Below are 131884 nucleotides of genomic sequence, written 5' to 3' on the forward strand. Positions count from 1 at the left end.
TATATTATCTGACTTAGTGTTGTGCTGCTCCTCTTTCTTGCCTCGTATGCAAAATACTTCAAAATGGCTATTTTACTTTTTTAATTTTTGGATAAAAATGGTGGTGAAGGTCCTTCAGCAGCAGCAGCAGCATCAGCTGTTGTAAATGAGTATCTTATCAAATGCAAGTTTTAAGTATCCAATTCATATGCAAGTACCAATTGTTATTAGTATTATTATTTTTTACAACCCTACTAACCATTAATATCCGTGTACCTTTGCTGTGGAATGATTGTGTAAATACGGTCCTCGAAAAAGTGATGCAGTTCTAAAATGTACAAAACCTCCGTTTTATGTATATATATATATATATATATGTGTGTGTGTGTGTGTATTTAAAGGAATACCATTTATTGCATGCTCCACACTCCTCTCGCTTTGTTCTTGTATTAACTGGTACGATGCTTCAAATGACCCCTTGACCTCTCCGGCCATCTGCTGGAGCAATGGGAAAAAGGAGGTGACGAGCGGTGATTTAGAGACAAGTGACATCAAAGGTGCATCTGCAGGAAGAGACAGCGTCACTGTGCCAGCAGAGGTCAAAGAGCACATCATGTCTTATTTTCAGTCACTTTCTTTCTCTGTTGATGTGAGACATGAGATGTTAAAATGTAAATATGACGACGTGATCTCATATTTTCTTGAGATGTCCAGTAAAAGCCACTTTAAGAAAAAAAAGAAAAGAAGAGGAGAAGCCAGGAATGTAATTGTGGTGTCCCACAGGACTCCAGGGATCAAGGATCAGTGATCTTTTGGATACGGGACAGTGTTACCAAACACCGGAGGCCACCCTGAAAACCCCGAGTCATCACTTCCCACAATGGACTGGATTTCACGTGATGTATTTCATGTAATTTAATTTAAAGGAGTGCCAAATTAAAATGAAACACGGAGATTTGGCCATCGGTGTAGTAAGTAGAGGACGAGCGGGGCCACGTTCCAATTCGAATCAACCGATTATCCTACTCTTGCACCAGGATGAAGCTGTGATGCTGTGAGGAAGAGGTTCAGATATTTGATTTTAGAGACAAATACTGACAACTGAGTGTTTCTCTCTAACACAGTCAGTCACAAATGATTAAATGAATGAAGGCAGTATGGAACAGCATGAGTACAAGGCTGTACCAGTGTTACGGTGCCGGTGGGATGGATGAAGCCAAGAACGAGACTAGATTAGTGCTGAAAGACAGAGAGACGACCAGTAAAATGCTACTCAACACGGAACAAACTGTAACCAGCTTCAGCCAACGGTGCCTTCTGTAACACCTTAAAAAAGGAGGCCGACGATACGAAGGACCCGCGAAAAGTGTGATTTTTTTCCAATACCAACTTTCAAAAAAACAAGATTATAATATTTCATTATGTATAGATATATAATATACTCATTTCCTTTTTTTTATATATATATATATGTATGTATATATAAATCTACTATGAACAGACAGTAAATACACAGTTGGCCATCATTGTACAAAGTAGAAACATTTGCATCCCAACCCATCCCTCCCATAACCCCAGAAAACATAGTCATGTAATGTCCACTAAAACCCCGAACCTGTCGTCTGTCGTGAAGAAGGCCGGCTTAACAAAGTAACAGAGAATTAACAGAGGAGACAGAGAGGGAACCATGTGTACAAAAGGATAGGGAAAAAAACACGTAAAAAGATAACCGATGAGAGGAACAAGAATAAAAAACAAAAAGTAGTCATTTACAAATGTTTTGTGGCAGGAATACTCGGGAGGGGGGGGGGGGGGGGTCCTATTTACAGTAAACAACAGTAAACAACACAGCACTGTTTCTGTTCCATGAAAAAGAAAAAGGCAACACATTAAACATGTGACGAGTCTTTTTCAGGTGTCATTAAGAGCACAGGCAGTCGCCCAGCAGCCAAACACACGTTAGAGAGACGCTATCAAGCAGTATTTGAAATTTTTGCAAACTGTTCACAAAGCGGCACACGGCAGCTGATCATCTTTTTTTTCATAAAGTCGTATAAAAGTCTTTCACCTGCAAAAATTGACAATCCGATATTTATTTCTTTTTTTTTTTACTACAACTAGGTTATGCGGCTGGTGTTTTGTGTAATCTGGCGAGTACTGTAGGTCAGGGCACTTCATGTCGGTTAAAGGAGCCAAATTCAATCAGGGAACTAAAGACAACGGAAACAGAAAACCCATCTTTTAGCTCACGCCGCTGAAATAGGTACATTTGTTTTCTGAAAAGCAAAGAGCGGAGGAAAATCCGTGCTACATGTGCTACGTCAACGTTCTGCCCGTGTTGCCAAAAGTGATGATTACAATATAAATATAAATAACGAGTGTATACACTTGAATATTTGGAGAGAGCAGCTTGTGCTTCGCTCAGTGTACACCGACAGATGTGCGCACACCTGCCTCGTAGCACCTGACATTTGGAGAGCAGATGTGGCAGAACAAGGGGCATGATATGCTAAACCAGCTGTGCGTGTCTACCCCTCTGGAAAACACCAGGTGGTACGGTTCGTGGTGTTGCCACAGAGACACAGTTGTTTATATAGAAGGCTTGGTTTGACAAGTTAGCTCATATATGAGATTATTTTCCTCTGTATGCCATTTTTTGCGATCGTCAGTTGTTTTAAGGAGATGAAGGACCTTCATGCTCTGGCTTCACTATTTCGAGTACAAACAGCTTTGTCTTTATCAGAAGTCTTTAGAACGGTGCATGAACTGATGCCGATGTGATGCAGGTTTCACTGTGTGACATTAAAAACAACTTAAATTCACTTTTACATTGAACCAACTCCGAATCGTGGCTGGGAACTATACCTTCCAGGGTGAGGCTGAAAAATGAGGAGGAAACAAAGACAGAGGTGCGGGGAGAGACGGCGGGTCGTTGCAGGGAGTTATAGGTAAACATGCCGAGTCTATGTGCCGACAACATGCAGGCAGAGGACGTCTTTCCCAGACAGAAATGTTTAAGGGGTTTGAGGAGAAAGCAGGTTCATTTCCTAACCTGTTTGTTTAAGGCTCAACAGAAAAATCCGCCAGGTTTTTTTTTGTTTTTCTTTTAAAAAAAGGCACAAAGCGCACATGGTCTTTTCACTGCTGAACACTCATGTGTGATCTCCAACCATCTAAAGAAAAAAAGCCCAAGAAATTCCACCACTTTGTTCCGTTCATTTGGATATCATCTGAAAAAAGGAGCAGGAATGATCCATCCTTAGTGCAGAGTCACAATCACATCAGCTCTGGTGGCGTTTGATTAAAGTAAGAAAAGAGTGATAGATAAAGCACAAGGAACGAGACGAAGGATCTACAGTTCAGGTAGACGACTGCAGATTGTCTGTGCACGGTTCTGGACTGGCATTGGAGAAGTACGACGTCTATGTAGTGTTTTCAAAGCACTGGCACGTAAAGATGTCACTGTGAGAAAATCCTCTTTAAACACAACACATTCTGTGCTGACGACTGACCCGGAGATTCTGATCAGTAAAATGCGTTTGCTCCTCTTCAGTGTTTCCGTTTCCATTAATCGTCACTTTTTTCAGCTCTGCTCGTTCTCTCTCTCTCTCCGATCAAAAGGACCCACCTCGATTATGGCAGCAGTGAGAAATAGGAGTGGCATTGACATTAAAGTTGACTGGACGAGGACAACATCAAAGATAAAGTCTGAGTGGTCAAAGGCGATGTGAGATGTGTCTTTACATTGGAACTTCCTCTTCCATGGGTTCCTCTTCAGCTCTGGGGGGAAAAAAAGATAAGATCAGGAACAATGTGAGATTAATATTATTATTATCTGTCACTGTACATGCAACAATAAAGCAGAGAAACACCTTAGCAGCAATGAACGGTAAAAATAAACAATAGGTTTCTTGTTATTAGATATAAAACAAAGATTAGCAGAGCTTACAACAGGCAGCTGAGTTTCATTGGTGCTTAAAAGGTCCAGTGTGGAACATTTAGTCAAACATTTAATATCCTATATTTGAGTGTATAATGACTTCCAAAGAAAAATGTGTTTGTTTTTTTGTAGCCTTAGAAAAACATACCAGCTATTCAGGTTCCAAACCAATTTATTTGCAGTTGTGAATTTTCCAGCTGGTTCAAAATATTCGTGTGAAAGGGCCACATGTAGTCTCGCCACTAGAGGTCACTAATTCTCGCACGCTGCACCTTTAAGAAGAACTGGACACGTGGACTTACCTCTTTCCAATGTGTTTGTTGGCAACAGACAATGAGGCCATAGCGGAGACGGTCTCCGCTTCCTCTGCGTCACGCCGGAGGACTTCACTCAGCGAACAACCGAGTGTGGAGACGGAGCGCTGCAGCGAGCTCCAGTATTTACCTACACAGATTAAAACATCAAAGAAAAAAAATCAAAAAGTAGGAGTTACTATTGTCTATTCTTTAGTGAGTGCAAGGTCTACTTTTTGATTTTACAGGGATTTGCATGGGGAAATAACAGCAGGCAGAGAAAAGACAGACAACAAACACAGCCGGTGTGTTGTGTGAAATTAAACACCTTCATTTTTTCAAATAAGAGATGGCTGCTAGTCTATGCAGTGTTCTGAATAGGGAGTAATCTAGTTCCTTTAAATCCATGAGCCTTTTTATGAGTAAACCCTTTCCTGGTTGGGAAAGAAAACAACGCAGTGAAAGCAAAGGTTCATATTAATAAAAAGTGTCTATTTCAGCTTTAAATGTAAAAATATTTGAAGTGTGATTTGTGTTACAATAATTAAAGAGATGTAGATACAGGCACACAACTGGGAATCCACTTACTCTGAACTTCAATGACTTTCTCCATAGAGTGGACCGCGTTGGCATTTGGTCTCTGCTGCAGCACCTCATCAGGAATGGGGTCCAACTGCGTTGAAAAGAAAAAAAGAAACATCAAGACACATTTCCTGCTTCATACAACGACGGTGCCACATATTTAACAGTGACAGCGCTTTGTTTTCACAGAGGCCACATCTGGCACTGGTGGCACTGACTCAGTGCCTGTGGGGAAGCATGGGCTAAATCATCTTGCCATACAGTGGGTAATGGGCTGAACACGTTATTTCTATGAATGTGACAGACAGGCGTTCAGGAATACTGCTCGAAAACTCTTTCCCTCCTGGGTTTAAGGATCATTTTGGAGCGTGGACTAAAGCCCACTGTTCTCCACGTCACTGCAAGAGATGGAGAACAAGCTGGAGCTGCTGACACGATACAAAATAGACGTGCAGGTGCACACACCTCCTCCCACTCAACCAGAGCGTTGCTACTCTTTGACACAAACTACAATGTGCGCTTTGTACAATGTCCCACTCTTGGGACACATACTAGTTTAGGCAGATGCAAACAAATGGAAAACTGCACTTTCTCTGCACACACTGAAATGCATACACACACAAACACACCTCAGGGAGGGAGGGAGGGAGGGAGGGAGGGAGGGAGGGAGGGAGCACTTCTAAGCACACAAAACTCTCCAAGCCACAACTCAGAGGAAACGGGGCAATTCCCAAATGTGCCTTCCCAACCTGGAATGATTCAATTTCCCCTTTGGCTGACTGCACGTACGACACTCTCTCATCCCATTTTGTCAAACAGGCCCATTCAGCTCTGCATTCCGACACAGACGACATGCCATCCCTGTGCTGCTCAATCACAAGCAAAAAGAAATAAAGGACCGAGTGTGAAACGTGTAAAAAGAGACATGGGAGTTAAAAAAAATGTCTGGCCTGAGATTTTTTGGGGAAAGAATGCCAGAGAGAAAAGAGGAAAAAAAAAAAAAAAAGAGTCACAGTTGGTTGGACTCACTTGGCTGCAGCGAGAAGTTTTCTTTTAATTAAAACAAATAGTGCATAGGAGGGGTTTGTGGGGGCTGAGGGATACTGAGGGATACTTTAATCCTGCAGTGGCATGACAGGCTACATCAGACACACAGAGGTGCGTGCACTCACATTCACACAGACGTGAAGCTTGTGCTTAACATATTCATTAGACCACAGCTTATGCCACATTAACAACATTGGTAATTATCACATTTCTGTGATGGTTAATACACCAGTATGTAGAAGCTCTTTAACCAAAATGATATTTTCAATGCTAAAATATGTTTTTTATTATTATTGTTATCCATGAATTTTCATATTTACTGTTTTACAATTTGCGTATAAGGTGAATTCAGTTTGTTATTTTATTAAATAACAATAATGTTGAGTTTTTTTTTTTTCCAGATTTCTAAAATATTTATGTTTTCTCATTTTTATGAAAGGTGGCCTAGACTGTATACAACATTGACACAGTCTTCTGGTTACGAAACAAAGACCCATTTTGAAGCCTCAGTTTTCAAAAATTGACATAATGTTCTATTAAAGAAGACCAGAAACTAGCAAATAACCCCTCAGGAAAATGTTTACCTGTGTTATAAATCAATTTCCCGTTAACTTCTATCCACACGGCGGAGTCGCCCCCTGGTGTCTAATTGCTACGTCGATCCAACTTCAATCCCGGAAGACTACGACCATTTTCATATAAAGTTTATGATTTTACTGTGCAACTGTACATCAACACCTTCAAATGTTCAACAGTTTAATCGTGTAAACGGCAATTTTATTTTCTTCACATTGCTGCAGTTAGTAAAGAGTAAAAAAAAAAAGAAAAAAGAAAAGATCCCTCAACTGCGATTGTACTCATAAAAAAATGGAAGTTTGGCCCAAAAAGGGAACATTCTTTTGATAATTTCAGAGGGATTTACCACAGTATGACATATCAGATCTTTTTTTACATGATATGATATTCAAAAACAGCTGCTAAATTCTCACTGTATCCCCACAAGTCCCAGCTCAGCTCTACCTGGCCCATACTAACCCAGCCGCCCCCCCTTTTAAAGCAGGGTCAGGAGTCCTCTGGGGTTTCACTGAGGTTTTCATGAGGTTCTCCTCAAAGAAGGGTTTTGGATGGGGGGGGGGGCAGTCTGTCAAGCTTGATTGACAGCTGGGCCTCACGCTTATAAACTTTAATGGCTCTTGTCAGGGAGCTCCAGGGAACCCCACCTGGCAGGTACGGCAAACACACATGCTCTATTTACATGCATATACATTTCTCCGCCATTTCATCCAGCGCAACATTTCTCTTTCACCACGTTTTTCTGCCGGGACTTTGAAATCTTTAAATCATGGGATGAGCCGTGGGAGTTGCGAGAGAGTGAGACAGAAAATGTCCTTTTACGGATTGTTTTCTGTCACGGTGTTGACAGATTACTGAAGGAGACTATTTCTCCGTGCGACACAGTCGTCCAGGTCCTGGCCAGAAACAGCCAAGACACCCTGGAAAGCCATGAGCTGAGAGCGAGGAATGTGCTCCGGTAAAAAATCATTCCTGAGGGAGGCTGAAACCAAAACATTGGAAAGAGGAGGAATTCCACTTGTTCAGCAAAGGAAAAGTGCACAAACCATCCATTGTTTACTGTTGTGCCCATGTGCATATGTTGGCAGTCACAAAAACTGGTTGATTATGTTATGCTAACTGAACAAGGTAATGACGTGTATTGTACAAAGCAGGTGACCTTTCCAGAGCGGGGTGTGGGTTTGTAGTCGGGGGGAGGCGGGGAACAGTCAGACAGGTGAAGCCAAGCATCGTACTGTAACAGGAGTGTAAACACAGGGAATAACCTCATTGACATATGGCAACAATTAGCATATTAGCCTGTTGTTTATCAAATAATTGCTCACAACCGTGGTTCAAGCTGGGCCAACATCTGTTTGCGAGCAATCATCAATTAGTCCTGGGTTCAGAGTTGACGAGCGTAGTCGCCAATGCATCATTCATGAGCTATTTAACGAGGAAGACTTCACCATTACGCACTACAGCGGTGGGGGTGAATAAAAAAAAAGTCCATTCAACAATTTTCATCCCTCTCCATCTCTTTCTCAGCTAGTTTTCAAAGGAAACCTAATGCTCATTATAGCAAAGCTTGTCTTAACCCGCCAATAAAAAGAGCAGATATGTTTCTCACACCAGCAAGCAGTTAAACACTGGAAGTACAAGCTACACAGGAAGTGAAGAGGATATACTGCACGGAACACCTTTAGGATGTTTTGACTCCAAGGTGGAGGCTGCCAAAATCTAATCAACAAAGCGACATATGTGTGATTTCCAAACATTTATATTGCCGTTTATTGCTTTGCTGCAAGATTATACAGGTAAATATCACACGTAAATTAGTTTTCAATGTCAAAAAACTGGCACGACAGAGAAACTCTTTAACTCTTTTTTTTCCACTTCATTAGGTACACCTGTTTCAGCCAATAACATGGTAAGAACTTAATGTAAACGCAAATATCTATGCTTATAAATGTATCTAATAAAATAAGAAACAGGAAATTAAAAAACTCTTGCACTCGTGTTTGCTGTTTCGTCTTCCTGCAACAACTCTCAGGTCTCATGGGAGTCAATGCAGAGCAAGACTTGAGCAAGAGTTGATACTAGTGCATCAGTAATGCTGCCAGACTCTTACAATAACAATTTGAGCAACTTATTGGCATAAACATTACGATACACTGATGTTTCACTGGTTGTTTACCGTGTTTACAGTAAGACGCTCAAAACAACATAGACTGTTGCACAGGATTACATTGTATTTAACACTAACACAGTCACATTTATAACCCTAACCTTAATCCAACATAGAACCAAGGTTAAAAAATCCAACAATTGCCATTTTTAAGTGACTTTTTTCAAACACAGACATCTGAGAATGGTCTGAAAAGAGAAAACATCCAGTGAGTGGCAGTTCTGCATGAGAAAATGCCTTTTTGATGACAGACACACAATCACACTGGTTTGAAATGATAGAAAAGCAGCAGTCACTGAAATAATAAGAATGCATTATAGCCAAGGTATGGGTTACAGCAGCAGAAGACCACACCAGGTGCCACGCCACCTTAATTAGGTGTCCCGTGTTCTGAATAAAGTGGTCGGTGAGCGTATATTTCGGGATTGCGTGCTATAAATACAGATTTACAGATTTCTATTATGCTGACGTCCTGGTTTTTGGACACAGCCAGACGATGCAAACCTCAAGAGTTTGAAGCATCATAAATAAAAGCACAGCTGACTGGCTAATCCAGCTGTGGTCCCATGCCTCTGCACCCACTCATACTCTCCATTCACACTCCAGCCAATGCAGAAACACACACATTATGTACAAACCACGTTCACATTCGCACAACTCCAGCATGAGTCTGACTGAGCAGGTGAAGCTGTGACATCCCTTTATGTGTGAAAATGAACCTTCACATGTTGCTTTAAGATTTTGAAATCTGACACTATCATCAGACTTTGTCAGCAACGAGTATAAAAACCTACGAGGCCCCTTTTTTTCGCTCCCACTAGCTCAATCCCCCACTGATGTTTTCCAGCTAAATTCCACGTCCATTACAGAGACCTTCACTGGGATTATGATAAAAACACTTGCTTCCTGCCATTTTGATCTGCTTAGGGACATTTCCACGTCTTTGCTATCAGTTATCAAAGTTCCACACAACTGATTTGCCTTTATTCAAACAGCTGACATCACTGGCTGCCAAAAGAGCCGACGCCACAACTGCAGCTCCAGCTCAACAACATCTACATCTGTGTTATACATCACGTTATCAAAGCCGTCTGCTGGCTAATGAGGCGCCCTGCACAGGTACTTTCCATCAAGTTTGCTGTCATAACATGTTTATATCATTTAATTCAAAAGCTAAAAGAAACTTGTCGTGTAAATATTAAATATGAAAAAAATCTAATCCTATTGGTTGAGACTTTTTTTTGTCTGTTGCATTATGCTGCTTTAGAACATAAACTGTGCACAAGACCCACACAGGTACAGCTGCTATATAACAATAGTTTCCTCCGTCTCATCTTACAATCATAACTATGGCTCTCTTTATTATCTGATCTCTACACCCAGGCTAACCCTGCAGTTGGAGGTGTGAGGGTAACCATTTTCAGATGTGCACCAGTGATGGGGCCCCAGGTGAGAGGGTGAGAGGGTGAGCGAGAGAGAGGAGTCGTGCAGAGCTCAGGCAATTGACGCTCACTGCCTCCTGCCGCCTTTCGAATTTTCAGCTCCCTGTGGCACCCATCCAGTGACCTCCTCCAAACCCCCCGCTGAGGCCGAGGCTCTGCAGGCTGCTGAAACCTGATCTCTCCCCCCCCCCCCCCCCCCCCCGATACAATCCATTATTTTTGCAGCAGGGCGTTGCTACGAGTATGGAGAGTGTCCTTCAAACTAAAAAGTCCTGAGAGCGAACCTCTGTGACAGGGTAAAGTATCCGCCCTGCTGAGATGCCCTTGAATTCCTGAAACCTTACCAGCTGTAATGACACTTTTATGTGGCTTTGAGTCACTGGTGGGCAAAGTGCAGGTAAACAGTTAAGTTATTAGATTACGCCTCAAAAGATGTTAGTTTTCTTTGTCCAATTTGGCACGCGTCAGTTCTTTCCTCTGAAGAAAAAGACATTTGAGGGTTAATGACTTGGCTGGCATGTTGTTTTATCTCAGTTCCAGTCTGTCTGGCGTTACTTCATCTCCGGTGGGTCAGTATCTTTGTGTTCCACTCAACGGTGGACTGGTCGGTTTCAGTCATCTCGTTTTATTGATGTGATCCTACGTTATTGTTCTGTTTGTTTTGCCCCGGCTCCAAAATCCACATGGAAAACAGCCATCCCGTTTCGTTTTACGATTCCAAGAACTCATTTATGGCCCAAACTGTCTGGAGGTGCTGGAACCAAGATCCCATCTCCAACAGATACAGATTCAGATATTAAAACATTCACTTATATTTATATTTATTTTGAAAATATCAAGGACATTATGTTTGAGATGTGTTTGTTTACCGGATGAATGCAGGTGCGCACAACTATAACCAGTGAGTGCATTTTAGTCTTTTTTTAAATCACACCTGTACATTGTTCCACCACATTATGACTTCAACACTATTACAAATTCTAACCATATTTACAGAACAATATGCATTAGTGGAAGTGTTCAGCATGTCTTCAGGATGTCTCAGTGTGCAGAGGATAATGGCTTTAACAGGTACAGTAGCTATTCCAATGACAACCACCACACTGAGGCTGAACTCGTGGCTAAGCCGGCAGCAACAATCAGTTTGAGTGAAAGCTTTCTCAAAATGAATGCAAGTATATTACATTTTCTCTTGATATGTGCTTACCTGACCTTACCTATTCCTATTTACCTATTCTATTCAAATGAGGGTAAGATTTTAAACACTATCATCTCTCCACCTCGCCCTCCCTCAGAAGATACTTTCACTCCAATACAAACACCCATCTTGTGTGATGAGACACAATGAGGAGTCCAATTGTCCAAAGCTAAACACAATGTCGCAGTCTCACTCCTCTATGACAGTTTTCCTATAATGCAGATGTATGATTCCAATCCATTGAAGCTACATGGAACTTTACAGTAGAAAAGTACAAGTTCTCACCCTCTACTCTTCATGTACAGCTCTATAATCTGTGCCATAACTCAGTGTTGGATGCAAAGTCTGTGAGGACAAAGTGAGACTTGTGTCGTGCGTCCAACAAAGCACTCCAGCTTCTCTCCGTTAGCTGGGAGAAAGGAGTGGGTGGCTGTGAGGAGCTGCTATTCTGTTGTGCACCATGAATCACTCACAGAAAGCCAAAGTTTGCTCAATTCCACAGCCCACCCGACACAATCCCACATTTAACCTTCTGCCTGGAAATCCTCTCCCTCTGACGTGGTTGAGCGTGTGTGTGTGTGTGTGTGTGTGTGTGTGTGGTGACTTCCCTGACAGAGGCAGTGTGAGAGAACACGAAGACAAGATGGTTTTGGCTCCGTTGACACAACACTGTTGTTGAAGGAATGAACAAGCCTGTTCTGTATACAGCTATGTAACAGTCTGTACTTCTAAGGTTTGGCAGTTCAGTTCATTCTTTCTGTCATTAGTTTGTGTTTATTCATAAAACAGGGAGCCCAAGTTTCAAAGCTGCCTGAGATGAACGCCTTTTTTTTTTTGGCTTTGTAAAAACAAGAAATTGGAAAATCAATATTTTACGTTCATTATTTTCAGTATGTTCATTTTTTTTTTAAGTCAGGCAAAATTAATTACATCTGGAAAATACAGCCACAACGCAACTGCACCCTTGAAACTTTTGATGCCGACACCACAAATAAACCAGATGCTTTTCAGCTGCCTCAAGCCTGCATGTTCACTTTAATGCAATTAATTATAAAAACTATAACAATGTGGCTATAAATAAAGCTCATCAGTATGCATCACATTTGGCCAGGATCAATTTGAATAAAAAGGATTTATTATTGAATTCATGTACTTAGGCCCAGCTAGATTATGTTTTTTGAAGGCATTTCAAAGGGTGTGCAAAGTAGTTACCATGATGAACCTCAGTCCCTGTTCAATTTCACTCCAAGCATAAAGTTAGTCCACAACTCCACATGTATTTGTGGAATTTGACTGCCTTGCTCAAGGTAATTCTGACAGTAACACATAACGACATTTCGATTTTGCAAAATATTCCTTCCCCTCTTGGATCTCATCTTACCTCATTGCCAAGCAGAGCAGAGACACAGGCTTCAGAGGCATCACATATGGCTGTGAGGTCATGACCCCCCTCCAGGGCAAGCACCAACCGACCGCCTGCCAGAGCCATCAGCTGCCTGGTCAGGTAGCCAAAGCCTGTAAACACAGGAAATGGCAGTGAAAGAAAAGGTAGTGAATAATACCAAAGCAGGGCGGGAAGGACACGGGGCAAGAGGGAAAAAAAATAATAAGATGGGGTAACACTGCTCTTCAAGCTCCGACTTCCTGTTGGGATATTGATCAAAGGAAAAAAAAGCAGAAAATGTGGGTTTGAGCATGCATGAAGGCAGGGGTGAGTGCATTAGAGAGAGGAAGAGAGGGGAAAAAAGTGCACCATGGATTTACTGGAGGCCAGAAAACAAGCCAGGTTTAATTTTAATAAATGCGGCTTTGCATTTAGGCTCGGGCACAGCCTTTGATCTTTGTTTTTGAGGAGGAGGGGAGTTTGAATATATGCATTTAGGCAAACTTTCCTCTCCCTGCACTCTCCCCCCCTGTGTCCCCCTCTTTCTGCAATCTTCTCTAAACCACCCATATAACTTCCTTCGCAACCCAAGACTCCTGCTTTTATTTGAGATCATGCAGGATGGTTTTACAAAAGCTCTTTGCTGGCACGCCAAGGTCTCGATCTGAATACACAAGTCAGCCACACAAAATAAACACAACATGTATGCGTGTCTACGGCTGCGATCGGGAGTTGGTGTTGTGTTGCACAGGGAGATGCAGGAGGAGGTTATGCATTTTAAATGTGCACGCAGAAAATCTCTTTGAGTATAAAACCCGATTTAAGAATCTTCATTTCCAAGACACTGTAGACTGGGGAGTGATTAAATGGATAGCTGTGGTCAGCACTTACATTTGGCTGTCAGTTTGTATCCTCCCAGGGGCGGAGCATGTCCATCCACCGCATCAAAGCCCGAAGATACCAGAACCACGTCTGGGGAAAACTCATTGGCAATAGGCATAACCACTGTCCTGGAAGAACCAAGAAGAAGAAGAAGAAAAAAAAAAGATGTCAACAAAACGGTGTATTATTAGTTGAAGCTTTACAGGAGAGGAGTGAGTTTTGTGAAAATCTTTAACAGAAACAGAGGCACAACACTTTCTGGACCCTCTTCTGTTATTGCAATAGCAACCGTCACAGCTATTAATAGGCTGGCTAAAGGACAGGAGTACAGAGCTGACCCAATCCAAGAGACATCAAATATATGGTACATTCCATGATAAGAAAAAAAAGGCTGCTCAGCCAACACCAAGTACAATAAAAAAAAAACCCACCAGGCTTAACGAGCCAAGTTTTCAAAACTGGTAGTATGGAATTTTGAACACTCAGTAAGCTTGGTGGTTTTTACAGTATCCAAAGTGGATATAAACTGTTTTAAAAGCTGAAATGTAGTGTTTATTTATCTGTGATCTTCCAGCAATAAAAAAGTGCTCATAAAAAAAAAAAGCTACACCAATGATTTTACGCAATTTTTCTTGCAGCCGAATAGTAAAACTGAATTTGGACGATATTTTAACTGAGAAGAGTGGATAGCTTGTTTAAGAACTGTAAAATGAACTGTATGACCTAAAAGAAAATACAAAAGAGAAATTACTGGAAAGGACCACAGTAGGCATGTTGAGATATGCCTGTTGTACACTACGATCATGTCCTTCTGATGATTGTAGTGTAGCACATGTACTGTACAAACTGGCTGAAGACGCTACAATTCACTTTTCTCCCAATCATACATTAACATACAATTAAAAGATTTAAAACCTTTGCAGCAGGTGATAAACAAAAGACACTTAACGAGGAGAAAAAGGGAAGGACAAACAAAAACTGCGTGTGTGTGTGTGAGATAATTTTAACACGAGATGGGTGTGGTGAACGTAGGATGTTTGTGCACATCCTTCATCCAACACGCAGCTGCTGCAATGTGTCATGCATAGAAATCAAATCATCAGTGGGATCCTGTGTAGTGATTCACTGCAAGCTGTGGCTGGAAAATCCAGCCTGGTTTATAAATGGTGACCCTTTTACGAAAAAAAAAAAGACATGTTGAAACGGACAAATTCAAGTCAAAATAATGAAATTAATAATTGCATAACTAAATACGAGAATATCTATGAATTAGGGATTGACAAATAAAGAATCGCTGAACTTACAATACTGGGCTGGTCTGGTATTAGTTGGCTTGGCATGAAAGAATAATGCGTCACATAGGATGTCTCACTTGGTTCATAAATAGTTGAACTTCCCCGAAGGTCTCTTTCTGATTTCACTGAGTGATTTTAGGTTCGACACAAGGTTATTTCTCTTTATTTTGGAGCTGGGAAATTTGGGAGAGCTATATTTCGGTGAGGTCTAAGAGTGACAGAGTACCACAGGGTTCCTTCGTAGGTCCCTTGTACTTTACAGACCTCAGGAACACGGTGCTGGTTTGCCAGCTGTGGGCGAGCGGCGTGCCCTGAACTCCGGAGGCCACCGGTTTTTCCATCTCTTGTTCGCCACCAAATTATAACCCTGAACTGTGCACACCACACCCCCCGCCACAACACAACACTCATACGTACACACAGCTGTCTGAGGGAGAGGCGGGAGGTAGTATTAGGAGCTTACTGGTAGTTGCAGACAGCAAGGATACACAGAAGTGCGTGCGTCACTGTGTGTTTGCGTGCAAAGTTGGCAACGTTTCAGAAGAAAACGTCATGCGATGAGGATGAAGGAGCTTGAGTAAGAAACACAGAGCTACAGAGAGTGAAAACATGAAAGAGGGCAAGATCGAAAGAAAAAAAATGGACTAAAAAACTGAGGGAGGAAACACCTAATTGACAGGAAATGTGTTACAGCAAGTGCATAAGTGTGATTGTTTCTTTATGTGCAGTATCACAGATACAATTACATAGAAATATATTATATTTCAATGCAGTTGTTGCATCTTTTTTTCTTCCTCTTCCTTTAACTACACACAAAACACACACACACACACACACACACACAACATTGGCCTAATAACATTTGGGCTATAAAGACCCCACACTAAAGGGAGTTGGCCACAAGCGCTTATGTGGGCCGACACACAACGCGAAGGGAAGCCTTGAGTGCCAAGGATACTTAAAACCACTGGAGGCTCCACCCCCTCCCTCCCTGCCTCCCTCCCTCCTCCAACCATGAATGCACACAGAGACAGTTCTGGTCACAACCATGAAAACTGCTGGTGTCATCAGTTCCAGCCCTCATCCCCTGGAATATTACCCTGACATTTAAAGACATTAAAAAAGCCACAGTTATCAATTAGCAAACTGGCTTATAGGGGAAGGTAGTGGCTTTGAGGAGGAATCATAGGGTGTGAATCAGAGGCTATGCATGCCAAGATGAAAAGACCTTTTTGTTAATTAAGGGAGGGGAGAGTTTACGACTGAGCCGTGGGCTACGGGACATCCTGAACAAATCGGTTGTGATCACCACCGATGGTTCTCTTTTGGCTGCCTCTGACTGTGAATTACTCGGATAAACATTTGTTTGGTACTGTTTGACTTACCTAGCAACAGGTGTTCACGCGTCTGCTAGGGAATGGATGGTAGTATGCACGATTGTTGTGTATTGCCATGGCAGTAGGACAAACAATTATTTGTTTTAATAATGCAAATTGCAAAGTCTGCTCATTTTTTTCCAGTCATAAACGCATCTTGGGAAAAACGTCCCATCGTAAAGTTAGAGTCAAGTAGATCATACTTTGATTAAGCAGTGACCGTCATCCACCGTGACGACAAGTGCAACAGGAATATAATCCACAGGTTAACACAACTCATCTCTGTGTAATTACTCTGTGATTTATCCACTTAAAACATTTTAATGATGCATTACGATCTGGCATACTCCAAGGTTACCATAAGAATAAAGGCTGTTTACCAGGACCATCTAATTCTAAGGTTTCACAAGGTAGTAATTGACCAAGGCAACAGCTATTCATGCTCCTCACCTCACCCTTTCACTAAAGGGCAGGGAGAGGCTGATTTTAGAAAGAAAAAACATATAGAGAAGCCGTCCTTTAGAGGGAGCACTGCTCCTCGAACCAGTCTACTAAAGGTTAAAATGCAGAGCTTCAAGGATTTCCCCCTCGGTTCATAAAGAGACAGAGAGTGAGAGAGAGAGAGAGAGAGAGAATAAGAGAGCGAAAAACTCACACACGCACACTTACACTTCAAAGCCCTGTCATCTGGCACTGTGGAGAGCTGGTTTGAATTAAGTTTAATTCTCCTACTCTCTCGTCTTTCCAAGTTCATGGCAAAAGACGCATTGAAAAGAGAGAGAGAGGGAGAGGGGGAGAGAGAGAGAGGGAGAGAGAGAGAGACAGTGTCTCTGGTTTTCATTAGGGACAATTTTTCTTATCTTTTTTCTCTGTGCTTTCTGGAGGCTCAGATTTGATCCCCTGCAAATGCAACGTGGCATAGGCCAGCGGAGGAATGGTTAGGTACAGGCTGGAAGGCATGCATCTCTTCCACAGAGAGAAAGGGAGGAACAAGGGGACCACAGCTTGCAGATAAACAATGACATTGAAAGAGTAAGAGAGAGAGAGAGAGAGAGCGATGGGGGCTGTGTGTATCAGGTGTCCATCGCCATGTTTCAATCAGCAGTTCAACATTTATAAGATCACTCATGCAGCGTAACATATATTTCAGCACTTGTATTCACTTGCTTTTTTAGTTTACAAGCAAAACACAAGCTCACAGAGGTGTTCATATCCAGAGTTAACCTGGTTGCGGGCCAAGTGAACAAGCGATCTGAACATGAAAAGGGGTTTTGCTGTCGTCCTGTGGGACCTCTCATTTGTCAAAGCCTGCTGCAGCTTTAGTGAAGTAATGATGCACTGTTCTTAAGTGATGCACACACTGTTGTTCTCTGGTCTTCTTCACTTTATATCTTTGGGGCCTGTTCCACAACGCAACGGAGACTTATTTAATAAGCTACGACTACATAAACAGTGCACACGGCCACGGCGAAAGCCTCTTCACATGCATCGTCACTCAGATCCATGCATGAACAAACATACACATGCCAGACTGTATAAAAAAAGTTCCAGATTTTTTAATGTCAACAGTGCATGACTAATGAAGTTAAATATGCACTGATTGATAGGGGTGTGTCCAACAATTCTCCAAATGAGCTTTGGGAGTAAATCTATCAATTTCATACAACTTTATAAAGGTGTTAACATACTAAACTCAAACTTAATTGTTATACATGGCACTGTATGTATTACAGGTCCATCCATCTACCATTTTTTACATTCAAACTACATGGCAGAGTGGTTTCAGACTTTTAAGCCTCACAGTAGATGCCAGGCATACTACACTAGCTATTGGCTTCAGTGCTGGATTATATATGATGTCTAAAGTATGATATATATCAGTTGTCATCAGTGCACATGCAGGCAGAGTAGAAAGAGGAGGATGATGAGGGGATGAAAAGAGACAGAGAGACAGAGCGCACAGGACGGTCTGGGGCACATTAACGGACTAAAGGTGTGCTTCCGGAGGGTTGCGTGCAGAAAGCTGAGAGAAGACAGTGTCCGGTTTTTTTCGGCTCAGGCCAGATGGACACAATGTCACAAAGATGAGTTTATCTTCAAAGAGCTCTGGAACCAATCCAGGCCTGAGCCGTGTCAAGTGGACAAACCAGCGTCGTATAAGAAACATGTACAAGACGGTGGTGAGTTCATGCCTGCACGCTTGTATGCCTTTCAAGGTTTACACATGTATGTGTGTGTGTGAGGTTATAAATAGCCTTAGACAGTGGATCTAATAGAAATCAGGTGCGGCATGAGGGAGAACTCCTTAACTCAACAGCTCCAGACGTTTGAAAGATCATGTTGTGCATCGTGTCTGAGTGTGGCTGTATGAATTAAAATGCTGCTAACAGTCACTGTGAGACTCTCAGAGCACATATTTAATGTTACTTTAACACCATCCAGTGTCACATTCTCTATTTAGCAGCAGGTGACGTTACTGTCTTACCTGAATGCAGCTAGATAATCTGCATCACTCATAGGAGGTTCCAGTCCTCCAGTGAAGGCCATGTTCACATTGAAGCCCTCACCCGCTCCAGTTCCCACCTAAAATAAGCACACAGACACAAAATGCTTCAGTTCCAACGAGAGGTTGGGAAGGCAAGTTTACAAACAGTCAAGTATGTCCTTTCCACCTCGTCGGGTGCTCCACTGCCTGGAAAGAAGTTTCCATCATCATAGCGATGCAGTGAGAGGTAAAGAACACTGGGGTCAGTGTAGAAGGCCTGCTGGGTGCCGTTTCCGTGGTGAACATCCTAGAAACAACAAAAAAGGGACAGGTTAAGGGAAAACATGAGTAACAATAGTAACAAACAGCAAGTCTCCAAGCTACATTGGCTGAGACATTCATATTTATGTACTGGCAAATCAAACAATTCAACACTACATGTACTAAAAATGGATATCAGATGAATTTGGAAAATAACAGAATTTCAAAGACATGGGGTCATCCACTCATTCATCTGCGCTGAGACCAAGGCAACGACACTCAGAGACTAATGCAACGAGACAGTTAAGTCTGTGGCTCAGCTGCAGCCTGTTGTGATGTCAAAAAAGGAACGGTCAGCAGGATTCAATAAAACACTCCACTTCAAGAGTTATTCAATTTTGCCAACATGACATCAATTAAATGACCTCATTGTCTTTATCCCAAGAATGCTTTAATACACCAAAAAAAAAATGTCCCTGTTAGCTGGAGGCTGCGTGGCATGACAATGAGTTTACTCTAATAAGTCCCTCTGTGACAGACAGACAGGAAATGAAAAGGCCTTTCAAAGGATGGTGCCACGGCCAGGCAGGGACGCCACTGAGGAGCACTACTGCAGGACATGAGCAAGGCTTTGTCATAGGCTGTTATTAACAATTCTTTTTTTCTCTTTTGGAAAAAAAAAAAAAAGGACAGTGCAGTGTCTGACTTAAATAGTGATATTTCAAGCCCCTTGTCTTGGTCTAAAAATGGAATTCCATGTTTGTTATGAGCCCAGTGATCCGATGGCAAACATATTGTAGAATACAATATGTATTCTAAAAACATTTCCCAGATAACACATTCTGTAATACATAAAGTACAGAAACGTACAGTACATTACAGCCTGTAGTTTTCAATGACCATAACATAACTGATGACACCTCACTGTTGAGAAAAGTTGTTGCGATTTACAACATCCAAATGTTTAATCTGAGTAGATTTAATGTGGTCCGTCAGGTATGAAAATAATCTTTTTTCCACAGTCAAATCCATAAAATCCTTAGTGTGAAGTACAGTCTCTAAAAACCATTACAGAGATAATTCAAAATACATCTTCAACCAAACCCCAGAGAATCACCTATGAGCACAAAGGAGGAGGTGGTTGTATGTACATTCTCCACATAAATGATTGTGTAACAAACAAACAACTGTGTTGCCTGAGGAACTCACCCAGTCCACGATTAGGATTTTACTGACATTGAGCCTCTGCTGCAGGAGCTTGGCTGCAATCGCAACTGAGTTGAAGTAACAGAAGCCCCTGAGAATGGACAGTAAGAGAGTGAAATTGAGCTTTCTGTCGTGTTATTATAGTATATTTACATGTATGTGTCTTTATAATAATATGTGAGGGAAGAAGGAATGTGCAATAAAGAGAGACGGTTTTAAATGCAAATAACTAATGGAAGCTATTTCTGTTTAAGTTGCTACAAAACAGGTGATTGCTGATCTGTTTACTTACATAGGTGTGCTCTCCTCAGCATGGTGTCCAGGTGGTCGAACGACAGCAAAACCATTCTGCGGGACAAAAATTACACACCGTTATTTAAACCATCACCATCAACTGAAGTTGCTTTAGTCTAATCACACAGTTTCTTCCCCTGTGAGATGTTTGATGGGAAATCTAGCTTTATTTACCCCCCCCACCCCCCCATTTGTAGACTTTGAACACTGAAGGTTGGGATTAATAACAATAAAAACACATAATAAAAAAACAAAACAACACAAAAACAACACAGTTACGTAAAGTATTACATTAATTAAGCAAGACTTAATAGAAAACTAATCAAATGTGTCTTTTATGGTGAAATTAAACCCATCACAATTATGAACAGCAAAATCTAATCAGCTTATTCAAACGGAACATTGAGGAGACGGCGTTACAGTTAGAGCTCAGGTAATGCTGTTTACTGTCCACAGTTGGAAGGATGGTCATTTACTCAATAGCTTTTCTAATCTACACATTTAATTGTCCTTGAGCAAGATATTCAAAATGCCAGTGCACTAGTGATAGAGAAGCGTCGGATGAATGTGCATGTAACGCCAATCCAAGACTTCAATAGGAGAACACACTGTATATGCAGTCTATTTAACATTTGAGCCACAGACCAAGTGGATGTTTTACTGAAAGTCACATTACATTCAAGAATGACAAACCTGTTTTTTGAGGTTCATTTTAACTCTTCCTTGAGTCAAACTGAATGTTGCTGCCACATAAGGAGCAGTTCCCTAAAGTTGTTACTGAATTATCAGCTTAATTATTATGGGATGGATGGATGGACAGATGGAAATTCAACTGTAGCCTCAACTGTCACTGGCACAGTTAAAAACTTGCACGCAATCACTCTACAGAAATGTCACCACGTCTCAGTTAAACAGTTGGAACTGTTCCTTGCAGGCAGGGTAATTCAAAAGCATGTACACACACACACACACACTCACACAGAAACAGATGCTTACATTGGGTCAGTTAAGGGGAACTTTATCAAAACAGGGACCAGTGGGACTCTAAACAAGTGTATGTGGGGACATTAGATAGATAGATGTTCAGACTGATGCAGAGAGAGGCGAGCTGAGCTAATGATGTTGAGTCAGCTGCAGTGGATTAGCAGCCAGCTGTTGTGGAGACAACTGTCTTTCTTGCTGGTTTTGAGGACACCTGGTTGCTGCCTAATACAGCATGCACATAAGCAAATGAGAGACGCGGATAGGTTCAGAGTTTGTCTGTGCAGAGAGAAAAAAGATCAATGGATTAAAAAAAAAGGGCATGGGAAGAGAAATAGAAAGAGCAGATGGAGAAACAGAAATGAGTGACAGTGTGTCTGGGTGTGCACGCGCACCATCCATAGATTTATGGCTTTCTGTGGAGTTCATGGAGTTGCCGGTGCAGGTGGAATTTGGTCATTTGGATGTGGAAGATCCTCACAGGACCATGTGTGCACCTGCATGTGTAGAGGCACGTGCGGGTGAGTATGTGTGCGTGCATGAGCATATATGTACTTTTTTTTTTTTTTTTTACATGTATGTGTTAAAATCAGGTTAAGCTGAGGGCAAATCGGTATATGTGAACTTCAACCCAAGTTCATATCAATTTACATTTAAGTATTTTTCCTCCTGGCCCTGTGATGGACTGGCGTCCTGTGCAGGGTGTACCCCACCTTTCACCGTATGTCAGCTGGGACTGGCCACAGTGACCCTCATTTGGAGGATAAATCATCTGAATGTATTTTTCCTTGCCTGTATGCATAATACATAAAACTTTAAACTTCAAAAATGACTTAAATTACACACAATGTGCTATATAAAAAGAACAGGCCACTGCTTCTTTACAGTAATGATGCCCATATGTATTAAAGCAGGCACTGTAGTTATAAAGCATGGCATGCTATTGTCTCACCAAGGAATGTCATTAGTCTGTTATTGTGTTGGTGCTAAGCTAACACCGAGTGTGTCGGCTACTCTGCAGGTGGCTGTGGTGTAATACTAATAAAGCAGGCCTGTTAGTGGGGATTGTTAGCGTTTGCAGTGCCCATGCGCCGGGCCTCCCTGCTGAGTTCAAACGGTAAGCAGCCAACTCTACAGACACAGGAAGGCTGGCCTGTGTGCAAGGCATGAGGGGGTGGGGACGTCTGTCTGGGAGGTGCTAACGAGAGTTTGGCATACATGGTTTTCTGTTTTCCCGAGGTTTTTGGAGAATGCATAGTGGGTGTCTTTTCCTTTAATCCCCTAATAGTCATTTACCACACACATTTGTTTAATTTTAACGTCCGTCTAAACCTAAAAAACACATTTTTGTCATTTAAATACCTAAAAAAAAAAAACAGCATTGACTGACGTTTTCCTCCAACCTTCCAGACTAACCTTAAGTTCTCCTGATGCCACTTTGAAGACGAGCTCCACCACTGAGCCGACAGCCAGACGAGCTGCACTCGATGAATGGACCTCGTTCCAAATGGTGTCGCTGTCCACCTGCCAACACACAAACACACATTTTACTGTTTACTGTTACTGTGTTTACTGGGTTAATCACTTCAATAATGTCCTATATAATAAATTAAAAGGTTTAAATTACACCAGCTTTGTTTTAATAAATAGTATGTTTGTATAAGTGAACAACAGCATCAAAATAAAAACCGTTTTTTGCAGCCTAAAATATTCCTTTAGGCAGTGGCCTAGCTTTACGGAGGCCACCCATATTGCACTCCCATGTTTCTACACCAGCCAGAACATGTATTTTGTGTTAAGAAGCTGGAGCTTACAACTGAAATGAAGAAGAAAGACATAGTTTCTGGTCTCTGAAGACCACTGTATTTCTGTGACAGGCTTTGGATGTGGATGATTCCTGCGTTTGTCACAATCAGCAGTCCATTAAATGTCACTCATTCTTACACACTGCAGCTGAAATGAATACGTTGAAATGTGGTATTGGGCAAATTTAATTCGATTGGACTATTTATTTTTACTTTATAATTGTGTATATATATAGAGAACGGCATGAGAGTAAGAGTAAGATTACCATATACCACCGTGGATCAAAATTACTGCTTTTATTTATGTATTTATGCAGTGAAAACAAGATTTCCAAATTGATTGTAAATATGCGTGTGTATTTGAGCGTGTTTAGACACAGGGCAACGTATTCAGTGATCAGGCCTTATTAATGCCGAAGCACGGACAACCCTCTGCCCCACTCACAACAGCACATGTACACACATGCATGCATGCAAGCGTATGTGATTGACTGTACCCAGGGACATGCTTAGGATAATATACACAGCCTACATCAGACCATGGCAGATACTGCAGGCAGATGGAGCGCACGATAAACACAGAGAAAAGAAGCTGGCAGTGGAAAAGAAGAAAAGGAAGCCCTGTGTGTCAGTGTGTTTGAACTGTGCACACATGTGCAGAGCGACCAATGCCAGAGTTTCAGAGAAGGCTCTGTGATGCGAACCTGTGGCTCTTCTACACTGGAATACGTTACAACTGTAACCGGTCAGTCACTCAGCCACATTCACTCAGGGCCTTTACTCGTCATTCGGTCAGCCGTTCACTCCTTCCACCAGTCAGTATGAGAAGTGACTGGGCCGCTCACTTTCAGTGATCAAGGACGCCATAATAACATCCACAGGGAAGAAAAAACTAACAATTGTGCCAAGAAACACTTTGTCATGAAATAAAACTGTGGAGAATTTACCATAGATAAAAAAATGAAGAGAAGGGAGTGAGGAGCATTGCTGGTGGAACCAAATGTGGCAAGAAAAACAGGGAGTGAGGGGAAGACAGTATATGGTAGTGGTCCAGTAAGTGATCAAATGAAGAGCCAAATGAGTGAGTGAATGGGAAACTGAATCATATATACAAGTCAGGTTAATGAGCACAAACAGATGCTGTTCTAAAAGCAGCATGTGCAGACTGACTGGTTTATTATTTCCTATGTTGATGTTAGTTTGGCCTCAAGCAAGGAGCGGGACATAGCTCGACAGGAAAAAGTGAAAGGGAAGACGTGCGTGTGCGTGTGCACAAATCGGAGGTAGAAAAAGAGCGGGAACGTGCTGGTATGACGGAATGATGGTTCTCCACAGGCTGACAGGCTAATTTCAGCCCCCCTACTCTGAATGTGCGTGTTTGTGTTACTTGCGTGAGTGTGTGTGTGTGTGTGTGTGTATGACAGGAAGACAACAATTTAGGCCCATTTGCCTTTATAAAGAACAGAACAGAGCAGTACAGAGTTTAGCCTCTTCATGTTCCCACCACAGCAGCAACAATAAACCCCGAGGGAGAGAGGGAGGGAGGGAGAGGAGGGAGAGAAGGAGGTCTAGAGATACTCCAGAGGTATGAAGGGACATATAAAAGAGCAAGGAAAGGGCAGTGGAAGTATACATGTGTGTGTAGGTGAGTGATATACAGTTGTGTCCATGGCTTTAGAGGATATATAATGACACACAGTACATTCATGTCCTGGATACATTTACCTTTAACCTTATCCATAACTACTATGCACGTAACCCTTAACCTCACCTAACGTAAATCTCACCCTTATAAGCTAAACTTCAAACAAGTCTTTGCCTTAATATTTACTAATTTACGATTGTCCCCCAAAAAGAAAAGACAGCTCCCCATAATGTGACTGAAGAGACATGTATCAGTAATAACAGACGTAGATGCAACTTAAAGGTGTATAAGGTGTATGTATGGCTGACTCGGCAAATTAGTTTAAAAAGACAGCACGTTCATGGCGATTGTTTGAACAACAATCGGCATCGTTGCCTTAGCACACAAAGATTCCAAAACACACTGGTATGCACAAAAAAACACCCCTCCACCCACCCACCCTACCAATCGCACACACACAAGGCTCATATGCTAAAAACATCTGGTAACAATTATAAACATGGAGGAAAGGCAAGCAACAGCTTTTGTTGCCTCTGGTCCTTGAAGGGTGGTGTTTGTATGCATGCGTGCAAGTGTGTTAAGATTGTATGTGTGTGTTGTTTTTTTCTTGGTGGAACAGAAACAAATGGGACTATTATTTATGCAGGGGGCAGAGAGAGGGAGAGAGAAGGAAACACAGTTATTATACTGCTACTTGATGACGCTGAAACTTTGCCTATTTCTTTCATTATTAAGTCAGATGGAGCAGAGCCAGCTGTGTATTGATTAGATTAACACAAGGCTATAAAAAAAAGGGCAACAGCCTATTACGACAATTTTCCACTGAATAAACAAGTGTGACCTAACACCATTTTTTTTAATTAATATAATTAAGATAATTTACACAAAATATCAGGCGCTCAAATTACAAAATACTTCACTAGACTCTGTGAATATTTGTGAAATGACTTACCCCTATGCCTCCACATGGTAACCTCACAAACATGGGATTCACTGAACCTGAGAAAGAAAGAAAGAAAGAAAGACAGAGAGAAGTTGAGATCCTGAATGAAAATTGCTTAAGAAAGAGTAAAAGTTCAGCAGGAGAAGAGGTGATTTTGTGCGTGACCCTTAAAACTGAACATTTAACTTTCGACCCAATCGAAAAACGAGTATACACAGGGGCATTCTTTAAGTGGGTGAGCTGAAGGGGGGTAAAATTGTATCTGATTGCCTTCACTATCAAACCACCTCTGTGTCTGACTAGTTGCTATCTATGGGGATATATTACAATTCCAATTTGAACTTTCTTTTTCCTCAAACTCAAACCCACATGTGTGCCAAAGCTTACATGAGAGTATCTGGTAATACTCCTGAGTAAGCTGCAATATTAAGAGAAATGCACGTGTTCACTGGAATGAAAGCTTAGATGATCATGGGGTTTGCCAATTTGGTTTTTAGCACTTTTTCTCTCTCTCTCTCTTTATGGCATGCACATACAGACACAGACACAGACACAGACACATACACAGACACAGACACACACACAGAGACACACTGTGGCTGCTCCAGCTTCACCTGCCCTTAAAGCCAGACAGGCCAGACTGGTGCAACCTCCAGTTTAAAAGCTGCAGTTGGTCCTCAGCTTTATCGTAACACCTCGGACACTTTATTAGAGCAGACCTTTTGTTGTGTCATGGGTTAAACTTTAAAGAAGATTCCTTTAACAGAAACTCTTGTAGATTCACATGAAAGGAAAGTCTGACTTGGTTGTGCATACAAAATGACTGATTACCTCACGTTTACATGTTAGTTTATGCATGCTGTGTGTTTGCCTAATTGGCAAATAATGCCAAATTGAACACTTTCAGGTTGTCAGACTGCTGCAAACATCTAGATTAAGTGTATTTGTCAATATAAGGTGAATGTATGTCTTACAGTCAAGTTTCTGCCGCAGTGGGTTGGTTCCGTACAGCAAGACGTGGGCTTCAGAGTGGACTGTTTGTAACTCCTCCAGTGAGGCCTTCCTACCATGGATACACTGTGCACAGAGAGGAATCAAGGACATGCCAGGGAAGACACAAAACATTATGATTGGTACTCCTTTATTTTCTATTTGGGATCATTCCACAGCTATATCCTCAAACTGCATGCTTGCTATTGGTAAATTCAAATTTCAAGAGAAAATGACTGAACACTGCCCCCTTCTGGTCATGATAACAACTCAAGTATTTTAAAGTAATACATACAGTAAAGTGAAAAGGAGACTATGGTACAACACCTGCTAATAAGTTATTTTATTAGTTGGCATATAATGCCAAAATGTTGCATTTGTATGAATAAAAGTGTTTTTCCATCGAGTACAAGAAAGGCTTTGTTAAAGCACACTTTTCCTGTGGGGCGGCTGTTAAATATGTTACTAGGTTGCACAAACTGCATTTTAAACAAAAAAAACAACACAAAACCTGCACATACTATCACATTTATATTGTCGATATTATATCTTGTACATTGTCAGATATATAGTATTTCTATTAACCATATTTTCTATCTTATTTATCCTATATGGCCTATATTTTGTTTACTTCTCCTACATTCTGCTGCGACCCTTTGTGCTGCTGTGTCAGTTTGAATTTCTCTTATGGGTGATTAATGAAAGTACAGCTTTTAAAGTAAAGTTCTTAAATGAAATGTTCAGTCTATATAAGACATTACAAAAAAATTATACGATAAAATGTCATAAATTACAAATCCAGGGAGTAATGAAGATTTCAATACTGCGTTATTTATCAGTTATAGATCTGTTTCTATCAGTGATTCATAACATATGCATACAACATGTATTTGTTTATCACTTACCTCACAGTGTGACCTCAGGCCCGTCTCCTGTAGTCGGGACCAGATACTCTGGATGCGGCCAGCGTGCTCTGGATGACTGGTGGTGTTTCCACACATGCACTGGTGCTTCTGCATCAAAGAGTCATACACAAGACCTGGAATATACACACACACACACACACATATTTACAAAAAATATAGTAGAGATATAATAGAGTCCTGAGTTGCAGTGAAATTAAATGTCAAGATTTCCTCCATGATGCAATCAGTAGAAGAAAAATATGAGTGTTGAACATTTATTACTGTGACTCAACAGACCTGTGGTAAATCGCGGCTTAGCCGTCGGTTCCTGTACGACCATGGGGAAGGAGGCAGAGGCTGGAGACGACTGAGCCCTGGAGAGTTTGCGGTGTCCAGCGTAGCTCACTGACAGACCAGCTGCTTCCATGGAGGCTTGGTAATTCCTCAGCTGGTGAATCCGCTGCTGTTCCAGCAGCAGAGCCTGCTGCTCTCACAGAGAAACAACAACACGTTTAGGAGTTGGGCTGCAATGTCTCTCTCTTGCCAGAAGATGGCACTAGATACTTAAAATATACAGAAGCGGCAGTGACAAGTCTGCCTCTGCTTAGGGATAGTTAATTTTCTGTTTCTATATGATAGCTGAAATGTACGAAGTTCACATGGCAACAACTAACATTTCCAACAATAAGAGTGTTCTTGAATGAGAAGATTATTAACCCTGAGCCTACACAATACAATTCACCTCCTGAGCCTTCAATTAAATGACTATTCTTAACAAGAATAATGCATACCGTCATCTTTAACGACTTTATTATTAAAATTAAATACTTTATGAACTACGAAGCATTAGAATTCTTGACTTGATTAAGTACATAAATAATAATAATTTTGACAGGAAGTGTCTCATGTCAAATACTGGAAAGTAGTGTCTGATATTTTCACTCTGCACAAGTCTTGTTGTTCTGTTCTGAAGGGCGGGTCTGTTTTACACTAAGGGCGCCATGGCGACAGTGAGTGGCGAGTGGCTGATTGGATTTGGCTGAGTGGACAGAAAGGATGGGCAAGACAAATGAGGACATGGTGTCCTAACTGTGCATGTATGTGGCCACAGATACTCTTCAGATAAGAGAATCTGCATCTGTGGACAAGTGAAGCAGGATTGGAGAACAATTAGCATGTGTAATGTGAAGTGTTGTTAGTGAGTAAATGTGGAGAACATAAACACATCACTGAGCAGTATACATTTGTGTGTGTGTGCAAAAAAGATGTAAATATACAGTAGTTTCCATTACGATGGAGGGTAAAGACTGGTGTTTGAGTCGAGAGGAAAGGCAGAGTGAATGAGGAGTGTAATGTTTCAGTCACTACTTCTGCCATCTGTCGCTGCTGTTTGCATCCATTTGCCTGGAAATCCCAACACTTTGTATGTGGCCATTAAAACACAATCATGCATAGTGTGTCGCTACGGTCAATTTGAACATGCCATGCATGTACAAGTATAGTAAGAATATAGAGATGTGTTATTTGATACCTTCAGATGTATGAAAAATCAGTTTAAATTTCAAACCAAGTCTGCAGTTTTTTTATAATTTGCTTTCTTTGTGTTATTTCTTTCCCTTCTCCTGCTTTCCCCCCCATTCATCTTTCACTTGCATTGTCTTCTACTCCCGACTCCCTCAACTGTCCAAACACCATCTCCCCACCCTGCGTCCTCACCTGTCTGAACAAGAAATCCTGTTCAACTTGTCTCTCTCTCAGCTCCCTCTCCTCCTGCTCCTGGAGGTCTGGCGGCTCCTGTTTGATGACCAGCCCACGTAGCGGCCCCGTGTCCTGTGCAGGGGCAGGCGCAGAGGAGGCCAACGAGGACGAGGAGGACAGCCCCTGGTGCTCCCGGAGCTCTTCTTCCGTCTCCTCGGGGTGACTCTGATGCTGCCTGGCTGGACCTGAGGCGCTGGAGCCTGAGACCTGATCACCGGGCTTGGAAATGATCTGAAGGACAAATGGGGAGGTTTTACTTAAAGTTGTGGGGGCTGTGGCTCTGATTTCCACAGGTTATGAAAATAAAAAGTCAGCAGTTCTAGAAGACATGTTGTCCAAAGATTTGGAAATGAACTGCCATGAGAGATATACAGTAGGCGAGAACAAAGTAAAACACAGAACCAGGGAGTGCCAACAGCAAAAAAAACTGTATGCAGAGAAATGTCAAAAAACAATAATAAATACTTGACGCTTGCCTTGTAAGAAAGAAATAAAGAAAGATTCCCATCAGGAAAACAGCTTTAATGACATAACAAGTAAGATAAAATCAGTGTTGTCTTTGAAAGGCAAAGTTTAGTAGACATAACTTTAACATGCATTTTATGTATTATTCATAACAGTGTGCAAATCAGTTAAATAACATTTCCTAAGCTCCCTTGTGTATTTCCCATTCTTCACACACATTCTGGTCTTTGTATGCGCACACTGGACGTGTTTGTTACGTGTAGTCATGTGTCTGAGTGTTTTTGTGTTACATTTATGTGCAAGAAAAGTGACGTGCAGAATAAAGTTTCATTGAGGGGGTTTTTCCATTCCAAAAACAGCTGTCCATTTGTTCTAGTTCATGAAAAAATAAACAATGTAAGGAACCCCAAGTTTAATCAGACACAAGTCGACATGAGACTGGCACCTTTACTTTTTATACACAAAGATAAAAACCTCCGTTTGTTTGCTTGTTTATTTGTTTGTTTGTTTGTTTTAAAGGCTCCACAGAGGAAATCTCTATGACTACTTATAATTCATGCAGGTATGTTCCCTGTGTCGGAGCTTGTGGCAGAGAAGACAAACCGAGCATAAGACACAAGGAAGGGAGAGAGAGAGAGGAAGCATTGTAGAGGGCCACATTTTAGGAGACTTGTTGTGGCAGATGTCCCTGTCGTCAGTGACCTCAACCTTGATGTGCAGGTCATGATTGGAGAGGACCATTCACACACACACACACACACACACACACACACACACAGAAAAAAAAAGACAGACTCACCCACCCACACACACACACACACACACACACACACACACTTGACTGGCATATTGCCCAGGGAACAGTCCATTGACGTCAGAGAACAAGCTCTTGCCTCATCCCAGTCCCTCTTCTCCAAACAAACTCAAAACACTCTTCCACTGCCGCTGTGCTGACTCTCGCTCTTCCTTTCTCTCTTGTTGTGCTCCCTCCCTCTCTCTCTCTCTCTCTCTCTCTTTCACCCCCTCTCTCACTGTTCTCTTAAACAGAGGAAATAGTTGCTGGGATATGAACCTTACGAGAGACAGACAGTGAATAAGGCAGTTGAATCAGTTCGAAGATAGACAACAATGAAAGGTGGTGAAGGGAAGGTGCTTGTGTACACAAACACATGACACTACATGACTCTACATCTGTCTCTCTCTCTCTTTGTCTCTGTCTGTCTTAAACGCACACTAACACACACACGGACACAAACGCACACTTGAACAACAATATTAGTTAAGTGAGTGTACCACAGTGTTGCTGTAGCTGTCTGAGATAGTTAGTGGTAGAGGCAGCAGACTCACACTGGAACGGTTTCAAGATTCTTTCATTCCTCTCTTTGCTGCCAACATGTTGAACTGCTAAAGCCAATTTTTTAGTCGTCAGGAAGAGCCCATTTTCCTTGCTGACTTGACGAAAAAAATATGAACAAGGAAAGGAAGGAAGGCCGCAGATGATTCATATTTTACAAAGTGGTGAGACTCCGGTGGTTAATAGGGTAAATAAATGGAACTTAACATTCCACTGGGGTATTTGTTGTCGTTTTTAACATTGCACTTACACTAGTACGTATGGAATTCATCTAATTTAATGGACGCAATAATGGCCCTTATCACTGCGATTAAAAGGGAGCAGTATTTCAATCATTCTGCGGGGACTGCTGTTGTCTGGAAGATTGTACTCGCTCATGTTAAACAGAAAGTCTATTGCCGTTTTTAAGAGCCTGATTTTATTGTGCAGCAATAAACTCTTTCCTTGGGCTACTTCTACATTTTCCCCCGTGCCATGTTCTTTTAGAGGCAGTTAAAAGGCAAAACAAAGGCAATGACCAGCTGGGGACATGCAATCTATTCAAATTAAAATCTGTAACAGGCCGAATAGGACTACCGTGAATACAAGCGAGTACATAAATAAGCAGAATAACGTCCAGTGAACGTATATATATATATATATATATTTACTGTAATACAAGCTTAAGCCAGACTTAAGTGAGCTCCTAGTGCTGACTAACAATCTGATTTCCATCGATTATGAAATGATCCAGCACTGTGTGTGTGTGTGTGTGTGTTGTGTATATGGGGGGGTTTACAGACTTAATATTAATATCTCCATAGTCGAGAAACTCAGATCCTGTGGTAAGACAGGGATAGTGAGCCAAAAACGGCAACAGCCCATGAGCATGGGAGTGAGCGGAGGGGAAAGCCTCACTAATCGGCTGTTACGTGCTCGTGCTTAGAAACCAAATCACGGCAGTCGACGGGGTGAAAAAGTACTTTTGCCTCCCGAGCAAGGTTTTACAGCAGAATTACAGCGACACAGTAAGAGCGACTGCTTAAGCCAGGTTGAGTCCCTCCTCTACACCATGACTCCATACACTGGTTTAACTAGTTGACAATACTGTGTGAGTGTTTCTGCATCCCAACTGAAACGACTAGATTAAAACAATAGGTCATGGTCGTTTAGTTAGTGTTTGTTTGCCTAAGGAAAACATGTAGATGAATGGATGGAATGAGTAGAATCTGATACCCAATAACCGGCTGCATGTACTGTATCCAATAGGCTACTTTCCTGGGGTCAATTCCTGACTAAATTACACCACATATCATTTCATAGTCCAGTTTTAACATATTCAATATGAATCCAATTTTGCACTGAAAAGCCAAAAAAAAAATGATGGCTTTAATTGTCAGTGCCTGAGCCTGGCCATAAAAATCAATTGTCCAGCCAGTGAATTTTCCTCTGGTGCTGAGCCTATAAGGAGTGTGTGGGAGGAATACCGAGTATCTGTGGTAGACTAAATAAATGCAGGGTCATCATGCAAACTCCAAAAAGAGAGACCTCAGAAATGGCTGTGATTCCCAATTAGACAATTGGGCAACACACAGAACCACTAATATTCAAAACTGAATTAATATAATAGTGATGAATTTGGATAGCACACACAGAAGAGCCACATTTGATGAGAAACTGTCAGAGAACTAGATATTAAAGAATTATGTTATTATATTATTACTGGGGACTAAAGAGTTCATGTCTAACGGCTGATAATGTCAACAGAAGTAATGGGAGTGACATCAACTGCAGTGACAGGACACGGCTTTTATACTCTTTATATTATTATACCCTCACAAAGGTCATGAGGTAATAATTTGTGGTGAAGGTTTTTTTTTCCGGTAAAGTTGAATGTTATGTGCAGATTGTCAACAACCCAACCAGAAACTTGGAACATGTGTTGCTTTAAAACAGATTTAAGAAGCTTACAGTGGTAGTAATTCTGCCGATGACAAGGGGGATTATACATGTGGTTTGCATTCATACACATTACAAACCTTTGATTTGACTGAATTATATTAGAGCAATAACTGCTTGAAAAAGACCATAAGTATTTCTCTGTGTCGTCTGTGAGCACATATTTTGCGCATGTGATGCTGCTCTTTTTTTTGAGAGAGAAATTCAACTTATAAGAAAAACATGGGTGCACTCAGCAACAAGAGAGAAAACAATCAAAACATCACGACCTACTTCATAAGTTAACATGACCTCTTTGATATGGAGACGCTTTGGCTTTTGCAGACTACCACTGCACACCAGTGGACTAACTGGAATCAAGACGGAAATAAATAAATGAAACGTCAGAAAATCTAACGTGATTCAGATTTAAGTGGGGTTTTTTATGCTGTTCTAACTCAGTCACATTCTTATTACAAGTTGCCTGGAAAATGGCATTTGTACAACATACTGTTACATGAAAATAACCTGGGTCTACACCTGAGATTACCGTAATTACACAATAATCAAGCAACTGTGCTGAACGCAGTCATTAGTTAGTAATTAGTCAGACAGTCTTCATTAGATGGACTCACGGCACACACACACACGCACACACACACACACACACACACACACCCACACACACACACACTATGAGGATGCAGTAGATATCATTTCCTGTGTGACCATTTATGGAGGCAGCTTCCTTAGAGCACAGTTGCCAGGGTGACATGGAGAAGTGGGGATACACGAACACAGACTAGGAAGACTTGATAATTGCAGTCTGATTCATCCTTCTCTTGGAACAAGACAGGACTCACAGACATTCACGATATCTGTGCCATGTACTGTAGATGGACAAATGCAGCGACGTGCACGGACAAGTGACTCGGACAAAAAAAACACAAAAGCTACCTTGTTGATGATGTGCTGCTGCTGCTGCTGTTGGAACAGTTGTTTGTGTTTCTCCAGGAACTGCTGGTGCTGCTGCTGGACCACCAGATGTTGCAGCGCCTGGACCTGGACACACTGTTGTTGGGGCAGAGGGGCCGACTGGGTTCTGCCGAGTGGACGGTGGCCCCGTGCGAGCTTTGAGACAGCGGGCGACGGAAGTGAAAGTCCACCCAGACCAACTAGGTAAACACAGAGTGGTTAAAGCAACTTATTAGTGTCTAGTACCTTGTGGTTAATGTGTTTTTATTCACTTTAAAATCTTAAAAATACTACTGAGTAGTATATAATATTATGACCAGATGCTTCCGATATCAGATATTAAGACACAAGCTACTCACAGCTGAGAAGTAAGGAAACTAAATGAAGTGAACACTGACCCACTGGATTATGGCTGTGCTCCAGCAGTGCCATGTGCTGGAGGAGCGGGTTGTGACCAGTTGAGCCTCCTCCAGCTCCCTCCCTGTCCAACGTTGAAGATGCCAAGTAGGAGGGCAGGTGAGCAGCGGGCAAGAAAGGAGGGGTCAGAGGAATGCCCTGCTGTAACGCAGGCAGATGACCATCACTGTCTTGGTGTCCAGTTACCACCTACAATAATAGGAGAGAGTTTTAGATTCAAGGAGGGAAAAGAAAAGACAAAAACTGGGACTTCGGATGAATCTCAAAGTAGAAAGACAACAACTCAAACTAAACCTGTCAGTGAAGATTTTCCATATATTGACATGTATTCAAATTCAAATTTGGATTCCATTATTAACTTCAGAAACAAAATGTCCCACACACTGCTCTTGTAAAACTTTAATATTAACTAATGTTGATGCTGTGCTGGATACTTTGTTCCTGTAGTTTCTACCTTCCACCATTTGTGCATCAAAAAAGGTTGGATGTGCAAATGTTTTGGTTTTTGTGTGAATAAGAATCACTGTAAGCAGTGCTGCATTGTTCAAGTGTGTAATAGTGTGAGAGGTGTACTCACAGTGTTGGCAAGTCCTGTGGCTGGCAGTCCCAGGGTGATGTTGGGCAAAGAAGGGGAGGTGTACAGAGAGAGTTGGCTAAGTGAACCTTCCCTTGCAGCCAGTCTATGAAGCAGGGAGGCCTGGACACAAACAACCACGCAACACTCCAATAAATTATCCCATAGTTTCGAATTATGTCGTTTCGATGGCATTCATTGAAATAGCAAAGCTGAAACGATGCAATTAGCAAAAAAAAATTTTTATGTGCTATTCAAACTAAAAATGCTTATTGTACATGTTACTGACAATCTTCCTTGTATTAGAATACAGAATAGTTGATGTCTAACCCTAACCTTAACTATCTTAACTAAGGTTTTTGGTCTCCATAAGGACTGCTGGTCCTGACAAGGTCAGTGTATATGCTAGAAACAGTACTAAAGAGGCTGCATTACACACACAACAACACATTCATTTGCATATTCAGACAGACAAATCCACACACAAAGTAAAGAAGTTGTTTACCTCCCCTGAGCTGCCGGAGAAAGTGACCCCATTCTCATTGGGGATGTTACTAGAGCTGTTGTTAGGGGAACTGGGACCAGAACCTGGTGCACTGTTGCATGCAGACTCTAAAATACACCCAAAGCAGAAACATGGGGATATTCGACTGTACACATCTTTGTTTGTGAGTCTAAATTAAAAGAGAGATGAAGTCCAGGGGCGGAAGGACTCACCGGCCATATCTAGAGAACGTTTCTTTGCAGAAGAGATGGGACCATCTTTTCTGCGGAGCAGAGGGCTGCTGCGGCGCTCGGTCACCTTCTGCTTTAGCCTGGAACGAAGCTTCAGGTTGGGCTCAGAGGCTGATGAGACACAGAGAGGGACAGGCAGGGTGGAGGATTTATTCAAAAGACTGAAGGATATCTTATTGTAATTTTTGTGAGAGATTTTGCAAGTGTAGTTGATGTGAATTACCATTACTAAAATAGATCTAACCCTTTAACACAGAGTATATCACAGACGACACATTTGCGCAAGCGCACTTTACATTACCGTGATTACGCGTTCATGAACACAGGAGTGTTTTTTAAATACAACTTTTTGTTTTCCTTCATTTTAAATTGTTAATACACTATTTTATCATGCAGATATTGAAAGTTATTCTGGAAAAAATGCACAGTCTAGACGGACATTTTGAGGCTTAGGTGTTAAAGGGTTAAAGTAAGGTAAAAACCCTGTCACATATGATGCGTAACACAGTTTCTATTTGAAATGTTTTATTGTTCCACCCTAATATTCCATGAAACGAAATCATTTTTATGTAGACATGTCATTAGTCCTTATTCATGTGACCAGCTTGCAGCAGATGACTGAAAAGACCAAATATTTGCAGCACAGGATTGAGTATTTGATTTCCAACTGGATGCTAATGTGTTACACCCCAACTTAGCCCTGCAAATGTGTTGAAAATGACTGCATCCCTCTAAACAGTCACTCTGGCACTCCGCTGTGTGATAGTTTGCTGGGCGACACAAGTGGGAGCTTGTTCGCAGGCATGTAGTGGGGCTAATGAGCTCATCCCAATAGGCCACACCGTATGTGTTGGCTGACAGTTTCAGGAACTGAGGTTCGCCATCATCGTGTGACAGTGGGAAGCACTGCAACATGACGGGAAGCAGCCAAATGGCATGCTTTCTTGACCCCACGCTTAATGATGCTGCCTCCATGCTTTGCTAATGAACACTGTGTGTTGCTGGACACTTTCAATAAAAAAAAGAAAGAAAAGAAATAAAAGGAAATAAATTATGCCCAGTGTGTGTATGTGTGTGGCAAAGTCTTTGTTAAGAGGCCGGGTCTGTTCTGTTAATGCTACATACATTAGCTGACCTAGAGGAGAAGACTCTTCGATACAGAGCACAGTGCACTCAGGCTTCATTTTGAGTCTATTACAAAGACAACTGTAATAGGCGGTTTATTGGGGCTTTGCTTGAAAAAGGATGCTTTTCCCAGCCGTATTGATCTGTAGCCTGATCTTTTTGGCCAGTCAGGCTTTTGTTGCAAAAAGTGTTTGAAGACACACACACACATCCAGTTTTAATAAACACTGTGTGCTGGGCAGGATCGATTAAATGACAAAATGCAAAACGTGTCCACAAACTGGTTGCGACTTCTGCTGCATTGCCTTGGGTCGAAAATGTCACCTGATCAGTAATTAAGGGATTTTTTTTCTGAGAACAAACAACTGATGTGCAGACACTTTGTGGACAGGCTTGCTTTTGTGCCTCTCTCTGCCAGATGACTCCAAACACAGATGGGTTTATTCCATTTCTTCCACCCCGGACTTACTTCTGTTGGCCCTCACTGTGCAGTAACTGTAACCAACGACTGACTCTACACTCCTCCTTGTATCAAAGAGACAATGCCACGTTCATTAGGTTCAAAGACGGAGCAGTGGCTTGCTGGCACAGTCAATTGGAAGCAAATGGTTTTTTCTTTGTCTACTTAATTCCTTATTCAGAGTCACAAGCAGCCATTTGGCCCTTGCTTCTTGCAAATATGAATGCCAACCCAGGTATGATGAAGCTTCACTAAGTTTTATTGTAGATGCATTACAAAAATGAACTCTTAAAGAATGTTATTTTTGTGAGTCTTCCAAAGTCTTTGTTAAGAGGGCTGGGCTGGGTCTTTACATTAGCTGACCGAGGGGAGAGGACTGAGAGATACAGCACAGCACACTCAAGCTTAATTTGTAGTCCGTTACCAAGGCAATTGAAACAGGTGGTTTAAACATTACCACAATTATTACTGTATAACTGTTTAAATATGCCTTGTCTACTGCAAGATTGCAGGACACACGGCGTGTGAACAACTCTCTGTTGATGGAAATATATTTTGACATTATCACAATGTAAAAGTCTAAGGCTGGAAAAGTGAAACAAAATCTATTATTATTTGGTGAGAACCGTGAAGGCAAAGAGAAACGAGCAAAAGATAAAAACGTGGTAGACTGAAGGAGGAATGGAAGGTTAGAGGGGAAATTTGAAGGACAGTAGAAGAGAAAAGAAGGAGAAGTGAAGCAGGACTGCAGGACACAATGGGGTATTCACCTCAGGACGCTACAACTCCAAAGGGTGTTAGTGCCGACTGGGCAAAAGCACACCGGTGTGCACACGTGCGAACACACTCTCTGCAGAGAGGGCCCAGACTGGTTTTTACTGCTGATGCTGAGATTTCATCGGAGTCCTTTCTTCTTCCCTTCCCTCCCCCCTGTCTCTCATTTACTTCTCCTTTCCTTTGTCGTCTCTCCTTCACCATTGAGCCTTTCCCCTGCATACCCATTTGCACAAGTGTATTTGCCACCTTGTTACAGCATATGTCACTGTCCTGCATTATGGTCCAAAACAAATAAACTTTTTCTTTACTTCCTGGCACATTTTGACTATTGGGTATTATGCCATTGTCAGGTCACAGTCCATCGTCCCCCGTGTCCCCCGCAGCTGTCAAACCACAGCTCTGACATTTCAAACATTATTAAAAAAAATACATTTCATGGCTGGCCAGACTGATATTTAAGAAGAGGGAATAACTTGTATCCTGTATGCCAGGTAGCACTGTATATCTATTTTGTATTACACCTGAAATGTAATGCACTTATATGTGGCCTCATAAAAGGCACTGCTGCACTGGAATTTAATCTCTCCTTGAGGAGTCTGTGTCCCTGCGTGTCATTTTTCTATGGCATACATTTGTTCAAGACAGAGAACAACTCTCCTCATTGCATCCTTTAAGACTGTATTAAACTCTACAGTATGATGGCATATCAATACCAGATTAAACATCTCTACAAGTGGTGCTTAAGGTTTCAACAAGGAGTGGAGGAGGAGTGGTTCCCTGATACAAAACATATTGATCGGCTGCACATCTGTTTTGACAGATGGGAGTCCCGCATAGCGAGAGTCGCGCTGGGGGGGAAGCCATACTGCTCGTCTCAGGACAGGCAGGGAGATTTATAGGAATCGATAGAGTAGTTTTCAGAAAACTCATCAATAGTGTTTCCCAGAAATATTACACACGGTTGATACATTAGCTAAATAGATTGGACGGACGGACATAAATAGAGGGACACAGTTATCTCATTTACATATTTTTCTAGAAAGGCAAATTAACTCAATAAAAATGTGACTGTAAATTTCTTTGAAGACTTATATGAGATACTTTAAAATGAACAACAAAATATAAAAAGAGCGCTGTTTTCCAGTACGCTTTACAGTTCATTCCATAAATAATCAATTATTTGTCTTTAGATTGTCAAAGCAGGAAAAATGGTATTAAAATAACCAATTTTTGAGTTAGAACCACTGCAGTCCATTGATTGGTCGACAGACAATGGCGACAAGAAAAAAAAACACACAGGTTTTTTTTTTTATGTTAGAGGTCTGACAATGGGTGCCAGGGACATAAATTATTCTTCAAGTAAGTCAGAAATGACAGCGAAGTAATTCAGTAGATTGGAAGATGGAAGAGATACCACCATGTTTCAGAGTTCTCTAGTAAAACAGAGATTTAGTGCTCGCCCCCTACTCGTCTTTGTGCTGCATAGGAATGTCACATTGCGGAATATAAAATGAATAAAATAAAAAAAAATAAAAACCCTGTAATAAAGCTTATGGATATCCTGCATGGCTTTATTATCCAGAGCACAGTGTGCTGTGGGAATGTGTGTCTGAAAGAGCGAGGGAGAAAGGAAAGGGGTCATCATGACAAGTCTGTGTCTGTCATGAAGGCCTAACAGACTTCCTGCCACAGCATTCAAAGTGGCCCTCTGTGTTCTGAGAGCCATAATTACAATGCTCTTCAGCATTGGACAATGAACCCCTGTTGTCATATGGTGCGCGCCTGCACTCGCTAAAAAAGAATTCTTTACGTACATTAATAATTTACATGCATGCGCTACCGACATGGCAAAAACGTCATGTGTGACAGTTGGGGGCGTCAGAGTGGAGCACAACTGTGGCAACCACTGTCACTCGCTTCCTGTAGAACACAGTTCATCTGTGTGTGTGTGTGTCAGTCAGTCTAATCTGATCCACGTCCGCTCACTTCTGACACAACAGATCCTACACAGCCCTGTTGTGTGTGCACATGTGCAACTAGCGTTTCCCTCTCTGCCTCTCCTCCCAGCTGACACAAAGACCAGCGCCTACGGCTCTTCAGAACTCTACAAATGAGTAAAAAAAAAGGATCGGATTTGAGCCTCACAGCTGCAGCAGTTCATACTCATCTTTCTCTTCTCTAAACTTTAATCAGGAATATTCTTTATTTTACTCTATTTTGTCTTGCAGCTCTGTTATCAAGACAAATGCAAGTGCCGGATCACAAGTGTGTTTTAACACTAAACACTGGTGAAAAAATATGACATCAAAGGGCCAAAAAAGCTGGTTTATCTTCTCCCACCCACGGCGATATTGAGCGATTATCCAGCTTATTTTGCTCTGTGTCAGTGTGACCTGTAGAACGTGGAGGTTGTGGATGTTTCTTTGCACCACTGGGACACCAAATAACTGAATTACATGCAAGTGTCCCTGGAAAAAGGAAACTTGCGCTCTTAGGCTGTGTGCCAGTGTCTGACTCCAATTAACAGCAGGTGGGCAGGAGTGCAGCATGCAGAGTTTGGCGTCCAGCTGTGAAAGCAGGCAGTGAGTACGGCCAAAGCAGCTGCTGACACTAAGTGAATAATCACAGCTTGGCCGTATTTGACATGGACAGACGGACAGAGGAATAACTGTCTGGCGCATCCAAAAGGCAGAAACCGCCGTTTCCTAGGATGCTTCTCCGAGTAGTCAAGGGTTGTTTCGTAGAACACTGAGACCCACAACCTCTGTCAAGGAGCAATATTATTAGAGTGGAATGAATCCAAAGCAGAATAGGACAAGGTTTTTCTTTGTTTCCCGCAGCTATATTAAACATGAAGATAATTACTTATATATATATACTATATACTACATACTTATGTATGTCGTACCACGTCTATGTAAATTTCTGTGTTTGTATGTATGAGTGATGCTCTGTCTTGGCATTCTCCTCTTCACTGATTTTTGGGTTTCTAATGAAGTGGTTGTACTCTGTGTCCATCCACCTTCATTTACATGAGAAAGATTCAAAAGACCTTAGAGAATAACCTTTAACATTCATTTTAAAATATACAATAGTTCAAATTGCTTATGCAGGAAATAAAAGGGGAAGCTTAAGGTGCCCTTGTGGATGGACAATGGGTGTCCGGAGCTCTCTCTCGCTCTCTCAGCATCATTGTGTACCTGTTTTGCGGAGAGGGAAGTCATCTTTAGAGTCATATGTGCCCAGCATTGGATGGTTGTACGCTGACAAGGCTGTTTGTGGAGGAGAGCTCTGGTCCAGAGAGCTGTGCTGAGTTTTCCTACAAAACAAAAGATGGAAGAAAAAAGAAAAAAAAGACATTATAGTGGAGCATCCAATCTGGCTCACTGTATCCTTTGCTGCGTACACATACACACACCTTCCATCACCTTAAAGTCAACACTTAAAAAGACAAAACATGCAACACTGCGAATGAAAGAGGACAACAGACGAGGAATAGAGGGAAGGGCTTCTTCTTTATCACCTTATGACAGCAAAGAATCTTAGGTTTTATTTTCCTGTCTGAAAAATATACAGTGGAGATGAAGAACATAACAAGTGCAGGATGAGAGGAGAGATGATTCGAGAAAAGGGTATTCATGAGGTGAAAGACATGAGGAGAATGCAAACAGGTAGAGAATGCAAACAGGTAGGAGACAAAGGAAACAGGGAAACAGCATGAACCATTTTCCTCATTGATGGTGCGCACTTAAGATTCTACTGCGTCTCCTGCCATGGCAGAATTGTTTGACTGTTTAAAGCCTCTTCAAATATTTAAAGCACAGGAGAGGTGCCATTGTCTTTTCTCTCTGCCCACTTCAAACGCGCGCTCACCAAACACGCCTCAAAGAGAGCCAGCTGTCAATTACAGACAGCAAAGATGCTTAAAGAAAAAACGTCTCATGTCTTGTTTCAAAGACATTTTTTCTCTGCAGTTTACCTCCGGTGAGGACTCTACGAGAGGCTAATTTTGATGTTTGAAACGTCTAACACTGCACACAAAAGCTCATCAAAGACGTACACCCACACTGTGGGGATTCAAAACACCACTGGGTTTGTCACGTTTGCATTACGACACAGCAGTGAAGGACTTTCATATATCTGATGTCTGCTGTTTAGTGCTGGAATTTATGAGTTTATACATGAAAAGGCAACAACTCCCCGGCTTTTGAAAGCGTCGCTGTACAGATTACTGTGACTAAATCAATTACAAAAAAAGGAAGAAAAGGACACAATTGTGTCCTTCAGTTCATTTCCAGTAGAGTTGCCCTTTACAGAAATGAATTTACAACGCACTTACTGAAGAAAGAGAGAGACGCCTTTCTGTGAAAGTGACAATGATTCTCAGCACATTTATGGTTTCAGGCAGCGACGTGATGAGCAACACTGAGTCCCACGTGTACCACCAGGGAGGAAAACTTGCATATTGTATGTAGTTCACAACTGAATCATAAAATGAAATTGTATTCCGGTGTTTGACGTGTTAACACTCCAAACCATCAGTAGTTCTGTAGCAGTTTGCTGTGACACTCACCCATACCAGTAGCGAGGGTCACTGGGCAGACAGTGGTTTAGATTTCGCTGAGCCAGCGCTTTCTTCTTATTCAGGACAAACTCCTGAAGCCGCATCTTTACCTCTGTACTGGCCACTGCACCTACACAGAGACAGAGACGAGGGGAGAATCGTGACCAAGGTACAGTAAGCACGGGGAAAGAGAAAGGAAGCCCGGTTCTGGTCTTCTCAGGCTCACATTTCTGCACAGTTCGGTGATATGAAAACCTCTGCAGTGACACAACCATGAGGATTATGACAACATCAATCCATGCAATGACACATTATGTGTTCCTTGGTACATGCGGAGGGCACTATCTCGCATCGGAGCGTCACTGAAATTACAACGAGACAACAGCGGCGCTCGGTAACTCCCATCAAAGACACACATCATGAGTTTCACTCAGCTCCTGGTCTCTCCTCAATTACCACCCTCATTTCACAGCTACAAACAAATCGTCCAGGGAGGCAGATGAGTGAGAGAGCGCGCAAGAGAGAGGGAGACAGAGACCATTAAAAAATATATTAAACGCAGAGAGGAGAGCAATAAAGGTGGGGAACAAGGGGAGATGTTTTGACAGCAAGAGGGCATTTCTCTAAGAAAAGAGGCAGAGATATCAAGGGATGTGGCAAGTTTGACGCCAAAATGAGCGTGCGAAAATGACAAACAGCTAATATGTAATCTCTAAATCACGGTGCAGCTGGAAGTGCTGACATCCCAATATGTCGGCTTTGCCACTGAAGCAAATTGGCTTTTATGAGACTGCCTTCTATGCAATTTAGTGCAGCACTTAACAAAGCTTCCTCTGTTTACAACCCAAAGCTCTTTCCGTAGACGTCAAACTGTAGACTTTGTCCAGCGGAGGATGGTGGAGGGAAAAAGGTCAGGGAGGAAAGCATGCTTCCAAATATGGATCCGCCATTAGCTATATTCAAAGATGAATTTCTACTGACGCGTTTGTCAAAAGAATGCACATTGCAGCCTGCCAAAGAATGCCCACATAAGTCTATCTAACAGCCACTGTATCATCCTAATCATTATAAATAAACACCATCTGTGTTTTATTATCATTATTTTATTATTATTTACCAACTTAAAAGTACAAATACAGTAAGTAGAGAGCACAATCTAAGAAAACAACCCTCTGCCAAGACCCCTCACGATACCAAGCTTCAATACAGATATAGATGCTGATTTTGACTGATCTACACAGTATGATGAGCTTTCTTTCAAAGCACTATAGATATTTTATAGCAGAAACATTATCAAAATGTTCGAAACTCCCCTGTATAGCAAGGCTGACAATTGTTAATAAAATAGAATAAAATAAATCCTGAATCTACATCTGTAGCTAGGTCACCATCACTAAAATTAAATCATTTCTTACTTGGGCCATAACCTCCTTGACAGCTTCATTCAAAATATAACTTTCTATTTCATGCAAATGTTTATTAACGACATTAAGAAGAGCCATTCAAGTACCATATGAAGGAGGATGGAAAAATCAAGTACCATGCACTATTCAGTAAGGCAATGCCACTTGCCTTTAAATAACACGTTAATTGAAAGTGAGCCAATCTTTCCTTCATCCTTATATTCAAACAATTGCAGAAGAGTTAAGTTGACAGCGCTATAAGAGGAGTTTGAGACCTTGCCTCCTCCTGCCACACAAATATTTACCGGTTGGTTCAGTCTGAGTGCTGACGTAAAGATGCAAGAACAACAAAGCAATTATAATAATTAAATGTATTACATATATGATCGTGCTTGGCCCCTTTTTTCATCAATCAATATGAGCAGTCAGATAACAATAACAACAGAACAGAATGACTGACCTGCAAATCAGTATATCTTTACAAAACAAATCGAAATGTTCAATCCCAAAAGAAATACAACTAATGTGTATGCAGTCAACTGGAACACCAAACAAGCAATACTACCAGGCTATAATTGAAGCACAATCGTCCATGTCGGCTTCACTATGTGCATAAGAGATACTATTCCTAGTTTCTACATTCTGATCCTTACAAGGTAACGTTGGTTTCAAAGATGTGGTCATCGACTCTGACATCAGCATGCTTCATAATAGATGCAATAAGGGTCATATGGATTTAGATTTGTGTCAATATTTTCACAAAGCAAACAACACTTTTTAAGAGGCAAATTAAATATCGATTTAATCATTCAAAAATATTGTATTTTATTGTTCGCGCTTCCTGCTTTGTTCTTCGTGCTGTGGTTCTTTTGTTTGCGGGCGGGCCTTAGGAAGCTGCCTGCTGATTGGCTACTGAATTTTGGAGCGACAGCTCAAAGGACCGGAAGTAGTCACAGGCTTGGAGTCGCTGTCCGTCTGTAGCCAATCAGCAGGCAGCTTTCTAAGGCCCGCCCACAAACAAAAAACTACGGCACAAAGAACAAATCAGGGAGCACAAATCGGGGAGCACAGGTGTGTTTTCAAACAATAAAATTGTCTAAAAATATTGACACAAATCTAATTCCATAGGGTCAAAGCAACAAAAATACTTAGATTCAAATGAAATTACAATTTAAGATGAGTCCTGTAATAGTGAATTTTCTGTTTAAATTGCATTGCCGTAAACTATAATTACACAAATGATGATTGTGTGCGAGCTGCTCGAATGCCTCGAATGCCTCGCTCGGCTTGCCTCGTCTTGGCCCGTTCCCTGTGGTAAATGTGTGAGGTCAAACTGTTCTGACTGCTGTGCCATAAGGACAGGTGCCGGGACAGAAGGTCAAGCCTCCCTGGCACCTGCTGTGACAAAATGGCACAGCAGCTTCAGCTCAGTTACAGCAGATGTTGGCAGTGTTGCGGAAGTGGAGAGCGAATATATGCTCGGTCAAAACATGACAGCAATGTTTGGGGCTTACACATGACACCATTGAACCATGGGAATTCAAACGCACATAACTGATTATATTCCCTCATTCAGTACAATTCCCCTCGAGTATACTGGACTGACGCTCTTTTGGCCATTCATCGTAACAGATGCTACTTACTCTCTTGTCCCCGCTCCTTGTTTTTGAGCTGTTGGAGTTTGTGTTCCCGCTGCTGCTTCTCCAGTTGCTGCTCGTGACGCTGCTGCTCCATCTTCCTCTGATGCTCCAACAGCTCCTGTTGGTGTTTGAGGGCCAGTAGATCCTGCTGATGCTGGTAAAAAGGAGAAAACGCTAGGCATATAATACAACTTTAGGCAAGATGATTTCACAAACTTGTGTGAAAATATATATCCTTTTAACACTAACATCCAGTAGCTGGTGGTGACCACGTGGCCTAAAATATCAGAGCTAGAGAGAAACACAGTTCTGACAAGGTGCAACATTACCAGCCTTAAATCCATGTTAATCTCAAGTTATTTTCGGCTCTAAATCATTGTGATTATTGGCAAATCCGGTGGTCGCAGCCATACCAGTGAACTGCATAGCACAAATAAGGTTTGTCTGGAATAATTGGAGATGACTTTGGAGCAAAGAACTGCCACCAGATTAAATTACAACACTATATTCACTTAAGTCTACCCATACACATGCCTCTGTCCTTGAGAGGGTGCAGTCTGAGAGGAGAGGAGAGTAGAGGAGAGGAGAGATCACCTGGATGTGTTCCTGCAGCTGCACTTCATGTTGTCGCGACAGCTGTTCATGTTGCCTCTGAAACTCGGCAATCAGAAGCTGCCTCTGCAGTTGCTGCTTGTGTTTGAGAGTCACAAGCTCCTGCTGCAGCTGCTGTTCAGGGTGGCCTGTGTGAGGTAATAAAGAGTTTGTCATTCTAAACATCTGGAGTGTGGAACGTGTTTGTAAGAAATGACTTATCGCCCCGGGACATTAAAAACCACATCATCCGGACTCACTGATGACTGGCCCACGGCCTGGCTCTGTTGATGTGGTGCAACCTGTGGAGGCGCTTGGCATGGGGTGGGTTTGGGGAACCAGGCCGAAGGGGGGCTGCTGGTGGTGGTGGTGGTGAGGGTGGTCCACTACGCGCAGGTCCATGGGAAGGATGGCTGTGGTGGTGGGGGGCACCTGCGTGGGCAGTGCTGCAGTGCTCACGTCCACTGAAAGAAAGATAGAGGGTGGCATTTTGGTTAGAACATACTGTATAATAAATAACAAGCATTAAAAAGCTTCTCCTTATAGTCAGGTAAAAATGATCGCAAAGACGGTGTGGAAAAATGACAGTCCTCCTAACAGTAGACATCGAAATGCATTAAAAAAAAAAAAAGACTCCCTGTGTGATTAAATGTAGTGTGAGTCCTGTTCCCTTTCATCTTTAATTCCTCTGCAAAAAAATACAACAACAACTCTCAGTGAAATAGGAAATTCTTCCTGCAGTGCAGCACTCAGTTGGAAATCCTCAAAAGGACTAACAGCCCGGGAAGATGTATTAGATTAAAATACAGATTTTGAGGCAGCGCAAAATTCAAGTAACTCTCTTTGTACATCTGTTTATGAGTAATAACTTTATAGTTATTATTTTTGCAACAGCAGCCAAAACATGCCGTCCGTCTCTGATCCAAGAAATACTTGTTTCTTTAGCTGTCAGAACACTGCGGCTTTGACGTTACACTTCATATTGGTTGCGTTTGCTGTGCAACGCAGACATAAGTCTAGTTTACAGTTGTATAGACTGGATAAGAGGATTAGCAAAACACCCAGAAACATAAATTATGTCTGTGATTTAGAGAGGGTTGTGTGTAGTATAAGATGCTTCCCTATGCAGGATACCGTGATTACACAAGTGTACTAATAGTAGTCTCAATCAAATCCTGTATATATACACATTACACACAGGTAAAATGATGGCAGTAGAGGGCAAAAACAATCCTCCTGTAACATGAGTTTTGCAGCAGGGATTTGCTGACACGCAGACAGACTTGCCGTGCATGTTCGAGTGTATGTGTGTTTCCAGTGGGACTGTGTCTACACGAGCGCTAACGGTGCATTTTGCTTGTTGTGAGCTGTAACATGATAATAACACATTTTTTTGCTGTACAAATACGTGTGTGTGTGTGTCTTCTGCAAAAGCCAGTAAAGTTGTGCCTGGTGTTGAAGGAGATGGCTTTCAGGTACCATCTCCCAGGATACAAGTGAACAAAGTGAACACCTACACAGACACAAACACACACAGGTTTGCATAGCTATTCTTCTTAGAACACTGCACTGACTTCAATTCAATTTAACCTTAACCGTCACCAGTTCATGTCTAACCTTAACCATAACCTAAACACAATTCAAAGTGTGAACACTGAGGCTCGATGTCGCAGCGATAATCATGGAAATTAAAGTGTGCGACACAAAACAGCTGTTTGTGTCGCATCGCTCGGGTTTCATCTAATCTACAACACTGATTCAGATTTATCGGAGTAATCCTGGCGCTGTCGAAACATGAATACAAACAAGAGCAAACACTGGAAATGCAATATGCCCGCCATCCACATGGGTGGCAGGCAAAAACTAGGGTATTAGTGCAATCAGATTATATCTCCAAAACAAGCAAACAACACAACGGCTTACACACAAACAGCATTACCATTACACAACACTAGAGAGACGAAAAAAAAGCATAACAAACGTGCAGATAAATCGTTGCCAACTTTAAAGCCCTTGATATGGAACTGGAATATGGTGTGTTGTGTGTGATCTAACACACTAAAACACTGCAGGCTTAATGTTTTAATCAGAAACAGGCCAAGTCCTGGGATACAGAGCCAGTGTGCTGCAGCAATTATATTGATTTATTTATTTATTCAAAAAAAAAAAAAAAAAAAAAAAAAAAAAGGACGGTTCTCTAGGACAAAAACGACGCAACACAATAAATTCTTGACGTGCACGTAATGCCAACTCAAGCTCAAACACTAATGGCATCATTCAACCTCCTCTGATCAATATCTGCTCTGTGGCAAACCACCTTGCACCTTGCCAAGTGCTCGGCCAGTCATCAATACCCTCAGACGAGTGGGGAGCATCCCTTCACTTGTGGATGTCCTGGCATCCACCCCCCCCCCCCCACCCCCCCCCCCAATCCCCCCCCCCCCCCCCCCCCAATCCCATGACCAATGAGGTGGCGATGGAGTTGCAGTTACTTGCTGAGATAGCCAATGACATCTTTGGTACTGGGCAGGTTTTTCAGTGCGGGAGGAAACTTGACACCACCCAACGGGACAAGAGGGAGAGAAGAAAGGGTGTGGCCACCCCAAGCCAGACATGCTGGTGCTTCTCTGGTGCACATGTGTGTCTTTAACTGCATCACTATACTTGTAAAGACTTGTTTGAGTGCTGGACATCAGGATTTTTTTTTAATCTTTGTATCTTTTTAAGGCATTCAATTGGACAACTGCCCATGTCCCAGTGCTCAAGGACCAGTGTGGAACTGATTTATTCAATAACGTGTGTCCTGCTCCGCCATTCTGTGACATTCTGCCATCCCCTAACTTCAAGATATTTAAGTCTTTCAGTTGCCAGATCATTTTGTCAGTCCAAAAATGTGCCACTCTGGATTTCACCATGTTCTTCTTCTGTGTACCCACTTCTTCATTATTTACTGTCGAAGCCCAGAGGCAGAAACTGTGGAGGACGTGTAAAGCTTCGAGGCCAGTTTGGGTCAAGCTGAACATACACATGCAGGAGTAATTTGACTCCCAACTGCATTATGGGTGGGTGTGTTAATCTAACACCATTTAGTACAATTTCAGTTAGACTAATATGTTAACATGTGTTTTTTTAAGTCCAGTTTTAGATGATGGATTATTAGCACCACATTTCCGTCACAGCAGCTTTGCTGCTCGATGCATGTGTGGGGGAAAAAAAAAACCTTGCTGCATCTGCGTGCATTTTCTCCTTCACCAACTGATTGTGGAGCTTCATCTAGAGGTTTCAGATTCTTTTTCAGCATGAACAAAGACCAGTTTGACCTCACAACACACAGAAATAAGCTCCCACATTCCAAAATGTTAAGATATACAGTATTTTTATAGAGACGCACCCAGAAAAACAGCCTCATTGCGACGGATGCTCGTCGCAACCGTGTCATGACTGTATCATGACCGCATTGCTCTTGTTTGTGCGTTTATCTGACACACGGCAACATAGAAGATAATGTATTTTGTGCGTGCAAGGACACAAATGATAAGAACTGCCCCGAATTCTATGTATGTAAACATATTGCGTATGACCCCAGCTAAATTTATTAACACTTATCTTGACAGGAACTCACAGCTTCTCGTGTTAAGATAGGTGAAAAGGAAGCGGGAGGAAGTGAATACCTGGACCTCTGACCTACAAACGTGTACATATATCTGGCACCACATTAGAAGATGCCGCCGTTAATCACACAGATTGTGCCAGTCTCTCGTGTTGCATAAACAAAGCTTTTCCCAGTGAACCGTGGTAACCTCCCTACCTCTATGTGTTGTATACACGCCTACATACACACGCATGACTGTCAACAGTTTACAAACATATTTAATAAGAAGTAAACACCCGGGTCAAACAAACAAAACCTTTTATAGGGGCCATGAGGCAGGTCACGGCACTTGAAACACAGTACCACTTTGTGTACGGGGGGCCCTTTTAGACCGATGGTGCCGCTAACCATTCGAGCTTCACAGTGACAAATATATTAAGATTATGCCTCAATTAACGCCTTTTCTACTGAGCATTTTCCCATATAGATTCATGACAGAGACACAAAGCCCTGCCACCCTCTCACCCTCTTTTCTACTAAACGGGGCTCTGGTGGGCCCCTGAAGTTAGACTACCACTAGCTTTCAACCCCTCACCACTTATGTACGCTTCCCCAAGTGCCTTTCTCAGTAAGCATGCTACGGAGGCTCCACAAAGGGCTGTTTGTTTTCATTAACAAATAACAAAAAAAAATTAAAAAAAATACATTCTGCTTCTAATCATGCAACAACAAAAATCAAACACGCATATATATATACTGTATATATACATATATATATATATATATATATATATATATATATATATATATATATATATATACACACACATATAAATATACATACATATATAAATATACATATATACATATATATACACATATACATATATACTGTATGTACTGTACATATATATATATAGTGTAAAAGTAAAATGGCACAATGAAAGCCTGGAAATGTGACAGGCAAAATAATCAGATAAGTAATAAACCAGGGTGCACTGTTGCGTCGCAGAAAGAATAGTCCCATAGTCCAAAAACATGCAGAGGTTAATTAAAACACTCTAAAGTGACCATGGACTGGCGACGTGTCCAGGGTGTGACCCCGACTGACCATGGACTGGCTACAGCAGCCCTGAGACCCTCATATGTAGGATAAAGCAGTAGCAGTATAGACAAAAAAAAAAGTCAGTTTCAAGAGTCATCAATATATCAGTATTAATACTGTGGCAGTCTGCCAGAAAAAATAAATAGATGTAAGCAAAATGGCTTGTGTTACAGTGGCTTGTAAGTGTGGCTGCAATGATGATTCGATGCATATCGAAATATTTGATTCACTGGTTTAACTGAAATCAGACATTTCAGCTTCATAAATTTGGATATGTTCTTGTTTCTTTGCTCCATATAACGAAGAAGTCATTTAAACAGATTCATTTTCTTTTGTGGGCAAAAAACAAGACGTGAAAATGTCATCATTTCAAGATTTGGGAAACACTGATCAACATTTTTCAACATTTTCTGTAATCGAATCATCAAGAATATAATCAACAGATTCCTCGATTATAAAAAGAATCATTAGTTGCAGCTCTACTTGTAACAGATGAAGATGTTTTCACAGCAGAGGTGAATACACCTAGCTCACTAAAAAGATATCAACCACACACCTTTACAGAGATGGCTTTGTGACACTCGGTAGCTTAAGCAACAGGTAAAAATTAACGCAACTATGGCAAAAACAACTTTTAATTGTAGACCTGTTTTGTAATTTAGAAAAATGTATTGAAGATGCATCTATACGAAGGGAACAGTTGCTCGGGGAATAATGAATACACATCCTAATTGCCTATGTGTGTGTGTGTATATATATGTATATATATATATATATATGGGTATGTTTTATTCTATTAAAGTGCCTGGTCACTTACACAACAGTGGTCACTCACTGACTTCAGCCACTTAACCTCCATCTGAGAGGCTTCAAGTGCAGGCAGCGCAGAGAGTCAGAGATAGACATGGTGCAATCACCGCTCAGCCGAGCTCCTCAGGCTTTAACCACACTGGCTCGGCCCATTAAAACGCACTGAGAGCAATGGATGATGACAGATCACTGTAGCTACACAGAGCTATACAGGACACAGTGGCAGAAAAACCTTTTGATAACCTTACTGTGTATGTCAACACTATAACTTGCACCTGAACCACACAGACTTGTTTTCAGGTCTATTTCCATCTCCTGTGTTATTTCAGGGCAAAGGGCTGTGACATTGTGTGATAAAAAAGACATTTGCAGGTTTTGGGTTGAGCTGATTTTCGCTGATGTCGTTTAATTAAGAGAATATGCTTGAATAATGAAAAAACTTTCAAACTGATTAATTGATTATAAAAAATAGTTGTCAATTAATTGTTTAACTGTGACATCACAATTCTTTCAAATGACACAGGGATGGAAAAACACAACAGGGCAGAACAACCAGTGGCAGTTGGAATGGAATTAATCGTCTTTTTTTACTGACTTCACCCAGGATTAAAACCAGGTCCACCCACTAATTTCAGTGTGAAAGAGGCTTTAGACAGTTCTGCTCTCGTGTTTTGAAATCCTGTCAGAAATTTCGACACCTGACACGAAACACATGCCTTTCATGTCAGACTCATATTTGAGTAGCAACTATGCGTGAAAAAAAAAAAAACAACAAGAACAACAACAGTAGCTCTGTGAATAACAATTCCCCATACAGACGTGTTTACAACAAACAAAGCCCTGTGAACAGCAACAGGCCGACAGAGCAACATTCAGCACCCAGCAGGGTGAAGACAGTTTAAGTAATCAACCCAGCATATAAAGATGGCACTAAGTGAATATGGCATGACATTACGGTGCTGAGCCAACAGGAGGAGAGGAGGCTGTGCAAGCTGACTCACGCTGACAGCATGGAGGATGATAATGCAAACATTCCTGCTGCAGGCAGGGCCGAGCGCTCACAAATCCTGACTAAAACGTACGTGGCAGAAAGAGCCACTCTGGTGATATGCAGCAGGTTGGTTTTTTTATGCAAAATTTGATTAAGTTGCAAAGAGACTAGGAAAATCTCAAAATGTCAGTAAATACAACTTTTCTATCTGTGATAACATCTCAAGGACCATACAAGGTATGAAGGACGGAAGTGAGATAAACTCTGTTCATTTCCAGACGGGAAACTGTGTTTACTTTATGTTGCGTGATTTCACTGCAACAGGCTAGATGATGTGAAAATGTGGCTGATCTCACAAAACGGTCGACTCAAACATGACTTCTCCTCCCTCTCTCCCTCTCTCTCTCATTTATTCATCCATCACGGTCCATGTGGCTCTTTCCATGACTCTGGTCCTCCCTTCCCTTCCCCCACCTCTCATCCCCCTCTCCCGTGATCAGGCAAAGATTATGGATCCCACAGAGGGAGTTATTTTTAGACTAGGATTCCCAGAGGAGCTCCTCATCCCACCAGGCATCCATGCACTCAGACAAAACCCCCATGCCTGTTTCATCACGCAATTTAGGAAGGAACTGACTGCACACATCCACTTGCAAAATAAAAACAAAACACGTGTACGATTAAAAAAAAATTAAGTGGCAACAAGGGACAGCGGTGCACGGCGTGCTGATTAAGAATGAATAGTAATTGCTGACAAAGTTTCTCAGCTGTGAGTCAAACACACATAAACACAGAAAGAAGCGAGGCAAGCGCCATGGCGACGGACGGAATTGTGACCAGCAGTTGGTTGGACAGGAAAGCAGGGGTGGAGCTAGAGGCAGAGGGAGAACCAATGGTGGTTGCCAACAAGATTCAACAAATGGCCTGCATGTGCATTTATATTTAAGAGCTGATGTACAGTTTGTAATATTGCATGTATCTGGAGTTCTTTGTGTCACCGTCACTCGGCTTCTCTTCACCTGAGGACATGCGGTCATGCCGTGTGATTGACAGACGGGGGCTCACCCAGTGGGTTTAAGAAATTCAAGCCATACACCAGTCTAATCTTACAGATTACAGAATTACTAAAAATGCTGATGTTTTACAGGGTGGCGGACAGACAATGCCTCTGTTGCTACTGAATATGAAGCTTTACTTTAAGTGTCGATTAGAGCTGGGATACAGCCTCACTGTACACACAACACAACACAACACAACACAACACACATAAACCAAAACAGAGATATGGAGCTGAAGACAAAACTGGCCACTTACTGTAATGCAAATTTAACTGCTATTTATGATGATTCAAAAGAGTCTTCCTTTGAGACATATCAACTTTTTAGTGAGCAAATGATGACACAAATGTTTGTCACACTACAAACTTTCACACACACACATGTGCACAAGAAGCTTATGGGGAGGTACAGACACGCTACAGCCACTGCCATCTGTTCAATTTACTGTAAAGGCTCCGCTGAGTGGTGCTGAGCGAGGGGCTCAATACATCAGTACCATTCAATAAACACTGTCACTGCACACCCACACAGCCACTGAACACAGACACACACACACTATCTCACAGACTGTAAAAAAGAAAAATCCATACAGTGAGTGAGTTTATGCAAACACATAATACTGTACACTGTAGTATCACATCAACTTATAACAAATTATAAGGAAAACACATACACAACAAAAAAAAAAAAACAACACTCAGCAAACTCATCCTTTACACAACACGGAAGGGAAAAAAAAAACGGACTAATTACAAACCAGCTCAATGGAAATGGAAACTAAAAACAGCAGCAAACAACCATCTGTGCATAATAACAAGAGCTCTTACCCATCAGTTGTGCCGTGCCGTCCGGGTTGCTGTGTGTTTGTGTACTGTAATGTTTGCGTGTGTGCAGTGTACAGAATCTCAGCGAGAGAGGAAGAGAGAGAGAAAGTGATTCTCTGCACAGAGCTATAAAGTCCACAAAAACACAGCGGACTGACTGTGTTTTCAGCGTGAGAGCAGATCTCCCTCTCTCTCCCCGCCTGTCTTTCACACACTCTCCCGTCTCTTGGTTTCTCTTACTGACGTGATTTGCTTTGCTCTGTCCTCCGGCTGCCACTGTCCCTCCCTCCCTCCCTCTGTTCCTCTGGTCCCCTCCCACTCTCTCCTTCTTTCTCTCCCTCTCTCTCTATGAAACACACACACACACACACACAGAGTGACATCAGAAGGCAGTTTTAGGCATGTTGAGCATTTTACTGGAGTCACTCTCTCCGTCTCCTAACTCACTGATCAGCAGGGAGGAGGAGAGATTACACTACACTACACTCTCTCATGTGACTAAACAAGCTCTGTGGTTCTGGTGCTTCTTGGCCTGAGCAGATCTCACGATGGATGTGTGCTTCTTGGTGCAAAAACGGATACAGCTGGCTCTTCTCTATGTTAAACTCGCCTACACACCAGCAGCCCGACAGAACAGGCAGTTATGAAGTTCATTTGATAATAATGGACGCTGCTTTACACTTGCAAGTACACTAAAAACACAGCAAACAACCACACACAAAAACACCACCCCCTGATTTATCTGCCGTTCATGTTACATCACTTTTGAGCCGCAGAAACTCCACTAGCATCAGAAACCTTTGAGAATTAGTATCTGAAACTACTGCTGAGGACAGAGTCAGCTTCCTGTTTACACTGACATGTGCAAGCAATGAATAGTGACACAAAACTGAAATGCTCGCCTGGACTCAGATCAGATTTTTATCTTTCAGATGATTATTATTCATGTATTATCTGCTCCTTTAGTTTATAAATTATTTCATTTAATTATTCTGAAGTAATGTTTTTCAAGTATGTGTTTTTATTGATTACATATTTGCAGGTAACAGGAATATTTCTGAGCAGTTATTTTAAAGCAAACTCACTCTTCAACTCATCAATTTGCAGAGGTTCATCTTCCTAAATATCTCACATGCAATTCTCATTAAAAATTGGAATAGTCCTCTGGTCATCCAGCAGAATACTGTTCATCACCATCACACTGCTTCTATTTATTACTATCCCACCTTTTTAATGTATTTTCTTTTACTTATTTATTAATGTTGTATTATATTATAATGTTATTTTTGTGACCTTTGTGTCATCAATGAATCTTGACTTGGGAGTATTGTGACATGGTTCCACTGCTTCATTATAGAACCTCATTCTGTGTGTCCTCCTCTGACTTTGCCTGGTTTGCTATCACCCTCTTCTCTCCATCCAGCAATCCTGCTCCGCCAGTGGGCCGTCAAAACATTCAGTTTTTTTTACTGTCCTTGCAGGCAGACAGACTGACCTCTTCACAGTTTAAGCCGTAGCTGTGAGCATTCCTGCAAGGAGGAATGTAGATCTTGCGTTCACTCTTTGTGTACCTGTTACTCTTGCACATGAGGGCAAACTGCATGCTCTCACAGGAGGAGGAAAAAAAAGAATGAAATATCTAGTACTGCACAACACAAACAGTGTATATATATATACTGTAACTCATGAAGTAAAAGTAAATGCTTGAGGAAAAATGAATTAATACCTTAGGATTATTTGCCTCCACCAACTAGTTGAGTTGCAGCCAGGAGATGGAAAATACATGTAGTGTAGATTTTAATGAAATGTATTAAATGTGTTTGGCTATGGATTTTCTGATTCATGTCAAAAAAAAAAAACTGTGAATAAAGTCACAGTGTCCTTGAACCAGCCCACCAAATTCTACAAGATGCATTTTTGAATCCAAGTGACAAACTGTAGCAACAGCTGCTGCTGGCACGGAGGCATAAACAGCACACAGACAACAGACAAAGACATAAAGTGAATAAGAGTTAGGGGACATGAAAACAGCGTTGAATAATAGGTTTGGAATGAAAGATAATGTGGAGCAGTTAGTGCAACGGGAGGTCCAGGGTACTGAGTGGGATCAAGGTCCACTATTGACAGCTGCTCGTCGGGTGGGGGGGGGTGAAGCTTGACATGCGTTTATTTGTCATGTTAATGGTCAGATACTGACAGATACTTTTTAGAGCTGCCAGGCAGGAGGAGAAGAGCAAGACCACAGAAGAAAAGGTTCATGGACGTTGTGAAGGAGGACACATGTCGAGGCTCGGATGACTTGATAACTTGAAACACGTCATGTGCAGGATGTATATTGGGTTGGTGCGCGTTGTATACCAGGGCCTTAAGGAGAGAAGCCGAAAGGCAAATTTAGAAGAGGAAGTTAATGGGCAGACACTAGGGGTGGGTCAAAATATCAATATGGTGATATATCGCCATCCTTCCTCGTGCAATACGAGAATCGATACACCAGGACAAATATCGATATTTTAATGAACTAATTATGGAGATTTAGAAGGAAACAGTCCCTGCCAGTTTCACTTGACGGGCGTCACTACTTCAAGTTTACTTTACTTTAATTAGACAGATATGACTGTCTTGCAAAATATATTGATTATCACAAAACATTGTGATATTACTGGCATTGTTGACCACATATCGTATATCATATCGTGAGGAACCCTGATGGCCACTGAATGGAAACAGAAATGATGACAGTGGCTACTGTACAAACAGTTGTTTACTCAGAGATTCTAATGATATAAAAATCACCAGTGGGGGTCAAACGTCATCTGTGAAAGCGCCTACTTATAATCAAACAGCCTCACACAGTGAACTGGCTGTGGGTGATCATAGAGTGCTGTGCTGCACAATGTTAAATGGCTGCAGAAGTTTCAGACAATTTCATGGAAATATCCTCTCATGCATGTAACAAATCACACACTTTGGTTCCCATGGGAAATAAAAGACACCACAGAGAACATGGCTTGAGCTACAACATGAATTATCTGATGTGGTCAAACAATTTGAAATGGTCAAACCCATTATGAAATGTGTGACTGTCTGACTGTTACTGGGATTTCACGAGACGTCGCATCAAAAGTAGTTGAGTTATAAGTAAGAGACCAAACTGTGGTGTTCACTAGAGAGGGAAACCTGCCTTTCCCCAAGATTAAGATTTTCCTTCAACATTCAACAACAGGAAGTTGGCAATGTCAATCCAGCTGCTGACACTGAAGCAGATGAGTGTGCTTGACTGCCATTTCTTTTCTTGCAGAACACAGAAAATTCTTGTTGGGGTGAACAAAGATATTATATGTTGACTCAAGTACTGGACAAAAAAAAACTTATTTAAAAACAGTGTTTCCTATGACTTTCATCTTTAAGATAGAACAAGGGGCCATGTGGTGTTTCAGCAGGACAGCGACATGAGTAAGTCCATGGGGAGAGAGAGGATCCCTGTGATACCAAAGATAGAAGAAGTGCACATACACGTGTGTTTGCGCTTCTATTTCTTAACTCTTTAGGACAATTTATGGCATTGACACAACATTGACCTTGTTAGAACCACTTGTCTTTATGGAGATCAAATCCTGGACCTAATGAGGCAGAACCTCATTTCTGAGGAACTGGATTGAGTTCAGGGCTAATATTTGAACTGTGGTTAGTTTACACATTAACTGTTTATGGTTAGGAATAATGCTTTTTTTTTTAAGCAAATGAATTGAAGTCAATGCAATGTCCTTAAAAGAATAACTAATCAAACATATGTGTGTGTGTGTCTGTTTCATGTGTGCATACAGGTGGTGCATTTGGGGTAGCCTGCGCCTGTGTATGTTTGCAGGAGCTATTTTTGAAGTTCGGTGTAGAATCCAGGAAACCAAGTTTTGTTTGATCAGACAATACACCCACACACCTGGCTGAGATAAAAAGCCCGACTTATCAGCTTGTTGTACAGCGCTGACGTCAAAGCCTCAGCTAGATTTCATGCAGCCATGACACTGATAACAGTCAATGAACCCAAAACCATGAAAAGTGTACACACATGCACACAAACAACTTTTCATTTTTAGAACAAGGAGGATCACAATCGAGGGAGGGCACGGGAAAAACTGTGAATGTAAACAAAGGAGCAGCTCATTACCTCGGTATAAAAAAGAAAATCGGGACATTAGGTTGCCGGTGACTGGCTTCGGCAAAGATCAGTGGAGTGAGCGGAGCTGTGGGAAACTGCTTTTAAATACTATCACATTTTGTGTGTGTGCACACACAAAAAAAATGTCCACGTGAGCATGTTTACATGACCAACATGAGATAATAATCAGTAGATTAAGTAATAATGAAATGCAGGGTCTTTGAACTTGTATGGAATTTAAGTAAGTGGGTCAACATTATTTTATGTATTTACCCTTTATTTAACAAGAATGTCACATTTCACTGTGTGTTACTGTGTAACATATACAGGTGACAAATAAAGAATCCTTGAATCCTTGAGATTTTGATCGCTTTGGTAAGTGAGACCTAGGACAGCTGGAGAGAGCTGGAGTACCCAGAAAAACTCCATGCACACACGGGAAGAAAACATGCCAACTCCACACAAAAAGACTCACAATCAAACCACCCCCAGGTGACGAGCTGTGGGTATCAGTTTTCAGTATGGTCTAACCTGGTCTAACCTTCTTTGCAGAAAATTGAGAACAGCACTTACTAATGGAGCCTTCATTTACTTAATGTAGATGAGACAACAACTATCTACAGGAGAGAAAGAGACAGAAAGAAAAAAGAGGGAGAGAGGGAGGGAGAGAGAGAGAGATATTCTGCCATTATTTGTAACAGGCTGTGAGAGAATCAGACAAGGCGATAAATGAGCATATCCCGAGATAAATAGCTTGTGTAGATATCTGCATCAGAGTCAGCGTGCGCGTGTTCCTTAAATAATGCATGTGGCATAATGATTGCAAGCCATGCTGAAGTACACACTATGGCAGTCAGGCAGACAGAACTGATTAATAAGTAATGGACGGCGTCACACACACACACACACACATAACCACAAGCTGGTTCATGCTCACGAGAGAGAGAGAAAAAGGCAGCCGCTCTTATTTTTGTACCTTTATATGAGCTTGTCTTTCTCCCTCCTCTTCACAGTCAGAGTGACATGGGGGGGGGGGGGGGGGGGTCGGGGGGGGGAGACGGTTGCATTTTCATCCATTTCCCCAGAGAATGCCAGACCCAACTCTAAATCCGTAAGATACAGTGTCGTTTATTATTGATTTGGGTTATTTATAATACACGTTCTCAACCCCCTCTCTTGCCCAATCCCCCACTGTTTATGCTGTGCACACTCTCTTTCTGCTTCTAGTCCCACTAACTCATGTTTGTAAAAAAAATATGGTTACAAAAACATAAATGAGATTACTTCTAATGATGGAGACTGAGAATCTCTTGCCTTAATTTACCCCCGATATGGCAAGGTGGTGAAAAGGAAATTTCAGACGGGCCATAATCTTGTACTTTCTCCCACACAAATTCTACAGACTTAAAAAACAACAGTGCTGGCTGACATGTTCAAGGCCTTTGAAGGGTAGAACCATGCCCAGCTGCAGCAACATCTGGTAAACATGGAGCTGTGCCCTCGACTGTTAGCCTGGGTACAAAGCTACGTGACTAGAAGAAGGCAAATGGCACTTAGAGTTCTTGGTCTGAGGTTACATCTGGAGTTCCCAAAGGAGGAGGGGTGGTCTCACCGTACCTCTTTCCCTCTGAACACGTCTACTGAAAAGACTGTTTTAGACGGGCGGTGCTGACGACATGTGATTGTTTTTGAGACGTTCCATTAACAATGTTTATCCTGGTGAATCCTCACTTCTTTTAAAAAACAAGTTTGAACAAATATTACCATGCATACACCATTTGAAGATTCCACTATCATTTTTTCTGTTGGACATTGGAAGTGGATCTAAGGCCAAGCTGAGCACAGAGCACTCTCTGCTGGACCACGACATAATTACTTCAAATAATGTGATGCATTTCTAAGCTGTAAAGTTAGAATACTTCAACATAATTTGCATTAACGTTAGTGGTAGATTAAACTCTGCACCGGTGTATTCAATCCCACATTTAAATCAGCTTAGCCTATAGCTGGATATAATGCGACCACCTCAGTCACCTCTTATTATCCTGCTTTTATCGTGATGTTTCCATTTCTCTGATGCATCACTCTGTGATAACTGTTCATCTCTCATTTCAGGATCTCCTCAGATATAGATGTCTACAGTTTTACTCACCCAAGAGTCAAACTCTTGACACAAATGCAGAGGAAAGTTCACCACTGAGTCACATCGGCGCTTCTTTTAATTACATGATTGAATCATTTGTGATTTGTAGATAGTGATTGTTGCAGTTTGACATGTATAAAGCTGTATAAAAGACTTGAGCTGCTCAACAGTCCGTGATCATCGTTGCCTGAATTTTTTCTCTGCATAATGAGCCATTCATTTTCAGTAGGAGTAAATCTGGACGGCATGCAGATCTGGACAGTCACGCACATGCACTCTATGTCTATAAAGCCATGCTGTTGTATCTTGTGAGGCCTGGCATTGTCCCGCTGAAACAAACATGGAGTTTCAGACACCATCTTGATGGGAGCATATATCTCTCCCAAGTTCCAAGTCTTTCAAATGGGGGAAGCTCATTTCTCGCCCAGTTATTTAAACACAAAAATGATCATCTTTGGCATATAATGTCAGAAATGTGGACTTGTCTAACCACACGACACGTTTCCACTATCTTTCAGTGAGTCTGGACCCAGAGAACCCAACAGCATTTCTGCACCAACTTAATATTCACTAGACAATTGATATAAAACAGTCTCAGATTGCATTTCTTGATGCAGCAGCATACTGTCTTAATTGACAATGATTTTACAAAGAACTCTCAAGTTACTCATATAATTGTGATTGTGGGCTTGATTTTCATGCACATTCTGCAGCACTCTGTGACCTTGGTCTTTATGCAAGATGTACCCTGATGTCCTGAATGTTTCAGTGTATTATGAACTGTATATGTCCAGAAATCCAGAGCCACTACCCACCCTGGTGTTTTAACAAATTACAGATTTTTAGTTGGAAATAGGGTTACATATAATGTCACTACAGTTCATTCAAAAAGTAGCTCATTATAAGTATATAATTGATTAAGAGAGAGTACAAACTTCCACTAAGCCTACTTAGTAATCGGAATCATTGCAAATAATAATAATAATCACTTCCGTGACTCATAACCTGCATCCTATTCTATTTTTTTTACTTTTGAGTTTTGCTGCTCACAAACGAACAGAGATGACCCAAAAAATAAAAAACAATTTTTGTCAATTATGACTAATACAAATAATGAAACCCCCTTCCTGGAAACCAGTCAAGGTAAGAAAAGAGAACTCTTTGAGGTCTCAGCTGCTATAGGGAGCTCTTTTCATTCATATTTTACGGCCTCTCCTTCCGTCTCAATGGTAATGTCTTCCCAGTCTGCACCAAGCTCACGGCAGACAGAGAGCCATTAGCTGTCGGCAATGCTAAACTGAACTTACGAGAGATGTCAGCTCACCACATTGCTCCTTGTGCACTTTAAATCAAAATGGGTCACAGGGATGTCAGTGTGCACTACAGCTGGACCCGGAGAAGTTTTATGGACAGAAGGTAGATATAGCAATCTGCTTATATGGGCCAGCTTGTCAATAATGTAAACAGTCAAAGAAGTGTTAAAAAAAAAAAATATGGTAACAAATTGAGGACTGCATCAAATAAGTAAACTGAGTCCAGATGTAAGTCATTGCAAAAGAGAAAAACATGGTTTCACTCTTCAGTGTAGAACTGTTGAAAATCTGTTATTTCAAGGATCTAAGAATTACAATAATTTCTTAAATCCAAACAATGGTACATGTCTGTCTTCACTGCTCCTTGGTGAGGCTTCTTATTTCATTTTTTTTATCAATAATTGAGGGGATCCATTCTTAAACTCTATCCACAAACTTATGTTTTTTTTCCTCCTAGTTTTGCTAATTCAATGCCCTCTCGAAAACCATTTAGCAATGTGCTGCACATAATGGCAGACAGCTTTTATGTCATTCAAGTTTGTGCTAAAATTCAGTCCATCACTAAAGCCACACTGCAGCCATTAGACTGCAGGATTGGCTGTAATGACCTGCTCTTACTGAGCCAGACTAACCTCTGGTCATAGTGGTGTTCATCAGCCAGAGGCAAGCAAGGCCTTAACAAGACAAAGAGAAAAGGGTCTGAGCCCTGAAGTGGTCATCTATAATAGATAGGTTCCAGAGGACCCTTCTAGAACTGTATGATTCGGCTAAAAAGCCTTTCCACAACACACTTTCATACTTAACAAGTGAGAGTAACAAAGAGTGAAAGGCTAAAGAACGGCTGACGTTAAATGAGACATCTGTCTGATCATTTTTACTTCTGCAAAAAAAAAACATTCCACGCCAAAATCAGTGCAGCTAAACCCACTAAAAGGCTGTTCAGCTAATTTTCCCATTGCCAGAAGGAGAGTTTGCCTCTGTTTTATTCCTCCTGTGCAGAAAGTATCATAGCGTCCAGTGATATTGTTACAGTGGTTAGACATTTAGAACTTTCAATTCTGTCTCTCAGCAGTGACTGAGTGCTTTTAGACCATTGCTTGAATGGTATACATTACAACAGGGAAAGGGGGGGGACTCAGGAAGACTGTCAAAATAAAGCAGCAAAATAAATTAGCACAGTCACCCGTGCGTGCGTCATGCTTACTGCGACGCAGATCAGAGTCAGACTTGATAAAAACCTTCAATTGTCCATTGTGAACAAAAGCCACATGATACTGGATTCTGGTGATACACCTGCTGATCGACAGTTGGTGTGCTGACATGTAATATGTAGCGTGACATTTACCTTTTACAAAGATGAAATGGTGCAGTTATGACCAAATAAAAGTCTAAACCAAGTACACTGGAATCTGATTAGCCTTGCATTTATGGTAAGTGCCTCAGTACCGAAACACACTTGGCACAGAACATACAAAAAAGTTATCATATTACTACGACTAACTGGTCGGTCCAGTTTGTGCTCGGATTTGCACAAAGACGAAAATTGGTGAGCCTGAACACAATTCTTTGCGACTGAGCAATAAAGGTAAAGGATACACGGCAAATAGAGTCCACAAATAAAGAACATTTCATATAAACTGGCTTACGTCTTGTTATGTCAACTGTTTTTGTTAAGCTTGGCCCTCACTTTAATAGCGTCAAAGATTTGTAACCATCTTCTGATGACTAGAATAGTAATACCAGTCAAATACAACAACGCTGACCTGTTCTGACTTGCATTGACCCATCTGCCAAAAAAGGCTCCAATAATCAACTCAGTTGATGTTTGTCCACATAATACCACAGCCTCCAGACACCTTCCAAAGCTCAGCCAGCCAACCCAGCAAAACACACCAAGCTGTATGCAATATTCATGACATGGTACATGGTAACAATTTACAAACTCCACCAGAAACACACACACACACACACACACACACACACACACACGCACGCACATAGTGCACCTATATAGCTGTCAGGATAATGGCACTGATGGAGACAAAGTGGGTTAAGGCACTGCCTGTTCTGCTGGAAGACAAAAACAAATCTGGCTCTGAGCACTGGGCCATACTTTCTTAAACCTGAATGAAAAGTGTGTGTGCGTGTGTGTTTTTCTCTCTTTAACAGGAAGGCCATGACCTTGGGCTATGTCTGAAGATATAATCAGGTAGTGTGCACTGATACACAGTCTTGTATTCCCTTTTATAGCTACTATCTCTCCCTCTGGATTAAATTGTATTTCACCTTTGCGCACTGATAACTTCAGGTCTGTTGCAGGATGCCGCCTTCTTCTGCTGCGGTTCAAAGCGCAAAAATGTATGTAAATTATCATGAAACGGTTTAGTGCAGAAGGAATAAAAATGATTCTAGGACATGAGGAAAAATATGCTAGCTCATATTTCAGTTCATCAGAAGTTCAGGAGAACCATTTGAAAAAAATCCCTTGGGCAACGACTTTGACATGGTTGTGTGTGTGAGTGTAAAACAGAGAGACGGATGGTGGCTGAGCAGAAAAGAGGCAGCTGCCCACTGACTCAAGCCGACACCATACTGGCAGCAGGCAGGGCGAACCATGCCAGGTCAGGAGGGTGTGCGGGGAGACGGGTTGTGGGGCTTTGGGGGCCCATCTGGGGAGCTGGCATCAGGTACCGAGGGCTGTGTGGGCTCCCTTGTGAGCATGTGGAGGTCATCTTCCATTAGAACAAGTAGTGATTCAGGCAGGTGCAGATCATAAGTCCCTCTGCTGCGGTGAGGGACTCTGTCGAGGTAATTAATACTTGATGCTTCACTTCTTAATACTTAGACATTACCTGGGTTGGAAATTCAACCTTGAAGCTCAATCAGTGATGGGTAAAACTGGATTTTCAGAATACTCCATTGCTCAACACTTGTCAGCTCTTTCAGATACACTGTATCATCCAGTACAACCTTGTGTCGGCTTGTTTATTTGTTTTAATTGCTTCCTTTTTTTGATAAAAGATGGATTTGATTGAGTTTAATGAAGGAGGAAGAATTTTTGTAATCCACTTACTAAGATGACAATGTAAGCACAAGAAATGGAAGTGTTTGGTGCGCCAATCAAGAGAATAACAGGGAGAATATGTATGCAACATGAGCGGTGAAGTGTTGCTCTCTCTGCCTCGTAAGATTTTTACCATCAACTGAAGCAAAACTAAAACTCTCCTGGATAGAAAACTGAGTCCAAAGAGGAAAATAAGGTTTAGTCAGTTTGATATGAAGACTCAAACTGACATTTTTACTATATTAGGTTTCAGGTCAAGTATTCACAGACACAAAGCTCCATGTTGAGAAGGGAGGGAGGTAGCAGTCACGGTGACCTACAGACAGAGTGTCGTCTGGAGCACACCTCACTCTCTATCACTGGCTCCTCAACACTTATCCCTATTTAGCAGCTTTTTACTCCCTTCTTTTCATGTAGTTCATCTGATCTACAAATGCCATGATTAAAATGCAACACCTCAAAATGTGTCAACTGTCATGTGTCACTACATGCACTTCTTTCTTTAAAGATGGAGAATGGAAATGCTTGGGAAAATATAGAACAAATATGGAGATGTGGTTTTAGAGGTAGTTTAGTTCAGTTTAGTCAAGTGGTTTAAAATATTAAGGCATTTTCTTTGTTATGATTGGGTTGACAGTGGTGACCATGGTATTTGGGAGGATTTGACAATCTCAGAAATCATCAATAATGCTCAAAATGATTAAAAATTCATCGCTAAATGCCAGTTCATCAAAAATATTTTTGCTACTAATTGGCAGTTCAATAAACCAGTCAATTGTGGTTTTAAACTTCATTGTGGACAGAAAAAGAAAAAAGAAAAGAAAAACTTGTTATATATAGAAACATTTACATTACCAACTATGTGTTGTATCAGTTTTGGTTCCCAGAAGTTTAAAATTGCTTCTAAATACTTCTAAAATGATATATTTGCATTTTTTGATTACCTGTTGTAGGTATTAAACATTTTCATTTTATTTAAAAAAAATCTGTTATCGGACTAATATTAGAATTTGTGATATTGGTATCAGACAAAAACAGTGGTATTGTGCCATCCCTTATTCTCTCATTACTTAACCAACACCGCAATATAACGGAGTGCTAAGTGACTAAAGATGACCATGAACATAATTCATACATTCATTGCTGCAAGCAGTATCATATCACAAGAACAGAAGCTAAGGATTCAGGCTAAGAAATCACATAGTGAGTAATGAGACTGCAGTTTGTGCGTGGGTGCATGCATGAGATTGAGAGAGAAATGCAGATGCAGGGAAGTTAACAAAGAATTTGACCAAAAATATGATTCTCTCCATTTTTTGTCATTTCCTTTCCAGAGTTTTCAGATGGTAATGAGCCCACTGATATTTGCATAATGTGCCTTTACTGGTCCCGCTTTTCCCACTTACCCGGCCCCTCTTCTACTCAAATAGCTGTTCTCTTCCCATCCCACCTCCATTCATTTTACCTACTCCTCCCACTCTCAGGTTCTTGAGTGCTCAAAGATAATTGACGAGTCTAAATAAAGATACTGTAAGCCATTCAGTCTGAGGGGCAGGGGCTGGCCAACAGGTCTGCCACTTCCTGTGTGAAATGTTCATCATCCTCTTTCAACTCGCTTGCCCTCTCATTTGGCGACGCCTTACTACCATCAGCGTTGTTCAGGCAGAAAATGATATGTGCAGCCAGGCACACAGCGTTAAGAAAAAACACGTAAAGAAAGAAGAGTAGAGAAGGAAAAAAAGAAGAAGAGGACAGTCATATTTTGTGCCAGTTACCACAGTGAACACCAGGCTCTGATGTAACAAGCCACAACAAAGCCCATCTGTACCAAACCACTTCTGGTTTATATTATCTATCACTTCTGCTCGTCTCTTCTATTTTTCCCATCCTCGCTCCTTCTCCTCCTTTGTCACTTCTCTCACCTTCCCCTCCCTCCTCTTCACTCCCTGCAGTGTCTGTGCTCTGACAGTTATGTGTGAGTGGAGCGTGGGCTGCTGCTAATTTGTGCAGAGTGGGAGAAAGCTGTTTTGGCTTGGGGAGAAAGAGCCAAGTTTAGCCTATACAGTGAATTAGATAGACACAGACATAACAAAACACGCACACACATACATGTGTACCTCTGTCTTGAATGATTCAAGCCCTGACCTAAAGCCAACGTCAACCTGAGAACCTAAAATCAAGTCTTTCATCTTTAATGAATCCTGTAAGTTTGGGAGGACCAGCTGCAAGGCCAAGGACTCTAACTCATTCACATGCCCACAACTGCAACCCCACGCACACCCATTAATAAATGTTTACCTTTCAGTCAGATCACTCAGAGAAACAAGCAGATTCACATGACTTCAGTCCTCTTTCACAGTACCTCCACATCCTTTGCACCGTTTAGTCATCCTGATTAATATGCACCCAAATCTGTCTCCATCTTCCTGATCATACCTCCTTCCCTCATTAAAAAAATTGGCTACATTAGTCATTTGCTTTGACTGAAGCTCCTTCTATTTGTGAGATTTAACTTAAGAAACTAGAACTGTCTCGACCAACTGTATATTCATTGCTTTCACTCACAGTTTTATGGCCTTTTACCACTAGACACCAAAGTTTGCAAATATCTCACCACTGAGGGAAATATAAGCAAAACATTAGTAATAACGAAATCACATGACATATGACATATTTTGACTTAGTGATGGAGGCAAATGTACATTAACGACACCCGTGTGCCGTGATGTTAAATAAAGCATCGATTTTTTTATATAAACTTCCTTTTAAAAATTGATAAAATGGGGTCCCCAGCAGTGACAAAAAGTGGTAAACATATCAGCGTTAAGAAATTGCAGACACAGGCAGGCAGTGATTTTATTAAGTGAGCCTTTACTAAGTGGTTAACATCAGTTTTTAGTGAGAGAGCGAGTGTCCACATCTAAGGCTGGTTCTCATTTGTGCCATATTTTTAATGTCTGTGCCGTTTATGAGAATAGGATGGATGAACATATGAAAAACACAAATTCATAATAATTACTAGCACTGACTACAGCTGCTGTCTACAGAGAGGTCTCAAACTTGTGCAGCCAAATCATAATTAGAACCGACCCATGACCCCCTCTACCCATAACAGTGTACTTTTTCATTATTATAAAACATTTATTGTATGACAGTTTGAAATTGATAACATCTCATATATAATTATATACATGAGCTTGTTTGGTGTATGAATTACAGAGGTCCACATATTGAGTTCATTTTGGATTCCATTTCATTTTGCATAATACATTTTGGTTAAATTAACGTTTTGTTTTCTTTCCATATCATAAGAAACACTTTTTCTAATTCTGGGAATATCATCATGAATATCATTATTGCACATTATGATGGAATATTGTGACCCGATTTTAAAGATCCCACCTGTACTGAACAGCTGTTATTTTACAAACTGTGACCGGCCCCCTCATGACGAGACTAGATGCTGATTGGCCCCCACGTCATTTGAGTTTGAGACCCCTGTTTTAGATACTGGGCTTGAACATTGTTTAAGACTATCACTGTGCACATGGAGTGGAATATGAACATGTGTTTTATTGTCTTGGATATTTATAAAACAAAACTAATGAGAGTCAGCAAATGTTACTTTCAGGAAGTGATATTTGTGGGAAAAAATGTGACATATGAGGCAAAGTTTGGTTTCTTATCCTTTACACAACAAGATCAAATCTCACCAGTCCTCAAGTGACTCTGCAGTGACAATGAAAAATACAGCCATAGTCCTAGACTTTGACAAAAACAAAAAAAGAGTATGGAATCCTGTAGCAGATGGCCTCCACAGAACCCTGACCTTCCCACCATGAAGTCAGTCTAAGATCACATGAGGAGACAGAGACAGACTTAATCCGCATAGGACACGGTGACAAAATCTCCAAGGTGTTTGGAACTACCTCCCTTCCAAGATCTTTGTTTACTGCAATTTCCATGGAGTTACTGATAAATACAAAGAACATGCATGCAGGAAACTTCTCTGAAAACGTCCTAGTTCTGTATGTCTGCATCGTTTCTCACACCCAAAGGCAACAGATTTTAAACTACTTATTATATTTAATATCCAGAAAGAGTGCAAACCTCTGCCAAGTCCGCTCAGTTTTCCGACAATGTCAATAAACTCCCCGATGACACAAGAGTGACTGGCAACACTGGCAAAAACATTTACCTCCTCCTTGGCAGCAGTAATAGCATTAATGTCATTAGCAACTCTGTTAATGAAATGCAAGTTGTGAGATTAATGAGGCTAAATCCATTCGAGATTATGTTCTTTCCCTGGCATCTGCTTCTTTGTTTAGGCAGATGTATTGTTGTTTTCAGACAGGAGATGTGTCATGTATATGATAAGGCACGGTGTGAACAATATTTAACCTGTACTAGTCCAATGCAAATGAGACAGCTGTCCCAGGTTCATCTCTGGCTGCACAGTAACACTTCATTTACAAAGAAACAGAGTGACTGTACATCATTACCAAGTGAGGATCCATCACTGTGCTCAGTCACCTGGGACTTCTCTTTCTGTTTCACCTGTGAATGCCACTGCCATTTCCATTTTCCATTCCTTTTTATAGAAGCTCGATAAAGAAAGGTGCCATTCACGCAAACGCAGTTGTTGCATTATATTTGAAAGCTACGGTTTATTAAATTTAGGCAGTATAAAAAGGGTTCCCACGCGTAGATTGACTTTTCAATGATATTCCAGGACCAATTACCTCAAATGACACAGCTCAAGATGGGAGGGCAACTTGAAAGAGCCAGTCCATCCATGGCGTCCAATTTTATTGATTTTCAGCACACGCTGCATCTAGACAAGTGATTGTCCATGGAATCCTGGTCAAAGTCAGTCTTTGTAATTGTCCATGTTGAGCCAGAGATCTTGAAATTTCCCAGGGATCACAGTAATCTCTTGCTTAATGTTATTCGCTAATTTTTCAGCATGGAACCTCACGTCAACAGCGGAGAGAGACAGTGGACGGCGTCCACAACACCTCTAGTAATTACAACACATTTGTTCTGTGTAGGCCTAGTCTATGTATTTCAAGCAATGCAGGGAGAATGAAACAGGACTTTCATTGAAAGTATATCAAGGACTACTTGGAACTCTGTAGAATATTCTATGATCATTGAAAAACAGCTTTTAAGAGGACTTTAGGGAAGATTGTGTACCAGTACATTTTAGAAGATCCCAGTATAGAATCGTACAAAATCCTCATAATCATTTTATATCTAAGACATGGTGGTGTGGTTGACATTTGGACCAGCTTTAAATATCTCGCTGTATGTATGTTTGCCTGCCGTTTTATATTGTGAATGTGCTGCGTATAATTTTATTGAACTGTAACTGGCAAGTTGTCTTGGCCACATCTCCCTTATAAAAAGAGATTTCCATCTCAAGGGGACTTCTTGGTGAAATAAAGGTTAAAAAAAAACTAGAAGTCATTATGCTTCCTTTCTAAATTTCTAAAAAACCTGATCAAAGAATTCTGCCTCGAAAGGCTCAGTGCACTTTCCATTCAAACACCATGAAGGTGCTTCATGGTGCTTTAATCTAGGCTGAAAAGAATCAGACAGAGCCCAAAGAGTGTGAAGCCTATTACTAACCTACAACATATACATGCATGCATATGTACGTACATGCTGCATGTTGACATCTGCCTATGTGTTTATGCCATGACGTGGGTCACTTCTACGGGCAAACGAAACATGCGATTAACAGGTTATGTCTCCAGGTCTTGACAACCGCATCTATGACACTGCAGCATCAGCATGTCCTCCTGCCACACAGGACAAACATACTGCCTGTGGGTTGATGACATGCTGATGGGGTGAGATCACCACGCGTTCCTGTCATCAGGAGTGTGAAGTTCCAACAAAATGTCTCAATTTACATGCACTTTCACGTACAAGCAAATGTGCGCTGGCATGGGTGCTGCAAATTCTAAAAAAAGGGGGGGGATTTGGTCACTTAATAATACACCGTCGAGGACTAAAAACAACAGGCGACGTCAGGTGGTGAAAATGGTTACGCTGTCAGGAGTTAATGATAAGTTTCCTTCTAAACAGATACTGAGGGAATATATTACTGTGTCGTACATTCACCAGTTAAGGCAATCCTGATCCCCCAATGAGCACTGATGTACTGTAATCACCTGTGGTACCTTACACATCAGAAACCCCAAAGACATGACTGCATCAATCGCTCATCTCCAAGGGAATGTAGATGCTTTAATTAGATATGTAACTGATTCACACTGGTATAAATACAGTAAGTTTAATCTGGGGCTGCAACGATTATTTGCGTCGTCAACTATTTTAACAATCGATCGTTTGATATTTTTTTAAATATACTGTATATATATAATTAAAACAAGATTTCTGATTTTTTTCTGCTTCTTAAATGTGAATATGTTCTGGTTTCATTGCTCCATCTGACAAAGGAATCATTGAAAATTAAATGAAACACTGATCAATTTATCAACTTTTTTCCATTTTCTGACATTGTATGGACAGATTCATCGATAGTAGCAGCTCCAGTTTAATCACAGATTTTTTTTATCTGTCTACCAAACATGCTCATCCACTTGATATATCAGGTACCTACGTTCATTGGCACACAAGCAACTTTATAAACCTCAGCCTGCGTCTGTGTCATCATCCTGCCCAACTAAGGTTTGCATTTTACCCACTGATTTGTGCATACTATGGACAAGTATATGTGAACTATAAACAATAATCACAACAGTGAGACTGAAAACCATTGAGTTATCAGTCCAGCAGGTCGCACGCCAACGTAGACACACATACAGAAGTCCTACCGAAATGGTTGAGTGCAGATGGTTTGAGAAGTTCCAAAGGCTGATCCTTGCTGCTCAAGCCACCTGTTAAGAGAGCATAAAAAAAATGTGTTATAAGTCAAAGAGGACGAAAACATGGACATTTGCAGCGAAGAAAGGTTTTGTGAGGAGGTCATCTGGCACCCACACCTGTACAAACCTTTGCTCAAATAATACAAACACATACATTTCAAGCAAAACTTTTAAGCTTATATTCAACAAGGTTATTCGTTGAATGTAAGAATATTCTAAATTGTGGCGCATGAAAGCTGGTGAAAGGGTTCACAACATGTTGAGCTAACGGGATGCATTCAAGGAGCCCCTTAAATGTCATCAACTCTGCAAGTACACTAACTAAATGCTTGCTGTTGCTGCCACTTTGTGATAATACATGCACCACAGTTTAGATAGTCAGAGGAAGAGAGGATTTCTTTTACATTTTTTATCAGTTTTATTAAAATTATTTATTTATTTATATTATATTTACCGTCATAGTGAAGTATGCGATATATAGGATTTTTGGATCATATCGGATTTTAAATTTTAATCGGTCCGATATCTGATCCAGTGATTTTGACCCGATTGGCCCGATATCGGCTCATCCCTATCCCTAATATAAATCCTTCTGTGAAATTGATGCTACACTGTAATGGAATTCAAGATAGAGTACACATGTGTGGAACAATAGACAGACACACAACATAATTTGAGTGTGAAAGAAACTGAGGCCATGTACCCGTAAGCGGAGATGCGTAGCGAATCCATGCAGACGCAAATAGGAGACGGGCCCATACATGCTGGTCTCTGCAAAACCACATTAAATAATATACTAATGATGACTGGTCTTTATGATTTATTAAGAGGTTGCTGATGATGACTAGAGCGCAACACAGATGTCCTCCAGTACTAAAACAAAAAGCACTACACCTCGTGTTTGCCACACTGTCCTCAAACTACAGAACTACTCAGCTACAACTACAGAAAGCGGAGTCCTATGACTTCAGCTTTGTTCACACAGTAAAAAAAAAACAAGATCCAAAGTCTGTTTGAAAGTCTTGGGGAGTACCACTGCATATGAAAGTTGCAAATCACCATTTGTGGCACCCATGTGGCACAGTGTCTGACAAAACCGCCTCAAGTGCCGTCACATGGTCAGGTTCGGTTAGTGCTGCACAAGACAAGTTTGAAAAAGAAAAAAAAGAGTTTGCAGTTAGAAAGAAGAGAGCCTGCCAGACTTCTGTGGCCCACTCCTAATCCCTTCTCGAGGCTCGAGGTTCTGGGCTACATTAGACACCACGAGCACTAACACTTTCCAACATGAACTGTTAGGGGCTGAGCTGCTTTGTGGGCAATGTGGGTGCCAGGGTTTGACAAGGAAGAGTGTATTTGTTTTGTTGTTGTTTTATATTTTCTAACTGTCTGTTATAAGTCTCCAGAATGTGGGCAACGGTACATTACAGCAGTCTTGCACTGAAGAAAGTCAACGCTTCATTTCTTCTCAAACGTAATGTGGTGAGGAGACATTATAAAGTGAAAAACAGCTGTTATGTCCCGATACTTTCTGACTGCACTGTACACACAGTGTAGACTATAATTAGCATTCTGCTTGATTGTTAACAGCCTGTGAACACACATTTCATTTGGCTTGGGTTTCATGAATTCTAATGCCTTGTGGTCTTAAATTGAAGCTCTTATGCTGAAGGAGCCTCTGCTATCTGTGACTTAACAAACTTGCTGCTACTTTTATGCTCCCACCTGCTAACAGCTGGCCTGAAATTAGGCAGTCAATCTTAGCCTACATGAGTGTATTCTTTTGATTGGCAGCTGGTGTGAATGGTGGGGTCAGTAATCCTGCAATTATCACCGCTTTCAGGAGGCAAACTCTTTTACAGTGAAATAGTTTAAACTCCACTGGTTCTCAGTGGGAGTTAGCACTGTGTTGTGGCACTTGTACTCTCTAAACACAAACCTTTTTTTTTTTCTTCTCTCAAACCAACTGACAACTCTCAAAGTGTATGGTTATTACAAACACTAGAAATCTCATTCACCAACGAACCCCCGAACCAATGCAGACTGACACAAAGAAGAAAGAATTCTTACAGCGGAATTAAGGAAAATGTGAGACACGGCCACAAGATCATGTGCTGCGCCGCACATGAATGAGCAGCAGCACATGACATAACCATAACTACTATGAATTTTGTTTTTCTGGGTTGCTAGGTGCTATTTCCAGCCCAGGCAGACTGTGCCATGATTAATACATGATGGTGGAGGGAGGGGCTGAATTAAATATTCATATTGTTCACACAAACACACACACACACACACACACACACACACACACACACACACACACACACACACACACACACACACACACACACACACACACACACAAATGCATTACTTGAGTTTCATGTTCCAGGCAAAGCCTGCTTCCTTTGTGTCTGTGACAAAAGTAGGCACAAACTATGGTATAGCAGAGGGGAGGAGAGGAGAGGAGAGGAGAGTAGAGGAGAGGGGGGAGGAGAGGAGGGAAAACAAGAAAAGACAAGGGATTTTGTATTGACAAAGTATGATGAGAAAGCTTGATACATTATGTGGATACTGTGTGTGTGTGTGTCAGTAGGGTGGCAGTGGCAGATGGCAGAAAGATGACACCAGAGCTTGATGGGTGAAAGACAGCCCAAGCAATTACACACTCACACACGAGGGAAGAGTTGACACTGAAAGTGAGTGTTATGTATCTTCCCTCATTACCTCCTTTTTAGTTTTGCTCTTTGCCTCACTTGTGACATGATAAACAAAGAATATTATGGATGTGTATGATTGAGAGAAGGCGTGTTTATCGAGGGACAAGGAGTTCTATGCAAAAAAAAGACAATATACAAGATTACTTAAATAAATCTGCATGTTTATATACTAGAGGTTGACGATAGGGGTCAATATCACATAAACTGTATACACATATGTATACATATGCATGCATTTCAAAATCTGGGCAGCGTATGGTCGATAGTTTTGCCAATTTACTCCATCCAATATAACTGTTTAATAATAACAAATTATATTTATGCCTGCCCTTCAGTGCAATTATATACAGTATTTGCAATAAAAAATAATGTATAAACCCAATATTAAATACAAATATTGGCTTGATTAATGTTTACCACTAGCGTATACATGTAACAGACAGTTTTAAAGGCCTTCTGCTGATCATATTCACGTCTATCAGGAATAGCCACCAGGGGGCGACTGGTTTGCACACTTTGTAATATGACAAATATATATTATGAGACTATTTATTTATTTTACAACAGATTTGTGACTCGTGTCCAGTCACTGATTGTTAATCAAGCTTTGAAAATGATTATTATGAAGACATTTTCCACTATGTTCAGTTTGGTTTATCATTGTATTATGACCATATAAACGTCCCACCTCAGATCTGAACAATTGCTTTCCAACCCCAGCCAGCCATTATGGATAGTTGACTCTGCAGTAGACACGTTTGTTTGCAAGGCACTTATCTGTTCCGTCAAAACCACATCAACGTTGCCTCTGAGCTTGACTAAAGAGTTGTCGTCTCTACAGCACAACAATTATCCATAGTTATGGCAGTAACAACACAGAAATGAGACAAAGAGGCTCAAGGCCTCTTACAGACAATTCTGCGGTCCCAGCTTTGGCTCTGCTGATGTAGAACAGATGATTGGAGAATGGGCATCAAGAACCAGAACTTAATCAGAACCAGTTTCAACTTGGTCATTACCAAAGTGTTAAGTTAATTAAATGTCTGGGAAAATGCTAGCAATGCGAGAGAAGGGTGTACTTTGCACCCATTGTGGCAGACAAGCGCTTTAAAAGATTGGGCTCACTTTGCTAAATTTAGCAAAAACCCCAGCAACTTGCATCATTTAAGTCAATGTGGTAACACCAGCAACCCCACGGAACACAATTCTGCTCCATTTCTAGCTATTAACTTGGAGCACTGTTGGTATCAAATTAATTGATGTGATAAATCATCCCACAGACATCAGTCAAGCAGAGGCCACGGTCCAGACGAGTGAACGCGACTCAACATTTTTCAACAAACTTACTTAATTAATCGACAGATTAAATTGATTATGAGTTGGAGCCCTAGTAAGAAGTATCCAAATCTCTGTGTTCAGGCTCTCTTAGCACCAATTTATAGAAAATTATCACTATATTATCAAGTATACCAATAGGATTAAGTATTTGTGTTGATAAGCAGCAGTATCAGCGTCTTTAATCAGAATTATATCCATTCATAGAACAGACATACGGTACATTTGAAAGAGTTAAGTTAGAAATGAAATCAGTTTTATTGTGGTAACAAGGTATGCAATTTAATATCCAGTTGGTTTTTTTACACTACTCCGAGCAAACACTTGAAGTGCGTTAGCAAATACTGAGTCATTTTCAATATCTTAGTTAGTGATTAATATCCTGGAGATTGTTATTGCTGTGCTGAGACCTGTGCAGCACAGTTACAGTGGTGGACACTGTAATGTAAGCCATGAGTCATTTGGAGTCCTTGATGGATAATGCACTGACCTGCGTGACCTGTGCCATATGTATGCCCATCAGCAGAAAATAGACATGTCCCCCGTGACATGAAGGATTATACATTTGGCTGATCAAAACACATACACAGTACAAGCTAATAAAAAAGTACATGCATGTCTCCAAAGCCTCAGCAGGAAAGTGATTTAGTCTTCTTGCATGTGTCAAATCTCATTTGTAAAAAAGCATAAAAGCTGTCAACAGACTTCCTCGTGGACAAACATACGTGGTCACCACATGGAAAAGGAAGGGACCGGGCGGGTGCAGTGTTACTGATACTTGGCAAAAGGACAAGTTGGCTCAGAATTTAGCAGGAAGCACAAGTGTATGGTTCAGTAAATGCACACCTGGCGTACAACGATGGGGAGAACCTTTTTCAACAGTGCAAAAAGAGCATGTGTCAACATTTGTAGAAACACACTGGTGCACAAAAGTGCACATTTAATATTTCAGTACAACAGCACACCTTATCCTAGACCGTTAAGATGGCAAGTGGCCACATTCACCTCCATTTGACCAGCAGTCATCACAATAGCTTGCCAGCCAGAACAACCGGTCTAGTCCACTACAAGTCAGTCTAGTGTATTCTGAGCCCTCGATATCAGCCGCCGAGATCTCTGCCAACTATGCCATCCTGTCTGCCGCGGCTCCACCAAAACTGCCCTTCTGCTGAAACCAAACTCTGAGCCAGTGCAAGACTGTGCCAGCCACACCAACCTGTCACCACCACCCTAAACCACAAGATAGTCTGGTTTGAGCCAAAAATTCAAAGAGATTCAGTCCAAATAAAGATATCCGTCAAGGGACAGAACAAAATTGTGCTCTAGATATGTAGCTATATTGAACCTACGAGAGGAAACACAGCTTTTGACACTATTTTTTTAACTGCACGACTTTTATATGTACAAGGAGATAAAAGTTACACAGAGCCTCAAGCAATCCAAGAGCATCGCACTCATCACAGATGGGCGGATTTCACAGGCTTTGCAGCGCTATCCTAATTTTACAATAAATATCATAGAGTGGATTTGTTACCATGATGTTAACATAATTTTAGTTTTGGATGTAGTTACATCCCTAATAGCAGTTATGCAAGTATGTAAGAGTAGGTTTTTAAAATACAGTCCTATTACAGTTCTAAAAAATAAACAACATGTTTTAATAAGTGGAGGTGAAATGATTACAATTTCAGCTTTTTATTTCTTCTCAAACTCATCACTCGTGTACATAACCAGGTGCATATTTACTGTCCATAATCAGAGTTAAATGCAGAACAGCAAATGGTTTGTTGTTAAGTCTATTTGACTCATATACTTTCTCGACACAGCCTTAAACCACTTGCTGGTGTTGCGGCCACGACCAACTACTCAGTACTTCCTCGAGACATTTTGAACCTACGAGAGAAACCACAGCCTTTAACAGTCTGTGTTTATGGGTGTTCTGTTGTATACGGATGTTTAAATGTGCCTGCATATGTGGAAATACTGTACAGACCGTACCAGTCACAACAAATGCCAAAAAATACATGATGTGTGAACTTCGGTAAATAAATATTATTTATATGTAGTTTTCTCTGTTTTGAATTCACATTAGAAAACATTACTGTTACACTGTTCGTTTATGGAGATGAATGTGTGATTATATTTTGGTACAGATATGGATAGAACAAGAGGCCATGTGATGTTTCAGCATGAGTCCCTGGGGAGACACAGGATCCCTGTGAAGACAGAAGGTTTGTGTGTGTGTGTGTATACATGTGTTTATTACCTCTTTGGAACCTTTTCTGGCAAAAAAACACCAACCTTTTCAGAGCCAGAAACCCTAATGGTGACCAAAACGTTGTCCTAATGTGGCAGAACCATATTTCTGAGGACCTGGTTTAAGTTTAGGGCTAAGATTTGAATTGTGGTTACATTAAAATTAGGGTTAACTGATTATGTTGAAGATTAGGGATAATGCTTTGGTGAAACTGTCCAAATGAATGGAAGTCAATGCAGTGTCCTAAGAAGAATAGCTGCACAAACCTGTGTGTGTGCGCCCGTGTGTGTGTGTTTGTTTTCCCTGTTGAAAGAACTGGAAATGTACTAACAGGAATGAAGACATCTGTATCAGAGCAGACGGGTCACTGAGTAGAGAGAAGGGCCTTCTGTTTCTGTAAGAGTATTACACATGTGGACATCACATGGTAGATTACACTGACTAGTTATGCAATAGGTCACAAATAATACTGTAATACATACGTACGCAAGACAGTAAAAAAAAACACATTAATATCAATGAGGCGAGGAACTGTCTCTACAGAGTGTGCTCCAGGCCTCCGCAATGACAGGAAAACTATTTTTGAAAGGGTCAAAGAACATGTCTGAGCCGTTTACAGCAGATTCTACACTGTGACAAACAAAGGACAGACACAAAGTTAACAAACCACTCATCACTTATTTAGTCCCGGTGAAGATAAATCAGCAAATTCTACCAACCTGTAATATACCACACATCTATACTACACACTTCTTTGTGGTCAAGTGGCTGTGGTTTCAGACTATTTAATGGGAATATAGTATGATCTAAATTCAGGTTATATAAAAAAACTGTTCTATTGTACCACCAATGATTGCCTTGCTCTTTAATAATTTCTCAGACGATAAAATGTCCTCTCAGATCTTCCTCTCATCTAATCTGATTCCATTCATGTTGTAAATAATTAAAATGTAAAGGCATATGAATAAAAAGTGAGAAAAGTAGAGAGTGGATATGAGAGTGCTTCAGTACTAGCACCTTGTGTTCCAGGTATTACTCATGTTGTGGGGACCTAAGCCTCTGATTACTCAGTTAAATTATAAGAACTTGTCTTCCTTTTGGGGACAAAAAGCAAGTCTCCATAACATAAATTACCACATTTTATGTTATATGGTTAGGATGAGGTCAGATTAGGGCTAAGGTTAGGCCAGTAGTCATTGTTAAATGTAGAGTAAATCTGGGGACACACACGATTCCGGACACAATCGGGTAGTGTGTACGGATTACCTGATTTTAGGGTTATGGTTGTGTTAGGCGCTTAGTTGTAATGGTTAAGGTTAGGGTAAGCCTCTAGGGAAGGCATTAAGTCTGTGATGTGTCCTCACTAAGACATAAAAACAAGTTTGCGTGTGTGTGTCTCAACATGTGCAGTCATGTTGAATCATGCTAAGCGTGCGTTGCAGCATCAACCCCGAAGGAGCACCGCTTGTGTTGTGAGTTATTTGCATCTCTCTATAGGAGCAACAACATGTGCATGCTTTTTTTTTTTCCAAAAAAAAAAAGTTGCGGATGTTACTTACTGAAAATTGACAGCCAACTTTCAATAAAAACCTGACAATCTAATCAACTGCCACTAAATATTGAAAAAGATTTTTGTCTGCTCATCCTTTTTCCACCCCAATATTACTGATGATCTTAATTGGAGCTGGAGTAGTGTGCATGTATGATGGAAAAATAGGAGCTGCAAACATCGCTTTTTGTTAAGTGGCTGACGGACTCTTTCACCTCATCTGCCTATCCTCTGTTTTCCTACATAAGTATCTCCATCCGCCAGAATGTGTCCAATCAGCGGTTGTCCCACACTAATAAAACGCATCTACAGGGAGGAAGAAAAGCCTTCAAAGGCATTCCTTCGGTCGATATGGGAGCCTCCACAAATCCCCCGGCTCCCTTGTATCTCCATTTTCAGTACGAATCACAAATGTGCGTCTGTGTGAAGCCCTCTCACACCTCATCATCACACTCCTCTCCCTCCTAAAACAACTCTCTCTACACTCATCCCAGCCAATCAACCTTTCCTCTAACACAGCACAGTACATCTCTCAGGAGAACTTTAAAATAAAATAAAAAACTGATTTTGGAGACACATTGTTGTACTTTAAGTTTGGCTGGTCGTCAAAAATGGGGATTTTATGGAAGACAAAGGACAAGATTTTTTATGGCTTATAGACTTGGATTAGATTTTATTATTTAATCAGCTCATACAGTAATTGCTTTAATAAGTGACGATTAGATTAGCAATAAATATTGTGAGGAGTTGGCCTCACACATAATTAGTTGACAGTTTTAAAACCTGGCATAGCCCTGGAAGAAGCTCTCAGTTCTGTATTCTCTTCAGATTTACGGTACAATCTATAATACAACTTTACAGCAGACAACAAAGCTATTTTGGTAATTACCCAGACTTTCTCATGGGGCGACAGAATTTCCATACTGCATGTAGCTGAAATTCTATCGATTGGAAAGTTAACAAATGTATGCTAATGGTTAAAAAAAAAAGTTAAAATACAGGATACTTGTTTTCTGCCTTAACATCCCATCTTGTAGCATGTGAGCTCATTGTGTATTTAGGACGACTTTTCACTATGTCCAGAGCTTCACATTAAAGGAATACTTCACCGATTTGCATTTAGCTTTGTATTACTAGAATAGGCGTAGTATTTTTGAAAAGTTGTGCTACCCAACCTCAGTTTCCCCTGAGTTGAGAAATATCTTCATTACTTTCTTTGTTATGTGCAAACCGGTGACATTTAGCGTAACTCTTAGCAAAGATGGCGGACACTGTTTACCTTCTGGGAATGAGGTCCCATCTCCCTACAAGTGGATCTAAAAAGTGCGGAAACAACGTTGCAGTTTCAAGCCTCGGCCCAAGACTCGGACCAAGTGTCACTGGTGGGCACGTAACAAAAGAAAGAATGAAGATATTTCTCCACTCAGGGGAAACTGAGGTTGGGAAGCACAGTTGTTCAAAGATTCCCCCATTCTAGTAATACAAAGCTAAATGCAAATCAGTATTACTCCAAATATTCCTTTACATAGAGGAAATAGAGTGGCACCAGTGATTAAATTCATTGTTTTAAGGAGTTTTTTTTAATGATTACGACAAGGTTTTTGATTTTTCAGCTCTATAAATGTGATTATTTCCCTGGTTTATTTGCTCCATGTAAAAAAAAAAAAAAAAATGAATAAACTGAATCATTTTGGTTTGAGGACAAAACAAGACATATGAGAACATCATCATTCCAAGGTTTGTTAAACACAGACCAAGATTATCTGACATTTTTACGAACCAAATAAGTACTTGATTAATTGAGAGAAAAAAAATATTATTCAATTATTACACAGATTAATCGATTATGAAAACAATCGTCAGTCGTAAAACTAAATGCTTTCACTGTGACAGACGCATTGCAAGCAGATGTTTAAAACAGAGGACTTTAAAGTTTTCAATGACATCAGTTGGACAAATTGTTTTTGCCAACAGTTTTTTAAAAAACACAAGGCCATGTGAAGCAGTCACAAACTGCTCACACATTCCTATAGGGGAATAACAGGTGCAGCACCGAGACCAGCGGGTCAGCAGAAATAATCAAAATACATCAGCCTCTCAGGCACACAAGAAATAAATCCCACACAAATGGGCGTAGGTGTCTGCCGGCTATTTCAAATTATCTACCACAAAGTGGTTTTGTAAGTCGGCGTGCAGGAGAAAGAAAGAGAGCAGAAAAGAAGTAGAAACAAGGAGTGTTGAAGGGGACAAGAAGGTATAAAGTGGAACTGGAGGGGAAGGTGGAAAGTAAATAAAAGAGGATGTGAAATAATAGGGGCTGCTTAAAGCGAAGAAGAGAGTGACTCATTATAAAACTGAAAGGTAGAAAAGACTATAAACTAAGAGCCACCTTTTAAAAGATGAATATGATCCAGAACATTTTTATACAATAAGCCAGTACATTCTCGGTAATTAGGAAGGAATTTCTTACATGTGGCTCCCTCTGACGTCAATGCTGTACCTTCCCAGAGAGTTTGCTTTCTCTTCCCCAGCGCTGTGAATGTTTAGTGTTAGTCTGCTTTTGGCAAAGCTCCTGGACTTGGGTGCTAGGAGGGGTTTAGAGGGAAGGGTGGGGTTTCATTGCTTGTTTAAAAAGCAAGCAAGGATGAGCATGGTAACCTCCGTTCAAGTATTTGAACTCTCCTGCGCTCCGGCACCGTGCTCTGCGCACATGCTGACGTTCGCCTCATCAGTGCAGCCGAGAGGGTCAAAGTGATTCATACATTCACAGCACAATTCTTTACGGTCGGTGCACTTGGACGACATCTTGACAAAAAAAAAATTGTGTTCAGGACTGGTGTAGTCCAACAGATTAGACCAATTAAAGCTGCAGTGCATAACTTTTAGTGATTTTGACTTGTTCCTGATGCCATTATTCAGCCTCTGTTTGTTCTTTGTGAACAGAAATGACGCAACATTGTTTATGTGCCAAGTCCTTTATCAGAAAAACTGGTTCTAAGAAACAATACTATCAGACCTGACTAAGAGCGTTAGTATGCATAAACCAGCAGTGCAGGGTGTAAGAAGCATTTATTCATCAATACTGCTGAACAAGTAAAGCACAAAAAAAAATTCTGAAACTACTTTGTGTTTTCAGTCATACTCCTCCTGTTTGCAGCCAGCCTTGCAAATCTAACGCTGTGTTTGTGTGATGTTAATTTATATTTTGAGACACGAAGTATCGATATTTTTGATGAAAAAAGGTCAGTCCACGAGATGGTGCTCACTCTCACGAGAGCTGTTGTGTGAGTATATCAAAATGCATGATTTCCCAAATATCCAGTATAACGCAATATCGGGATACGATCGCATCATGACTTAAATATCGTGAAAATATCGTATTGTGGTGTCTCTGGCGATTACCACCCCTAGTGGTGCAGATGCCCCCCTCCATCTTGACTCACCAAGTGACACATTATCTTAACAGAGCACACACACTACACACACACACAAAAAAGGATCTATGTTATTTGCTTTTACATACACTTTTCAGCAGGTGTGCGGCTTTCACCGCAACCCTTTTAACATTGTCATGTTTTTATAAATCTGTAGCTGTGTCTGCTGTGTGTGTGTCTCTGCAAGTGACGAGGAGAGAGTCAGAAGGAGCTGAGAAAAAAATTAGCATGAAATTAAATCATAACAATTAGAAAAAGAAACCAAAGATAAAGTGAAGATTTGGGGACGCTAAGGACGCCACTATCACTTGGGACTGTGACATTGATTCCTCTAAAGAGATGCAAACACAAGTACAGCTTTACAGCATAAACGGTAGTGTGTAATTCTACACCGCATATTAAAATATATCAGTATAAATTTAAAAACTCTGTATACTGCCCAGCTGTTTAAAAGTTATACACTACAGCTTGTGATTCTTGCCACTTGTAATGACTTCTAGAGACTTGAAGTGATTCAGAGTTTGGTCCAATGTGCCGTGACAACAAGAAAATGACGAAAATAATGAAATAAATAATTAGTTAGTAGCAACAGCTGGGAGCATGGTGAGGCTTAGGATTTGGAGTCGCCTCCACTTTTTATTATATATAAAAAAAACACCCTCAACTGGTGTATTTTTTTTGTGTGGAAAAAGTGTGTAATGACCTGATGTTGTTGCAAGTAAACACTGGCTGACACATTTAGTTGATGACAGCCATTAGCATTCAGCATTCAGCACTGCATCAACAAGCTAAAACTGTCTCTTAGTGACGTTACATGGAGCAGCCATCTGCTTTATACTGTGATCTGTGCGGCTGCTGAAACTGAGACAATAGCTGAAAAGCAATCAATTAGAACACCAACAGGCATGTGTGTGTGTGTGTGTGTGTGTGTGTGTGTGTGTGTGTGTGTGTGTGTGTGTGTCTGCGTGTGTGTGTGCGTGCGTGCGTGTGTATGTGTGTGGTTTAGATGTGCGTTCACCAGCACAACACATGAAGCAGACCAGGGGATTAGCTGTAATATTACCGACTCTGTGAGCTTTTAGCACGAGTTTACCGTGGGATTACCGAGCAATCTGATGCTGAGTGGATTGTGCCACCATTATGATTATTATCTATTGCTGAATTTCTTTTGTCATGTGTCCCGTTTGCACATGCAACCGCTGTTAGTCTACAACAGATGGGACAAATTTTGCATTGGAATAAAAGGCTGTTATGAGACTGTAGAATGCAGCGTCTGGAAGGAGCCACACAAAGTCAGAAAACTAGACTGCACTGTTTTATTTGATAAGAAAACTTATACTGTCAATTAACTTGACTTAAATGGCTTTATATTAGTTGACAAATGCAATCAAATTGTTACACAAGCAGGATATACTTACAGCATTACAAACGACTGAAAGATAACCCTAATAAATCCTTTGCTGATAACCAAAACCTTCTTGAATCCATCCTCTCTCTACCAAATGTCTATGGAAACATGCCAACTGTGGGGATACTTGCTTTGGGCTTAGTTTATTTGTTTTTCCCCTGCTGTACGTGCCCAGTGCAGGTTTGCCTGCACTCCTTCGTTGAGCCCTGTGTGTGGATTCATAGTTCCCATGCCATCTGATGTCAACAAGCTCCTTCAGCAACACTAATCCACTCCTGAAATCAGTCACTGAGGCAGAAAACTTAAAAAAAACAGCCAAGTTCACACAAGTGCTGTTTAAACAAAAGAAAACGCAATTAGCATCGCCATCCTCTCACAGACTGTGCTCTTCGTCATCACCTTCCAGACTAACGGCAAACTACAAGAAGCAAAAATTCAAACCGAAATGAGAGATTGAGGAGACGACATTTGGCACATGTGCACAAACTGAAAAGAAAAAAATGAATACGATCTGTTTATCTACACCCGGGGTCGCAAACTCGCATCTAATGTGGCCGGTAAAGGGCCAGTCAAGAGAAAAGGCAACTATTCAGTAGGGCTGGGCAACATGCTCTTAAAAATATGACGATTGATATTTCTCAGAATTTCAAAACAAGTATCTCTGTTGGTATGGCTGGTATGATCACGATAAAATGTATTTGTGGCACTAAATTAATCAAACAAACATACGGAAATAATATTATGTGGCGGGCCACACAAAATTGCTTGGAAGGCCACATTTGGCCCGCAAGCCACGAGTGTGGGACGTCTGATCTACATAGTTGAGTGGTTTTATAATCGACAAGGGTTAAAACTGTATGAAAACAAAATAGATCATTTTGAGCACTATTTGTTATTTTAATTTGTTTCCAATAGTCTTTTCCACATGGCTTTACTTTGACAGTCCATTACATTTGTTCTCTTTGATACGTTATCGCCAAAATGTTACATGCTAAACATTTAATTTCCGCCTGTCCGATGTGGAGGAGGTATTCTTTCGCTTAGACAACTTTCAAGGGCAATCTCTTCACTCGTCTGCACCAAGCCAGTCGACAGCTCATTTCTCCTTTCACTGCTGATATTTTGGGGAGGTGGTTGTTGGGAGGGTCGGGCTGCGATGACAGACTGTCAACAGAGCCATCTGACAAGGCAGAGCACAACCATTACTTTCATGTGAGAAGATGGGTTAATTATAAGATTTGGTTTCTAATATGGAGCCTTTCAGAGGAAGTGCAGTGCTTATAACCGGTAATTAGACATAAATCGTTTGGCTGAAGCAAAAGCAGGGATGTGGAGGAGGGGCAGGGTAGAATAAGATCAGGTTTTTCTCTGTGGTAAAGGGGAGAACATGTCATCCTTTGGAAGCTAAATTTGTTTTGAAATATATATTTAGTGCTGTATGTTCCAAATACTAATTGTAAGAATTAGGGTACAACGTGGTATCCATCCATGATCCAGCCATTTACATATTTCACTTTGAAGATCACACACACACTCACTGGACACAGCAATCAGGTCATCATCAACTCAACAATCAATTCATACCAATGGTCATTTTGAAGTGTTTCATTAATTTAACCCCAATCTGCATGGATTTGATCTGTGACAGGAAGCCAGAGGAGAATATGCCAATTCCACATCAACAGTGTTTTAATTAAGGGACGATGAATAGTTTAACTTATTTAAGTAAGAATATGGTTTTATATTTACAAGGGCTGCAACTAACAATTATTTTCTCAATTAATCAATTACTTGTTTGGTCCGTACAATTTTAGAAAACAATATTCTATGTTTCCTAAACCTCGAAATGCCTTGTTTTGTCCACAAACCAAAATTATTCAGTTTTCCTGATTTTCTTTGTCATATGGAGCAAAGAAAACAGAAAATATACTATATAATTGTTTTAATGATTAAAAAAAAGCAACCAAACAGATAAGTCGATTATTAAACTGAGTGACGATTAATTTAGTTATCTCAACCGATTAAACAAGTAACCATTTGGTCCATAAAATGTCAGAAAACGTTAAAAAATGTTGATCAGTGTTTGTCAAACCTGGAAATAAGGATGTTCTCAAATGTCTTGTTTTGTCCACAAACCAAAATGACTCAGTTTTTTAATGATTCCTTTGTTTTAGGGAGCAAAGAAACATTTACAAAGCTTTAATCATGAAATGAATCGATAATCAAAATAGTTGATGATTACTTTAGTAATCGATTAATAATTGATAAATCGCGTCATTGTTTCAGCTCTAATATTTATATATACTTGTTTATTTTATATTGACTTCAGGCAACAGAATACAGTCCACTCACTATGAGTCATTTCATTTGTTGATGTTAATGTGATACTCAATGCAATGACAGTGTCACGATATAATAAACCAATTACTGGATGCATTGTCATGACATGCTGGAATTAATGTCTTACTATTATTATTTGTTTTGACTGAAATGTTTGAACAAAGAAATAATGAATTGTCTTCACATCTATATAAAGTCACCTCTAGGTCAAACTCTTAAGTTGTCAAATACTTTTGTTGATGACCACGTACCTGAAAAACTAAAGACACACTCTGTTGCATTATGAATGTGTTCACATGCTGATTTAAGAATATACTTCTGCTTCAAAATGATGCAGGAGCGTTCTATAAATTTGGTGCCAGACTTGTGTAAATAGTCGGTGTACTTGTGGACTCATCTGACCTCTGATGTGCATGTTGATATTAGTATGAGTTGTGGTCGGGCTAAAAGCTTTGTTTCCAATTGGCAGCACATATTTTAGCAGTTTGGAGAACACACCCATGATTAATTAGTAGACAACCTTTAGGTGATTCTCTTTTGAAATGTTTCTCCACGATTAAAGAAGCAAAAGCAGGTCGAGGCTTGCTTTAAATTTCCTTAAACTAAGTTCATTCACTGACAATGTTAAAATAGAGCTCTTCTTCTTGTTATTTACCAAGCCATGACGACGATTACAGGATCAAGTATACTGGGGGTGACAGTAAGTGAGTTTAATTGCTACTTGCTGTGCACTTCAATGCGATGTGAAAAGTCAAATGTAGTATAAAACATCACAAAAAAGCAGTGAGCGATACGGGTAAAAAATAATATCTCAATATTTTTGGTGCGATAGATGATGACAATAATTAGTTGATATTGTTTAAAAATTTGATTTTAATTGTTTAAGTCATTAATTGTTGCTTACAGATTATACCAATGACACAATGATTATTTCATTTAAACTTAACGACTAATAACTGAACTACAGTGTAGAAACGCTGAACTAGCGAGAGGTCACGTGACACTAAATCCTGCTCGCTGCTGCACGCATTCTGTAAAAGGGTGGAGTTTCAGTGCGTGTTTCATTGGAAACTAAAAAATGTACATTTAAGAAATAAAAAAAATAATAATAATAAAGGGGGTTGAGAGTCTGTGACCATCAGTCTTCCATAACTGCAACACATTATTTCCATCCTTTATTCAAATACTCTATAATGCCAATTTGCATAACTTTAAAACAACAATCACGATATGATCTTAGACAATATATCTTTCCCCCCTCTAGTGTCTTAGTCTATAAAATCTGATTCTAATCCGCGTCCACTGTTTCATAAATCCTTCACATAAAAGGTCCAATAAAACATTGGTTAGAACACTGCCGAACGCCTTCCCGTACAGCTGAGTTTGGTGCAGATTGGAAGTGGCTGAGAGACGACAGTAAGATGACACACTGGCAATGAAATGTCAGGATGTGAGTCATGCTAATGAAGCATTGACTGAATAAACCCTTCACAGAGACTAACTAGTGTATGAACAGTGACTAAACACGCTACAATTACAGCCTTTTTACTGCGAGATTTTAAAGCCCCACTGCATGATGTGTCACTCATGACGGCTACCATTCACATAAAAGGGAGAAATCAAAGTGCCTGTGACTGAGCTTGGCCTGGACAATGATACACAGAGTATATCTTCATACACTTACAGACACACACACACACAAACCCACAGAGTCATTCACTGTGAACGATTGGCTCAGGCCCTTTTCTCCCTCTAATTAGAATTAAAACAGTCACGATTATTTTCATGTAGATTTAACACAGCGAAGCTCAATGGTGTTTTGACAAAAAAGGCTGTCGATAACAGGGGCAATAAGCCATCTAAGAGCTAAACCATTGATGGTTCCCGTAAGAGAAGTGCGTTGTACTGTAAAACGAACAATGATACTAAATGCCTCACTGTGTCAATCTATTTCAAGGATGTTTGTACAGCAGCAGTTGTCAATTTACCCAAAAAAATTACTAGAACTTCTCTTCATCTTTGTTATCTGCACTCCAGAGGTTTGAAAAGACATTTTCAGTTTAATTTGAAGACATCTTTCCCGTTGGCCCATCATTTTATTTTCATACAGCACTTGCTCAGAGAACACAGAGTAAACAAAGCTACATCACACTTAATTTTCCACTTGGCCTGATTGCACTTGTTTATTATTAGCAGAAGCAGGTAATTGTAGCAGCGAACAAAACACACTCAGGTGCGCATGTTATGCACCACGGTCCACTGTTCTGTACTATGTACTTTCAATAAATGTCAGACTGACTGACTAATGTGATGTACATCAATTTGGCAAATATAACTTGTGTGTCTCAGGAAATTCATCATTTCAATCATCATTCAGTTGATGTTTAAGGAGGAAATGGAAAATCAAATTGATCTGTACTATTAAGTAGCAATAAATCAGAATCACATTACAAATCAAATCAGCCCAAGTATGATGTGCATCTTTGGAAAAGCATATCATCCAACTAGCAATATTTATCGTTTCATGCATGTAAGAATTCTTTTCACAGTACCAAAGTGGTGAACTATTGAACACTCTCTGGAAATGGGGGCGGGGGGGGGGTAGTCTTCATGGTTCTCAGAGAAAACTCACAAAATGACTGAGGTTGGCTGTGATAAACCAGTGGACAGAATGATGCTGAGAAAGTATAAACACAACAACAATCTGGTGCATTAATGGCACATTACGTGACATCGCACAGGCCACTGACATCGAGATGATTACACGAGTCAGGTGCTTTAATCTCAGACTGCTTTTAGATCACCATCAACATTACTATAGGGTATTTGCTTCATTGGATAATGCAGCAGCTTGCCTTGATCCTCTGTCAACTTAATATGTGGATCATCATCACGTAAGTGGACAGACTGGGGATGATGCAGAGAGCTTAAAATATTACTCTTAAGTATGAAACAGGAGTCCTTTTATTGCTCTCCGTGGTGCCAATAGCCAAGATTTCTTGTACTTAATTTTGGGCCAAACTAGAAATTAGAAACATCTATAAATCACATATAATGCAATGAAACACCTTCTGTGACAGAAATTAGCATCACATGTAAAAAAAAAAAAGTAGTCTGATCTGGTTTAGTTTATTTGTGTTTTGGCATGAGACCGCTCTACGTGTGGTGCAGACAAAAGCTGAAGGGTTCCCCGTTAGATCCGTGCTTGCAAGCAACAAAATGCCCTCTGTTCTCGGAATGAATGTGTGAATAAATTTGTGAGCGAGGAAAACACTGAAGGGGGTGCACAACTTTGTCTATTAATTGTCTCTTTAAATAGGTCAAAAACAACCTTTCCCTGGCTTCTAATCTCTCACTGATAACACTCAATGACCCAGATTCATCCTGTCATATACTTCACCAACGAAACTTTATTGGATATCGTCAATAATTGTAAAAGAAGTGTGGTTTTTGAGTAAAGTCTGCCAGTTACACAGGGCTGAAATACAGAAACTGGAAATGGAGAAAAATATTTGCTGTCGACTTTTAACTTTGAAATATGGGTTTTAGCAGATGGTGTTGAATTAACGCTTGTGAATGAATCACTGTTTACAGGTGTTATTGTTATTATCAGGTCTGAACTGTCTTAGCCCAAGTCTAGCTGTCTTGTCATAGCCGGTATACTCTTATACATTCTTGTTTCCTCAATGTTACTTGTACCACAATATTCTGCAATGCTTTTAATTCATTACCCTTGTTGTATTATCTCTAAAATCCAGATCATCTGTTGTCATTTCAATAATCAGTCTTTATTTCCAAAGAAAATACAGACAACTACACTTAAACATCAAATGGTACATTTTTAGAAAGTAGCAAAAGTTATTTTTTCTGGAAATAACCTCAAACTCCCGGAGGTATTTTATTTGCTTATTAGTCATCTATCCAACTTCTTTCAAGATCTTGATAAAAAAAGATCTTGTAAAATGCTGTCAAAAATGTTTCATGAATAAGGTGGCGCCGGGGGAAAATAGAAGGTCGCAAATCCATCCTGACCCGTTCATCATTTCCGTTGCTTGTGGTGACTCACTTTCTTTCAACCACTTTCAGACCATTACAGTTTTACTATTAGAGCACAATCTTACATGTACTGCATCCTTGATATATCCATTCAAAGCTCTTCAGGACATTTTACGAAGCTATTTCATGCATTTTTCATGCCTCTCTATTTATTTAATACCCAAGAAGAGCATGCGAAAGGGTGCCAGCCTGACATACATCGACACAAAGACACAGTCATTGTCAGGGTCACGGGGGTAGAGATAGTGTAGCATTAGTACAAGCTAACACCCCTGAGATTCACAGTGGCCTGCATCAATTGATTTATACAAATGAACTGCAAGGCTAAGAAATTTGACAAGTCCACACAACCCTTTTTTCCTGCATGCCAACATTCACTTGCAAACCTAACGAAGTATGCAACACAGAGGGAAACAAAGCAGTCTAACGCTTACCTTCTTACCCAACTTTGGTAATAAGCTTACAAATGAACAATGTGCAATATTTTGTCTTCATCAAACCAGCTCATTAATCTCGGCAACAGCATATCCTTGATGTTTCATTCATCAAATTACCCACTGCTTCTGAAAGCTGAAGAAATGAGCTTGCTATGTTATGCTAATGGCTGACAGAAAAGCCTGGTAAATTACAAATGGGGAGGACAACAAACCTCTGTTTCATGCAATTTGACTGATGGCAAGTGCTGCTGAACTCGGTGAACTAGCACTGGTAAACCCAGAGCTCCTGCACGAACCACTACACTTTTTTAATGTAAGCTGTTGGGAAAAGTGATTAAGCATAATTTTATGGCGTTATTCATCTTTAAATAACATCAACACTATTGGGTTGACACTATATGGCAAACTATTATTTATACTGTCCATCACTGACTGACTTTCCGACTGTCAATATGTGCCGTTATACAATCTCAAACCCAGGTGTTGAGTCCGGGCAAAAGTTGACAAATATTAACCATTAATGTGTTGTGTTTAACAGGATAACTTTGCAATGATATGGTCAGGCACTGAGATCACTTTAAGAGAGCTGCTATGTCATAAAAGTAGAATAGTCTTTTTCTCCAGCTGTGTACCCTACCAGCTTAATATTAACAAAATATTAAGCTGGTAATATTCCTCTATTCCCCTCACTATCTCTGAACAAGTTATAAAATGCCAGATGAGGAAGCTAAATTTACCCAAAACATAAACTTGACATTTTGCAATTAAACCTTGCACTCATTTGTCTCTCCACAGCCAAAACTGCAAATATGTTTAGCCAAAACACTAATCATGTCCCAGTGGCTCTTTTTAGTGTAGGTCACAGCATGCAGCATTTCAATTCTGCACCTACTTTGAATAGGTTTTTAGTTACATGGCAACAGAGGTGAAACATAAAGACGAAACTAAAACTCAGGAAAAAGAAAAAATAACTCTAAACACCTAATTCCGTGGAAAAGGGTGTATATTGCTTTTTCTGACCATTTTATTGTCATGTGGTCGGAAGACCATAACTTCCTTAAGTACATTTAAAACAAAATATGTGGTCAAAGATCACAGCTAAGAGAAATGATCTTCCCTTGGATTCATTATATATTTAGGGGATGTTCAATATGCAGCCCTGCTTCGCGCCCCCCCCTTTAAAACAAGGTACTCAATTTTTCACACATTCAAGTTGCCAAGTATAAGCACAGGAGTCTAGTATTGGCAGCTGAGTAGCTCCAGAGGTGCAGTTTAAAAACCTTGCTGAGTAGAGAGTAGAGAGGAGAGAAACATAAAACACTGATCATTAAAACCTGTTTTAATGCTGGGATGTATCTGTGGATGCTCACTTTAACAACCATTGTTTTCCAGACTGAATTACTGCATTACATAGCCAGAAAAACTACTCACACAGCACTTGGGGCATAAGGAGGCTCATCTCCTGCCAGAGCAAGGATACATCCAGACCCTGCTGTCCAAACTACCCAAGTGGTTCAGAACCCGGAAATTGTAAAGTTCCCAACACCGTTACAGTTCTACCTTTTACCTTTTACCTTATCTTGGGTCAACTGAGAACAGTAGTGTAGTTTAGTAGACGGGGTGTCGGCTATGGCCCTGTAGTGTGACATCATACGTGTGACGACAACAAACAGAGGACAATCCAACAGCTTTTTTTCCTACTTGGTTTGTGGCTGTTCAACAAGATGTTAAGATGTTTAGCTTTGTATGAGATAGCCTCGTCCTTGTCTGTTTTTAAATCCCTCCTTAAAACCCACCCTTTCTCTTTGGCCTTTGACACTTTGTGAGACGTTGATTTTTATTTATTTTAATTTGAAATTATTTTTATTGTTTTTTTATTGTATGGCTGCCATTTCTTCCTGTGTTTTGTATTATTTTTAATTTATTTTAAGCTGTTTTATCTCATTTTGAACCTTTTACTTATTATGTCTTTTATTTATTCTGTACAGCACTTTGGTCCACTGCGGTTTGTTTAAAGTGCTTAACAAATAAAGTTGGATTGGATTGGATTGGAGATAAGTCTGCGGGCATTTGCCTATTTGACTTCCATGGGATATTTACACCAATCACAAGGGAGTGACATTTTTCTGTCGCCCAATCAGCTGACTGTCGTGGATGGTGCCAGTCTAATCGTACCGTGCCATTTTACTCTGGTACACCAAGGGAAAGGCACCAAAGAATGGAAGGGTTGGGGCCGGTTATTTTAGTACTATTCCTAATGGAAATAGCAAATTAAATACTGACCGTACTGTACCAAACTAAACTTTTCCACTCTGAAAACACAGCTAAAGTATTAAACTTGTATTTCTGAAGGCATTTCACTTAATTTATTTAAATCTAGTACATTTAACTGAGCAAATTCAAGTCTGCTAAATGTTGTACGAGTGGATTATGCTGAACAAAATGGTAAGTTTGAATCGACTGTTGACTGCTGTTTTTAAGATAAATATGTGTTGCCACATATTAATATTTCCAGCTCTACTGGATTAGGCTCTGCTCTGTATTTACCTGTTGCCATGAGGAATTTTCCATATCTGCAGGAGATGCCACTCACAGTGAGCATGGCAGTTCCAAGGGGCATTTCAGGCATTTTTGGTACACCACAGAACACAACGGAGTTGGAAGGCCTCCGTTTCAGGGCTTATCCTTGGATTAGTGCCTGGAAAAGTTCATTCTGCCCTGGGAGACCCAGGGTGCACTGAGCCCTTCCTAACAGGGATTGTGTAACTACCAGGGACTTTTGATTTTTCTTTGTTCATAGAAGCAGGAGGATTATATCCTCAGGGACCCACCTGACCAGCCTCTTGCTTCTCGGCTGTCCTCTGCTGAACCCTTGCAGTGGATTTCACCTCCCAGCCATATGGGAAATACAGCAGTGGAGGGATTCTCTTGTCTCACAATGCCAGGGTTATTTGCGGCACAGAGGTCTCATAGACACTGGGACATCTTGCATTTCTCTCGTACTTTAAGCTTGGCAGCAGATGTGAATCCTTGAGGGTTAATCTTCAAGGTCTTGCATGTTCTTAATCTCCATATCCATATCCACAGACTGGACATCTGGGCTACGGTGACTGCTGTCTAGTACCACTAATACCCCATTCCCACTCTCACCCATTTCCATTCTGCCAAAAAAAAATTTGGACCAGTGGGAATGTGTTTCATTGACATTCACTGCTGGGTCAAATGACACACAATGCACACAGGTTTATATCGGCTTCGGCTCCGATCTGCATTAGTGGGAACTTGACCCGGGTTACCACAGCAGTTTCTTTTTAAATTTGTGGCACAGTGCTACAGCGTGAATCTATCTATCTTCCATTAGCATAGCCATTAGCCATGAATGTTTGTAGTAAACCATACTTTTTACAACCAAAGTTAGCGGGCAATATCTTTTTCTTTCATCAGTGGAATCAAGTGAAGCAATAATTGGGAGAGGAATTCTAGTAAAAGATCCCAAAGAGTCAAAAATAGTGGTGTTGTTTTCTTCTTCCTTGGACTCTTTATTCCTGGTGTGTTTGTAATGTCACATTTCACATACGGGTAACAAAACACCATGGGGCAGATCAACAACTAGCAATTGGAATGGCATTGATTGCCTTTTTCGTGGGACCACCCAGGTCCAAATATTGGGTTTACTCACTTATTTGTGTGACAAAGGTTTCATAGTTACTAGTTACATGCCATCATCCAAACATGAATACTGCATCAAAATAGTTGCCTTAGAATGAAGCTATAATCAAAATTTTCCACTTCTATAAAATGATTTGAGTCATAATTACATGCCCTCCCCCCCACAAAGCAACACACAACCTGTGGTAGGTACGATAAAGCCCTCTTTAGTGACATGACTGCTGAAAGCCAGGCACAGTAAACAAGAAAAAAGTTTGACACAAAAGGCTGAAACTAGTTATCGGAGGAGGTTAAAACTGACGTATCAAATTGTCTAATCAAATTGCCTAATTTAGCTGGCAAACCATAAAACCATCACCTGAACAAAAAGGATGACTGGTGGATCTTTGTTTATTTGAAAGAACCGTGTACAGCATAATTCAATTCTAAGCTTCTCTTTAGACGAACGCAAAGCTTTGATCGCTTAATAAATTCTTCCGAGGGCTAAATTGTACACTCGTCTCATCTGGCAATGAGATTGCTTAAATGGAATATTCTGGAAATCTGTGGACAGGAAGACAATAATCGGGCAGTAATTTTATTTCTTCACAGCAGCTTCTATTGTTCTCTTAAAAAAGGCTTCTGTTTAGCCTGGTTCAACTCTCATTCTCATCCATCTTTCCATTGAGGAAAAATGTACTGAGCCAAGGATAAATGAGAACAATAACATTTCTGCAGCACTCAAATGCATCGCACACAGATAGAAGACAGCGCTTTTGTGTCCGTCTGGCTTTTCAGACAATTGACAAACTAGATAGCTGTGGCGACTATGGCTAGTTGCAAGCACACAAAAAGCACAGATCAAATTAACTGCTTCACTCTCCATAAAAACTTCTTTCATAACTTTCTCTGAATAAGCTCCTTGACTCAACTTAATTTTGCCTCTTACCTTGGTTGACTTCACACTTTGGACAACTGCCGTAAAGTGCTTGGACTGAAACATATCAATTAACACCCACGGCTTTTTCCTTGTGACAGTGGCCTCTGAGGAATAAATGAGGAATAATCAGAGTGGGTCTACAGTGGTTAAGCTCCCTTTTTGAAGATTATACTTCCCCTTTCCAGCGGCCTGCCCCAGGACCAGTCACTATCTTCTAATCCACAACTGCAGGCTGTTGAAAGCTCCCACAGCGAGTCGTTATTACAGACACTGATTAAAACTAAGACAGTGAGGGAAAAAAACGGGCAGATATGGAAATTAGACTGACAGGCGAGTGAGAGAATTAAAGCTGAATCCCATGGAGCTGAAATTACAGAGCAGCTGACTTTGAAAACTAATACTCAAACCAAAACTACAGTATAACTTTTAAATGTGTTTTCTAAATTCTGCTCCTACTCACTCCTGCTGGTCACCCGCGAATGCACCAGCAAACAATCTAACCATTGTCACCCACACAAGTAGATTTCCTTGATTTTGTTTCTCCTCCTTCTCACAGAGAAAAAAAATGTTGTTTTTTTTTGTAATGTAGAATTGATAAAGTGATATTCCAGAAAATCAGCCCATTTTAGGTTTCAGTTCAGCACAGTTTCATAAAGATCCTAAAAGCATTAATGGTAGACAAGGCTGCAAAGGGAGGCCCTTCAGTTCCATCTAATGACGTTGCAGGGCTCCATCAATCACACTGGAGAAAACAATAACAGTCTTATCGGGCATGAACTGTTTACACTATCTTTTGTCAGGCACTTACTGTGCTCTGTGTCCATTTCATTGTTTTATCCCCTCTAATACAGAGTAATCTCTATGATAAAATCTAAATATGAAGAATTCACAACCATCTGCCACCGAGCAGTGATCTGAATAATTTTTTTGTGTTCTATCTATCTTAAAAACAACTTCTCACAGCAGCCCTCACCCTGTATTCTGCTACAACTAATTACAAAAAGAAATGGAACTGCACACACACACACACACACACACACACACACACACACAAACACACAAACTACAAGTTTGAAAAATATGTTTCCTTTGCCCCACTGTTCTGTTCTTGTTCCGTTTTCTTTAAATGTCTAATGGTGAATTAGGTGTAAATGAATTTTAAGATTGAGATGTGGGTGAAAACTATCACATCAGCTATCAGTGATAATATCTAAAGAGGAAACACGACGACACACACAAGAAACTGTAGATTATCTTCAGATGTCTCTTTTAAAGCACAACTGCCATGGATAAGAAAAGAAATCACTGGGACCTCTTCAAACAATGACAAATGTGCCAAATATACAATTACAAGAACCTGCTAAACCCAGCATTTGCTTCCTATGCAGAGGGGTTTAACAAACTCAAGGCCTCCAGCAGCTGACAGCCCCTCGCTCTGTTTGGGTTGCAGGCAGGGGAGCCACTCTGTGTGATGATTTAGTGACGCAAGATCCCCCACATCCAGGACCTGTCACCGATTACTGCCACCGGACCGAGGAGGGGGAGGAAAGGTTTTATTGGGATGAGCGAGAGTTTGTATGTATGTGTGTGTGTGTGTGTGTGTGTGTGTGTGTGTGTGTGTGTGTGTGTGTGTGTGTGTGTGTGTGTGTGTGTGTGTGTGTGTGTGTGTGTGTGTGTGTGTGTGTGTGTGTGTGTGTGTGTGTGTGTGTGTGTGTGTGTGTGTGTGTATGAGTTCCAGCTCTGCCTCCAAGGCCACAAACCCAGTTAAAAAATGCCAGCTCTTGCCAGCCTTTACCACCCAAGTTTAAGTCAGACAAAAGGCCCTTCAGTGCTCTAAAATGTTGGTTAAAGAATAGGAAATAATGATCAAGTCATATATGGAAAAGGACTTAGCAATCATGCACAGACTGGAGGGTGACAAGGGGAAAATAAGCAGCTAAAAGGAAGTGAAACTGAGAAGTACTAGCATCTTTCTCACTTTCAGAGTTCCTCAAGGTGGAGAAAGGACTGCAAACAGTGGAAAACTACTACAAACTAACATGCACTTACATCACCTATGATGTTGCTTGGGTATGGCGTGTGTGGAGAATTTGGCTTAGTTGGTTATAAATTTATCAAAGTGTGATTATGTTTATACCCAACTACTGACATATGGCTGATGAGTTTGGTACCTCACATGTACCTCTAAAGTGACAAAAATGAAATTGCAATCCTACACCTTAAAGTCTTTTCAGAAACTCTGTAAGCTTTTAACGATCAAAAAAACATTGTGTGAGAAATGGGAATAGACGTCATATGGAAATGTGTAAAAATAAAAGACCCACTCAAGCTTACATAACAGTGTATTTCAGTAAAAAGAAGAAAATGACAGATACCTTTGTCCTGTGCCAGTGTTCACAGCTATGTGGAGGGACTGAAACATCCGCGCTGACGCAAACTCTTCTGGCAAAAAGTCAGCTGCGTCTTTACTCACAGTTAAAGAGAAAGGGAGGCTTTGCCAGAAATCCACAGCGTGTCACACAGGACCAACGTCACAACAACAACTAATCAATGGCTATGACATCACTGCCTGAATATGACCAAGACAGGCAAAGCATGATGGGTAAAGGAGGACACAATTATCCTTTGTTCATTTTGGTAAGCATTTGAAAAGCAGCATGGATCAGGGTGGTGATTCAATTAAGAAAGAGGGTTCTGGGGGTGGACACTTGGGTTTCTCTGCCTGGTTGAGGTCAAGCATGTCCAGGAGTGTGTGTGTGTGTTATAATTATATATTATATATAATTTATAAGTAGTAAAAACAGTGTTGTGTTGTGTAAAATTTTTGTACCCTTGCCTGCATGCCTGTTATTACCAAAATTACCAAAATTAGAATCATACACCGGATTAAATCCAAAATAATAATAATTGATCAAACAAATCCATTAATCAGTTATCACCGTCTTAAACTACCTCATCAAACTCTGAAGATAAAAATGACTTAACTTTTCCATTGGTCAAAAATATGTTAACCCCAGGATTAAACAGTTTCTTTGCCAGTTGGAATGTGTTTAATCGGCATTCTGCTCTATTTGTAGTATTAATTAATCCATGTTTATAAGGATCCTTACATTTTTAAAACTTGGGACAGCACTCAATATCAATATATATTTTAGTTAAAGATGCACAAGAGTAGCCACTAGCCAAGCTGGTGGGGTTTTTCTTTTTTCCTCTGACTTGTTTTGTTCCCGGTGCATCTCTTGTATGACGTCACAATTTACACACAAGTGAGGAAGATAATACTACAGGGCATAACAACCACTGGCAATGGGACTGGTGTTAATCACCTCTTTTGAGCGACTTCACCCGGGTTTTCTCCTTGGGAATTAATAATGAGGAGCTACAGTTGGAAGACGATATCATAAATCAAGAGCATTAAGCCGCAGCTCCTTCAAAGTGATGCAGTCAGTTTTGACCAGAACAAAAAGATCAGAGCATTTAGTCCAGTATTAAAGTATTTACACTGGTTCCTAGCCAGATACAGAATAGACTTATGTTCTGCTGCAAGGCTACAAACCACTAAATGGTTTAGGTCCACAATACATGAATGATATATTAAAAGAATACAAACCTAGTAGGCCTCTGAGATCTACTGACTCGGTCAGATAGTCGAGTCCAGAGTGCAAACCAACTATGGTCTGCTGCACCTGTGTAAGAAATGCTCAGAAAAATAAAGCTGCCTTGCCTTGCTTATATGAATTAGAGTATTAACAGTATTCATAAAAATGAAAGGACACGGAACAAAACAAAGGCCACCAAACCATTAAAGAAAGCAGGCAATATGACTCCTGTGTTTGTTAAATGTTGGCTGAGATTTCTAAATTAATGAAACTGAATTTTATAAGACTTTTGCGACAACAAAAAACTTTTTCTTTGCTGCTTGAATTGCTGCTTCTCACATCACACCTCTCTTCTCAAAAATTCTCAATGTTAAAATTTATCAGAAGCAAATTGCTTTTGTATCAGTGAGAACAAATCACCTTTTTGTTAGGCTTTTGTTGTGGGTGTTGTCTGATTAGACACACATTACCTGACTCAAGTCGCTGATTACAAAATCAATGTATAATGCCTGCACTGACTACTGAGAGCAATGGAACTGGCTAGATGACTTTCTTTTCTTTTTTTTTAATTCCGCTGACAAATAAACAGTAGAGTCATGTTTTTTTTGTATCACATGGTTTTCTTGGCCAAAATTGTTTTTCTTTGATGAACATGAGAGCAAATCAATCAAACAGACCCCAAAAACATTATACTTAGACAATCATGCCCACTCTGAAATACTACAGCACAAGTGCCGCTTAAACAGTGACACATGATGGGCCAAGCAACTAAACCAATCACTTGCTGCAAGATTGAAGAGCCCTTGTAAAAAATGCTCACTCAAAAGCACAAGTTTGGTCTTTGGTCTTCAACAAGGGGTAATCAAATTACACTACACAACTATTTGTGCAATTAAAATTGAGGTTACAATTTCTCAATATTACTGATATGATGTCAGTAAAAACAATAAGGGCCATTAAGATTGTCATTAAGATAAGGGGCCACCCTTATTTCCAGTGGACAATCTTAATGCTTCAGCATACCAATTTTGGACAATGCTATCCTTCCAAATGTGTGGCAACAGCTTGAGGAAGGAACACGCCTTGCCTTTGCAGCAAGAAGACCTGAGTTCCCGACCCGGTCGGCACAAGGGCCTTTCTGCATGGAGTTTGCATGGCCTTATAAACGCCCTCCGGTTCCCTCCCACTGTACAAAAACATGCAGATTTGGGCATCAAGCAAATTGGACACTCTAAATTGACAGTGGGTGTGGGAGTGGATTGTTGTTTGTCTCTAGGTGGCACTTTGATGGACTGGTGGCCTATCAGGGGTGTATCCCGCCTTTCACCCTATGTCAGCTGGGATTGGCACCCTCGTGTGGAGGATGGAGCGGTAGATTGAGTGAGTTTGAGGAAGGCCCTTTTCTATTTCAACATGACTGTGTACCCAGTGAACAAAGAAAGGACTATAAAGACATGGTTTAATGAGTTTGGGGTGGAAGAACTTGACTGGCCAGCACAGAGCACTGAACTCAACCCCATCAAGCACCTTTGCGATAGACTTGAACAGAGATTGTGAGACCTGTGCCTGGGCTCATAAACACTCTACTGAATGAATGGGCACACATTCCCATAGAAACATAGAAATCTTGAGGAAAGTCTTCCAAGAAGTGTAGAAGCTGTTATAACTGTACAAGTGGGACCAACTCCATATAAAAGTCCTGTATGTGTATTTGATTACATCATTACAGGCCCTGTTGGTGTAATGGTCAGGTGTCCCAATACTTTTGTCCATAAATTGTACAATCATTGGCCACTTTATTACACATATGGGAAATAAAAGTAGTAATAAAGTGAGACTTCACTTTGTCACGAAAATGATGTATTTGTAAAGCAAATTCAATTGATAGCATCATAATTATACTCCCCAATGCTGTTTTAATTGCAGTAGCAGACAGGTTTTCCAAGTCAAAGCAAGCACACATGCACAGACAAGGACAAAGAGTTCCTGTTGAGAAATGCTGCATTGTTTACATCTTACCTTGGCGAGTGTGAGAGCTCATTGTTACAGTGGCTGGCGATGCAGGCAAACTAAACACGGGAGGAAAGGTGAGCGGTGACGGTGTCAGTGCGCCACCATGGTAACTGGAATGATCATTCTGTGCTTCCCACCAAGTTTGTGCTTCCGGTTGGAGTTGCCAGACTGAGGAGGAACAGAGAGAAGTTGTTTCTCAGGGCTTCATGTCACACGACCACAGGTGGAGACCTTGAGTGGTGTGTTGTGGTGTCCTTCGACCAAATGGTCAGGCTGTGAGAAGTAGATGCAAACAAAGTGTTTATATATATATAAACACTATATAAGACAGGATATTCTGGACGGAAGCTTGTGTACGTACTAGGGCTGGGTGATATGATGATATTAGATCATGAATACAATTTTTGAGTTGAGTAAAACTGAGACTGAGCGTACTTACATACATTATTTTAGGGCTATGTTTTTACATAGGGGAATAGTTTGGTTGCACTGTTCAGTAAAATAGTAAAAAGAAATCGTAAAAATAGCGATAAAAATTGTGATCATGATTGTGATATCACATTTTTGCCATATCACTCACCCCCAGTTCGTACTAATGCTGTAACATCCTAGCTGTTTTCAAACAACTAACTTTGTAAATAAGAGGCTCCTGAGTTTCACTAGAATCAGTCAGCACTTTATTGATCCCAGGAAAATTGGGTAAATGACCATTTTGTTTCCATTTGAGGCCCTAATCTAAATGAACACTTCTCGTCATTATCTCAAACAGGTTTTTAATGATTTTGAGGAAGTTTCAGTGTCAGTGTTGTGTATGTGTGGTCGGTGGTGAGATTAATATTTACTGCAAGGTGTGGTTATTAACGACAGAGGAAAGAAAGGCACGGCCAAAGAAAATACTGAAGAAATCTGCTTCATCTCCACTATCATCTTGTTGGTGTTATTGTAAAGCAGAAATTTAATTAATACAATCTGCTGAAAGTATTTACCTAATTATTTATAAAGAAAATCCTTTTGTTTATTTTGGGCGAGAGATGAGAAATGATGATGAAAAACAGCCCTGGTTTTCTACAAGTTGCATCACATCTGGTTTTATAAAATTACAGCAATAAACACAACTAAGCCCACAGTTAGAAAAAGCTTTGAATTTAGCCTAGTGGCTATTTAAATTATATCCACCTTTGTCCTTAAAGAGGCACATTTCATGAAACACAATTAACACAAAGTGACTTTGCAAGAGTCTCAGTATCTGACAGCTCCTTGTAACCATTGCTATATTTATAGCTTCACTTGTTGCTTGCATGGTGAGGTGGGGAACTCAGTGCTTGAATGAAATGTAGCAGAACCCAAAATTCAAAGAAGGAAGGGCTCCGAAAGGATTGCTCTACATTCATGCACACACTACAACAGAAAATGATCTGCATGCAGGTGTTTTAGCTCTGTATCAGAAGGAATCTGTGCATGTGCCAACACACCTGAAAATGAATATCACAAAGCCATTCATGTTTAATGAGCTGTGAGTGCCAGTGTAAAAAGGAAGCAGGTTTCCTCTGCTGAATTTGTGTGCTTAGTTTCAGAAAATACAACAAACAACAACAGTTATAAGTAAGGGCAAAGTGAAAGTGGGTGTTAACACTTTACAAGGAAGTTGTTACTGAGAAGAGGAACCAAATATAGGTAATTGCATCACTGTTTCTAGACTGTCAGCCCATCTAGACTAAAACAAACCTGATTGTATATAATTTTAAACTACAAGCAGAAATTCCAGACTCTAGATTAGTGCCAGAAGTAGGTGTAAATGTAGCAGAGGCCATGTAGTTCTAAAAGTAAAATGTCAGAGTTGATACGGCACTAGATTGACGAGCCACTGACAAAAAAGAAAAACCAAAGAAAATGTTTCATACTGCCTAATGTGTGTGTTTTCATATGCAAACCAAAACTACAAGGAGTATGAGAACATACACAAACATAAAAAGGAGGAAAGCCTCAAACTATGCAACTCTAACCAGCAGTAACTAAAAACTCACCTCTGTCCCATCCAACAGGTGTCAACACTGATGAGCACACACTAAGTGGTAATGAGAGCTACAATTCAGCACCAAACAAAACACCACAGAATCCATAATAAAGTGTGTGTGCGCCGTCTTCTCTCTCAGAAATGCACACAGACACACAGAGTCTCTTTTCTGTCGCAGTTACTTTAAAGCTGTTGAAGTGAATTACTGTCAACTGAATGAGTTCAGTGGAAAGAGGGTGCACGCTTTGCATGGCCAAATAAAATCTCATGGAAACACACGCCTGCCAGGACTCTCCAGGGTCTTACTTCACTTATCAGGAATTATCGTCTAAGAAAAACAGTCCCTTAAGTGAGTGACAAACTTAAAATGCGGGCCAGCTTCATTATTACTCCATTTGAATTTGAGCACAAAATTTTTACGGTATCCTTGAGGCCAAGGGTAAAATAACCAGAGGGGACAGTGTGTTAAATAGTTGCATCAAGCAGACAGCCAGGGGGAATTCTTAGGCAGAGGACAGATTTGCTGAGGCATGATGTTGCAGAAAAAAAAGCCAAAGTGTGTCAACTGAATAGCGGTGACACTATTCTCAGATCAAGCCGCCTATTTTTGAGAAAGGAGTTGTCTGTCACAGAAGAATTCAGAGTGTGCTTTTATAGCTTGTCATAGTATGTCAGCAATGACCTCAAGCACAGAGTCACTTTCTCTGCCACATCCACATAAAAAAACAAGTGCAGCTCGAAGGGAAGCCAAAATGACTCCTTTACTGATGCCATCATCCTGCAGACTGTGGCAGTGGTCTGCTCTCAGCTGTGCGGTAATGTTCCTTCCGTAAGATTTAACGTTTTTTTAAAAACCTAAACTGTCCTTCAGGGATCCTATTAAAAAGGAATCTTTGTACACCACTGCAGGTATTTTCCCTGCACTGTACAACTATAAAACACACCACCTGCATCTCTTCACGGGTCTCCTCTCCACACACTGACACTAAGGATTGGATGAGATTTATTGCTCACATGCAATAAAGTTTGAGTCTGGAAACGTTGCATGCCACTTGACAGGAAAACAGCTCTCTGGACCCCGTAATGGACTTCATTTCCCAAGCACTCCGAGCGCTGCCGGGAGTAATCACAACGGCATAAAAATAACATGTGGTCGGATAGTGAGCAGTAAACAACAATTAAGAGACCCCTTGCATAGCTCATGAAATGAATCATTGAAAATGCACTTACACCACGAAGACGGCTTCAGCCTCTCGGCCCTAATTGACTATGAATTATTCAGCTGGCGAGCGGATTAGTGGCACCGCTCATATGCTACTGAGTGACATGTTCCTGATCTTTCTTTGTTATAATAGTCGAGGTATTAAGAATAAAAAAATCAAGAACCTGGGAATCCCAAAGAAAATACTTTGCATCTCACTGCTAATAAGACAAGGACATACTGGTCTAGACTGTTGCCTAAGTACCTGACTTGGTCACACTGAAGCCATCTTCGTTAAAATGAGAATGGTGACTTTATGCTATTATCAATCTAACCTTCCAGATTGTGAAATTTTATGACCTGTTCACTTGGCCAACCCTAACAACATGGATCCATGCAGCATTCAGAGACCAAAAGAATGACTTTACATTCGAAGGCTGTGCTGAGTAAACACCAGACATGCACCAAAGTCTTGATCATTTCAGGAAATTGTGAGCATGCAAATGTCCACAAATGTCGCGACATCCATTTCCCGGAACTTCTCCACCCCCCCCTTATCTGAATGACCATGATGATCATGGAGTCTCACACACACAATCTCCTGCTACAATAACAGAACGTCTGGACCCAGGTTTCTAGACTTTTTCCTTGAGTTCATGTCTAGAAAAAAAGCTTTAGTGTCTCTGGTGTGTGACTATGTTTGAAAAAACAATTCAAAAGCGATAGCAGCCTGGTGGACGAGGAGTTGATGCCTACATCACTTGACCTCATGTGGTATAAAGACACATTAAAGCAACTTTGTCAGACTTCTGTCATCAACTTTAGATGTGATCTAACAAATTACTTCCATCACCTAAAAAGAGAAATATTCCAAAGAAACATGACAAAAAGAAAAACGTCATTCAGATTAGAAGAATAAAACTCCTCGTCTTTTAAACAAAGGCAACTGGACTACGCCTAGGTTCTTGAGGACGTGGCTTCTTCAGTTCTGATTATGGTCTGGGAGTCCCCAGGTTTTTAAAACCCCTGGTGGCACCTTGGGGAAATTAACATAAACGTCATGTAAGTTGCCACCAAGGGTTTAAAAACCTAGGGACTCCTAAGACAAGAGATCAAATGAGTGTCAAAACAGGAAACCCACAAAAAACAACAGGGGCAAAAAACAAAAACAAAAAATAAAACAAAGCTCCGAGTTAAGATTGTGACAGATGCATTTTCTGGCATGAAATGACCTGCAGTAACATAATCTTCTCTGTGGTTTGTTTGCAAGTTGAACGAGGCCATAACATCAATCAGCTGTTTGCTGAACCGGGACAAGATGACAAGACGAGGCATCAAGTGGAAGAGAAAGGATCATTTTTCCTTTAGCTACAAAGCTCTGACAGCCGAGGGACATTTGTATATCGAGTATGACCAGGAACAGCCTCTACAACACACCTAAGGACGAGATATTCAATGTTCCACTTTTGTATGATAACAGGATCGGATAACAAAGTATCTGTCATCATTACTTCTGCCAAAAAGGTTGTGTTTTCACGCAGGATGCTTTTTTTTGTCTGCACAATTACACAAATGTGACCTCAACCAAATGCAGAAATCTTGGCAAAGGGAAGAACCAACTTCATTTTGGGTGCAGATCATTTACAATAACTTTTAAAAGGTTTTCACATTACTTGAATGTTGCTGTGCTGTATTAAACTACTGAATTCTGAGCAAAAGCAGTATACGGCAGAAAAATCTGACATATTCACATGACTTAAACAAGGTCAAGCAGATGGTCATCTTCTGTAGTATACATAGCCTGAGTCAGTGAATAGACAGATGTGTTCTTGTGATCTGTGTGACACATGCTCACAATATATGTTCAGTACTGTGGCGCCTGCAATTAGTTAAGGCAGTCAATAAAGTTCTTCTGCTACAAACTCATATGACATGTTCCACACTTACAGTGATCTATCAAAATATTTACTTTCTCCCTCTGCTCTGCTGAAGGTGCAACAATTGTTATTCAAGTACACCCACAGCTACCACTACATATTATACCCAGGCTTACAATAAAATGTTAAAACTCTACTTAATGTTCAGTCTTTTTAACAGCGTAACACACTTTTATTTTTAGCATTTACATACTTATTAAAGAAAAAAACAACAACGTTGGAGGAGCTGGAAGAACTAATGAATATGTCTGCAACTTCTTCTTCTTAGGATGTTTGTCCGTGATTAAATTAGAGCTGAACTATTAACCGAAATCGCAATAAAAGCTACTGTGATTTTCAAATCGCATGAAGCACAAGACTTGTTAAAGCCAAAATGTGTGTCAAAATATAATATTAGATTAAATATTGTTTAATCTGTTTGCACAGCCTATTCTCCAGACTGAAGAGAACATCTTTGTATCTACCAGAACATTGTTATTAATCTCCAGCCTGAACGTGATGGTTAAACTTTACTCAGACTGAAAATCATGGCCTCCTAACATCCATACAGCTGAAACTCAAAAGTATGTTTCAAGTTTTAAGCTGAGGTGAGAAATGCCGAAGAGTGCCGTGTTTCCTTTGCATGGGTGAGTGTGCATTCCAGTAAAACCTTCAGGGCGATGTGGGGCTGGGGATTTAAATAAGTAGCATCGAATATCATGGCACACAATAATGAAGTACAAAGGGCTGGCTTTGACTGGTGTGTCATACACATGAGGTGTGGCAGCTTTGGCTGCTTACGTCTGATTTATGACTTCTTTGGGTGTTTGGCCCCTCTTAGTTTGACGAATCACCTTTCAAATGATAACAAAAAGGGCAAAGAGTACAGTTGTACAGTACATGGGCAGTCATTCTACACCCATGAGTTTTATTACGCTGACAACAAAAGACCAATTATTCGGAATCAAATAAAAAGTAGGCAGTTACAACTTTGAGCAGTGCAAAGTTCTGTTAATAATAGAAGACCACTCAGCTTCCTTTTCTTAATTATTCCTTCAATTTACTTCCTCTCTCTTTGACTCCTGTATTGTTCAATCTTTCTCTCAGCATCAGTCATCTACATTATTAATCATTCATCTTGGCCTTTAACAGTCCTTCATAAGGCACAGAGAAAGCAATCTTAACATATTTTCTAAAAAATGAATATCTAATAATTCTACCTAACCCAGAAATATTTTTGGCCACAAAGGACTTTCGGATGACTGTTCTAGATCCAGACAGTTCTAGTTTGATTCACCTGATGTGCACTGAGGGTGTAGGACTGTCATGAAACAAGATGTAACATCTAAGCTGCAACTAACACACTGAAATGGCAAGTTGTCACAACAATCGTGCAATCAAACCGTCAACATATGCCTTTAATGACTACCGTAGGCATTTTTTTTCCATGGAGAATTAAGCAATTCTAGTGCCCACCTCACCCCAAGTAAATGTTCTGATAAAACGTGCCCCCAAAACTTCTTTGCAGCTGCACTGTTGCTCCACCCAAGATGATTACAATTGGTTTAACAAACACAATTAAGCAGATTTGTTTCCCCACAGACCATTTTTCCAGTACTGGCACAGTGATGTGGACATAATGACGCTACACATGACTACTACTGTGCAGGCTGATGTTTGAATTTGCTTTCACATGACCAAACCAACAAGTAAACACATTTGATACGGCAGGAGAACTGACATCAAACTCAAAGCAACACTGTGACTTCCCATTACACTGCTCAAAGGAAACAGAGAGCAAGAGTTCAAATTCTTTCAGATTTTGACCTTGAAGGACTTGGTTCCTCTCGTTGGGGTGATAAACACAGTGCTCAACATCTGTCATGTTAAGCTCCTCTACAATTACTTCAGCAATTTTAGCCACCTGGCCTGACATCCAGTGTTGCAAACAAACATTGGGAGAAATTTGAATCTGCTTCATTAATCCTCATATGACCAGCAACATCCGCAAACCTTTGCCTGAGATATATATAAATACTGAATTTATCCAGCTCCCGAGTGATGACTGAGAGTTGCTTGGATATTTGTGAGAGAAGTTTGATAGTAAGAACATGATATCTCATTTCAGATGCAGGAGGAAACAACGTAAATTGATTAAATTGATATTATTAATTGGCAAAATAAATAATAAATTGACTTTGCACTCCTTCATTTCATATGAAAGCAGAAATTACACTTTTTACTAATGCAGCTTTGGTAGCAGAATCCATCTTACCATGTAGTATTTGTTCATGTATAACCAGTGATCACTACTGAGTGAGCATGCCTATACATAGTAGGGTCATGTCACCACGATGCTAGCCAGTACTTCAGTTCCATTAATAGATTTAATTAGTAACCATTAGCATAACATCCACAACAACAAACAACAATGCCTTCACTAACCACCACTACTTTCTAGTTTGTGATTTTGGGAAAGCAGAATGGGCTCAAAGTATGGACAGGCTGCCAACCAAGCACAAAGGAGCTACAATGGGTTTATTAATGAAGTTGTGAGGCATTTCACAGTATAAGGGGCTGAATCTGGGAGAATGATTCGAAGCCATGAACTCAATGGGCGACCACAACGTTCAACACAAAGATTCATAAAGCCTAAAATCACATCAGTCGAGGCTGAGAGCTTCAGTATAGTTGCCCATTAAAATCTCTGTGTCCCTATTACTTCTCTGAATCTTCCTCTTATCTACTTTTACTGCCGTTGTGGCCCTGTGGCCAGTATCCAAATTACACAGTAGTAGCCCTAATGAGAAAAAGCACAGTAATGTAATTACTGCTTTCAATGACCTTTGCAACTTATGCTTATTTAACCAACATAAATCACAAAAATGAACAAAGAACAAATTAATAAATCACATTTCAAATGAGTTTGATAGATTTGGTCGATTTTGATGACCAACATCTAACATATACAAAACGGCTGTGGTGATACAACAGATACTCCACTTCTAATTTCATTCAAACTGTATTAGTAGCCTCTCAAGCATCGCATGTAATGGGGACACAGACAAACAAATGAACAGAGGATGAGAACAAGGACACAATAATACGGTGGCTGACTCTGAGCTCTGAAGGGAGGATGCTGCCAAGCAGTTTACAAATTCCCACTGGGTGAACAAGTTACAGGGCCCTGTCACCTTATGTGTCCCTGCGTACAACAGTGGCATTAATAAACCCCATTAGTATCCATTAGCATAGTAACATCCACAAAATGTTCACAAACAAGCAAGCTTTCCCAGTGCCAAAGTGGGCTAAATGATGGGAAGAAGTTGGAAAGTCAGGCCTGAGCTCCAACAAAGCACCATTGAACTGAGCTAAATGAGTTTATTAATGAGATTACAAGAGGGACAATTACAGAACAAGAATTCAGGGCTTCCAAATTTTGGTAAGATAGTCGGCCGAGGAGTTTTGGCAGTCTAATGGGATGGATTCAGAATACAATCAGTATGATTTTAAGGACGGTAGGACAGAAAAAGAAAGAAAGGAAAAAGCTCCTGTCACTAAACCCTTAGTGAAATTTTAAATTCACAAAACAAGCAAAAAGGGTAATGAAAAACTAGAGTGAAAAATAAGGATTAGGAAAACATTTAGCCTCTTGAATGAGAGGTGAAATGTCTTCAAACTTTACTCAAGCAAGTCCAGTCGCCTACAGCTGACTACTGAAGGTGACTATGACCTGGATGACATTAGGAAAACATATTAACATGAAGCTAGAATATGTCTACAGATGTTTAACAGTGTAAACACGATGCTAAATATTAAGATTAACATATTGATGTGTAATGAAGTCCTCACAATTACCTGGTAAGGAAGTACATACAACCAACAAAGTAAAACCACAATCATCTTTCTACTCTACTTCTCTCCTAAATCATTAAAAGCTAACCACCACAATACACAAGTACTGCAAAACATCCAAAAAAATCCCTGAGGCTCAATCTGAACTCACTCAATTATAACACGGTATAGGGGCCTGGTCAATATTTCATACAACCACACTTCAAAAAACCTGAATTATTCCTTAAACTAAACAAATTGATGCTCAACTGAGTAGAAAACATGTCAAGAAACCATGTGTGCGCCAATCAGAGCTCTGCTCTCAACACATGTCTTCATTTAAGAGAATCTCTCTGTGCCAGTCATTTTTTTAAGGCTGCTGTGACCTTGCTTCTGTGGGGCCTGGAGTTTACAAGCTTGCACCCATAGTCCTCAAGAGTTTGTAATGCTGAGGGAAAAGTTTCCGCTAGCAAAGGCTTAGAGGAGTGTTACCAGAGCAGAGGCACAGCCCTGCTGGTGCTGCAGTGTTTACACTTCATGAAGACACTAGTTTACACCCAAAGCCGTGGCAGCGGCGGTTGGACCTCAGCATAAACCTCCATCACACCAACTCTCCTGACATGCAGTATGTACACAGATGCAATGATGGCTTGTGAAGGATGAGAGAGAATAGCTTGATATCAGGAAAACATGTGCGATAATGGTGGCGACTATGGCAATGATGATATGACTTGTGATAAATAAACAAATTCTTCAATTATGGTGTTAAAGGCTTTCTGCTTTGGGCTCACTGCTAAGATTAACGCTGACAGTTCAGTCACTGTCAAAATGATTGGCATTATTTCCATGGGTTTATTAATAAAATAACAAAAACATAATGCCCACCTTAATAAATGTTCTTCGATTTACAAACGCATGCTCTGGCTGGTTTGTATGTTCGAGCTGCTATAAAAACAAAGTCTCCGTAAAGCAAGACCCTTGCCAAGCACTCACTCATTGAACATTTTTTGACAATACTACAGCCATAAAATAATTATGATTAGGTGGCCTGATTATCATGAGGGACATAAGAGGGTTAAAATCTGCATAGTAGGTGACACAGTAAAATATCCCAATATTTTGAGTGGCGATGTTAATTCGCTTTTGAGATTGTTTTTAGCATGTAATAGTTTAACTGATGGTCCAAATAAACATTAAACGTTTAATGGATTAGCATAATAAATCAATTGCAGTTTCAGACCACTAGCAAGTGCTAACTCGAGCCGTTTACGAGCAATATATGATTTCACTATAACTTGATGTCCCATAAGTTCGTGGACAATCAAAACTAGCACTAAGAACAATCTTTATCACAGTTCAAGCAGTTTCTGAGATGTATATCTCAATATCAGATGTGTTGATAAAGTGAACGTAAAGGTAACGTCACGTCAAAGTCCCTCTGAGAGGGTGACGTAGTTGACGTCGTGCCAAAACTACTACACTACGTACTACAACACGCTAGTGTTTACACCACGAATGTATCATGCGAGTAATAAGTCGCTGAGCCAAGAGTAAGTCATGCTAAAGAGTAAGTGACGACTTCGAAAACGGAAACTCGGGGAGAGTTAATGACGAATCCGCGTGTTCCAGATAAGTTTGAAACTGTGAATCAAGCAGCGAGTGAGTGACGCGGAGTAAAAACCGCTGCACACCATTTACGAAACACTGATTTAACGTTTTACACCCACTCTGCTACACAACAGTGTGTGTTTATTGCGCAACACTTTTACTTTCTGTGTCCTGACAGCGAAGCACGGATACACGCAGAGAAAGTCAGGCAACAGCCACTGAGTTGAAGTGGGAAGAGGAAAAGCGCAGAAACAAACGCCTTTTTTGAGCCGTGCCTCTCTCCACAGGTTCACGCCGAACAGAAAGTGCTGCAAAATGTGTTCAACGGAGGAAAGGGAGGGAAAATAAAGACGACTAAACAGTACCTGAAATGAGCACCATTAAAGCGCAGGAGGTCGGTTTTCCCTCTCTCCTCCAGGACAGTCTTCAACAGCATCCACACGGTGCGGGGTTTTAGGACCCGACGGAACTGTAAAAAAGTCATTCAGCCAACAGCTTCGCCATACTGACTTCGTCACGTGTCCAACAACCTCCTGTATTTCCGTAAGTGGGCGGAGTCTGCGGGACGGGGATGACTGACAGGGAAGTCTAATGATGTCAGCGCGAGGAGACCATGGATGGAGGAGACACATGAATGAAGAGTGTCAATTGTGATCCACAGGTGTTTGTGTGTGATAACTATTTTTGATAATCGATTAATCGGTTTGAAGCTTTTTTCATTATTAAAAAATGATTTCTGATTGTTTCAGCGTCTTAAATGTGTATATATTCTTAATTTCTTTGCACCATATAACAAAGAAATCATTAAAAGTGAGTAATTTTGGTTTGTGGACAAAAACAAAACATTTGAGAAAATCATCATTACCAGGTTTGACAAACACTGATCAACATTTTTTAATGTTTTCTGACATTTTATGGACCAAACAATTACAATCGATTAATCGTGAAAATAATTGACGGATGCAGCTCTGATATACACATACACTGAAGACATTATATATTATAACGATTAACAAAAAACACTGAATATTAGTAAACAAACAACACAAAAAAATCTGCCCATGGTCAAGAGGAAAGGAACTGGGCTCGTTTTAGAAGGTCGCTGCTCGCGCCCCAAAGCAAGGTACCCAATCCCCCACTTCTCCCTGTAAGCACCGCTTACCGCTCCTGCGCCCACGTGTGTTCGGCACTGGTGTGTAATAATGACGGGTTAAATACAGAGGCTAAATCCACTATCACTAATTGTTGTGTGCGCAAAAATTACATTGTCCTAAATCATGATTATCGCATCAATCATCCTTAAACAGTTCCAGAGCATATTCCTCATGAGTCAGTCTTTCTTTAAAGAATGCCGTTCCTTGGTAAACAGTTACAGAACCAAATCATTTGCATGACTGCTGCCTCTTGTTTTGCATTTGGGACATTGTGGTGAATTATCTTTGGAAATGTTGTGCCCCTGTATTGGGGAAAAGATATGTTTTCTTTTATTTGTTTTTGTCTTTTAATTACTTGTTTCTCGTAAATGTAAACTCTTGCCTTTACAGCAAGAAGACCCGGGTTTGTGACCTGGGCGGACAAGGGCCTTTCTGCATGGAGTTTGCATGTTGACCCCCCGTGTGTGTGTGGGTTTTCGCGAGCCTCATGTAGAAGAATCAAGTTCTCTATCTATCTATCTATCTATCTATCTATCTATCTATCTATCTCTAAAGTAGTAGAAGGTGGATGGATGAATGGATGGATGGATGAATGGAAACTGTAATGTTTAGGTGCAAGTTTAGGCTCCCTTTGGAGACAAAAAAAGCAGTTTTTCCATATTTTCTTATAGAAATAAATGCACTTATGTATGTTTTGCTGACCCCGCCTTTCTCCCCATGTCGGGATTGGCACCAGAGAATCAGATGAAAATAAAATCAATGACATGTGCTTGTTTGGTTCAACTTCCAATAAAGGACCCAATGCAAAAGAAGCAAAGAATCAATCACATTAAAGATTCAAATCAAATTAATCAATGGGATAAATCATCTTAAGAACGTTATTAAAAGTAAGTATCTTCAAGCTATTGCCTGTGAGGCCTGTGAGGCTCTGTTTTGTTTATGACTGATATTATGGTGTCTCTCTGGCAACGCAAGCATCCCTAACTGGCAAACGATTAACTAGCTGGGAACTAATGTTACTATTTTGTGATTGGTGTGGAAAAAGTAGATGACGTCACTCTTTTTTTTAATTCGGGCTCCACTTCAAACCAATAAAAAGAGCACAGAGAAAACAAAGACAACATAACTCATCCAGTGAGTGCATGTAAGGCCCTGTTACTCACAAGGGAAGAAAAAAAGGTTGTTTGCAGCCCATAAAGGAGCAGTGATATCATATGTTTTTCAAAGATGATAAAACTAATATTCATCCAACAAAAGAAGACGCTAACACTCCTCCCAGTGCAACGGATGACACAACCTACGCTCCAAGTTTCCCATCACCTATCTAATGTTCAGCGGCTAAGTGAATATTGGGATTTGCGTTGTTGTGTAAGCTCAGTCTGCCTCACCTTTTTCTGTTTACACTGCCGATTTCCAGGCAGCCTTTTCCGGGAAAACTTTCCACAACTGTAGAGAACATGTGTCAGCTTGCCTCATTCAGCAGTTGCTTTAATACCTAGGTGGAGATGTATACCAACAATAGATTTAGAAATGTGACACTCTTGTTCTTTATTTGGAGCACAGACATATTTGCTAATGTTTTTGCGTCACTGCTGAGTAAAGAAATGGAAGAGAGTGCTCCTTTCAGAGAAGATAACATCAAACATTGAAATAGCTGAAGGATGATAAAAAAATTATTTAAAAAAAATCACTTTTGTTGATTTAAAAAAAAAAACAAAAAAAAAACAGCAGATACTCAACAGCTTAAAGGGTCTTTAAGTGCTTAAAGGCAGATTGCTTTCAATGAATACTTCACACAGCGAGAAAACCATAGCAGTTAATACTTGCAACTAGTGTTTTTGCACAAACAAGACACTTAAACCTGGTGCTTTCCATTATCTTTACTTTTTTTTTTGCTGTGTCTGCCACACATTTTCTCTGGTGAGAAGAAACTTCCTCAGCTCTTTGGTCTCAGTTTGTTTGTCAGCTCACAGAGGATAAAGAATTAAAACTCATATTTAGGATAAACATGAAACAATTAAAAAAAAAATTCTACCAACAAACAGCTCATTTTGAATCTCCTTCATGCTTTGTTTTAATATTTTTGAGCTGCTATTAATAGGAAAGGATCTTTACTGTCGTTATGCAACTGAAATGCACAATATTCATACATGTTTTGATGGTTGTCCAGGAATCACACCCAACACCTTCTTGCTGTGAAGCAATAGTGTTAACCACTAATCCACTGCGCCACCTTGACAATTAAGCCAAGCATAACACATATTCTGTAATTACACATATTCAGTATGTGTACAGTATATACACAGTATATTACATATTATATACTGTGTATTTCCTATAATACAAGCTTGGTTTTTACATTAATATAGATTTGTTCACAATATAAAAATATATATATTGAATATCAATTGTGAATGCCATTGGTTGCCTCTTCTGTTACTTTGTATGAGTGCATGTGTAAAAGAAAAGAAAGAAAGTCATCACTGACAGAAAACCAAAATAACACAATTTCAGAAAAAGCAATATTCTACAGGAAACTATTTTGCAACGAGTTGTGAGTCTCCGTGTCCTCTTCAAACAATATTCATCAGCTCATTATTCAAACCAAACAATCCGACTGGAGCTGATTACTGTGTGTGGGCCTGATCAAAGCAGAACTCACTTGGTGAAGTCTGGACAGAACTCATGGAGAATGAGCGCTGTTTGCAAACACACACACACACACACACAAAGATGGAGAGGTGGAGAAAGAAAATGAAGATGAATTGCAGTTATGAAGAAACCATATCCTCCTTTTGCTGATCATAGTCAATGATCCGAAGCACTAATGTACAAACTGCACACAGTCTTGTATAAAGTACCTAAAAGGGATACTTGAAGTCACTTTTTATAATATTACTTAAGTAAAAGTCTTAAAGTATATGACATTTACTGTACTTTGAAAAAGTGTTCTTCCCAACCTCAGTTTCTCTGTTACATGCCCACCAGTGACTCTGGGTCCAAGCCTTGGTCCGAGTCTTGAAACCGCAACCCTAATTCCGCACTTTTTAGACCCACTAGGAGGACTGGACCTCATTCCCAGAATGTAAACAGTGTCTGCCATCTTTGCTAACAGCTACGCTAACAGGACCAAGTGTCACTGGTGGGGTTGGGAAGCACAATTGTTCAAAAATACTACCCCTATTCTAGTAATACAAAGCTAAATACAAATCAGTGAAGTATTCCTTTAAGTATCAAAAGTAATTGTCTAATATAAAATGTACAAAAAAAAAAAAGTGAGGAGTTAGGTTTGAGCCATGGTACCTCAGTGGTAGGGCGAGTTGTCTTGCATGTACGCACACCTGACGTGGTCACAAATGCAACACCACGAGGATTGTGTAAAAACCAACATTCTAGCTTCAAGAGCGGAGCCTCGTGTGAAAAGAAATGGAACGGCTCAACCCAGCGGAGATGCTCTCTAAAGAAAACACTGACAGCGTAATGAGTATCCAGTCAAGAGAGCCCTGTACGCATAGGCAAGTAAGGAAAGCTGATTTGAACATGGAAGCAACAACTCAAACCCGGGCCACACTCTGCACTGACAGCATAATAATAAGTATTCTCTGGATCTTGCCCATGGTTATGTAAAAAGCTACCCAGAGTTTATCTGCTGTAATGGAGGCAGATATGGCACACACACACACACACACTGTATATAGGAGGAAGTCTCCGGCCACAAAACCTGATGCATAAATCAACGAAGGAAGAAGCGGCAGAAAGAGTGGGAGACGCTTGTACAAGAATGTTTACCTCCCCATAGGCAGTCTTGTATAAAGTAGCTAAAAGGGATACTTTAATAAAAAATATGTAAATAAATATTAATAAAAGTATGTTACCAGAAAATGACTTTGGTAAAAGCTGAAGTCACTTTATTTAATAATATTACTTAAGTTAAAGTCTTAAAGTATATGTCATTTACTGTACTTAAGTATCAACAAGCTCTGTGGTAAGGTGAGTTGTCTTTCAACTGGAAGGTTGTGGGTTCAATTCCTGGCTAGTCTATATGTGTTCTTGAGCAAGAGCACTTAACCCCATGTCGAAGCGTGTGAATGACAAAACTGTGGAGTAAAGCAGCTCATCAAGACCAGAAAAGCTCTATATAAACAAAGTGGAGTCAAATTAAAAGGTGCTGGAAATATGCCATAAAGTACAGATACGTGACATTTTTGTACTTTATACAGGTTGTGCTGAAAAAGAGGATATAAGACACTTTATAATCCACATTCTTAAAGCCTCTGCTGGAAAACAAGCAGCGTAAAAGCGCTGTGTTCTAAAGGTTAAACACTTTCTGAGTCAGAGACACACTGTGCCTTATTATAATCAACAGCTCATCCACACACAAAAAAATAAAATGCATTTTCTACTTGTCACACCAAAACACAGCTTAGCCACAACTCATATCCCCCTGCAACCAGAAGCCGCTTGTCCACCCAAACACTGTCAACGGGACGGCCAGTGCACACCTTTTTTTAAACACCTGCTCTGTCAAACCTCGCTGGTTTTCTTCCAGACGTGAAAGGTAAATCCATCTGTGGTTCCAAGTCACCCAAGATCTGCAGGAAACACACACTGTGTGTGTGTGTGTGTGTTCATTGTAATATTGCTTTGACAGCAGTGGTTGGATTTCCTGTATGGGAAGATCAATTTTTCCAAACCCACGATAGCCGAGCGTTCTCCAGAGAGTGCAGCATTATCTTTTCAGAGATAAGCTGCCATTGGCACATTTGCACGCTGTAGGTTAATGCAATTCTGAGTGGGAAAGAGGAATACAGAGGAGATGCCAGTGCATGCAAATGTGGTACAAGTGATAAAAAGGAAGAGGAAAAAAAAAAATTGCTGGTACTGCTATAAACCGCTGTGAGCGGACAGGGTTTTACTTGTAACCCTTCTGAAGTAATCTAATAATTTTCCTCTTTCCCATTATCTTATTTAATTTCAAGATTTCAGCCGCCCACATAAAAGGGGAAAAGGCTAACATGGCGTGTGTTTATGCATCCAGCTAACTTAATTAAGGCCCGGGGTTTTTAGTCCTCTCTGTCCTGAATGCTCAGAGCATTGATTTGGCCCAGTGGTCCAACTGATGAAGAGATTACTTTCTTTCACATGCAAATATTAAAAAAGTTAAGTTTCATACTGTGATGATAATGCCAAATCTGCTGTGTGACAGCATACTGACAGGTCAGCTGATACGGACGACCTGCAGGCCGTTTTTGTTCATCTGTCATCGAAGATGTCAAATAAAAATCTTATAGAGCGTAGTAAAGGAGCACTGAGGATTAATGCAGCATGGTCAAACGTGTGATTCAAGAATACGATCCCCTGAGGCAGTTGTGTCTACACCCGTGATTGTGCAGTTTTCCACAGTATTTGAAGGTTTTGAATACAGTTCTCCTTTATTTATTGGTTTTTGGGAAAGCTATTGCTAAGAAAAAGGGCTGACGCAGAGCGATCCAAGATCAGAGTGAACATCGGTGCTGCGTTTGAACGGTGGCGACAACTGAAAGCTTAGACAGGGCTGCAAAGTGATGCCATGGTGGCCCGGTTTCTACTGGATTTGTAGTATTTGTTGTTTTTCATCAACATGTTGTCAATTGAACAAATATCCAAAAAAAACGTAGCGTCACGGAAAAGTGCTTGTGAATCTGTGTTCGCTGCATGTTCCTGTGCTCTGGAGGCGGAGCTTCGGAGGGAGGTCTGAAGAAAGGGGCTTGGATTTTTGAATTCAAAATGTAGTCTGTTGGATCTCCAACCCTACCTTTAAGAGATTTAGGGTTTTCTGCAATATTACGGAATAGAATAAACTAACACCTGACAGGCCCTACTCAACACCATAGACTGTATATTAAAAATAATGGATGGAGTCATCTGGTTTCCTCACTGAAGACAATCAGTCGGTTGCAAAAAGGGACACTGTTTGGGAAAATGAGCCTATTCTCACTTGGTGTATAATGTCAGCTCACATTTTCCTGAGGAGACAATCGTCTGAATCACTAGTTTCAGGCCTTCTTCAATAGCACACAATGTCAGTTTTGTAAATTATGAAGAAATTGAAGAAAATAGGCACATGTGAGTGGACACGCCAGTGTGATTGACAGCTGGCATTGTCCAGCAGGAGCCTGGTTGTAGGTGATTTCTGTGAGGCTTCAGAACAGGAGTTGACATTCTTATGATTGATGTCATGTCCAGTTGCCACTTGGTGCCACTTTCTTAATATTCACCTTGAAGCAGGCGATAGCCAATAATGAACTGCAAGCTCTACCATAGATCCTTCCCCCGCAGTTTAAGGTGCAGTAAGTGGATAAGAAGGATTAATGTTATCCACGCCACATACACCAGTCAGTGCTGTTAATCCAAGATGTGCAGCTTCAGTGATCTTTCATGGATCTGCTGACATCACAGATCCCTCAAATGAAAGGTTATCTTGCCTGCCTGCATGGGATTTTCTCATTGTACACTCCCCTGTGTGGTTCGTTCTCTGTCTTTTATTTTACATCAGTTATTAAGACCATTCTGGCACAACCATGGACCAATATAAAATGTTTCTCATGGGTATATTGCAAAGACATCCCTCCAACGATCCCGTGATATCACAGAGATATGAGACCTCACAGACTGGAGTAATCCGAGCGCTCTGCTTTGCCAGCTGCACAGATGCACAGACCTTTTCTGGATTTAGCGACACAGTTGCCAGGATCATATGTTACACTTTCACGTCTCTGAACCAAAATTATGTTTCTTATATTTATGAATTAAGCATTTTTACATCTCAACCCCCCCCCCCGCCTTTCTCCCTGTGTCGGCTGGGACTGGGATAAAGCAGTAGACGATGACTGAATGATGAATGAATGAACATGTCAAACAACAGCAGCCACTGTTAATGGAGACGGCAGAGTGCCATTGAGACAAACTGCCTTCAGTCAAAATGCTCTGTCGTTCAGAGGCAACACATTATGGAACATAATTTGGCATCATCTGTCAGAGAATTCAAAACGCATGTGAAGAACTGGAGGAGGACGAAACCAGGTCTGTGAACACGATTAATCACCACGTGCAATTTGCCAAGACTAAATACATGGACTATGCACCATAGCAAGGCAACGTGCAACACTTCCAATTATCATGTGATTTATGACAATTTGTGGCTGTACTTAATAAACCGTAGGTATTACTGTGTGTTTTTATGAGTTAATCGTGTTACGTCCACCAGCGGAAACCACGTGTGGATGATGATCACTGCTGGTGGTTTTGGTTTAGGCACAAACAGAACTTGATATGAGCTGGAAAAAGATCATTCCTCTTAGTGTCAAACTGAGGTCTGCTGCTTGTCCTGCTCTTGCTCACTATCACAACACACCACCACCAACATCCAACCCTCCACCTCGAGGTGAGAATTTTGCCTCCAAAAATCCAAATTGGGTTCTTCCTGCAAAGAATATGAAAATCCAACATTTGCGATGGTTTGCAGAAAAGAGATTTATACTCCACTCAGTTGTCTGTGTTTTTTCATCACACTGGGCTTAAGACATTCAACAGTAGAAGATGGAACGTGTAAAATCAGTGGCTTAGGTTTCATATTTGTTTCTGAAGCTGCACAAACCACTGACAGCTAAACCCCCCCCAGGTTTTGAGGAGCAATCAAAATACAATGCTCTATCCATATTAAGAAAACATATGCTATCCATAAACCCACACTACACTGATCCTGAGGAGCCACGAGATTGTAAAAGGTGTGGAGAACACCTTGAACAGAATGTGACGGGATTACATCAAGGCATTATTGCACACAAAGACAACTGTGAGATTGTGATAGTTTGATTCTTACTTTTACCACGACACAATCTCCCCCACCAGATGTGAGCAGCATTGCTATGGTAACGGTGGATTATCATCTACTGTATTACACAACTAGGGGCTGTACTCTCAAATCTACTGGATAAGGAGTCACATTGTGCGGGGTTTGTTGTTGGCTTGTACAGTAAAAGCAGGACAGATTGCAGGACATGAGTTCACTGATGTGTAATTTGAAAAACAAACACGGCTATTGTGCCTTAACTGGTTTGTCAAATTGCAACTATTACATTGATAAGTATACAGACACATCTGTGAAAGCAACATTTAATGAAATGCAGTGAAAACTTGGAACCATGCGGCTGTGATCACACCATTTTATTGATTCGCGTAACAGACTGACAGAAGATGAAGGAGACAGTTGTGTCGGTGCAGCGCTCCAACATCCTGTTTTAAGTCATTCTTCGGCTCACATAATGCATTTGTGTGGGATTCCTGGCAATCAGCTGCCCGAGCCATTTGAGAATCCATCTCTTTCTAATTACTCCACTGGACAACTGCCCGAGCTACTAGCCGAGGCTCAGATGTAGTCATATTAAGGCAAACATGGAACCTATACAGTCAGAGTGCTCTGTCATTTGGGGCCACACACAAATGTGCCTCACACAAGGCAAAATAATCTCAAAACCCCTTCAGTGCTTCACACAGTGACTGAAATCTGCATCTGATTGTCTAAACAGGTGACCTTCAGTAAGAGTCACTCAACGCAAGCTCTGCATACTTCACCTTCACTGTTAATTTTATAAGGAGCTTTTCAATATCTGTATGCAGTCTTGTATAAAGTACCAAAAAGGGATACTTGAGTATCTTACCAGAAAATTGACTTTGGTAGAAGCTGAAGTCACTTTTCTTTGATGAAGCAGCTCATCAAGATTAGAAAAGCTCTATAACATTAGAATATTAACAACACTTTTATTTTTTATTTGGTAGTGACGAGTAACAAAGATAGAGGAAATTTAGTAAAAGTACACAATTTATTTAGGACATGTAGTGGAGTAAAAGTAAAACTTGTAGTTGTATGCCGAATGAACTTGGGAAAGGGAGATTCTTACATACTGGACCTTTAAATTCTCATGTTTATTGCAGTTTGTTTTCTGCGTTCATCATATGTAGCACTTTTATTGTTTGCGCTTCTTTGAGATTCTTTTCTTATTTCCTTTCCTTTCCATGTTAACGGTCACTGCAGATGTTGAAGGGACCTGTATACAGAGCAGATTAGTACAGCAGCCAGGAGTAGTGCCCTCTGTCAGTGATCTGCACTGTGATAAGTCAAACTCCTCCATCATGATAGTGGTAAATAGAATTCATGGAAAACACAGTAACACATCTGAAGTGATTTTAACGTTTTGCAGTGTTGCAGACGCCCGTTTCCCCCCACACACACACAAACCTTATCTTGACCAAGCACAAAGAAAGCAGAAGGATTTATAAAATCCATTGCGTCGTGTTCACCTCCATATTACAGAGGGAACCAAACAGGGAACACCCACTGGGAATTTCACTGTGCACTCCAGTCAACAGTGAAATCCACCAGGGCAAGTACACCTCTCATGTCTAATTACAAAGTTCCCCAGTGCAAGCTTAACTCATTTATTCCTTTTTCTTCAGTGAAAACACTTTTAATGCAGATCCGCATGAAACATTTTCATTGTGCTTTCAAATTAAGGAAAGCAATTAGGCAGAGAACCAGTATTCACATGGTGCATGAACCCCATGTCGCAGCAGGCACTTTCATCTACGCAATGTAACCGTTGTTAAACATGGGCAGTGGATCTAGTTATTTTTGATAAAAGGTAATGAGAGTATACGGCACTCAGTAGCAAATAATACCGTTTGTCCTGAAAGAGAACATGAATGTCTGGACCAATCAGTGGCAGGCGGTGAGATTTTCTTTGGGGAGGTGAAGTAAGTGAAAGTCAGATGTGCTGTGACCGTGTATCAACAGTATGACTCGCGTATTTACTATTATTAAAATACTCTGTTTGTCGGATATTGCTTTTCCCTAAAGGAGCAGAACGTCCACATCAAAATGAAATGTATTAAAAACCCAAGAATCAGTTTGTGGCTCGTTTGTCAAACCATGTACAGGCTTTTCATGTGTTATTATATGTGACTTTGTCCTCAGTAGTTATGGACTTGCTTGAAGAAGCCTCTTGGATGAGAGTTGAAACATCCTCACTACAGAAAGTCCAAAACATCAGGACCCGCTTTTTAAACATGAAAAATGACCTGACCCAAATATAACGCAATATAAGATTTCTTAATTTTAAAGTCTGCAACTGCAAAACCTGGCCAAGAGAAAGGGAACTGGGCTTGTAACTGGATGGTTGTCGGTTCATATCCCGGGGAAGGGAGAGGGTTGGGGTGCCCATGAGCAGGGCACCCAATTTCACATGGTCCACTCATACCATTTATGTACCATGAATGTGTTCAAAGTACATTGACTGGCAGATCTAGACTGTTTTGGAGGATATACAAAGTGTTGCCTAGGTTACAATCACTGGCTATTTTTTTTTGAATGCTACAATCCACATAAGAGCACATTGCTCTTGACATCTGAGACCAATGTTCCACATGCGATCATTTTTCAGCCACTGAAATACATCTGGTTTTTGTGTCGGCTTTGGTTAAACGCTGAAAATGAGAGCACATCCTGTCATGTTTGTGAATGAGTCCAGTATTCAATCAGTGCTCTTGACACTGTCCGTCTTCCATGTGCAGCAGCAGGGGCAGTGAATGGCATATGAGTCATTCAGTGACTCATTTGGATATGAGTGGCAGCCCTTAAATAAAAACCCTCCACGAAACCCGGTTCAAATGCACTTCTTTCCTCAGCATGTTCGAACATGCAGGGAGAAGGAGAGACACGGGGGACACGGAGTTGGCGAGCGGCGAAGGTCACGTGCTTAATTCTCGCCGCCAATTCATGTACATTTATATAAGTTGTCACAGGAAACTCTACACTCTGTCTGTCTGTCTGTCTGTCTGTCTGTGGGTGACCATAGCACAGGTTCTCCTCAGCAGGGTGAGCACAGAGCCCTGCAGCACAATGGTGGACTACATCCTGCCACTGTGGAGCTTTTACTAATTGTTTCCTGGAGACCAGTGGCACATCAGACAGCTAGACCTAATTAGGATCTTCAGACAATTCAACCTGCCAGAGGAAGTTAGCTTGCTATGATGTTGTCAGAAAACACTCTTCTGCTATTCTCCATACCAGTGGTGACACATACTGTTACGCGATATTTGACTATATGGGGGGAAGTCTGCAACAAATGTAGAAGATTTCTTATCTGCAATATGCGTCCTTATAGGAGGTAGGGTGGGGAATAGTTTTTTACTGTATTGCTCAAAATTCTCTTATCATATTAAATAGCCCGAATGAATTAATTGGATCGTGAGGCATCAATCAAAGCCCCCCCCCCCATGCGCTCATACCCCTCTTTGTGCATTAATTGCACATGCTCAGAAGACAATGCCAGGGCAACTGAAATCACAGAAAGGGCTGCAAAGTGATGCCATGGTGGCACTGTTTGTACTGGATTGGTAGGCTACCTTTATGTCTTTGTGATCTTTTGAGAGCATTTGTTTTCTTTCGGCATCAAGTATCCAAAAGTTACAGAAAGTTACTCTGTGTTCTTGTGCCCTGGAGGCGTAGGGATGTCTGTGTCTTTGGACTTTTTAATTCAAAAAGTAGCCGGCTCAAACTCTTTTTTTTCCAGGACCCTACCTTTAATTTGAAAAGGTGTTCTGTCAAGCAATACTTTCATACCTTAAGGGAGCGTTTGTGTGTATACACCAGCACCACAGGAGAGGACGGGGTCCTATCCAATCAAACTGCTGAACATCAGTGCTTTTTGGAGCAAACTTTTTTGTGGTTGTTTCTTTCTGTTTCACAGTCATAGTCTTCACTAGCACAATGTTGCTGCTATTACGTCTGTCCTGACATTAGACAAATCACTTCCTGTGCGCAAGGGACATTTGTTTATATTTAAAAGCTTTGCGCAAGAGCTTTAAGGCGCGGCAGACCTTTTAAATCATTCTAACCTAATAGCTACAATATTTCATTTCTTTCTGAACGGGGGACTGTTTACATCATGTTTTCGCCTCATTTTTTGCCCCTCCTTTGGTCTCTAACATACTGCACCGAGTGTGACTCTCCCTGTTTGCACTACCACCGTGAAGGGTAAAATGTGTGCGATGCAGCAATAAAAACAGATCTTCGTCAGTCGGGTCTCGCATTTTTACACCTGAAAAACCAAGTGTTAGAGTCTTCAGAGACTTTTAACAGCCTTTGGCATTCAGTAAACATTGGTGAACAGTCTGTAAGCCAAGCTGTATGCCAGCTGTTGTGTGCCATCCTGCCACATGTCTTTTGAAGTGCTACAGCCAACCAGGCAGCACGAGGAATGAGCCAAGACGGGACTGAGGATGCCAAATGGCATATACTGCCATATTAGTACCCTAACAATAAAATGTAATGGATGTTTGAAACAGCAACAGTGTTATGGGTAATGCTGCTGATCACATGTCTGACCAGAATTTTCCCCTCAAGGACTGTGAGGATTATTAGCCCAGACACACGTACATCTGGTGAGCGTAAGAGACGGGTATGTTCAGAGGAAATAGCGGTAGGCACAGCAGTCTCCACAACACAACAGGACCTCTCTTTTCAATTTCCTGCTCCAGTTTCCATTCCTACTTTATTTCGTGCGGGGACCTGTAAAGTGGGATTCGCTAAGGAAGAATGCAACATTTAGCAGATATGGTACCACAGAGCACAAAACAAGGAAATTGATTCTGTCAAAGGCAATATTTGTGATAATGATCTCAATAAAAAACATAGGGTGATTTCAAACAGCTCCAGCGGGATTCCCTCTGGAGATTTGACTCCTAACACAGCAGTGGTCTCCAACCAGCTTTACAATAAGTGCTGTTCACTTCATACTTTAGGCCAGCCTGTTACCTGATGTGTTTCCTTTTTTTTCCATATTCAAACCGGGGCTTGTCTTTAGAAGTCTGACATCAGCCCGGAGTTAAGCGATGTTGATGTACATGTGTTTGATTTAGTCGCCAAAGAGTCACATCTGGGTGGCAGATGTCTTTACATCCAGGGCCAGTGTTTTCATAGGCTGTGTCTAATGTAATTAATCCACGAGAGGCCTTTATCTAAGTTAACATACACCGCTAAATTAGATATAAATACTGTTTTTGAAAGCAACGTCAAAGTGATATGTAATAATATAGGAGTCAGGATTATTTTTTTCATGTCCTACGTTAGACTTAAAAGTGTGCAACCTTTGCAAATAAACAAATGACAGTGATTTAATTGTGTTAAATGAGTTCACACAATGCTGAGCAAGCCTATGAGCTCCACAAGTCTCTCTCTGTGCTTCTCCATGTTGCACACATGAAGTGATTTGTTTTCTATTAATGCCGCTTTTCCACAACATGGTACAGGCACGGCACAGAACAGCATGTTTTTTTCTTTGCTTTTCCATTAGCGACAGTACCTGGTACCTCTTTTAGTACCTGATCTGGTGAGGTTGCAAGCGAGCTGAGCCGATACTATGCATGACGTTGTCAGAGTACCATCACTGGAAGAGGCATGAGCAACAAACCGAACAATGCCGAACTGTAGATCAGTTAAAGTAGACTTACAAATCCTAAAAACGTGCGTTCGCACTATACTGACAAAAGTATTCGGACGCCTGACCATTACACTAACAGTGACTGAGATGAAGTATTAAAATACATAAATACAGGACCTTAATATGGAGTTGGTCCTCCTTTGGCAGATGTAACAGCAGATGTTGACCTGACATTTTTCAGGTCAACAAAGCAGTCAGCACATCCTGGTGGACACATTTCAGTGACACACTAGCCACTGAGTTTTCTTCCAAATGTGACACAAAGTTTACATTTTCAGAATTTATTTATTTTTACAATAAATAAAAAAGTAAATAAATGTGTTTGTGCATTTCTGTTTACCTCTATTAGCCTATGCAAATATAACAAGGTGGTGAATCGAGATAAACCGGCTGGTTCTGTTTATTTTCCAGTGGAGTCTCCTCTGACATTGCCGTCTGCCACTTATACACGTTCCACGTACGTATGTCAGGGAGTTTGTTTCCATTTTTTTTACGACGGCTCCTTTCGCTGTAATTGATTCCTAATATTTTCCACCTCAGACCAAGCGTAATAACCCGGTTTTTCAGTTCAAATTTATGTTTTTCAGTTCGAGAAATACAACCAGTGGATGAATGGACAATGTTCTAAAAATACTTTGACGTGAACCGTGGCATATAGAGCCATTTAGTGTTATTGTTGTATAGATGTTTGGTAAATATGCCTCAATTATACCTTTAAAAAAGAAGAAAACCAGCAACTCACACAGCAGCGAAACTTAGTGTGTTCATATCAGTGTGTATGTGTGTGTCTGTGTGTGTGTGAGAGAGAGAGAGAGAGAGAGAGAGAGAGAGCACATGCTCCATTAACTAGACTCATAAAAGTAACACACAACAACATGTTTACTAACCTGAATGACCACATCTGAGGTTGCCAAGGGAAGCAGACACAACAACATCCAACCAGTTATTACTCTAATTCCTCACAGATGTTATATTTGTGAATAGTTTTTTTGTTGTTGTTTGTTTGTGTGTTTGTTTGTTTTACTTTTTCCTGTTACGTCCCCAAATTTTCCAACGCAGCACAATAACTGGGGTCATGAAAACATGCATATATTTTTTCTTGAAAGTCAACATTGAACAATAAAGTGAAGACAACAATGGTTGAGACAATGGACAGAGGTGTAAATTGTCCATAATGATGCTACTTGGTGATTTTGTGTGGCTGGAATTGAACCGACACCTGGTATAACCTTTACATAGATGTTGCAGAAAGTGCTGGCTCCAACAGCCTTTGCTCAGCTGGAAACATTCTTGAGGTATCGCATTGCAATTTTTTTGGAACAAAAATATTCCCCCCACCATTCTGGGCAGGCTCTGATTCCAGGGACCCACCCCACACGATTTTAACAATGTTTTCCTGATCTAGTGTTACAACTTTAGGAAGGATCTGGACCTTTTTCCTGGAAAGGGAGGAAAACACTTCCAATCCTCTCAAAACAACACCCTTTTTCTTTTTTGTATTGCAAGCGCTCAGTGTTTGTCAGATCAAATCGGAAAAAGGCCAACAATGCAAATGCTGAACACAAGTGTCAAGCAACAACAAATTAAAACGCGAGCCGGAAAAGCGCCAACTGTTTTCTTTTTTGACTTTGAAACAGTCTTGTCAGAGCAGGCGCGCGGCTCTGTCTTGTGCCTATAAAAGCAGAGGGCCTACTGGGGAGCAGAGATGGCATGCAGCAGTTTGTAATCACCATCACTCTGCCTCCATGACACTTTGGGGAGACTTCCACCCAGCAAGCATTTGATTAAAGCAACAGCAGAGAGTCAAGTCTCATTTCTGTGCCAGTGCAACACTGGAGGGGCTGCATGTGCAGGGGAGCAGATGTGCTGTGTCTTTGCAAAAGACGGTGTCATGGACCCAGATGAAGGACAGGACTCTTGAGGGGCCAACGGCATAACGTGGCATCTGTTATGACTTTGGAAATTGTACGTCACGTATTGTATTGTTTTTCAGGAAAGTGTGTGTGTAGCACACTTTATTTGATGTGATCCTAAACGTATCCATAACTATACTTTAAATGACTTGCTGAGTTTCAGATGCTTCCTTCACGACGGAGGTTTCGTTTCCCCCAAAGGGAGATTACCCTGTGAGCCTACTGTTTTGAATTTGCCCCCACTGTGATGGATTACAACAGTGATCATCTGTGAATCAGGTTGTAGGTGAAACTGTCCTTCAGGGACATGAAAGTTCTACTTTACCTCGCCTAGAAATTATCCACATAGCTTAAGGTGATAAAAATTCTTCTTCCTCTTCTTCTTTCGGCTTCTCCCTTTAGGGGTTGCCACAGCGGAGCTACAATAAAAAATGTGCTCTCACCTGACATGTGACATGTACTTAAAGTGACATAATTTACTGTTGTAATCATTAAGTTTAAGTCTTTTATTGGATTTAACTGAGCCAATGACTGTTTTGACTTTGGAAATGTTTAACTGTATGACAATTCTTTTCCACTTAATAGCCCGACGATAAACTTTAAAAGGTTTTTAAGATTTAAACATTAATACAGCAGCCAATTTATTGTTTAATTATTTTTTTTAAAGTAAAGATATATAACCAGCCACATCTCTTAAACCAATAAATGTATGTTCCATCAACAGTAATCATGATATAAGTTTCAAAAGTGTAATTATAATTAAATACACAGATATTCACCAGTGAGCCACAACATGAACGGAGTAGTATTAGTAGTATTCATAATAGTAGTACACATATTTACCATACTTGCCCCTGAGACACGGATGCTTGCCCTTACTGGAAACATAATTAGCAAAGGTTCACTAAATAAAGTCTACACCTACGTCTAAAAATCTCCTGATTTAACAGCCTTTTCTGACTGGAAACTGAAGTTTGTAAACTGCTCACTCTACCGCACCAAAGTCTCAAGAGAAAGTGTTGTGTTTTCATTTTGCCTGGTTTGGTAAGGTTTCATTCATCGTCTATGACTTTATCCTCCACATGAGGGCTGCGGGGCTACTGCTGCTAATCCCCGCTGACATAGGGCGAAAGGCGGGGTCACACCATGGACAGGTCACCTGTCCGTCACACACACTATAGGCAATTTAGAGTGTTCAATGAACCTCTGCATGTTTTTTGGACATGTGGAAGGAATGTGCAACTGTGTGACTTAGATACAAAATAACATATTTGAAATGTATGATGGGCAAATATGTGGATCCACACCTGTGGTGTAACGTTACTGAAGTTCTCTATGCAGTTTGGTGCAGGAGGAGTGAGCAGTTTACAAAGTTACACTTTGATTTCCAGTCTGAAAAGGCTGTCAGACTGTAACTGTGAGGTAAAACAGCGGAAATAGTCTTAACATGTAATAGACTTATTCAGGTAGAACTTTTATGAGGTGAGTCTTTTGTTAAAAAGCTAAAATCCCTAAGTTCCTGGTCCGATGGCTCACAGGTAGCCAAACATCCACACCCTGAACTATCCCTTCAAAGCTAGTTACAGATTAAAGCACATGCTTTAAGCACATGTTTGATGCAAAGTTCAGTCCCCTATCAGGCTAAAATGTCATCACACAAAAGCTCCTTTGACTTTTTATTTCACTTTTATATTCAGTGTGAAAGAAAACAGTCGGCTTTACTCCACTTATTTCACATTGTTATGTCTATTATAGCTCCTAATAGTGTATTGTGTGAGTGTGCATGAAGTCATGAAACTGTGATACAAGTTATTCAACTTGATCAAAAAAAAAAAGACATTTGACGACAAATATGAGAGAATATGTTTTCCTCTCATTCGCACACCATCCAGACAGACTCTGCGGTTTCAAATATTGAACAGACCCCTTGTTGATCGGAGCCGCCGAAGAGAGCACGGAGAACAGACACCCACGGCGAGTTAATGCGTAAATCCTGTGGAAAAGACTGGTCGCCCTGGAGACCAGACGCAGGTTTCCTAGCAGGAGTGCAGAAAAGAGGTGTATAGTTGCCCTAATAACCCCTCCGTCAAGGAAGAGCTGTTTGTGTGGATGATGTTATTGAGTCGGAAAGACACGCGGGGCCTGTGTCTGACAGGTTCCCACAGGCTGTGAAGGTTTCAGCCACAGGTCACCGGTAAAACAGTGGCAACCAAAAAGCTGAGGGAGAATTCCGGGAGGTGTTCAAGTGTGTGCTGTTGAAGGTAGACTGTTCAAATTCAGCACGTGCAGGAGAGCCCAGCAGAAGGATGATGATGATGATGGTGATGGAAGTAAAAACAAATAACTATAATACTGGTTATGACCGGACTCTCCTGCCAGCGTCTGGGTCTCCGTGTCAGAGACCTCAGCCGGTGAAATGGTTTCTTTAAAAACACAGCTCACACTGAGCAGGCCTACATGTTTGGGTGTCCATTACATCAGGACTGATCACAGCTGGAGCCATCGTGCTTCTCAAATGTGACTATTGCAGGTTTTATATTGATGATAAATGTCTTATTCTTTAGTTTCTGAGATCTCTCTCTGTGTGTGT

At 40.7% G+C, this 131884-nt stretch overlaps 1 protein-coding gene and 1 long non-coding RNA gene across 5 annotated transcripts; one reads left to right on the forward strand and one right to left on the reverse strand.

The window, feature by feature from the left end:
- Positions 1–2633: 2633 nt before the first annotated feature.
- Positions 2634–113204, reverse strand: hdac4 (histone deacetylase 4). 4 transcript variants are annotated; one of them, XM_058619225.1, is made up of 28 exons: positions 113055–113204; positions 102123–102284; positions 72330–72392; positions 46689–46892; positions 46432–46577; positions 45841–45991; positions 42804–42924; positions 41431–41549; positions 35851–35979; positions 35639–35745; positions 35137–35256; positions 34541–34748; positions 34125–34342; positions 29390–29662; positions 27971–28157; positions 27674–27807; positions 26753–26855; positions 25788–25834; positions 22802–22909; positions 20403–20458; positions 20114–20201; positions 18831–18950; positions 18644–18741; positions 13497–13615; positions 12603–12736; positions 4801–4885; positions 4222–4363; positions 2634–3759 (listed from the first exon to the last, which is right to left on the reverse strand). In XM_058619225.1, exons 1-28 carry the CDS (start codon positions 113068–113070, stop codon positions 3720–3722), a joined length of 3498 nt encoding a protein of 1165 aa, XP_058475208.1. In that variant the 5' UTR covers positions 113071–113204; the 3' UTR covers positions 2634–3719. The 4 variants fall into 4 exon arrangements, with proteins under 4 accessions (XP_058475208.1, XP_058475218.1, XP_058475235.1 ...); XM_058619235.1 differs by having other exon boundaries at positions 102123–102389; positions 113055–113203; XM_058619252.1 differs by lacking the exons at positions 102123–102284; positions 113055–113204 and adding an exon at positions 96514–96616.
- Positions 112584–113429, forward strand: LOC131447461 (uncharacterized). The gene is made up of 2 exons (XR_009234042.1): positions 112584–112740; positions 112868–113429. It is a non-coding gene; the product is annotated as an uncharacterized LOC131447461 (long non-coding RNA).
- Positions 113430–131884: the final 18455 nt, after the last annotated feature.

This window comes from Solea solea, chromosome 2 (genome assembly GCF_958295425.1).
Source record: "Solea solea chromosome 2, fSolSol10.1, whole genome shotgun sequence".
In the NCBI taxonomy this organism is placed as follows: Eukaryota; Metazoa; Chordata; class Actinopteri; order Pleuronectiformes; family Soleidae; genus Solea; species Solea solea.

Excerpts from the sequence above, each read along its gene's own strand:
- hdac4 (XM_058619225.1), bottom strand. Across the intron at positions 42,925-45,840 it reads CAAGGAGCGGGGACAAGAGA|GTGCAGTGGCCAGTACAGAG; the intron begins GTAAGTAGCATC and ends GTCTCTGTGTAG. Across the intron at positions 12,737-13,496 it reads ATACAAACTGACAGCCAAAT|GCTTTGGCTACCTGACCAGG; the intron begins GTAAGTGCTGAC and ends CTGTGTTTACAG.